We start from the raw sequence: 117,799 nt of genomic DNA on the forward strand, positions 1-117,799 counted from the left end.
TGGAAAAGGTAGGGAACCCCTGCTCTGAACCTTTCCTTTCCATCTAACACACACATATAGGAGGAGCTCAGCAAGTCAGGCATGACACATGCAGGAGAGTAGACAGTTGATCTTTTGGGCTAAGACCCTTGTGTGTGCCACAGCATCTGCAGAAACTTTCTGTTTATCGTCTACTGTCCAAATATCTTTTTATTGTTTGTACACCTGTCTCTACCACTTCCTCTGACAGTTTGTTCTATATACACATCCCATCCTGTCCTTGAAGCCCATTTCTACTTTCTATTTAGTTTAAAACCATACCTATACCATATCTATGTGATTCACAAGGAAACTGGTCCAGCTCCAGTCAGATGAAGCCTATCCAAACTCAACAGCTCTCTCCCTGTACTGGTACCCATGTCCCATGAATAGAATCCATTTTCCCCACACAAAACTTCAAACCATACACATTTACCTATCTAATCCTATTTACTCTTTTCCAAATTGCATGTGGCTCAGGTAGTAATCTAGAGATGATCAATATCATAGTTCAGGTTTTCAACTTTGCTTTTAACACCTCATAATCTCTCAGATGGACCTCCCTCCTGCGCCTACCTAAGTCATTAATGCCTACGTACAGCATGACAATATTCTTCCTTCTTCAAGTTCTTCTCTAGTCCAGAAGAGTTAGCATTGACTCTACAGCTAGTCAAACTCAGCTGGAGCTCATTTCAGTATGGATGGGATTCACAGTGGTTCATGAATATCTGGAATTTCAGTGTTTAGGTAAAGGGCAGATCTGAACGTGATGATGGTACACGGCATTGCTGACAGCAGTTTTGGGATTTTCACACAGAGTGAAACCTCAAAATCGCTCTTATTTTTATTTTGCATGGACAGTGAGCAGCTGATTGTACTGTTTATTCTCTGCGTGTGTTCCTTTGATGACAAAGCACTGAAATCAGAAATCGACTGATGACGACTCAAGGTGCAGGATAATGCTGGGTCGCAGCACCTTCGCGTTTAACGTGGAGGCTGGAAGTCCACTCCAGGCACTCAGCATGCTCCGATGCAGATAATTAGAGCCAAAGGAACACGGGTAAGAAGGCTCCGAATTGGTGGAGTTGTACATAGTGAAGATGGAAATGGATACAGTCCTGATGAAGGGTCTCGGCCCATAACGTTGACTGTTTACTCTTTCCCTGGCCTGCTGAGTTTGTGTGCGTTTCCTACAGTGGGATCAGATCATTTACAGATATGGATGGAGAAATGCCAGATGGAACTTAATCAGAGTAGTTATGAGGTGTTGCACTTTGGGAGGTTTAATGTAAAAGAGAAATAGACAGGAAAAGAATGGACGAGCATTGGTGAACTTGGGGATCTGAGAGTCCGTCTATAGCTCTCTGAAAGTGGCAACACAAGTGGATAGGGTGTATGGTGTGTGACCTTCACTGGCTGTGGCACTCAATGTAAGAGTCAGGAAGTTATATTGCAACAGTATGAAACTGGAGTTAGGCTACGTTTGGAGTACTGTGTGCTGTTCTGGTTGCACTATTATAGGAAAGATTTACCAGAATGCTGCCTGGATGGAATGTATTAGCTATAAAGAGTGATCGGACAAATTAGGGTAATTTTCCCTGAGCATTGGATGCTGAAAAGTTAATAAAATTATAAGAGACATGCATACGGTCGATAGCCAGTCTGTTTCCCAGCGTGGAAAGTCAAATGCTTGATGCCCTAAATGAACTGGGGGACGTTTAGAGTAGTTTTTTACACAGAGGGTAGTTACCTAGAACTAGCTGCCACTGGAGACAAAAGCAGACGTGATAATGGAGTTTAGGTAGGCACATGAAGATACAGCAAATGGAAAGATACAGAATGCGTGTAAGTAGATCAAATTAGTTGGATCTGGCATCGTAAGAACATAAGAAATTGGAGCAGGACTAGGTCAATAAGATCATGGCTGATCTGGCCATGGACTCATCTCCATCTACCTGCCTTTTCCCCATAACCCTTAATTCCTCATCTATGCAAAAATCTATCGAACCTTGACTTAAATATATTTACTGAAGTAGCCTCAGCTGCTTGGGCAGAGAGTTCCACAGATAATCATCTGTTCCCCTAACTGTGCTATCCTCTATGACTTCTAAATTTCTCTTCCACCCCCCCACCACATAAATATGCTTGGGTAACTTGGACAGTTTGCACTGACTCCTTGGAGTCCCCACCCTTGTACCAGTACAAAGGTACAAAGGTACATTGTAAATGGAATCTGTGAAAGGTGATTGAACTGTCTGCCAGTTAATGAAGATGGAAAATCTACCATGCTATTATAGAGTCATAGGAAAGTACAGCGCAGAAACAGTCTGCCATACCCCTACCATCCACATATCTATCCAAACATTGGCTGATGGCGCAGTGGCATCAGCGCCAGACTTCGGAAGTGAAGGCTCCCAAGTTCAAACCCAATCGGCACCCCCGGGCACGCTTTCCGTCCGTGCCGGGTTGAGCGTTGAGCTAGCCACTTGGCCTCGTAAACAAAAAAAAACAATGAGTCGATTCAGGAACGTTCATACCGTGACCCAGTTAATCCGAAAGGAGACCAATCCTGACACCATGCGCCAGACAAGAATGGCTGACTGTCTGGTGTGACACACTATGAAATGTACCTATCCAAACTTCTCTTCAACGTTGAAATAGAGCTCGCAAGCACCACTTGCACTGGCAGCTTATTCCACGCTCTCATAACCCTCCATGTGAAGAAGTTCCCCCTCATGTTCCACTTAAAACTTTTCACCTTTCACCTGTAACCCATGACCTCTCATTGTAGTCCCACCCAAATTCAGTGGGAAAAGTGTGCTTGCATTTATCATATCTATACCCCCTCATATTTTTGCTTACCTCTATCAATCTCTCCTCAGTTTTCCATATTGTAAGGAATAAAGTCCTAACCTATTCAATCTTTCTCACGTCCTCCAGTCCCGGTAACATTCTTGTAAGTTTTCACTGTACTCTTTCAACTTTATTTATGTCTTTCCTGTAGGTAGGTGAACCAAACTACACACAATACTCCAAATTAGGCCTCACTGATGTCTTATACAGCTTCAACATAACATCTCTTCTCCTGTACTCAAGACTTTGCTTTAGGCCAACGTGCCAAAAGCTTTCTTTTTGATCCTATCTACCTGTGCTGCCACTTTCAAAAGATTATGGATCTGTATTCCCAGATTCCTTTTATCTACTACACTCTCCAGTGCCCTACCGTTCACTGTGTAAGACTTATCTGGGTTGGTCCTACCGAAGTGCAACACCACACATTTGTCTGTATTAAATGCCATTTTACAGCCCCCTTTTCCAGCTGGTCCGGATCCCACTGCGAGCTCCGACAGACTGGGGATGTCTAGTGAAGAGCGAGGAAGTCTAAATCTTGGTGTCATCCACAAATTTGCTAATCCAGTTAACCACTTTATCATCCAGATTATTGATATGGATATCAAACAACAAAGGACCCAGCAGTCCACTAATTACAGGCCTCCAGTCAGCGAGGCAACCCTCCACTACCACTCTCTGGCTTCTCCCACAAAACTAATGTCTAATACAGTTTACTACCTCACCTTGAACGCCAAGCGACTGAACCTTGTTGACCAACCTCCCCTGCGGGATCATGTCAAATGCATTACTAAAATCCATGCAGACAACCTCCACTGCCTTGCCTTCATCCATTTTCCTGGTGACTTCCTCAGAAGAACTCGATAAGATTGATTAGACATGACCATGCATGAAGCCATGCTGACTATCTTTTAATCAGTCCATGTCTATCCAAATTCTCATATGTCCGGTCCGATAGAATACCTTCCAATAACTTTCCCACATCTGATGTCAGGTTCACTGGCCCATAATTTCCTGGTTTATATTTAGACCCTTTCTTAACAGTGGAACAACATTGGCTATCCTCCAATTTTCCAGTCATTAGGGATGAGTTAAGTATCTCTGCTAGGGCCCTGACAATCAATTTCTGCACTTGCTTCCTGCAGGGTCCAAAGGAACACCTTGTCAAGTCCTGGGGATTTATCCACCCTGATATGCCTCAAGAGAGCAAACACCTCCTCCACTGTAATCTGTATAGAGTCCATGAAGTGGATGCTCTTTTGACTTACTTTCATAGACTGTGTCCATCCCCACTTCCTTTCTGAGTCACAGAGACCTGATTGCTGTGACCTCCCTCTGCTAGGGCATCCTCCCCACCCGCCCCCCACAGTATCCAAAGTGGTATACCTGTTGTTGAGGAGGATGATCACAGGAGTCCTCTGTTCTGGCTCTTTAACCCCTTTCTCCTTCCTGACTGTCACTCAGTTTCCTGTGACCTGCACCTTGGGATTAACTACCTCCCTATATTTCCTATTTATCACTCCCTCATAGCGTTCCGCTTGGTGGCGCAATAGTATCAGTGCCGGACTCCGGAGCGAAGGTTCCCAAGTTCGAATCTGAGTCGGGTTGAGCATTGAGCTGGCAACTTGGCCTTGTGACAACAAGAGTAGCTTGCTACGGTAGCACCGTCATGACGATGCCCCGATAACTCCACTGCTGAGTTAACGCGATTCTTCTCTTCTACTCCTACTCCCTCATAGAGCAATTGCTTATTGAACAGTCTCTCCCCGATTGTTGGGTCCATTTCAGTTTTAGGCTGACACCATTCAATCTTGCCACATAACTGAGAATTGACAAAAATACACTGACAATTAGTGCTACTAAGCAAAGAATTACCTTTTGTCATTTATAATGTTCAGCAGATCATTGAATGTGGTTCTAGTTTAACACAGACTTTCAACCATTTATTTTCAGCTTAATCAATTAATCAGGTTAATGGTAGAGGCTAGAAAGAAAATAGGCATTTTACAACATGTTAATTAGCTGTCTAACTATTAGCCTCAGTACTTTAGTAAAGTTATTACAAGAACAATTCAATAGCTAGGAAGGTTTTATTTAATAGAGGTATAGGTAGAATTTTGAGCTAATTTTCCTGAAGTTGGAGATGCACAGTGCCTGAAGAAAAGTTGTCACACTCTGGGTGGCTCTCTGAACACCAAAGGCTTTTCCTTCCATTTGTCAACTTCTGAAAGCTTCCTGGAACTGCCCCTTGTGGAAGTGGACCAATATTTCTCTGGAACTGTAGTGATGACGTGTCAGCAACCTATGCTTTCATTTGCTGATATCACCACAGGCCATAGACAAAATACTAAATTAAGGTTGGATAGTGGTAAAACCTGACTTAGAGGAATTGAGTAATGATTGTATGCTGTGCAAGTTGTGACCGGGATAAAAATAATAGCCCAAGGCAATTGGCTTTTAATCAATGGGGAGAGAATGGGAGACCTTTTATGAAACAGTGATCATCAAATTTTCATTGACATGGGTAACTATCCTCTTTATAAATGTTTAACTGGTGAAGCTCTTCCTCCGAAATGACATGTCCTGGTACCACACTTGAGTAAACTACTAAGGACAACTAGAAATGGGGAAGAATTACATGGTGTTTTTTTTAATTTTCAGGAAGTATGAAGGCTGTTCAGTGTAATTTTTATGATTCCACAATAGCAAAATCTTATGTGATACCATGCATATATTTTGTTCTTTTTTTTCTACATCACTTAAAATAAGATTCCCCATTAAATTATCGTAATTAGGCAGCCATCATTTCAGTGCCAGTGGTTATTTCCACTGACATTAAGAATGTGAGTTATATCTTTATCCTTCAAAAAATTTATAGTCTGTTCAAAAGTGCCTATTCAACAAAAAGAAAACACATAATTGTTTAGTCATAAAGAACTACAATCAGGACAAGAATTTACTCATTTCTCTTCAGTGAAATTTGTTTCAGTTCAAAAGTGGCATCATCTAAATTTGGCCTTGTTGAGAAGTGACCCAAGTTACGAAAGTAATAGCAAGTGCACCTCACTGCACTGTGTACAGGTGAGATTCTGATTCTCAGTGGTATTATCTCAAAATATATCTGAGAGGTCATGAATTGGAATTGGTTTATTACTGTCATGTGTACGGAGATACAGTGAAAAGCTTGTCTTACATACTGTTCAAATAGATCAGATCATTACCTTTTGCAATGAGGTAGAACAAGGCAAATCAATAACAATGCAGAATAACGTGCAGCAGCTACAAAGAAAATTCAGTGCAGGTAAACAAGGTGCAAGGTCATAACGAAGTAGATTGTGAGATAATGACTCCAAATTATTGTACTAGTTTTATAACAGTGGGGTAGAAGCTAACTTTCGCCTGGTGCTTTCAGACTTTTGTATCGTATGTCCAGTGGGAGAAGGAAGAAGAGAGAATTTCCATGTGAATGTGGCCTTTGATTATGTTGGCTGCTTTACTGATGCAGTGAGAAATAAAGACAGAGTCCAAAGAGTGGAAGATGGTTTCTGTGACGTGCTGACCTGTATCATAATACACATGTCTCTGGAGAACAGGGGAAAATACATCCCCAACATCTCCTTTGTCCTAATGGCCACTTTCGTGCATGGCTGCATCTAGCTGTGTGTAGCACTGCAGTGAGCAAGCTCCGTGTGCTGATGTTCTATCTGACCTGGTGTTTTGAAGGGTAGGCTTGCCTTTGTTCCTATGTGACATCCAATTCAGATGTATATAATAGAGTGACAACTGTACTACCTGTCCTTTCAGAAAAATACGTCCATGGTCAGTATGAAATGGCCTGCGGGTATTGCGGGATCAGATCACAATGGATCCTGTGGTATGGTTTTCCGAACAGACCACCAAAACCATTTGGCAGAATACTGCATCACTGGAAATCACCAACAAGCATCAACTCCAAAACCTCACGTGAGAAGGGCCATTCCCATCAAATCCTTCCTTTGTAGTTGGCCCCTCAGCCACAGTGCTCCCTGCTTTTGGGATGGCTTTGATGAGGATGAGGCAGTTGCCCTCCTCTTCATGGACCGTGTATAGGTAAAGAAAATCTCAAGGGTCTTTCACAGGCATCTGCACGACAGCAGACCCTGGTCTATGGGCTGTTCCCAAGGATGCACTGCGAGACAAAATTGAAGTGCTGCGGGTTGTTCATCAGCTGGGTAAAAACATTTCTTTGGTCTCCCCAAAACCTGTTGAACTTCCAATGCAGTGGGATGACCATGACAGAATGCTGCCCCCTGGCAGCAATCAAGGCTTTTGATTTGCAGGAGATTGCTGGGTGTGGGTTAATCATGTGCTGCCATTTCTGTGTATGTTTTTCAGCACTCACCCTATTTAGCTTCTAATGGGTTCAGTTTGAAACCCATAATAGATCTAGATATTTTTCAAGACCAGACTGGGTGTATCAATATATCTATCCAACCCCATCAGTTTTGGTACATCACAACAAGTTTGCTAAGGTTTGTACAAGTGGTTAAATAAACTGAATTTAACATTATAGAATCATAGAGTCCTAGAGTAATATAGCAAAGAAACAGACCCTTCCGCCCAACTGCTTCATGCCAACCACCCCAACCTCTCTGTTAGTCCCAGTTGCCCAAGTTCCTCCCAGAAACCTCCAAGCCCTTCCCCCTCCATGTACCTATCCAAATGTCTCTTAAATGCTGCATTTGTACCTGCCTCAAGCACTTTCTCTGGCAGCTCAGCCCATCTCCTCAGCTGCTCAAGGCCTTTAGTGAATCATTATAATCTGCTTCATTATCCACTCATTTAGCATTTTTATGTATTTAATATTTCAGTAACACTTGAGTAATATGTAAATATATTGTTTGAATTAGCATTCTTGTTCATTAAATAATTCAGTATGGATTGTATGTAAAAATACATGAATAGCATATGTCATCATGTCACTACACACGTCATAAGTGTACACTTCACTAAAAGTGAAAATGAAGTTTACACGTGTCATTCAGGCTCCTTTATTTTTTTTCAATTAGTTTTACATTGTGGAGTTACAAAACATAAACAGTGGCTACAAAGAAGTTTTAAATGAACCCGAGATGGCTCCCTAATTGTTAAAGCACAGCAAGACACTGGAATTAAAAAAAAACTCTGCAGCACGTGTCTCTTCAGAAGGGGGAGAGAGAAAAGGCTGTGTTAAAGAATAGGGCAGAAAACAGGCAAATTCATGGGTTCATAAGCAGTGAGTACCAGGTGATAATAATCATAAATAAAGAAAAAAAGCAGAAATGGCTGGCTACATCCGAAGATAGATGCATTCGATTGCACAAGAGATCACTGGAATATGTATGCTGAATGGATTGAGCAGTATTTTAAAGCAAATGAAACAGTCAATGAGAAGTGAGTGCCAGTTTTGCTAAGTGCAATGGGTGGAAGGAGCTCATATACCCCAGATCAATGCAGGTTTAAAGGAGAAACCTCCAGAAAATGCAACAAAGCAGGACACATATGTCAGACAGACCAAAATAAATGGAGTGCAGAGAGAAGAAGAAAAGATAAAAAGACAAGTTGCCGTTTCAAAAAGAGCACATGCTGTTGATGAGAAATCTAACAACGATGCAACTGGACACTGACTTGGCTGTTTTGATCATTTCACAATATGAGTTTGAATGACATTTCAATATTGGCACCAATAATATATGTAGGAAAGGCGAGGAGGTCCTGATGAGAGATTTTAGGGAGCTAGGTAGGAAACTGAAAAACAAGACCACTGGGGTAGTAATCTCTGGATTGCTGCCATTGCCACGTGCCAGTGAAAGTAAGAATAGGAGCATTTGGCACACAAATGCATGGATGAGGAACTATGCAGTGGGCAGGGTTTCAGGTTTCTGGATCATTGGGATCTTACAAAAGGGACGGGTTATACCCGAACCCAAGAGGATTCAATATCCTAGTGGGCAGGTTTGCTAGAGCTGCTAGGGAGGGTTTAAACTAATTTTGCGGGGGGTGGGTACCAGAGTGATAGGGCTGAGAATGGGGCATTTGGTATATAACTATGTGTAGTGAGACTAGAAGAGCAGGCTCCTGATAGGGAAAAATTGGAGTCAACATTATGATCTGCAATGTACAAGGGGCTACGAAATTGAAAAGGTTCACGAATACAGGACTGAAGTTATATTTGAATGCAGACAGAATATGGAATACAGTAGATGAAGTTGTAGCAGAGATAGAGATTGGCAGGTATGACATTGGCAAGTATCCCTGAATTGTGGGTGAAAGAAGATTATAGCTGGGAGCTTGGTATCCAAGTTTACACGTTGTATCAGAAGGACAGGCAGGTAGGCAGAAGGGGTGAGGTGGCTGTGTTGGTTAAAAAAAATAAAATCAAGTCCTTAGAAAGAGGTGACATAGGATTAGAAGGTGTGGGTGCAGTATACAAGTTACAATGGGAGATAGAAAATTCATGACAAGAAGGCAATATTATGATAGTCATGGAGGATTTCAATATTGGGAAAATCAGGTTGGTGCAGAAACCCTGCAGGATGGGTTTTTAAAGCTCTTCATGTTGAGCTCATGAGGGAATCGGCTATTCTGCACTGGATGTTGTGCAATGAACTGGAATTGATTAGAGAGTTTAAGGTAAAGGAACCCTTAGGAGAGGTGGTCATATGATAGAATTCACCCTCCAATCTGAGAGGGAGAAACTAAAGTCAGATGTAGCAGTACTACAGCAGAGTAAAGAGAATCACAGAGGCATGAGAGAGGAGCTGGCCAAAATTGATTGGAAGGGGACACAAGCAGGAGTGACAGCAGAGCAGCAATGGGTAGAATTTCTGGAAGCAATTCAGGAGGCACAGGATAGATACATCCCAAATAAGAAGTATTCTAAAGGCAGGATGACACAGTCAGGTTGACAAGGGAAGTCATACCCAACATAAAAGCCAAAGAGCAGGCAGATAATAGAGTAAAAAATAGTGGGTAGAGGTTTGGGAAGCTTTTAAAAAGCAACAGAAAGCAACTAAGAAAGTTATAAAGATGGAATATGAAGGTAAGCTAGCCAATAATATTAAAGAGATACCAAAAGTTTCTTTACGTATATAGAGAGTAAAAGATTCCAGAGTAGATATTGGATTGCTGAAGAGGTAGTAATGGGGAACAAGGAAATGCTGGATGAACTGAATTAATACTTTGCATTAGCCTTCACTGTGGAATACTGGAAGTTCGAGAGTGTCAAGGGACAGAAGTGAATGAAATTGTCATTACTGTGGAGAAGGTGCTTAGGAAATTGAAAGGCCTGAAAACAGATAAATCGCATGAACCAGATGGTCTTTAGCCACCTCGTTCAGAACTCTGGAGTGTAGATCATCTGGCTCCTGTGATTTACCTACCTTCAGACCTTTCAATATCCCAAGCACCTTCTCCCTATTAATGGCAGAGTTCTGAAAGAGGTGACTAAAGAGACTGTGGAGGCATTAGTAATGATCTTTCAAGAATCACTAGATTCTGACATGGTTCTGGAGGAACTGAAAATAGCTCATGTCACTCCACTCTTCAAGAAGGGAGAGAGGCAGAAGAAAGAAAATTATAGGCCAGTTAGTCTGACCTTGGTGGTTGGGGTACTTCAAGGCACATGATGAAATAGACCAAAGTCAGCATGGTTTCCTTAAGGGAGAATATTGCCTGACAAATCTGTTGGAATTCCTTGAAGGAATTAACAAGCAGGATAGAAGAAGAAGAATCGGTGGATATTGTGTACTTGGATTTTCAGAAGGCCTTTGATACGTGAGGCTGTTTAACAAGATAAGACCCTTGGCATTACAGAAAAGTTACCAGCATGGACAGAGCATTGACTGATTGGCAGGAGGCATGGAGTGGCTGGCTGCCAGTAACAAGTGGTGTTCCACAGGGGTTTCGTATTGGGACTGCTTTTTACATTATATGTTAATGATTCAAATGACAGAATTAATGACTGTAGCCAAGTTTGCAGACAATACAAAGATGGGTGGATGGGCAGGCAGTATTGAGGAAGCAGAGCAGCAGGGGACTTAGACAGATGAGGAGAATGGGCAAAGAAGTGGCAGATGGAAGACGGTGTCGGTGTCGTGCACTTTGGTAGAAGAAAGGAAAGTGTAGACACTTCATTAAATGGAGGGAAAATTCAAAAATGTGAGGTCCAAAGAGATGTGAGCCCTTGTGCAGGATTCCCTAAAGGTTAATTTGCAAGTTGAGTTGGTGGTGAAGAAGGCAAATGCCTATGTTGGGGGTATCTAGGACCAGAGAGCACAGCCTCAGAATCGAGGGATGTCCATTTAGAACGGAGATGAGGAGGAATTTCTTTAACTAGATAGTGGTGAATCTGTGGTATTCATTGTCACAGGCAACTGTGGAGGCCAAAACATTGGATATATTTAAGGCAGAGGTTGATAGATTCTTGATTAGTCAGGGCATGAATGGTTATGAGAGAAGGCAGGACACTGGAGCCGAGAAGGATATGGATCATGGTGGAATGGCCTAATTCAGCTCCTTTATCTTATGGTCTTATACTCAGCTAAATCCTGCAGAAATCCATCTGAGAACTTATCAACTGAAAGCGAATTAGGAAAGATACTGGATGATGCCACAGCAGTGTTCAGTCAGAGATGTCATTCCAAAACTCAAACATAAAGGATAAAACAGTACTAAATGAAAATGCCACACTCAAGTTTTACAAAGCCCGGTCCAGTTCCTTGTACCATCCATGATAAATTAGCCGGTGAGCTGATCATATGGAGGCTGGAAGAATTATTTTCAAGGTTGAGTGGAACCCATGGACCATGTCAGAGGTCCCAGAAGTCAGGGGGAATGTGTCTGTCAGGATTTGTGGTGATTTCAATGTTACCATCAACCCAATATCGAAGTAGATCAATACCCTCTGCCCAGGATAGAGGATATCTTTGCCAACCTTTCTGGAGGAAAACACTTCAGCAAAGTGGATTTAGCTGAGGCCTACCTACAGACAGCAATGGAAGAAGGGCCCAATGTGTTTCACACCACTGACGCCCACAACACTCATCTCTACAATAGGCTTATCTTTGGAGTAGCACTTGCACCCGCACTCTGGCACAGAACTATGGACCAGGTGCTGCAAGACTGCCCAAAGCTTTCCAAAAGGCAAAGGAAATGTTGACGACAGACACTGTATTCACACACAATGACTCACATGGTCCAGTGAAGCTTGCCTGATGCCTCGCCCTATGGTATAGGAGCAGTCATGTCACATGCTCTGATTGATGGGGGCAAACACTAATAGCCTTTGCATCATGTTCCCTTACCACTGCTGAGAAAAAGTACACACTGAGTTGAAGAGAGGACTTGCGTCTGGTTTGGGGTGTAAAACGTTTCAGCCTGTAATATGGGAGACAGTTTACCCTCATTACTGATCATCAACCACTAGTGCCATTTTCAATCCACAGAAGGGTGTCGCACCAACAGCAGCAGCATAAATTCAGCGATGGGCTCTGTTTCTTGGAGGACACAATTATAAGATCAATTTCAAGAGGACGACTAATCATGGAAATGCTGATGGACTGTCCCATTTACTCTTGGAAAAGGGAATCCCTGAAAAATTCACAAAAGAGGACACTCCTCTTGCAAAACCTGCAAGCCTCCTTAATGCAATTGAGTCTCCCTGTTACAGCAGAGATGACTGAAAGGAAAACCAGAAAGGACCCCGCACTATCTCAGATCTGCATGGCCCCTCAAAATGGCTGGAATGTGCAGCAGAAACTCCAGATCCCCTATTTTTACCAGTGCCAGAGTGAACTTGGTCTTGATGAGGGTTGCCTTGTGTGGGGATTAAGAGCTATTGTATCATCCATGCTGAGAACTTAAGTTTTGAAATAGCTACATACCGGTCATCTAGGCATGGTCGAAGTGAAAGCATTGACTCGAAGCTTTGTCTGGTGACCTGGGATAGATCAGTTGATTGAGCAGCTTGCCATGCACTTTTCAGGATGCCAACACGTCCAGATAAAAGGAGTCCAGAGCTTTTGGAACCACCTCCTGCAGTCCCTCAATCAACTCCTACAACCACCACAGAGGAGGCCCCAATGCCTGAGAGTGTTTCACAGCCACAAGTCTCATATGCCAGACAGAGAGTGAAAAATGTTATCTCACAAGAGTAAGAAATCCTCCACAGCGATTAAATCTTTAGGCCTGAATGGGACAATTTAAAATTTGCTGTGGTGCTGTTGATGCCCGTATATAGTAGCTGTATTCACAAATGAGAAAATCTGCAGATGCTGGAAATCAGAGTGATTCACACAAAATTCTGTAGGAACTCAGCAGGCCAGGCAGCATCTATGGAAAAGAGCAAACAGTCGACGATTCAGGTCGAGACCCTTCTTCAGGATTGAAGGGTCTTGGCCAGAAATGTCGATTGTTTACTCTTTTCCTTAGATGCTGCCTGGCCTGCTGAGTTCCTCCAGCATTTTGTGTGTGTTACCTTGTAAATATACTGTTTGATTAAGCAATCTTGTTTGTTGAAATTATTAGTTACTGGTTATATGTAAAATTATGGCATATGTCTTGATGCCACCATGTCGTAAGAGTGCACCTCGCTACAAGTAAAGTGAACTTTAGATGTATTTCTTGGGCTCCCTTTGTTTTGTTTCAATTATATTTTGTAACTCCTAACCATAAAAATAGTAAGTATCATCAGAAAACTTGCTAATTGTGCCATTTACATTCACATTCAAATTATTTGCATTGCTAATGAATAATAGAGGTCCAACATTGATACCCCACTATTCATGAGCTTCCTGTTAGAGACATGACCTTCAACCAGCACCCTTTGCTTCAGACAGACAGACAGACTGTCCTATCATTCAGCCAAATCTGAATCCTGAATCTACCTCATAGCAACCCTTGAATCCCATGTAATCTAATCTTCCAGATCAGCCTGTCATAGGTCCATATGGACAACATCACTTGCCCAATCTTCATTTATCCTGTTCATTAATCCTTGATAACCTCAAAGAGTCATCTGACATGACCTCCCATGCACAAAACCATGCTGACTCTTCCTATTGAGGCCACTGAGCTGGAATCCCATCATACACTTGGGGCCTAAACACAGTTTAAACTTCTAATTGTTCAAGTTTCAAATTATACCAAAACTGACAGTGAAACGTGATGAAGAAAAATGCTGAGCATGATCTTTTAAAAATAGTTTTAGTGTAATGACAAAAGGATTAATGAACAACCTTGCATTTAAAGGATCATAATAATAAGCAGCACACATAAAATGCTGGGGGAACTCAGCAGGCCAGGCAGCATCTACCGAAAAGAGTAAACAGTCGACGTTGTGGGCTGAGACTCTTCATCAGGAATGGGAAAAAGGATGAGAAGTTAAAGCAAGAAGCTGGGGGTGGGGGTGGGAGGGCGAAGTGCAAGGTGATACAAGGAACATATAAAATTGAGGTCTAGCAGGAAACAATGAAAGCCATGTCCAATTATCCTGTCATGGGCTGTTTCCTTTTTAGCGGTCACTTGTAAAGTGGGGATACTTTATTCGATTACACCTCTGTTGGTGTAAAGTGTCAAATCTACCTTTACAGAATGTGTGGTAGAATGAAAAACTGGAGTTAGGATTAAGAATAAACGTAACAAGGTGACAAGATTCTTCCTCGTTTCTGTTGCTGTAAAGAATCATGCCTTCTCCTTGTGGTCATGGAGTAGCAAACTGGAAAGATGGAGATAGGTTCTAAAAACATGTCAGATTTTCCCAAGTAAGCTTTGGGCCAGTTATGCCGAGAACTCAATATGAAATTGCAAACTAATCCTTTTAATTATCGTTCAATGTGTGGTTGTAAACGGTGCATTACTGTCAGGGTTGAAATTGAATCTTATGACTAATTTATTCTCTTGTGATTTTATAGTGTAGTCACCTCTCTGAAATTCCTTCTGATCTGGACACTGATACTGTTGGCAGATTTCATCCTTGAGCTCCGGTTTGAATATTTATGGCCAGGTTGGCTATTTGTCAAAGGGGTGTATGATTCCTCTCGATATCAGGGTCTTGTAAGTATAATTTACCTATATTTAGCCCTTTATATTTTGAATAAAGATTCAAAATAAATACAATTTCTCTGCTTGGGGTCCTATATGTGGCATTGTATTTGCCACTGGTAAAATAATTCAAAATTTAGCTATCACTCTTGAATCTGATTCTACGTATAGTTATTTGGTGTGTTCCTGTGATCCTAGTAAATAAACAAATGCTAATAGTTACATTATCTAGTATGGAAAATCAAATTTACATTTCTTAGTAAATTATATTTATTGGTAAATCATCTGCAAAGACCAGCATATGGTTCTATTTTTGGTACAATGCTTCAGTTGCAACATCTTTCTTCAGATCTGGTGGTTTTTTTCTTGCTTTTCTTTTACCTATGGAGATTCTTAACTTTATATTTTTGCAATTCAAATAATTATTTTAAATGGTTTCAGAATAAGTTATGTTACAAACTTCTGGTTAAGATCACGCTATTGAATGTGTGGAACAGCTTTCTGGTAGTCCAAAAGCTAGGAAATCTGACTGGAAGTATCACGAAAGATACTTTTTCTGAGGTAAATTGTGTAAAATTATTGCTGCAGACAGGTAAGGGGTGAATGAAGGCGAGGTGACTTTGCGAGATGAGCCGAGATGGTAAGTTCCAGAATCATTGCAGATGGAGTTCTGATGCCAGTACAACTGGCCTGGGAGAAAGGTTGGATCCTCTGGGTGCTGAAAGGAAAAACTGGGGCCTGGACAGAGGAGATTTGATGCCCATACAACTGGCCCATGTGTGAGGTTGAATCGCTCTGGGTGCCAAGCTGATTTGAAGAGCTTGAGAGTGGCTTTGGGGTGGGTGACAAAATCTGGGCCCAGACCAAGTTGCTGGGTGACATAGTCTAGGCCCGGATCCTTTCACTGCAGCAGTGCCTGGGTCCTGGTACGAGGTATGATACACTGTTTAAACAATTTAAATGTTGGCCCAGACCAGAGGCGAGTGTCGATTTTGTTCGCTCTCCGCAATGTTCTCTGGTCTCTCCAGGGTACCGGAGCCTTTCGCTGTTCTATCGTTTGGTCAGTTTAAATGCCAGCTCAGATAGACTGAAAAGCCAGGGCGTTGGTGGTACAAGAGAGCTGATTTTATTCATTCTCCATGATAGTCATCTCCATGGCACTGAGGCTCTGAAGACTGCCCTGGCTGCTGTGCTTCATGCCTGATAATATGATGAACTGATCAGTGAGGCTTTGGGCCTACTCTGGGCTGCTCCGGGGTTTGGATCTGAGGACTCAGTTTAGGTTCAATTATTTGCATGATTTGTATTATTTTTTTTCTTTCTCTTGCACATCGAGTGCTGGTCTTTCACTTTTCTTTTTATTCTTTTTTTCTGTAATTAGGTTCTTTCTGGTTTCTTGCTTTGTGTCTATCTGCGAGCAAGCAAACCTCAAGGTTATATAACTTGTACGTTCTTTGATAATAAATGTTCTTGAATCTTGAACTTGAAATCTGAGATGCTCAAATTTAACTTCACCATCCATAAGACCTCCTTGCTCTCATTTTATTTGAACTTTCACAAGTTTTGTCATGGTATTGGCCCAAATCAGGCATGTAAAGGTGTAAATTCACATCAACTTGTCCACTCAATTCAAACACAACTAAAATACACCCACCATGGTCTAGCCTTCAACTTCTTTACATTTGTGGAATTGTGCCAAAAATTGAAAATTTATCCCAGCGATCAGTCACTTAAAAGCATTTTTATGTATTCAAACTCATAAAGCTATTCCTTTCAATCAATGTTCCAAATTCTGAATCATTATCAGAAATGTGCACATTCCTTTAATTATGGTTTAATTAATGTGGACACAATTGTAACAGGAGCTCTCTGCTCTTGCATCGTATAGTAGTTCATTTATATCTCCTTATAGCTTCACTTCCTTCCTCCTCACATTGCCATCAGCAAACTAATTAACTGAGCTTTTATAATTAAGGCAAATTTCTTTAGTCTCTTAAGGAAGTAGAGACCCTGATAAGCATTCTTGGCTATGGTGTCGATGTAGTTGGGCCAGGAAAGGGCATTGGTAATGGCTGGGATTTTCCTTGACCCTACCTGTCAGATCTAAGTCACTTGTCTCTGACCTCCTAGACCTAGTGTATATTTCCTTCTTCTTCTTGACCAGAGCCTCAATTACTTTTCTCAACCAAGGTTCCCTGGAATTTGCCAGGTTTACCCTTCACTCCAACGTGGGTATGCGGCTTCTAGACTTTGATATCACACTGTTAAAAGTTCCTTCTTGCTTTCCTGTCAAACAGGCTCATCCAACAAGTTACAATCTCCTACTAATACAACCCTATTATTCTTATAACTATGAGTATTTTCTTTTCACACCTGCTCCTCAAATTCCCGCTGTCTATTGTGGATGGGCTAGGGACATAAGATATCTGAGGAATTGAGACAGATTGACATTAGGAAAGAAACTGATGAGTAGACTGTTAGGACTGAAGGCTAATAAATCCCCGGGTCCAGATGGTCTGCATCCGAGAGTTCTAAAAGAGGTGGCTCAGGAAATTGCGGATGCATTGGTAATCATTTTCCAATGTTCCTTAGATTCAGGATCAGTTCCTGAAGATTAGAGAGTGGCTAATGTTAACCCACTTTTCAAGAAGGGAGGGAAGGAGAAAACGGAGAACTATCGCCCTGTTAGCCTAACGTCAGTCGTGGGGAAGATGCTTGAGTCCATTATTAAGGACGAAATAGTGGCACATCTTGATGGCAGAAATAGGATTAGGCCGAGCCAGCATGGATTTACCAAGGGCAAATCATGCTTGACTAATCTGTTGGAGTTTTTTGAGGGTGTAACAAGGATGTTAGACGAGGGTAAGCCAGTGGATGTTGTGTACCTAGATTTTCAGAAGGCATTCGATAAGGTGCCACATAGGAGATTGGTGAGTAAAATCAGAGCTCATGGCATTGGGGCAGGGTTTCAACATGGATAGAAAACTGGTTGGCAGATAGAAAGCAAAGGGTAGCAGTAAATGGGTGTTTCTCGGACTGGCTGGAGGTGACTAGTGGGGTACCACAGGGCTCTGTATTGGGACCACAGCTCTTTACGATTTATGTCAATGATTTAGATGAGGCCATTGAAAACTATATCAGCAAGTTTGCTGACGATACTAAACTGGGTGGCAGTGTGACATGTGAAGAGGACGTTAGGAGAATACAGGGAGACTTGGATAGGCTGGGTGAGTGGGCAGATACTTGGCAGATGTCATTCAATGTGAATAAATGTGAAGTTATCCACTTTGGAAGCAGGAACAAGAGGGCGGAGTATTGTCTGAACGGTGTAGAGTTAGGTAAGGGAGAAATGCAAAGAGACCTAGGAGTCCTAGTTCACCAGTCAATGAAGGTGAATGAGCAAGTGCAACAGGCAGTGAAGAGGGCAAATGGAATGTTGGCCTTTGTTACAAGGGGAATTGAGTACAAGAGCAAGGATGTCCTTTTGCATTTGTACAGGGCCCTGGTGAGACCACATCTGGAATATTGTGTACAGTTTTGGTCTCCAGGTTTAAGGAAGGACATTCTGGCAATTGAGGAAGTGCAGCGTAGATTCACTAGGTTGATTCCTGGGATGGCAGGGCTGTCTTACGCAGAGAGATTGGAGAGATTGGGCTTGTACATGCTGGAATTGAGGAGATTGAGAGGGGATCTGATTGAAATGTTTAAGATAATTAAAGGATTTGATAGGATTGAGGCAGGAAATATGTTTCAGATTTTGGGAGAGTCCAGTACCAGAGGGCATGGATTGAGAATAAGAGATCAGTTATTTAAAACAGAGTTGAGGAAGAGATTCTTCTCCCAGAGAGTTGTGGAGGTGTGGAATGCACTGCCTCAGAAGATGGTGGAGGCCAATTCTCTGGATGCTTTCAAGAAGGAGCAAGAGGGACAAGGCAGGGACTGGGTATTGATAGTGAATGATCAGCCATGATCTCAGAATGGCTGTGCAGACTCGAGGGGCCGAATGGTCTACTTCTGCACCTATTGTCTATTGTCTATTGTCTATCACACAGCACAACTAGATTGGTCGTCCACTTTTTGTTTCTCAGTTCTACCCTTAAGGCTTCACTGGAATAGGGTTGTCATCTCTGTCGTGCTGTTATTCCACCCCTCCTCATTTATCTGTACTTCTGTCATGCCTGTCATATCCTAGAGTTCTAAGCTGCCACTCCTGCTCTTATTTCAGCCACATTTCCAACATGGCTATAATATCTCATATCTTAGAGCCAATCCATGTCCGTGTTTGTTCACCTTAACTGTTAAACCACGTGCATTGAAATAAATGCAGATTAAATGTATTTTTTTTCCTTGCCTTTACTGTGCATCTAGTTATCCTGAATACCAGCTACCATGGTTTTCTCCTGCTCAGAGTCCCAACCCCCTGCAAATCTTAGACCTTAAGACATGGCAGCAGAATTAGGCCATTTGGCCCATTGAGTCTACTCCACCATTCAGTCATGGCTGTTCCTCTTTTTCCCCCTCCTCAACCTCATTCCCCATATCCTTTGATGCCATGTCCAATCAAGAACCTATCAATCTCTGCCTTAAATACACTCAATGACCTGGCCTCCACAGCTGGTGGTAACCAATTCCACAAATTTAAATCCTCCCATGCAGCATTGTCTAGAATCAACTCATTCCTCCAGCATTGCTGTTCCAGACAGAAACATCACTGGAATCCCCCCATTGGAGCGGAAAATTGTCCAAATTTTCATTAAAGCCATCTATAGGGCACAAGCCAGATGTGTGGAAGAACATTCTCTACTTGCTTTCGAGAATGCCATTTTAAGGACACTCAAGAGGCAGAGAGAGCACGGCAGACCACTTGATTGGCACCTATCACATTCCCACTATCAGCTTCCAGTGGCTATGGTGCGTTCTATTTACGGCTGCTCTGCAGAACTTGCCAAGGCTTCTTTGCCAGCATGTGCCAATGATCGTAGGTGCTGTCAGAATTCTGGAAGCTCTTGCTCTCACTGCTTTTGAGAAATGAGATAGGAAATACCTTTGACGCATCGATCGTGATTTTTCACCTCCCACAGGCAATGGGTATTAACCTTGTCATGAACACTCACATTTCCTAAGGAATGAACTACAGAGGATGGAGTCTCATTAATTACATCAATATATTTTATTCATCAGACACCAGTGCCGTTCTAATGCATTAAATCACTCAGTATTGACCATCCAATGCTAGTAGGTGTAATACGAATACAATAGCATACAAAATCAACACTGTAATGAACATACATCATCTTGTCGTGGTGTGCTCAAGTGTGGAGGAACGGCAGGCTTTCTCTGTCACGCTGGCACGCTATCTCAACCCAGGAGCCGTGGACGGCAGGGTCACGACTCAACCCGGGTTGGAGGAATGGCAGAATCGCCACGAAGAGAAGAAAACAAGGAGCTAGACATAAGAATACCAACAGAGCCTCGGAGAAGCGACTGAGCGAAACTGCAGGACAAATCGTCCTGTCCAACACAATAACTCTGGTAGGGCATGATGCAAGAGACCACTTTAAATAGTCATAGAATGTAGGGAACCCATGCAAGTCACAATTACCTTGACAAGATTAAATTGAAAGCACAAGAACTTAACTGCTCTAGTTAAGATAATGATTAATAAATATAGGTACTCAAGAGCACTAGAAGCTCACTGCTCTACAGCAAGCCACAGGGCTCATGACATACAGATTATCCACAGCCACAAGAAGCTCATGGTTGAAGTTGGGATCCATTTTGAACCTGTAAGTGCTAGAGGTCCAGACTGAGCTATCTTTACTTTTGCAAGAAGCAGTGCATTTGGTGCTCCTAAATGTCACTGATACAGATCCATGATGTCAGGTAGCTCTCCGTCCCACTGGAGTATGGATCACTTGTGGCAAAGTGACGACAACCACGAATTATTATGTGCCAGTCTCACTTCACCTTCCAACAGGCAATGCCTATTTCCTGCTGTATTTACTATAGTTTGTGAGAAAGGAAACTTCCTGGAAGTTTAACAAATAATGTCCCTCTTTTACTGTTACAGTATACTGCTCCTGCTATTGTTATAAAGATATGCTGTGAGAATACTGGTCTATTTTCAGGGCTAACGGATTAATGTTTACTTTTTTTTCCTAGACTATTTCCATACTCTTTGTATGTGCAGCGTTTACCTCAGACGTGTTCTGCTTTATCTTCATACCACTGCACTGGCTTTTCTTCATTGCTAGTATATACGTATGGATTCAGTACCTCTGGAACTCAGGTAAACTATTCCAATTACAAAAGATGCTGAAAATTGAGCAAGTGTGCTTGTCAACAAACAGATGCTTAAAATACTTCTACAGACACATAAACATAAGCATATTTACCCTTATTTAAAGCACTCTATTTGGGGATTTTCAGTCTATAGCAGAGGTTCCCAATCTGGGGTCTGCTGACGTCTCGGTAAATGTTAGGTGTCCATAGCATGATAAAAGGTTGGGAACTCATGATCTAGTGCATTTTGTTTTATAAACAGTATTACGTTACAAAGATGGATTTCAATGAATATGTCAGAAGGCTTTCTATTGGAAACAAAATATATTTTAATTGGCATTAAGTTCAGCTTTTGCCAATGTTGCCAGTCAGTAAATCGAGATATGAATGAATTGTTCAGAGTAGCTCCACCACACATAGAATGGGATTCACAGATTATTCCCTTGTTAGTGCATGTCAATTTAATTAAGGCGTAATGGATATAAAATGAGTAGATGCTTGGTGTGGAACATAAACACTAACATGAGTCATTGAGCTGAATGGCTATAAGAACACGTAATCACAAAATGCAGCTTCTTTGTAATTGTTCTTTAGTAATCTTTGATAATTTACGGAATAAACTGCCAGCTGGACCAGTGAAGCTAAATCCAGTGAAATTACTCACAACTGAAGCAAGCTCTTTACTCGTTCAACTAAAAGTAAAAGGGGGACAAAATTAACAACATATCTATCCATGTATCACCTTAATGAAATCAGTGTGGTATTTTGAATAATTTTTACTTATCTTTTCCTCCCCTAACAACCATTACAAAAGAATTATATAAAAAAATAATATCACCAACTTTACAAGTTCTCCTCGTGGTCCTGAGTTTTAATTATGATTTTCTTTAAACTTTGTAATATCTTCTCCTTGGTGGGTTACTTGGAAATTAATCAGAATGATACCTGGGTTTATAAGCCTTAACTGTTAGGCTAAGTTGCATAACTTTGAACTGTATTTTTCTGTGTTGGAAGTTTGCAGAATGTCCCAAATGTGATTATTTGAATTATCAAAAAGAATCCGAGTCACTTTTCTGCAAGGGAATCCAACTGCAACAGTGCGATCTTATAGTAAAACGCTGGTCATTATGGTTGAATTATGAAGTATATTTTCACATCAAGTTTCGTGGAAACATTCAACACTTTCTGAAATCAATAATATAAAGATCTTGAGTGATGTGGATTGAAACTGGTAAATGGAGTTGTGAAATAACTGGACATTTTCAAACTGAGAGACAGAGCAGGATCACGGGGCATTGTTGAAGATTTAATCAATATTGCTGATGCTAGAAATTTGAAATAAAAACAGAAAATATTGGGAATGGTTACAAGGAGGTAGTATCAATGGAAAGAGGAGCAGAGTTGACTTTTTGGATTCAAAGACGGACTCGTTGAAGTGCCTGTAACCTCTGGTTTCTTTCCACAGGTGCTTTCTGATTTTGTTATCCTGTATGTTTATACCAAGTGGCACATAGACCTGTCCCTATGTGTATCTAGGGTAAAATACACCATAAAACAATAAGCTGCTCACAAGAATATTGCAGGAATCTGTTGCTAATAGAATTAGTTTCATGGGAAATAATTTAAAATCGAAATAAACAAAGCTACAAAACTGGTTGAAAATCTCATTCTCTGTGTCTGCTGCTCCAAATGAAAAACACTCTTGCACAAACCAGGTTAAAGATTTATCTATTTCTTTGCATTATAAAGAAATAATGGATAAATATTAAAGTACAAGGTATTACTTTTGGGGAGCAAGTGTGACCTCTGCTGGAGTAACTAAGGAAAGCAACGATGGAAGAAAACTTAAACTGAGGTTAAAACTCGATTAAATGAATGTGTGGTTTTAATTAGAGACAGAGGCATAAGTACAATTATGTCGTTGATTTTTTAAAAAAAAAACACATACAAGAGGAAACATCTGAGGTACAGAAATTGGCCCATGTTGCAGCCTTTTCTTGGGACCTGGTTCCTGCACCAGAAGGAGGGCTTGAGAAATGTCCAAATGTAGAATGTTAGGCAACCATTTGGTCAAATTGAAACCAGTTTTAGGACTGCAGCAGAAGAGGGGCTTTCAAAAAAAAAACAGAACAGCCATTGTATCTGTTCCATTCATATTTTCCATGAGAGACCCAGGTATAACATGTGGCTTATAATATAAAAAAAAATTACTTCTTTGATGGTACCTAGAGGAGCAGGAATTCATGGTTGCTTAGGAAGAATCACTGGTTGTTCCCAAAGAGACATGAAAGGACTTCAGAAACTTGTTTCTTTCTTCCTAATCTGAAAAGACCTGATTGTTGGAATGAACATAGGAACAGAATTAAGCCATTTGGCCCCATTGACTCTGCTCCGCTGTTTGATCATGGCTGATCTATTTCCTTCTCAACCAAATTCTCCTGCCTTCTCCTGTGATCTTTCTCACCTCAACCAATCAAGAACCTATTAACCTACACCTTAAATACACTCAGTGACTTGGATCCACGGCTGCCTGTGGCAATGAATTCAACAGGTTTACCATGCCCTGGCTAAAGAAATTTCTCCTCACTCCATTCTAAATGTATGTTCCTCTATTCTGCAGTTGTGCCCTCTGATCCAAGACTCCCCCTCTATTGGACCCACTGCAAATCCACTCTATTTAGGCCTTTCAACATTCAATAGGTTTCAATAAGATCCCCTCCTCATTCTTCTAAATTCTAGTGAGTACAGGCCCAAAGCTGTCAAACACTCCTGATGTTACAAGCCTTTCAATCCTGGAATCATTTTCGTGAATCTCCTTTGAACCCCCTCCAAAATCAGCACTTCCTTTCTAAGGCTACGTCCACACTACATCGGATAAATCCGTAACCAAAGCTTTTTCTCTTTGTTTTTACCCTTCGTCCACACTAAAACGACGTTTTCGTCCCCTGAAACTGGAGCTTTTCAGAAACGCTTTCCAAAGTGGGTATTTTTGAAAATGCCGGATTGGCCAGATCAGTGTGGACGGGGTAACCGGAGAGATCTGAAAATGCTGTCAGACAGCAATGCGCTATTTCATTGTTTTCTTGAATGCAGCCTAACAATTTCAGAACAGACGGCAACGAGACTGAAGCCAGAAGAGTTAGAAATGTACTCACCAAATACTTTGACCCATAATTTACTAAATAAATAAGTATACTCACTTTGCCCTGTTTACTGTCCTTGCTCGTATGAAGGTGGTTTACCTATTTATGCAAGTACTTCTCTGACAATAGATGTGTAACAGCCTAATGTAACATTGTATGGAAATACAAGATAACACTGATGCAGACATGTTTTATACATTTAACAAGGTGCTTTATTAATGCAACAGAGTTAGTCAGTTTTTCAATGTTCATCATTGGCCAGGTCAATCTGTCCGTGAACTCCCTGTCGGTTGCCTCCATATGCTCCAGTATTTGTTTTTTTTTAACTTTTAAGTTCTCCTGTATGAAAGCCAACAGCTGTCTGGCATTTTAAGTTTTTCTGGTCTGTAACGCGCACTTTTACGGCGAGATTCGACACCAAACATGTCGCTTGTTTTCGGTACATGTGTCCTGCGCATGCGCAGGAGGAGGAGATTTGCTGAAATTTCCATTTCAATGTGGATAGAGATATTTTTTAAAAACGCATAGTGTGGATGCCTATTGTTTTTACGCGAAACCGGTGTTTTCAAAATTACCCGGTCTAGTGTGGATGTAGCCTAAGACAAAGGGCTCAGAGTTGCTCCCAATATACCAAGTGAGGTCTCACCAGTGCTTTATAAAGCCTCACCAGTATGTCCTTGCTTTCATATTCCAATTTTTTCAAAGTGAATGCTAATTTCACATTTGTCTGCACAGGGGGAGCTCTGTGATCCACACCCTTAAGGAAGAGGACGGCTCAGTCGCGTCCTCGCAGACAGACATACTGAGGATCTGCAGGTCCTTCTATGCCGGTCTGTACGGAGAAAAAGCCACAGACTCCACAGCCTCCCGCAACTTCCTGTCGTCTATCACGCAGGTCTTAGACGACGGCAAGCGGGAGAGTCTGGAGCAGCCGCCGACCCTGGACGAGCTGACTGGCTCCGTCCGTTCCTTTGAGTCGGGTAAGACTCCCGGAAGTGACAGCTTACCGGTCGAGTTGTATTCGGCTCCGTGGAACCGGATGGGCCCCGACCTGCTGGAAGTGTACAACGCTACGCTCCTGGCCGGCAGCATGTCAGAATCCATGAGGAAGGGCATCATCACCCTCATCTACAAGCAGCAGGGGGAGAGGGAAGACATTAGAAATTGGAGGCCCATCTCACTCCTGAATGTGGACTACAAGATCCTGTCCAAGGCTGTCGCCAACAGGGTCAAGTCTGCACTGGAGCAGGTGATCCACACGGACCAAACCTGTGCTGTACCGGGCAGGAAGATCTCAGACAGCCTCGCGCTGCTGAGGGACACCATCGCCTACGTGCAGGACGGGGGGTGGACGCCTGCCTGGTCAGCTTGGACCAGGAGAAAGCCTTCGACAGGATATCACACACGTACATGGCCGATGTACTCTCCAAAATGGGATTTGGGGAGGGAATCCGGAATTGGATCAAACTGCTCTACACGGACGTCTGTAGCGCAGTCTGGGTCAACGGGTGGGAAACAGACAGCTTCCCCATCAGGTCTGGAGTCAGGCAGGGCTGCCCTCTCTCCCCTGTCTTGTTCGTGTGCTGCATAGAACCCTTTGCCGTAGCCATCAGGAGGGATGGGAACATAGGAGGGGTGACGCTGCCAGGCAGTGGAGGGACCCAAGTCAAAACCTCCCTGTACATGGACGACGTCACCGTCTTCTGTTCTGATCCGAGGTCAGTTCGCAGGCTGATCGGCACCTGTGAGCAGTTCGAGCAGGCGTCGGGGCCAGGGTCAACCGCAAGAAGAGCGAAGCCATGCTCTTCGGCAACTGGCCCGACCGATCCAGCGTCCCCTTCACCATCAGGGCTGATCACCTGGGGGTGTTGGGGATCTGGTTCGGAGGGGCCGAGGCGTGCAACAAGAACTGGCAGGAGCGGACTGTCAAGGTGAAACAGAAACTGGGGCTGTGGGGAGGGCACTCCCTATCGATAGCGGGCAAGAACCTGGTCATCAGGTGTGAGGTGCTCTCAGGGTTACTGTACTTGGCGCAGGTGTGGCCAGTCCCCTGCTCCTTCTGCTCGGAAATCACCCGAGCCATCTTCAGATTCATCTGGGGTCAGACGGACCACCATGTACAAGTCCCAGGACAACGGAGGCAAAAACGTCCCCAATGCCGCCCTCACCCTGATGGCCAGCTTCGTTTGTGGCTGCATCAGGTTGTGTGTGAATCCCAGGTACGTGGGTACCAAGTACAACTATGTGCCCAGGTTCTACCTGTCACCTTGGCTACAAAGGATGGGTCTGGCCCCTTTCCCACGCAACACCCCTGTCAGCTGGTCGTTGTTGCCATATCTGTCCTTTGTAGAGAAGTTCTTTCAGGTCAACACCTTTGACCACAGGGCCATCAGGCAGTGGTCAGCACGTAAGGTCCTGCAGGCACTGCAGGAGAAGGACGAGATGGACACAGTGGGGTGGTTCCCTGAGCAGACTGTCCAGTTCATCTGGCAAAATACCTCATCGCCAGACCTCACCAACAGGCACCAAGACCTTGCCTGGCTGGTGGTGAGAGGGGCCCTCCCAGTCAGATCCCTCCTGTACACCCGGAACGTCGTCCCCACACCCCTCTGCCCACGGGAGGACTGCAGTGAGGAGGAGTCGGTGACCCACCTCTTTGCACACTGTGGGTTTGCGGAGAAGGTGTGGAGGAGGATGGAAGGGACAGTGTCGAGGTTCATCCCCAGCAGCTGCGTAACAGAGGACTCTCTGATCTACGGGCTGTTCCCTGGGACGCGCACTGAGACCAACACCCGGTGCTGCTGGCAGATCATCAACTCAGTGAAAGATGCTCTTTGGTCAGCCCGAAACTTGATGGTCTACCAGCACACGGAGATGTCCGTGAGGGAATGCTGCCGACTGGCACATTCTCGGCTACAGGAGTACGTGCTGAGGGACACACTCAAACTCGGTGCAGCCACCACAACGACTCGGTGGGGAAGGACCACAGTCTAGGGTTCTTCTCCCGTGGGAGTTGAGGGGTGGGGGGGGGGGTGGGGGTATACCCCCTGAATGTAAATATGAAAGAACAAAGTGCCACGTGGGTGGCAAAACTTTTGAACTTTGAAAATGTAAAGACAGTAATGTGCCCAACTGTAAAGAATTAAAAGTCTTTGAATGGTTATTGTATATAATTTTATTTTTGAATAAAGTATATTTTGTTAAAAAAAAAATTGTCTGCCTCACCACCGACTCAGCCTTAAGTTGACCTTTAGGAAATCCTGTGCGACGTCTCCCAAGTCCCTTTGCACCTCTGATTATTGAATTTTATCCCCATTTTAAAAATACCCTACTTTTATTCCTTTGACCAAGATGTATTATCATGCATTTCATGAGACTGAGACATCACCTAACACTTTTTTACCGTTCCTCCTACTCTGTTCAAGTTCTTCTGCAGCTTCCCTGCTTCCTCTGCACTACCTGCTCCTCCACCCAGCTTTGTATCATCTGCAAATCTGGCCACAATGTCATCAATTCTGTCATCCAAATCATTGACCCAGAACGTGAAAAGATGCAGTCCCAATACAGACATTGTGCCAATCAGAAAAGGCTCCCTGTATTCCCACTTTTTGCCTCCTGCCAATGCTCAATTTAAGCTAGTATTTTTCCTGTAATACTGTGGGCTCTTAGCTTGCTAAGAAGCCTCTTATGCGGCACCTTGTCAAAGGGCTTCTGAAAATCCAAATACACAACGTCCACTGATTTTCTATTCTGCTTGTTATTTCCTCAAAGGATTCCAAAGGATTTGTCAGACAAGATTTTCCCTTATCATGTGCCTCCAAGTACCCTGTAACCATAATAAGATCATAAGACATAGAAGCCGAACTAGGCTATTTGCCTGATTGAGTCTGCTCTGCCATTCAATCATGGCTGATCCTTTTTTTCCCCTCCTCAGCCCCAATCTCTGGCCTTCTCCCTGTAACTTTTGATGTCGTGGCCAATCAAGAACCTATCTATTTCTGCACTTAATACACCCAATGATCTGGCCTCCTCATCTCCCTGTGGTAACAGATTCCATAAATTCACCACCCTTCAGCTAAAGAAATTCCCTGCACCTCTGTTTTAAATGGATGCCCCTCTATCTTGAAGCTGTGCCCCCTTGTTCTAGATTTGCCCACCATGAGAAACATCCTTTTCATGTCCATTCTGTCTAGGCCTTTCAACATTGCAAAGGTTTCAATGAGATCCCCTCTCATCCTTCTAAATTTCAGTGAGTACAGACCCAGAGCCATCAAACGTTCCTCATAAGATAAACTTTTCATTCCCAGAATCATCTTTGTGAACCTTTTCTGAACCCTCTCCAATGCCAGTACATCTTTTCTTCGATGAGGAGCCCAAAACTGTTCACAATACTCAAGGTGAGACCTCACCAGTGCCTTATAAAGCTACAACATCACATCCCTGCTGTTACATTCTAGACCTCTGGAAATGAATGCTCACATTGCATTTGCCTTCCTCACCACCGACCCTGCCTGAAAGTTAAACTTTAGGATGCTTTGCGTAAGGACTCCCAAGTTCCTTTGCATCTCAGATTTTTGGATTTTCTTGCCCTTTAGAAAATAGTCAGCCAATTTATTTCTACTATCAAAGTGCTTGACCATGCATTTTCCAACATTGTATTTCATTGGCCACTTCCTTGCCCATTCTCCTAATCTGTCTAAGTCCTTCTGCAACCTACCTGTTTCGTCAACACTACCTACCCCTCTACCAATGATGGTATCATCTGCAAACTTGGCAACAAAACTATCTGTTTCCTCATCCAAATCATTGGTCTACAGTATAAAAAGAAGCAGTCCCAACCCCGACACCTGCAGAACACCACTAGTCACTGACAGACAACCAGAAAAGGATCCTTTTATTCCCACTCGCTGCCTCCTACCAATCAGCCAATGCTCTAACCAAGCCAGTAGCTTTACTGTAATACCATGGGCTCTTAACTTTGTAAGCAGCCTCATGTGTGGCACCTTGCCAAAGGCCTTCTGAAAGTTCAAATATTCAACATCTACTATGTCCCCTTTATCTATCCTACTTGTAATCTCTTCGAAGAATTCTAGCAGGTTTGTCAGGCAGGATTTTCCATGAAGGAAGCCATGCTGACTTTGTACTATCTTGTCCTGTATCACCAAGTACTCCATCACCTCATCCTTAACAATTGACTCTAATATCTTCCTAACCACTGAGGCAGGATAACTGTTCTATAATTTCCTTTCTGCAGACTCCCTCCTTTCTTAAAGAATGTAGTGACATTTGCAATTTTCTAGTCCTCTGGCACTATGCCAGAGTCCAATGATTTTGAAAAGATCACTACTAATGCCTCCACCATCTCTACCACTACCTTTTCAGTACCCTAGGGTGCAGTTCATCGGGCCCAGGTGACATGCAGCTTTAGGTCTTTCTGGTTTTGAGCACCTTCTCCATTGTAATAATAATGGCACTCACTTCTCTCACAGCCTTCAGCAATTGGTACTCAGCTAGTATCTTCCACAGTGAAGATTTATGCAAAATTCTCATTTAGTTCATCTGCCATCTCCTTGGTCTCACATTATGGTTTCCATGTGTCATTTACTAGCAATCCTATATCCACTCTCTTATTTTTTATATACTTGAAAAAACTTCTTCTATCCACCTTGATATTGTTTGCTAGCTTGCTTTCATATTTCATCTTTTCCCTCCTAATGATTCTTTTAGTTGCTCTCTGCAGGTTTTAAAAGCTTCCCAATCCTCTATCTTCCTACTAATTTTTGCTTCTTTGTATGGTTTTTTACGTTAGCTTTATCAGCCACAGAGTACTATTTTGCCATTAGAGTATTTCTTTGTTTTTGGAATACATCTATCCTGCACCTTACTCATTTTCTCCTGAAACCCTTGCCATTGCTGCTCTGCTTCTCCCCTGCCAGCATCTCCTTCCAATTTACTTTGGCCATGTCCTCTCTCATCCAACTACAATTTCCTTTACTCTACTGAAATCTTGTTATGTCAAGTCTCTACTTTCTCCGTATCAAATTCAAGTTGAACTCAATTATATTATGATCACTGCCTCTTACATAAACCCCAATCCAGTATAGCTGATCCCCTGGTAGACTCAATGACAAACTGCTCTGAAAAGCCACCTCGTAGGCATTCAACAGATTCACTCTCTTGAGTTCCATTACCAACCTGATTTTCCCAATCTATCTGAATGTTGAAATCTCCCATGACTATCATAGCATTGACCTTTTGACATGCCTTTTCTACTTCCCACTGTAATCTGTAGTACACATCCCAGCTACTGATTGGAGGCCTGTATATAACATTAGTGTCATTTTATCCTTGCAGTTTCTTAACTCAATCCACAAGGATTCTTCATCTTGCAATCCTTTGTCACATATTTCTACTGATTTGATACTGTTCTTTACCGGCAGAGCCGGTCTACAGCACCTCGGTCTACCATCCTATCCTTCTGATACAATATGTAACCTTGGACATTCAGCTCCCAACTGCAACCATCTTACAGCCACAATTCAGAGACGGCCACAACGTCATACCTAACAATCTGTAAAAGTGCAACAAGATCGTTCACCTTATTTCTTGTACTGCATGCATTGAGATATAACACTTTGAGTACTGTATTTGCTACCCTTTTTGATTCTGCATCCCTAAAGCACTGGTACTCACCCTGCTGGCTGCGTTTTTGCCCTATCATCTGCCTGCCCTTCCCAGCAATCTGACTGCATGCTATCTTTGCTTTATTCATCCTCTGTCCTATTCGGAATCCCATCACTCTTGTTCCCATTCCCCTGCCGAATTAGTTTAAACGCTCCCCAACAGCTCTGACAAACCTGCTTGTGAGAATATTGGTCCCCCTTGGGTTCAGGTGCAACCCATCCATTTTGTACAGGTCATTCTTCCCTCAGAAGAAATCCCAAAGATCTAATCATTAATTGTTCATAACAATTGACTCCAACAACTTCCCAACCACCGACAACAATAGAACAGTACAGCACAGGAACAGGCCCGTTGTCCAATGACCACTGTGATGAAGAGGGTGTATGTATAATTGCTTCTCTCTGCACATGATCCATGAGGTGACTGGCAGTTGCTGTTTAATTAGGCAGCAATTGGATAGTGAAGTTCCTTGTTTAATTTTTTATCCCTAAAAATCAGAATAATATTGGAATTTCAGCCTAACAAAATTTTTCTATACCATTTTCTTTAAAAAATGTATATGGCAATAGAACTAATTATCAATCATTATCAATAGACTAGTGGTATCGTTCTGTTATAGCAGACAGATTTGCTTTCCTTTTCCTCTACTTACATTTTTACTCCTAATGCCCAGATTGGGAGTTCTCATTCAAACAAAGGATGTCCCTGATCCTATTCTAAGATTGACAGGTGGTTTAGGATCAGAGGGCTGGATTCCCTAGTATTATGAGTCAAAAGATTTGCTCTGATCGGTGGAGGCTGAGGGGAAATCTGATAGAAGTTTACAAGACTATGAGAGGCATAGATAGAGTAGACAAGACAGTTTCTCCCAGGGTTGAAATGTCTAATACCAGAGGTAGGAGGGTGTCATTTTCTCTTTCAATATTTTTATTAGTTTCTGCATAAAGAAATAGAGTACAAGAAGATATATATTATAAGACAAAAGAAAAAAAATAGTACCAAGTACATTGTATTAAAAATACAGTTACAATCACAAAACCCTGTATTCATAACAATTAAATTAAATTTTAATACAGTATTGAAATATAATAATTTTGTTATACAAGTGGGTGTCATTTTAAAGCGGATGTGAGGAGCAAATTTTTTACACAAAGAGTGGTGGGTAAGTACACTGCCTGGTGTGGTGGTAGAGGTAGATACATGAGAGAAGTTTAGATAGGCACAGACGTGTGAGAAAATGGTAAGATATGAACATTGTGCAGGCAGAAGTGATTTGTTGTCCATTTGATTACTTTTTAACTGGTTCAGCACAACATTGTGGGCTGAAGGGTCAGTTCCATGTTCTATTTGAAATCACAGTAAGGCAGGGTCTGGCATTGGACTCTATGTAGAAACTAGCACTGGAGTAAAGTCTCTGGCACATTGACATTCCTCACTTAGATTTTCTTAAACTTACAGTAGGACTGTGCAAATTCTGGACTTATTTGAAATGGAGGGGTTGAACCAGCAGCCAGAAATGACTTATAATTCTTACTATAATTCACAGTATACAGTATTTTATGTGTTGCACTGTGCTGCTGATGTAAAACAACACATTTCATGACATGTCTCAGTGATAATTCTTCAAGATCCAGCAAGAGCAGCTATATCACAGCATCAGTCCATCTGTTCAAAAATTTAATTAGTTTCAAAAAAATCTTAAAATGAGATGATTTATTGCAACCTTCCTTTTGCAACAAATGTTTGACTAAAGGAATGCCTTTTCCTGTTTGTTTTTAACTTTAGGCTCACCCTGATGAATATCTACAAACTGCTTACATTGTGCTGAAGAGAAATTCCTATTAACATAGTTTTGTAGCTGAAGTAAATGGCGGGGTGCTTCTGATATTGTCACTTGGGAAAACCATTTGATTTGGGATTTGTGAAGGAGAGAGGACACCCCCGCATAAATTGCCTGGCCCAGGAATTTAATTTAATGTTATCTGCAATCTGTACAAGTTGAAAGACCTTTAGAATCATTTTGTGGCGGCACTGAGTCTGGTAACAGACTGAGGAACATGCTGTGGTATGGCTGCCCATGCTGGATCTTGAAGAACTATCAGGTTGATTATTTCTGAGACATGCTGTGAAGTTTGTTGTTTTGTGACAGTGCAATACATAAAATACTGTATACTATGACTTATAATAAGAAACATAATTATCTTCTGAGTGCTAGTGCAGTATAGGCCTTTCCTGCACTTCAAGCTGCAGCACCTAGTAATCCCTTGATTTAATCCGAGCATAATCACAAAACGATTTGCAATGACCAATTAACCTGCCAACTGGTATGTCTGTGGGAGGAAACTAGATCATAGAACATAGAATAGTACAGCACATTACAGGCCCTTCGGCCCACAATGTTGTGCCGACCCTCAAACACTGCCTCCTATATAACCCCCCACCTTAAATTCCTCCATATACCTGTCTAGTAGTCTCTTAAACTTCAGTAGTCTATCTGCCTCCACCACTGACTCAGACAGTGCATTCTACGCACTAACCACTCTCTGAGTGAAAAACCTTCCTCTAATATCCCCCTTGAACTTCCGTCCCCTTACCTTAAAGCCACGTCCTCTTGTACTGAGCAGTGGTGCCCTGGGGAAGAGGCGCTGGCTGTCCACTCTGTCTATTCCTCTTAATATTTTGTACACCTCTAACATGTCTCCCCTCATCGTCCTTCTCTCCAAAGAGTAAAGCCCTAGCTCCCTTAATCTCTGATCATAATCCATACTCTCTAAACCAGGCAGCATCCTGGTAAATCTCCTCTGTACCCTTTCCAATGCTTTCACATCCTTCCTATAGTGAGGTGACCAGAACTGAACACAGTAGTCCACGTGTGGCCTAACTAGAGTTTTAGAGAGCTGTATCATTACATTGAGTCTCTTAATCTCTGACCCTAGACTTATGAACGCTAACACTCCATAAGCTTTCTTAACTACCCTATCTACCTGTGAGGCAACTTTCAGGGATCTGTGGACATGTACCCCCAGATCCCTCTGCTCCTCCACACTCCCAAGTATCCTGCCATTTACTTTGTACTCTGCCTTGGAGTTTGTCCTTCCAAAGTGTACCACCTCACACTTCTCCGGGTTGAACTCCATCTGCCACTTCTCAACCCAATTCTGCATCCTATCAATGTCTCTCTGCAATCTTCGACAATCCTCTACACTATCTACAACACCCGGAGGAAACCCATGAGGTCACAGGGAGAATGTTCCAACTCCTTACAGGCAGCAGCGGGGTTTGTACCTAGTGATGACCCGGTGTTTGGACCATTTAAACGCCGGCCCAGATAGATTGGAAAAGCAGGGTGTCGGGACCGAAGAGAAGGACCGGGCGGATTTTGCTTGCTCTCCCGTGATGGTCACTCCTCTCTGCCTGGCACCGATGTCCTGAGACCAAGGCTTCGGGCCTATTCAGGTTGCTCTGAGGAATAGGATCTATGGACTCAATTTGTTGCTTGCTTCTTTTGTTTTCATGATTTGTGTATTCTGTTTCTCTCTCTGCTCATTGCCTATTGGGCTCTTTTTTAAATTGGCTTCATTCGGCTTTCTTGCTTTGCAGCTGCCTGCAAGCAGACAAATCTCGAGGTTGTATAATTTATACAATCTTTGATAATAAATGTACTTTGAATTTTCTCTGCAGCTCTATTTTTGGGTCACGCCTCCTCTACATTTCCTGACAGGACTGGTGAACCAACAGTTGGCCCAGCAGAGTTTGTTTGCCAGAAAAAAGGCATCTGCTGGCAGGAGTATGCAATCCAGAAGCAGCAGGAAACCACTGACCACCTAACCACCTCTCCGTCTCATTGCAGCAACCCCACACTAGTCGACCTCTTCCCTCGGCATCCTGGATTCCAGTACCCAGGCGCTTTTTGACGGATCCCTAGCTTGAGGCTACAAGTTCATGTTCCAGTGCAACTTAACCTTCAAGCTTCAACCATCTCTGTATTCTACAGACCGAGCCAAGATTGCCTCTGTCACCTTTGTCTTGACTGGGCGAGCTCTGACCTAGGCCGCTGCTAACTGGGACAACAAAATCACCATTTGCAACAAATATGAGGAATTCACTGCTGAGATGTGTCGGGTTTTTGACCATCTGGGAAGTGGGAGGCAGTGGATCAGATACTTCACTTAAGTTAAAACTCGCGCTTGGTTCTGGATTACACCGTGGAATTCAGGACCCTTGCGGCAGAGAGCAGCTGGAATACAGAAGAGCTGCTGGCCCATTACCATCAAAGCCTCTTGGAATGCCTGAAAGACAGACTGTCTATCCAGGAGATGCCCACCGACTTTGAAAGCCTCATCACTCTGGCTCTCTGAATTGACAAGCATCTTATGGAACGACCCTCTGGCTCTCCAGCCAGAAGCCCAGTTCCGTTCCCAGGACCACTTCCGGCTGAAGAACCCTCATCAAAAATGCCTCCAGAACCCATGTAGTTAGGGCGGGAGCTCCCTTAGCCCCCAGGAGTGTGAGCATGTGGAGGAACAACTTGCGCACTCACTGCAGATCAGCCCGTCACTCACGCGTCAAATGCCCACTGCTCCCAGAAAAATGGCACCACTAGGTAACAACGAGGGGCCTTCTATCTTGTAAGCTTCCCCCGGACCCTTATTCCAGCACCATAACCCAACTCATTCTCTCTGTCCTCTGCACTCTGAGGGCGCTATGTGCTCAGGAGACTCTTGATCAATTCTAGCACAAGAGGCAACTTTCGGGTCTATCTCTCACCCCTTCTGCATCATGGTCATTGATGGACATCCCTTGGGGTCAGGGATTATCGGAGCGTGCACACGGCCTGTCCACCCGAGCATCAAAGACCACCGTGAAAACATCCAATTCCTCCTTATCAACTCACCCAACATTCCTCTCATCCAGTGGCTCTGCACTCACCGACCTCACTTCGCCATTGAGTTGGACCACCAGCCTGCAACCTCAGCTGATTTCACCCCATAAATCACTGGAGATGGAGGAAACACTCAGCCCACAGGAATACTATGTCTTGCCCATCGCTTTCAGTAAAAGGGAAGCCAGCACCCTGCCACCTCACAGACCAGACGACTGTACGATTGACCACCTCCCGGGAACCAGCTCTCCCCTCATTGTCCTTTCTCTCTCCTCTGAGAACCAAGCCATGAATGATCACATCACCAAAGCACTACAGCACAGTTTTGTTTGATAATTCCAGTCTCCATCTGGTGCAAGTAGCTTCTCTTTCAAAAAGAAAACGGGTGTCTCTGCCCCTGTGACTCAACAAAATCATCATTAAGAACTGCTACCCTTTCCCCTTGTTGGGTAATGTATTTGAAACACTCCGCAGGGACAGGATCTTCACCAAACTGGATCTAGGAAGCCCATACAACCTTTTCCACATTTGCCAGTGGGACGTGTGGAAGACGGTGTTCATAAAACCCACCGGCCACAATGAATACTTGGTGATGCCTTTTGGACTTTCCAACAATCTAGCCATTTTCCAAGCCATCATAAATGACATCCTCCTACACAGGAATGTGTTCATCTATAGTACCTTGATGACAGCCTCATCTTCTCCAAAGAGCATGTCTGTTCAGACCTTCAACATCTCCTCAAACACCAACTGTACTGCAAGTTAGAGAAATGCCATTTCCTTCCTGCGTCTTGTCTGTCCTTTCACCCCAAAGGCATAACCATGGACCCAGAGAAGAGAGTACGGTCGTTGAATGGCTCTGACCAAGTTCCCAGAAACAGCTACAGCACTTCTTGGACTTTACCAGCTTCTACTGCCATTTCATCAGGAATTGCTGTTGCTCTCAGCAAATCACCAACCTCACAGATAACGTGGTCTGCTGTTGAAGATAATGCTTTCAAGGAGCTCAAAAGCCTCTTTGCCACCTCCCATTCTCCACCATGTGAGCCCCTCCCCTCTTGCGAGGTGGACGTATTTAATGTGCCATCCTCTCCCAGCAAGGACCAGATGGGAAGAAGCATCCTTGTGCGTTCTTCTCGCACAGGTTAACTCTACACAATGCCTTTATGGAATTTAGAATTTAGAATTTGTTTAAAATCTTACGTTCATCCTACAATATGAGAGAGTAAAAATCTTTGCGTTATGACTCTGTTGCAATGTACAGACATGTGAATTTAGAAATCTAATGGCTTGCAGAAAGAAGCTTTCCTGTGGCCTGTTGGTCCTGGCTTTAATGTTGTGGTAGCGTTTGCAGACGGAAGCAGCTGTAAGTTTATGGTTGGGGTGACTTGTGCCCCCGATGATCTTCCAGGGCTTCTTTCTGCACCTGCTGCTGTAAATATCCTCAATGGAGGGAAGTTCACATACACAGAGTTGTTAGGCTGTCCATACCACTCTGCGGTGCCCAGCAATCAAGGTTGGTACAGTTCCCAAACCAGGCGGTGATACAGCCAGTCAGGATGCTCTCAATGGTGCCCCTGTAGAAGGTTTTGAGGATTTGGGGGCTCATTCTGAACTTTTTCAGTTGCCTGATGTGGAAGAGACGTCTTTGTTTTGCCACAAAGCCGGTGTGTACAGTCCAGGAGAGATCATCGGTGATGTGTATACCGAGGAACTTGAAATACTCACCCTCTCAACTGCAGACCCATTGATGTTGATCGGGCCGAGCCTGTCTCCATTCCACCAGCTTTTATGTTTAGCAGACAGGGAGCGACTCACCATTACATGGGCATCGGAGGAACAGAGAGCTCGGCTGATGGGGAACACCAAGCCTTTCCTGATCTGGACTGACCACCAGAACTACTTATCCATACAACGGATCAGCCAACTCAACCCACGTCAGGCTTGCTGGGCCCCCTTTGAGCAATCCAACTTCACTGTCTCCTACTGACCCAGCTACTAGAACACTAAGGCAGATGCCCTGTCATGACAGTTCAACCCAGCTAAAAATTGGAGATCAACCCTCAGCCCATCATTCCATCCTCACAGGTTCTCATCCCGATTGTCTGGAATCTTGAGATTCAAAACAAGCCTGTTCCAGCCAACATACCTGGCTGAGACACTCCAGTGGGCCCACTCCTCGCCTCTCTCTGGCCATTCAGGGGCACAACGGACTCTGGGTTTTCTGTGATGCCGGTTCAGGCGGCCCACCATGATCACAGATGTATGTCAGTTTGTCATTGCATGCTCTCAATGTGCCCAGTTCAATTCCTCCAACCTTCAGCCCCTCCTGGTCCCCAGATGCCTGTGGTCCCACATCACTATGGATTTCATCACGGGGTTGCCACCTTCCAAATGGGCCATTGTGATATGACAATGGTGACCCGGGGCCTACAATTCATCTCCCGCTTCTGGCAAGCCTTCTGCTCCCTCCTCTGCAGCTCAGTAAGTTTATCCTCTGGTTCTGATCTGCGAGAGTCAGAAAGAGCCAACCAGCAGGCTGAGAAGTTCCTGAAATGCTTTGCCACCTCTAACCCTTCCACAAGGAAGAATTACCTGTTTCGGACCAAGCTATCCCATATGAGCTGACCATCCTAGCTGCCAGCCATGCCTACTGCTGTCAGGCCAACCACCAGTGGTGCCCAGCCAGACTAGTGACTGTGTTTAGTTATCCACACAAGATCTGCCTCTTGCATGAAGTCCCACAAGATCTCACCCTGCTTCATTGGTCTCTTGAAGATTACCCACCACATCGATCCCGTCATTTCCCATCTCCAACAGCCGCTGTTCCTCAGGATCACACCTACCCTCCACATGTCCAGCTCAAGCCCAAGGCCAAAGGACCACATAACCCACCCATGTCTGCACCTCCAGAACGTTGGATGTTTCCAGAAACAGAAACTTGTAATACCAGAAAGATATTACAAGTACAAAGTGTACACAGTTCGCCAGTTGATAGATTCACATCTTCATGGATGGAGAGTTCAGTACCTGGCCAAGTGGGAAAGGTACAGCCTAGAGGAGAGATCCTGAGTGCTCTCCAGTTTCATCTCGCATCCATCACTCTTTGAGGAGTTCCACCAGACCCATCTGGATGGTCCTGGACCATTGGGTGATAACTATAGGGGCGGAGGGGGCGAGGAAGGTCCTGTCAGATCTACACAGGCAGGTTCATCCCAGTCTCCACACAACTCACCTGCCACATATTTCACACTCATTACCTGCAGCCTATTTAAACCCTCATCCACAGTCCTTACTGACCAATCAAACCAGCCAACCTCAAGGAGTTGCTCCTAGCCTTCAGTGACATTGTTGCCAGTGGTGTTTAGTATCTCTTCTCTCTCTTGGGGCCCCTCCTGGCTTGTTATTTTCACAGTCTATTATCGTTCATTGCTGAATCGTCCGTGCTGTTCTGCTTTTGGGTCCAGCCTCCTCTATGTTTCCTGTCAGGTGAAGCGAGTAGCCTTTTCCTGCTCCAGCTTCTTCTGTTACTACGGTGCCATCAGCTTGGGGAGGAAAATACCCCGAGGGTCCGAGACTATTGATTTTGCAGAATCAGGTTTGTTATCACTGACGTGTGCTGTGAAATTTGTTGTCTTGTGCCAACCGTACGGAGCAATACATAAAATATAAGATAAATTATGATAAGAACTATATTTTAAAAATTAAATAAGTTGTGCCAAAAGAGAGTAAAGTAATAGTGAGGGAGTGTTCATGGGTTCATTCTGAAATGTGATAGCAGAGGGGAAGAAACTGTGCCTGAAATCCTGAGTGTGTGTCTTCAAGCTCCTGCACCTCGTCTCTGATGGTAATAATGAGGAAAGGGCAGGTCCTGGGTGGTCTGGATGCTGCCTTTTTTTGAGAAGTGAAGGACTCTCTTGTAAATGATTTATCTTCAGGGTACTTGAATGGGATTAATATGAATGAGTAACTTCCTCAACGAAAGTTTTCCTTCCTTGAGGGCATTGAGTTAAACTAATATAAAATACTGTGCTACCTTGCCGCATTGGTTATCATTCTTATGGTACTTAACTAGTCAGAAAACTCAAAGAAGTCTTGACCACTTTCCCTACTGAGGAGAGAGGACATACATTTCAATATTCCATTTTCCCTGTGCTCTGTAAATCACTTAGTAGCACAGTTTAATTCCCCTGCTGAGAATCCTTGAGATCTTTATGTTTGTTAAGGAAATCTCTCATTTGTACCTTTCTATGGGAATTTTCTCGGCTAGAATCAGGCAGTGATGCAGCTTATCTTTAGTATCACCCTCTTACAGTGAGTAAAAGGATTCAGAGGATCAGTGTACAAATAAAGAAAATCTGAGCGTATTTCACTGGTTTTGGCATCACTGCACTGGCTGCCTGTGTCCTTTAGGTTCATTTAAAAATATTCTTATTTGTATATAAGGCTCTGAGCAATCTAGCTTCTCCATATGTTTTGGAGTGTCTATTCCCTTACATCCCTAATCATAATCTTAAACCCATGAATACTGGTTTGCCAAACTAGTGATGCAGCCTTTCGCTCTTGGGCACCAAAAATCTGGAATAATCTACCAACGGAGATACACCAGGCTGGTACTGTGGAATGTTTTGAAACACTTCTAAAAACCCACTTTTTAAATTTATAGGATAGGATTACTTACTACATAATGCCTTTTGATTTCGATTCCATTTATATAATTTGGTATATTCGTTATTCTATATAATGTTTGTCATTACTTATGATTTTTAATTTTGTCTTGTATTTTATGGGTATATTGATTTATCTTTACAAACTATGTAAAGCACTTTGACCCTGCATCTTAATATACGAAAGGAGCTGTATAAAGTTATTATTATAATTCTTCTGCTGAACTTGAACTAGTAAGATATAACTTTTCATTACAAGATAATGTGATTAATGAACACTTTAGTCATATACATGGTGCGAAGGGTAATTTGTGCAGCTATTATCTTTGGAGGACAGTGGTTTAAGATTTAAAAAAGGAAGTGGTCAGAATGTCTTTTGCTCGCTTTAGACTTCTGTTTGTAGTTCCAAGGTGACAGAGATGACATTAAGTATTTGGAAATTCCCTTTGCACGGATGCAGATTCAGACTCAGATTTACTTACCACATGAATATGGAAATGTGCCATACTGTAACACGTCATTTGCGTTAACAATGAACACACAATAGAAAGTGCTGGGTACCGCCTGCAAGTGTCACCGCACAGTCCGCTGTCAATGCAGCAATCCCACAATGCTTGGCAGAACAACACAGAACAGGACACAACAAACAACAAAACAACAACAGCAAAACAAGTCCTGTTCCTCACTCTCACCCACACACACCAATAGTCCTCCAAATCTAGGGCAGGCCTTCGGGCCTCCAGTCTCCAGGCTTCAGCCATCAGGCTTCCCCAAACCATAAGACCATAAGACATAGGAGCAGAATAGGCCATTTGGCACATCAAATCTGCTCCACCACTCAATCATGACTGATCATTTTTCCCCTCCTCAGCTCCACTCCCTGGCCTTCTCCCATAACTCCAATCAAGAATCTATCAAGCTCTGCCTTAAGTATGCCCAACCACCTGGCCTTCACAACTGCCTGTGGTAATAAATTCCACAAATTCACCACCCTCCGGCTAAATAAATTTCTTGGTATCTCTGTTTTAAATGGATGCCCCTGTATCCTGAGTCTGTGCCCTCTTATCCTAGACTCTCCCACCATGGGAAACATCCTTTCCACATCTATTCTGTCTAGGCATTCAACATTTGAAAGGTTTCAATAAGATTCCCCCCCCCCACCCCATCCTTCCAAATTCCAGCGAGTACAGGCCTAGAGCCATCAAACTTTCCTTGTATGATAATCCTTATATTCCTGAAATCATCCTTCCCAACCACTGAGGTCAGGATAACTGGTCTGTAATTTCCTTTCTGCTGCCTTCCTCCTTTCTTAAAGAGTGGAGTGACATTTGCAATTTTCCAGGGCTCTAGCACCATGCCAGAGTCTGATGATCATTACTAACGCCTACACAATCTCTACTTCACTAGGGTGCAGTTCATCTGGTCTGGGTGACTTATGTACCATTAGGTCTTTCAGCTTTTTGAGCACCTTTTCCCCTGTGATAGTAACTACACTCACTTCTTTTCCCTCGCACCCTCCTGGCACACTGCTAGTGTCTTCCACAGTGAAGATTGATGCAAAATACTCATTTAGTTCATCAGCCATTTCCTTGTCCCCCATTATTATTTCGCCTGCCTCATTCTCTAGCGATCCTATATCCACTTACATCTCTCTTTTATTTTTTTTACATACTTGTAAAAGCTTTTATTATCCTCTTTGATATTGTTTGCTAGCTTGCTTTCATGTTTCATTTTTTCCTTCCTAATGATTCTTTTGCTTTCTGTAGGTTTTTAAAAGCTTCCCAATCCACTATCTTCTCGTTCATTTTTGCTTTGTTGAAGGCCCTCTCTTTTGCTTTTACATTACATTTCCAGACTTCCGATTGATCTACAGGATTTATCTTCAGTATTGACCCCTGGACTTACAAGTGACAGATTTACATTTACATAATTTATTATTATTTTGTAATTTGCCCTTTACTGTGCCTATTGTTTTAGTTATTAATTATTATACTGTCTTGCACTGCTTTGTGCACTTTATGTAATCCTGTATAGGTCTGCAGTCTAGTGTGGTTTTGTGTTGTTTCATGCAGCACCAGGGTCCTGGGGGAACATTGTTTTGTTTTTACTGTGTACTGAACCAGCAGTTATGGTTGAAATGACAATACAGCTGACTTGACTTTACTCTGGGGTCACCGACTGACTGGCAAAGTGATTTTCCAAGGTTTCCTCTGTTTCGCACCCAACAACAGTTCTTTCTTTTGCTGCTTTTAATTCAAGAGTCTCCGTGATCACTTAATTAACATTCTGGGCTAAATCTTGCATCCTCTTTGGGACGTTCTTTCCTTGTTCTTTCTTCCTTCCTGCCGCATTATTTTGACGGTTACCTCAGCCATCCCACCTATACACTGCTGCTTCTGCTGCCCAGCTTCCCTCAACAATTCAGTTAACAATATCCAATCCCCATATCACAATAATACTTGAGAGTTGTTCTCAGTTGATTGCACTGGAGATTTAAAATTAATATTTCAGTTAATTTGCAGCAGAATTCCTGGGTCACCAGCCCCAATATGGATTAATGTAATGAGTCAATAAATTGCTGATCCAAGTTATATTGCTGTAATTATTACAGCTGGATTTTTATTATATTCAAAAGCTCACAAGAAAGGCATGCACTTTTTCTCTGCAGTCTGTACATTCTGTGAATTATTACATAATATATGTCTACCTATGACCGGGACTACAGAGCAGAGTCTATGGAAGAGGAGACTACCTAACTTAGTTTGGTTAACCGATTCCTCCATTTCATGAAACTTTCACATTGCAACTATTTCCTAAGCAGTTCCAGGGTATTTGCTTCTCTCATTCCATCTGAAACTTCATTATAATTATGACTCACTTTTAGTCCCATCTTCTCATTAAAGTTCAAAATACCATTTAGATTTCCCTGTTGCACTGTCTACCATCCCATAGGCATCCACGAGGCCAGGCCTACAAGGCACTAAAGCCTTCAGCATCGCTATTCAGGTGCTGTGGTCGTGTATCAGTTAGCAGGACAATATTACAGTTGTAATAGTTGTAATTTTGAAATTCGGAGTTGAATTCTGGCATTCTCTGTAAGAAAGTTTGTATGTCCTTCCCGTGTGTGTGTGTATTTCCACTGGGTGCTGTGGTTTTGTTTAGTGGGTTAGTTGGTCAATATATAAATTAGACGAGGGTTTAAGTCAGTGGTTTGCTGTGCTGCACGTCTCAGTGGGCTATAAGGGCCTGTTCTGTGATTTATTGCTAAACAAAATAAATAAGTGATCTTTCTGTTTCATAAACCTCATTCCCATGTATAAAGATTGCATTTATCATGCCCTCTCGAGCAGCTTTGAATGTGTGTTTCTTCACGTTATTCAGTGGTAAGAGTTTTCAGCATCTCAAAGGCAATAGCAAAATTGACGTAGAAATATGAGCAAGAATGACTTGGCTCATCTTTGACAAAGTCAAGGTTATTCTTTGTACACATTCTGTTGAATGTGTCAATAAGCTATGGTGAAGCAGGCTTCGTGTCAATTTATAACTTTCATTTGCAATTGTATTTATAAATGATCAGATTAATTTTATCCATTTTCTAAAGCAAGTCATTATTTTTCCTTGCAGAGCGAGGTGTTTGTTTGTCTACTTTGTCGCTTTGGATACTTTTTGTTTACATAGAAACAACATTCAGATTTAAGGATTTGAGAAATTTCAATGCTGATCTGTGTCGGCCATTTGCAGCCCATTGGTAAGTCAGAGAATCTCGCAAATGTGGGACTCTAACACACAATATGAACTATAATGGATGTATAACATTTAACACCAAATATCCTTTCTCTGATGATTTTACACTACACGTTCTTGGTGCTTCCGAGTTTGAAACATTGTAGTCTATCCCTCCACAAAGAATCAATAGCACGGCTTTTTATTCGATGGAACTCAAATGGCAATCAGAGCTTCTTCGAGCATATTGTGGTCGCCGGTTACTATTGTGTGATTCCTTTAGCCGAGTGCTGTTCTTGTTTGCTGGCTGCAAGTCAGGAATTCTGAACGCCTGTTCCCCCGAGGACAACACAGAGCTGCAGCTTCACAGCTTCAGCGATCCTCGTTCAGTTCTGATCAGCTGTCTGTGTGGAGTATGCATGTTCTCCCTGTAACCTTATGGGTTTCTTCTGTAGAATCTGGGTTCCACCCTCACTGGAAGGTGTGCAGGCTGGTGACTGTCCTGCTCATGAGTAGACATCCTGGAGACTAGGAGGCATTGATGGAAGTGAGGGGGGGAACAAAATGGAATTGGTGTGAATGGGCATGTGATGTGGGATCAATGGACTGAAGGTCCTATTTCCAAGCTGGATGTCACTATGGCTCTGGGAAGCGAATCCAAGAATGAGGAAAATACCAAAGTAATGAATAGCTGTTGGCGAAGGCTGGGGGTTTAAGTGAAGCAATGATTGCTGTAAATAATGCTTTCGTTCTGGCAATGAAAAACACCTAATGAGAGGGAGGAAAGCAAAGGGCCAGAGCTTTTAACCGGTGGAAAACCGTCCGTGCTCTCGGCCTGCACTGACTGTCCATGCTCACCATCTGTGTTCACCACACTGCTCACACTCAAAGTTCAAAGTAAGTTTATTATCAAAGTGCGGGTATGTTACTGTATATTGCCCTGAGTTCCATTTTCTTGCAGGCATTTACAGGAAACAAAAGAAATGCAATAGAATTTTATGAAAAACTATACAAAAATAGACAAAACACCAAAGAGTGAAGGACAGTCTTTGCAAATGGAATTAACACTGAGAAAGTGAGTTGTAAAGAGTCCTAGAAAGTGAGCCTGTAGTTACTTCAGAGTAGTGGTGAATGTGTTCCACACTGTCCCTGAGCCTGATGGTTGGAGGGTAATAACTGTTCCACTCCTGGTGGCGTCAGTCCAAAGGCCTCCTGTACCCCCGATTGATGGTAGAAGTGAGAAGAGGTTATGGCCTGGTTCTTGAGGACAGATGCTGGAGAGGGCTTTCCTGCTGATGGACCGGGCTGCATCCACCGCTTTCTGCAGCCTCTTCTAAGAAAGTAGATGTTCTGCCCTGCCTTCTTTGTGATGACACTTACCTGCTGGTCACAGATAGATCTTCTACTATGTTAACATCAAGGAACTTAATGTTACTTAACTCTTCCACATACATTCCGCTAGTGGAGACTGGCTCGTGGGCCTCCAGCTTCTTTTTCCTGTAGTTGATAGTCAGCTTTTGGTTTTGCTGATCCTAAGTGAGAGGTTGTTGTTGTGGCACCGCTCGACCAGAATTTGAATCTCCCTTCTATTCGTTCTGACCTCTGATTGGCCAGCAATAGTGGTGTCGTCAGCTAACTTAAGTACAGCATTGGGGTTGTACCTAGCCGGACAGTCGTATAAAGAGAAAAGAGCAGGGAGCTAAGCCCTGTGGTGCCCCTGTGTTGATGGTGAGTGTGGAGGAGATGCCCTGACTGGGGTTTGCCAGTGAGAAGATTGAGGATCAGTTGCTCAGTGAGGTACTGAGGCCCAGGTCTTGGAGCTTCATGATGAGTTTCAAGTGGATGGAAGTGTTGAATGCTGAGCTGCAGAGCATCCTGACTTATGCACCTTCATTGTCCGGCTGTCCCGGAGCCGAGTGAAGACCCAGTGACCTGTGTGGGTAGTAGGCAAACTGGAATCGATCCAGGTCACTCCTCAGACAAGGGTTCCTGTGCTTCCTTTCTAATCTCTCAAAGCACCCCATCCCTCTCCACCAATGCTCACCATGCAGCCCAAATTCAATGCCCGTTACTGACCTGCAGAAATAAGGGTGGATATACCCGTGAAGATCCCGCAAGCCTTCTGCAGAATTGAGCCAGCAAGTTCACAAGGAGGTGTTGGCAGTACAGCTTTAAACTGCTGTCACATCCCTGCAGGTTTAGGCCAACAAAGTCAGGTTGCAGCACACTACTCCGCAGGCCCAAAACATCAAAAGAACCAGACACAAGAAAGTCTGTAGATGTTGAAAATCCAGAACAGTACACTCAAAATGCCAGAGGAACTCAGCAGGCCAGGCAACATCTATGAAACTGAATAAACAGTCGATGTTTCGAGACTGAACACTTCTTCAGAACAGACACCTCCAAAATCTGGAACCCCCCTCTATCTAATGAACTTTACTGTTTAACATATAAAATGGCTTGAAAATTACAAATGACTTTTTAAATTGGAGTTATTTTAAAAAGTGATTTGGTCGAAGCAAATTAGCTTTGACCCTCGCAGGGTAGCTTTTATTATTAATCCTTATCATATGGTTCCAGCTTAATATCAGTTTTACCAATTAAAATATTTAAATGCATAAGTAATTTGAGATAAATTAAACTCAGTGCCTACTTTTTTAAAAAAATCTATTTTATCATCGTTGCTAAGGTAACATTATCATGCTGTGGGCTGAATTAATGGATGATCCCCAATGGGTTAAATAAGGCATGAAGTGAGCCAATTAAAGCTGACCTTGCAACAGTTTACTCTATTTTATTGTCAGCTTTTCTTTGCTTCACACCATTGTGGTTTTAGCTTCATGTCCCTGTGGCACCCAAGCTTCAATCACTTGCACACTCATTGTAATTGTCCAACATTTCTCTCAGAATTGTCAGTACTATGTCATATATCACTAAGAGGCTTAATCTCCTCACGTGTATTGAAAAACATGCATTTGTTGCTTCTGGAAGAAACACGAGGGACTGATAACTGTATCGACTTCTCAAAGGGTGGGAAAGATTGTGATTCACACTTCAGAACTAAAGCAGAGCTCACCTCTTTTCCCTAACCGTACTTGAAACAATGTTTTGTATTTTGGACAGATGGTGGAATAAAAAGTCAGGACATAGAAGATTATTTAAAACCCACAGTTTTAAAGCAAGCAGGCATTTCAGGATTTATCATTAATGAAACACAGCTTGCTGTTGTGCCAGCTTTGGATTTTGTTGTGATTTTTCAGGTGTTCGTGCAGATGGTGACCATCACAGGTGGAAAATACTGTTGTCTGTTCTGTACTGCTACACATGTGTTTTCTCCCTCCTTGAGTAACATCTTTTTTTCCCTTTCTTTAGCATAGGATATCCAATGGCATCTTTAGGTTTTGAATTTAAAAGTTATATTCACCACAAAATTAAATTAAGGAAACAAAAAGAAGTTCAAAAGCAGAACGAGTTTTACATGCAACTGCTTCAGCAGGCCCTACCCTCAACAGAACTACAAGCGGGACCAGACCAGGCACTGGATAAAGGTATTGGAGTGAACTCCCAAATTCCTGCTGCTGTTTTCCCTTCATACAGAGATTCATGGAAACAGTATTTCTTATCCATTATTTAACAAATAGAGGATCTGTGTCAAAGCACCACAAGATGTATTTATCCAATATTTAAAGCAAACCTGCTAAGAGTTCTTAAATGATTTTGGTTTATATCCCCTTAAGAATTCTAATGATAGATCTGACACAAATGGCATTTATTCAGTTTAGCCCTTATTGCTTTTCATGTTTATGAGCAAATGCCAAGTGTGGGATGGGTCAGGGAGTGGAGAGAGTCAGGTTGAGAAGGAACCAAATTTCAGAACTGCTGGATGATCAGTTGCCACTGGTGGGTTGCTAGTCCAATGGGAGGAAAGAGGGTCCCGGATGTTAGCACACTGGGCATGTTCAAGATATATAGAGATGTATGACTGTCTGAACTCTGAAATGATGTTGGGCATGGTTTGGCTATTTTCATTGTAATCCCAACTCTGCAATCCCATCTGCTTGTTGCCATCTTTCACACCCTTGTTTATCAAGAATCTCTCGATACCCTTGCCTTAAAAATATTTGAAGACTTTGCTTTGAATAAGAGAGTTCCAAACACTCCTGGCTCTCTGAGAATTTTACCTTAAGTCTGTGATAAATGGGTTATTCCTTATTTTAAAGCAATGACTCCTTACTTCTTCGTTAAATGGGAGCCCATCCCAGGTATGAGTCGAGTAAAGCATCTTTCAACTGCTTTCAGTGCATGAACATCCTTCCTTAAATAAGGCAACTAGTACCGTATACATTACACTACTCCCAATGTGGTCTCATTAATGCTATACAGTATATCTGAACTATAACTTCTCCCAATTCCCTTTGCAAAAAACAATAACACTCTCTAAAATTTGCTGCAGTTGGTAAAAATGCTAAAGAATTTGTTTTCCTAGAAATCTCCTCATTCCATAAAATGTTTGCTTTGTTTTAGCGTTTAAAGGGCTTTCATTGTGGTCTCAGTACCAGCACGAAAATAGAGCCATTGTAATCGGGAAGAAGTACAGTTTGGTCCTACCGGAACTGGAGTTTAAAGAAAAAGGTAAAGAGAAGGAGGTCGTAAAGCAGACTCTTGGAGCTGGAAATTGTTTACAAGCACCCGATTCTAGATTCAGTGAAACGGAATGTGTGGAAAATCACTTTATCAAAACCGTGGAGTATGAGCCTTTCGAAAGTACTGAAAACCTATCCCATGATGACCTGTGTGCTGAAAGCTCAAGAGTCTGCAAGCACAAATCACCAAAGGCTCATGGTGCTTCGAACGGCAATGTGATTTTCACCAAGGTGGAGAAGAGGCAGAAGTGTTCGAGCAAAAGCACCAGCACGCGCAAAGGGATCTTCGAGAACGGCTCTTTGAATCATCAGAACAGCAAACCAGAGGCTGTTGTGCTACGGTAAGAAATCTTCAGGCTGGCTGTAGTCCTCAGTCTTAAATGTAGAAATATGCAAGGTCAAACATTAGAGAAATGTAATTGGTTACATAGAGGTGAATGGCAAAACATTAAGTTAAGGGTCTGATTCAGCCAACTCAGAACAGATTAATTTGTCAACAAGGTTAGTGCAGTATACATGTGTCTCCAATATACAACACTTACACTTTCTGAAAATACAGCAATGAAAAAAATTACTTGAACCTAATCCTTAAATGAAATATGGTATATTTATGCATCGATAAAAATTTAATCTCCAGTCCTAGGATATTGAAAGCAAAAAAAATCACACTGTAATAGGAACACCTGCAAATATTAGGTTTAATAAGCTGTGGGCACGCTACTTTGCTGCCAGAAGGTCGGTAACACACGCGGGCTGCCTCCAGCATATCCTCAGGCTGCGCTGGTCAATGATGCAAGCAATGCATTTCACCGTATGTTTTTTTCTGAAGTTTGTGTATGTGACAAATAAAACGAATCTTTATTACTTTTGTACCAGAGATATGAAAGCATACTAAGAACGTTAAAACAAAAGTTACCCACCCTGACCAATGGGATAATGAGGAATAATTCAAAAGCTCAAGGAGCTAATCCAAAAGTTCCCATCTATGGGCACAATCACAGGATTCTGGCACTTATGAACAATTATGTAAAATATAAGATGCAAGGCAGTCAGGACGGATATTTATGAAGTGGTGCACAAATAGAGCATTGCGTTCATTTCTATATGCTGCACTTTATAGTAACGATGTAAAGTCTTTGGAGAGGGTGTAGAAGGGTGTCAGTAAAATATTCCAGAATGAGGGAATTTCAAAGCCAAAGTAAATTTCTTATCAAAGTACATACATGTCACCTTGAGATTTGTTTTTTGTAGGCTTTTATAGAAAAATAATGAAATACACAAGAACTTATGAAACACTATACCTAAACAAAGACTGACAAAACCAGTGTGAAAAGGAAGACAAACTGTGTAAATAAAAAAAACAGATAAATAAATAATACTGAGAACATGAGTTGCAGGATCACTGGAAGTGAGTTTATAGATGTGGATAGAGCAGAGGGAATGAGGTTGCTCTCCCTGGAACTGATAAAGGGAATCTTGTAGTGATATTTAAAATAATGAAAGTTGGAGACGGGATGGAGCAAAATTATGGCGTTGATGGAGGAGTCAAAAATGAGTGGACATACAATGAAAGTGATGGGCGCAAGAACAAAAGCCAGCTCAAGAACATTTTTAGCAGCCAGTGCTAATATTCTGAGTCATGGAGATCCTCCCGAATCAGGCCCTGTGATCACCATGTACTGTATTTCACTGAGAGGGTGGTCAGTATATGGAATGAGGTATCAGAGAAAGTGGTTGAGGCAGGTACAGTCACAGCATCTAAAGGTTTCTTGGACATGGGTATTTATAGATAAGGTCTAGAGGGATTAGGACCAAACATGGACAACTGAGACTACCTTAGATGGGACCCTTGGTTGACATTGACCAAGGACTGGAGAGCCTGTTTCCATGCTGCATGACTCTGTGATTAGACACATCCTGAAGCCCTGGGCCACCTGGCATTGAAACAGGTTCAATCTGGGCCACTTTATCCAAATGAAGTTATAAATAGCATGTTGCTTGCTCTTAAAGTATAAATGGGACGTTATTATATTTCTTTCATTACTTTGGAATTCTTACTTACAAATAAAATTATGATGTCAAAAGACACAATTTAATTACATTGTCATTAGCAAACGCTATTTTTTAATGTACTTATAGTGATTCAAAGAAGAGTTTTCTTTTAACACAGAGTGAAAATAATATAATGATGAGCTGCTTGTGACATAACATCAAAGTTCAAACAACCACTATCTTCTGAGGAAGACTCCCAAGGCTTTTTTATGCAAAATATTTAATCTTATATGAGGCATTTAGAAGGGAAGGCCCTAGTTTTAGTCTCTTAATTCAGACCCTTGACATTTACAATCAGAAGAGTGCTTTTCTTTCTGGGTCACCGAACGGAATATGGTACTACTCATGGGTTGATCTAACTATTCTACTATTTTTGGCTGTGTCTTTCATTATACTAATGAAAGTGTTACATAATAACAAAGTGTTCTTTAATAGTTTATGCCACTGAACTGTAATCCACTATCTGGACCATACAGAAGGTGACATGAGTTTGAAGCTAAAAGGATTTATTTTCAAATCATTAAACCTGGAATAAAAACTGGTGTCAAAATAAAAAAATGGATTGTGGTAAAACCCCCCCAAGTTTGGCGATGTGCCTCAGGGAAGGAAGTTTGCTATCTTTACCTTGCATGACCTATATGTGACTTCACGCTCATAGTGATGTGGTTAATTCCTGACTTCCTCCTTGTTAAGAGGCAGATTTGGATTCCAATTCATTTATTTATCCTGTAAATCGAAAAATGCGGTGAAATGCATCATTTGTGATAACAGTCAACATAACTTAAAGAGTGTGCAGGGGGCAGTTTGCAATTGTCGTTACATTAATTTCAATCTTCTCATTAAGGGGGTCTACATCTCATGAGCAAATTAATAGTCTTGTTGAATGCTTCCTGCATACGTATACAGGTTTGGTTTTTCAATTGGCCATGGATCCTGGACCTCATTTGGCTTCACTGAAAGTGAGTTCAGGAACATTTATGGAGTATGTGGGTAGTCCATTAATTACACTTTCAAGCCCACCAACCTTCATTTACCACCGTTCCTGCACATCTTGTCCAACACTTTCAGTAGAGGTTTATACATGCATGGTAAAGATGAACCCATTCATACTAGGGAATGGAAAATGAATGAATGGGTGGAGGGTGTCTGATAACCAGTGATTATCAAAGGTCTTCACCTTCATCAAAGGATTGATGGAAAACAGATGACTCCTATATTATGGCAGTTCACCTTTATGGAATTCACAAACCTCTATTAAAATATTTGGGGTACAGAATAAATATTTACTTTTTGGAACTTTTTCCGCCATGCATTTCTTGAACACAGCACGCTCCATGTTATAAAAAAGTTGTAACATGGATGGTTCAATGGTTCCATTTAATATCAGAGCACGTGTACAGAATACAACCTGAAATCCTTACTCTTCGCAGACATCCACGAAACAGGAAAAAAACCTCGAAGAATGAATGACAGACCCCCCAAAGCCCCCTCCCCCTTCCACACACAGCAGCAGCAAAAGCATCAACCCTGCCCCCGCCCCCAACTGCTCCAGCGAAAGCACCGACCCCACCCCCACATGCAAGCAGTCGCAAAGCACCGAAAGAGATCATGATCCAGAGTCCTTCAAAAAAAGCACTGACCATCCCAGCACTTCGACATCTCAGACAGGCCCTCCAGCGAGGGAGACAGAGGCTGCTCCTGCAACTAACATGAACGGGACACCAGCAGTTGTTTTCTGTGAATGAAACCCCATAACACTGGGGTTTCCTGCACTTCACTTGCCTGGATGAGTGCAACAACACCCCAATGCTCTCCACTCAGGACACACCACCTTGAGCATTAACCATCACCATTGTTCAGTAGATTGGAGTGTGTATCATTTCAAGGTCCACTGCAGGAATTTACCAAGGCTTCTACAACAACACCTACAAGATCGTAGCACCTGAAAAGCAAATCCATGGGAAAGTGATTACCTTCACATTCTCCTCTGTGCAACTCATCATCCTAACTAGGAAACACTTTGCCGTTCTTGCATCATCACAGCATTGTGGAGTACCTTCACCAGGAAGGTCCCCATCCCATGCAAATAAATAAAAAAATATGTGCTCACCCAACTGGGATGGGAGAGCATCTATTTAAATTTAGGTGAGATTAGGCATTGAATGCTCTTTGCATGGACCTACATATATCAATAACACTCTTTGCGCTCCTTGCTTTTATTTCAATGATTTAGAGAGCTGACACTGATTTTTAAAAATTTGAAATAACCAGAAACCACAAACAATAAAGTTCAAAATCCAAAGTAAATGTGGTATCAAGGTGTACGTATATCAGCATATACAACCCTGAATTTCATTTTCTTGTCGGCATAATCAATAAATCTACAGAATCAATGAAAGATCACCCAACTAGAGTGTTCAACCATTGTGCAGAAGATAGCAAACTGTGTAAATACAAAAAGAGAAAATAACAATAAATGAACGTTAAGCAATAAATATCGAGTACATAAGATGAAGAGCCCTTGAAAATGAGACTATTTCAATGATGGGGAAAGTGAAGCTGATTAATTAAAACAATAGAATTGGTTCCATATTCTTGGTGAAGAAGCCAGATACAAGGTGAAGCACTGCCAGCTGCTGATGTATCTCTTCGAAGTTTGCAGTTCTTATTAAACTTTGTAATATGAAGTAGATTATTTTAAAGCCTGTCAATTACTTATTTCAGGTAGTCACATAGTATCGAATTATATTTGTTTACCAAAAGCAAATCTATTTTAAGTTAATATAGTTACATATAGTTAATATAGTTACATATGCTCAACATCGACATTTGAATCATAAATCGGCTTGATGTTACTTAAGTCAGACAAAAAGGAATAGTCAGTGTATTACAGAGAATACTGGAAATCTGACCCAGGAAACACTGAGAATGCCCAAATTTTCTGTAATTAGAAGTGACTGATGGTGAGATCTTGCTTTGGAACTGGTATGATTAGATTAAAGTGTACTGTATCATCGACAAGAACAAAACATTTCACTGTGTTTTGGCCTATTAAGAGAGAGGTTGTAATAGAACTCTGAAAACTTGTGTTAATTGAATGTCTTTCATGACTCTGGGATTTCCAGCACTAATTAAGTACTTCAGAAATGTAAACAGGGTAGTGGCACAGACTGCAAATGACTGTGACCAGCTGCCTAATCTAGTTGGAAGAACATAGGAACACTCACTCACTTAACTTGTCTATCTCTCTATGTAGACTCTCCATACCTTCTGCACAAATTACTTTTCCACTCAACTTAGTATCATCAGCAAACTTAGATACATTACTCTCGGTCCCCTCTTCCAGATCGTTAATGTATATCGTGAACAGTTGCAGGCCCAGCATCGACCCCTGTGGCAGACCACTCACCACTGATTGCCAACCAGAATAACACCCATGATTCCAATTCTCTACTTTCTATTACTTAACCAATCTATCCATGCTAATACATCACCCCCAACTCTATGCATCTTCGCCTTATGAGTAAGTCTTTTATGTGGTAAGTTTTTATCGAACACCTTCTGGAAATCTCATAATTTTGTATACTTCTATTGGGTCACTTCTTAGCCTCTGGCACTACATAGAAAACAGTCCAAGTTCATGCAACCTCTCCAATACACACTCAGTAGCCTCTTTATTAGGTACTACCTGTATAAGGTCTTCCATTACTGTAGCCATCCACTTCAAGGTTTGATGTGTTGTACGTTCAGTGATGCTCTTCTGCACACCACTGTTGTAATGTGTGGTTATTTGAGTTACTATCACTTTGAACAAGTCTGACCGTCTTCCTCTGACCTCTCATTAACAAAGCATTTTCACCCGCACAACTGCCCCTCACTGGATTTTCTTTTTGTTTTTCGCTCCTTTCACTGTAAACTCTAGAGACTGCTGTGCTTGAAAATCCCAGGAGATCAGCAGTTTCTGAGATACTCAAACCACCTCATCTGGCACCAACAGTCACTTCACCGTCAAAGTCACTTAGATCACATCTCTTCCCCATTCTCATGTTTGGTCTGAACAACAATTGACCACGCCTGCATGCTTTCAGGCATTGAGTTGCTGCTGCATGATCAGCTGATTAGATGCTTGCATTAACAAGCAGGTGGATGGGCATACCTAATAAAGTGGCCATTGAATGTATTCCAATCCAGGTACATTCTGGTAAATTTCTTATGCACCCTCCCGGAAGACTCCACATTCTTTCTGTAATTCAGTGACCAGAGCTGCATGCAGTACTTTAAATGTGACCAAACCAAAGCTTTATACAGCTGCAACATTACCTGCCAACTTTTACAAGCAATGCATTATGCCTTCCTTATCATAAAACAATCACAGCACGGAAACAGGCCATCTCAGCCCTCCTAGTCCGTGCCAAACCCTTAATCTCACCTAGTCCCACCTACCCGCACTCAGCCCATAACCCTCCACTCCTTTCCTGTCCATATACCTATCCAATTTTACCTTAAATGACACAACTGAACTGGCCTCTACTACTTCTACAGGAAGCTCATTCCACACAGCTATCACTCTCTGAGTAAAGAAATACCCCCTCGTGTTTCCCTTAAACTTCTGCCCCCTAACTCTCAAATCATGTCCTCTCGTTTGAAACTCCCCTACTCTCAATGGAAGCAGCCTATTCATGTTAACTCTATCTATCCTTCTCAAAATTTTAAATACCTCGATCAAATCCCCCCTCAACCTTCTACGCTCCAATGAATAGAGACCTAACTTGTTCAACCTTTCTCTGTAGCTTAAGTGCTGAAACCCAGGTAACATCCTAGTAATCGTCTCTGCACTCTCTCTAATTTATTGATATCTTTCCTATAATTTGGTGACCGAACTGTACACAATACCACTCTTCCCTTGTGTTGTTGCTTTCAGGAAGCTAGGAATTAGTACCTCCAAATCCCTCTTAGCACCGGTTCTAACAGTCAGCACAATGCCATGACAGCTCAGAGTGCCAGAGTTCAATCCTTGCGTCCCCTGTAACCAGTCCGTATGTTCTCCCCATAGAGTACGTGGGTTTTCCCCCGGTGTTCTGGTTCTCTCCCACAGTCCAAAGAGACGAGGGGTGATTGATAAGTTTGTGGCCTAAGGTAAAAGGAGTCAATTTTAGAAAACCTAGCACACTTATTTTCCAACATATTCCCCTCCTACATTTACACACTCAGTCCAGTGGTCGTGGAGCGTATGGATCTTGGACCAGAAAGTGTCCACAAATGGGTGATTGATAAGTTCGTGGCCTAAGGTAGAAGGAGATGAGTTACACAGCTCTCGTTACATGTTCAACTCTTTGGGTGATTATGCAGAAAGTTTGAAATTCATAACATCTCCTTTTACGTTAGGCCACAAACTAATCAATCACCCCTGATGAGTTATTAGCTTCAAACTTTCTGCATAATCACTCAAAGAGTTGAACATGTAACGAGAGCTGTATAACTCATCTCCTTCTGCCTTAGGCCATGAAATTATCAATCACCCATCTGTGGACACTTTCTGGAGGTCCAAGATCCGTATGCTCCACGACCACTAGACTGAGTGTGTAAATGTAGGAGGGGACTATGTTGAAAAATAAATGAGCTAGGTTTTCTAAAATTGACTCCTTCTACCTTAGGCCACGAACTGACCAATCACCCCTCGTATACCGGGTAACTAATTGGTCATTGTAAACTTTCCTGTGATTAGGTTAAATTTAAATCAGGATTTTCGGGGGGTGCTGGGGTGGTGCTACTCTGTGTTGTATTGCTAAATTAAATAAATAAATTTGATCTTCTAAAATGCAGCACCTCACACATCTGCTAATACTGTCTCTCTGCCCATACTTCCAACCGACATATGTCCTTTGTCAACCTTCACTATCTTCAAATCCACCAATTTTTGTGTTTTTTGCTAACTTTCTAATTACCATAGCTATGTTTTCATCCAAATAATTTGTATGTATTACAAGCAACAGAGGTCCCAGCACTGATACCTGCAGAATGCTGCTGCTCATAGACCTCCATTCAGAATAACACCTTTCCATCACTACCCCTGACTTCCATGGCCAACCCAATTCTGAATTTACCTAGTCACCGTGGATCCTCTAGATCAGTCTGCCATGAGAGATATGCCCCCCAACACCCCCACCTCCTTCACCATTTCTCACCTCCTTTTCCCTCCCTCACCTTATCTCCTCGCCTGCCCTATCTTTTTCCTCCTATCTTTTTCACCAATCAACTACCCAGCTCTTTATTTCATCCCTGCCCCTCCAGGTTTCATCTGTCACCTGGTGTTTCTCTCTCCGCTCCCCCACCTTTTAAATCTACTCCTCAGCTTTCTCCCCCCACCCCCCCCCCCCAGTCCTGTTGAAGGGTTTCAGCCCAAAACGTCGTCTGTACATTTTTCCATAGATGCAGCCTGGCCTGCTGAGTTCCTCCAGATTTTGTGTGATTTTGTCTGATTTCCAGCATCCACAGATTTTCTGTTGTTTGTACCAGGAGAGATCTTGCTGCCAGGGTAGAGTCTTAGTCCCACAGAACAGAAACAGGCCTTCCAGCCCACCTAGCCCATACCAACCTGATCTTCGGCCTGTACCCAAACTCTAGGCCTCCAAACCCCTCCCATACATGTACTGTACCTTTCCAAACTTCTGCTAAATATTACAATTGAACCCACATCCACCACTTCTGCTGGCAGTTCTTGCCACGCTCCAGCACCGTCTGAGTGAAGAAGTTTCCTATTGGAGAAGACAGTCTTCTGAAGAAAACCAATGAGTAGCCAGTTTAAGACAGAAGACAATAAGATAGCTTCATCAGTCTGAGTGAAAGGAGCCTACGTTACCAAGACCTGGGTGGCTGATTCGAATGCTTCCTCTTCCAATGCCTGTCATCGAGTAGCCATCCTCTCTCTTGTTGCTGTTGCTGATTAACATTCTGTGATTGACAGAAACTGTTATACTTCCATTTGCACCACTTCACCTGCGAGTCAACTGGGGTGATATACTGTATCCGGTGCTCCCTATGTGGCCATTTATACATTGGGGAGACCCGCCGCAGACTGGGAGACCGTTTCGCCGAACACAGGCGCTCAGTCCTCCAGCAGTGGCGGGATCTCCCTGTGGCCACACACTTCAATTCCACAGACCACTCCCACTCCGACATGTCTGTCCATGGCCTCCTCTACCGTCAAGATGAGGCCACACGCAGGTTGATGGAGCAATACCTTATCTCCCACCTAGGTAGCCTCCTTCCTGCTGGCATGAACATTCAACTCACAGACCTCCGTTGATACCCCTGCCCCCCCTTACCCCCATCCCTATCTATTATTTTAGTCTGGTTCTCTTTCTCTCTCTTTTATCCCCCCTCACTATAATCTCCCCCCAGCCCTACCTTTCTTTCTCTTTTATTTCCCATAATTCTCCACCTTCCCCCAGCCCATTTCCGTCCAGCCTATCATTTCCCAGCTTTCTACTTCATTCCTCCCCCCCCCACTTCTTATCCCCCCTTGACCATCCCATGTTACTTCACTCCTGATGAAGGGTTTCAGCCTGAAACGTCGTCATTACCTCCTCCCATAGATGCTGTCTGGCCTGCTGAGTTCTGCCAGCATTTTGTGTTTTTATTTATTTCCAACATCTGCAGATTCACTTGTGTAAACATGTTGCTGTGATATACTATGGCTTTTATTTCCAAGTTCCTTCTTGCTTGACAGAAGATACAAGGGTTACAATTTCAAGGTTTCGCCCGCCATCATTCAAGTTAAAATTCGGTCTCTACACCCCACCAAATGTTCCAGGGGAATGCAGGAAAGCAGACAAGTTTAGTTTTCCATTGAAAAGCACGATTTTCAAGTTGCTGTAATACTGAAGCACTTACACAAACTACTTAAAAATGTACCTACTCAATCTTCTTTACAAAGCTGGCAAAGCTAACCATAATTTTTGTTTGCCTAGACTGGAAAATGATATAAAAAAACTGAAGGCAGACCTACAAGCCTCCAGGCAAAATGAGCAGGAACTCCGCAATCAGGTTAACATACTGACCAACAGCAAACAAAAAGTACGGTCTGAGCTTGTTCAACTTCGACAAGAAAATGAGATTCTACAGACCAGGTAGGGATGAGCACCGTGCACAGAGATGAGGTGGGCTCCACTTGACGGCTTATTTTTCTCAGATTAGGTGGACAGCAGTTAGCCACCGTTCGAATGGGATGGTTGTGTTTCTTTTCCTTTTAGAATGCACTGTGCTTTTCAAGCCAAACAGAAGGACAAGCAGAACATTGCCTATCTAGAGAAGAGGCTTCGCTCAGAGCTGGAGAGTCGAGCTCTGCTGGAGAAACAGCTGATGGATGCAAAAAGGAGAAAGACAGATGAAGCTTCAGTTCTCACGCGGGCTGTTACACTCACTGCGTCCATCAGGTACTGCGTCTGTCTTTAACAATGCCTGCTTTTGTACTGATTCTCTCCAAATCAGTACAAAGATGAAACATGCTAATTTTTTGCTTAGCATTTCTTAATAATGGGATCCATGACATAAATATTATCCTGTAGTCAGTTAACAAATTAGATTATAAGACCATAAGATATAGGAGCGGAAGTAGGCTGTTCGGCCTATCGAATCTGCTCTGCCATTTAATCATGGCTGATTCAATTCCTCCAGTCATCTCCATTCCCCTGCCTTCACCTCATACCCTTTGATGCCCTGGCTAATCAAGAACCTATCTATCTCTGCCTTAAATACACCCAATGACTTGGCCTCCACAGCTGCTCGTGGTAACAAATTCCACAGATTTACTACCCTCTGATTAAGGTAATTTCTCCACATCTCTGTTTTAAATGGACATCCTTCAGTCCCAAAGTCATGCTCTCTTGTCCTAGAATCCCCCACCATGGGAAATAACTTTGCCATATCTAATCTGTTCAGGCCTTTTAACATTTGGGATGTATCTATGAACCCCCCCCCCCCCAATTCTCCTGAACTCCAGGGAATACAGACCAAGGGCTGCCAGATATTCTTCATTTGGTAACCCTTTCATTCCTGGAATCATTCTCGTGAATCTTCTCTGAACCCTCTCCATTGTCAGCATATCCTTTCTAAAATAAGGTGCCCAAAACTGCACACAATACTTCAAGGGTGGTCTCATGAGTGCCTTATAGAGCCTCAACATCACATCCCTGCTCTTATATTCTATACCTCTAGAAATGAACGCCAACATTGCATTCACAAGAGATGTAACTGTATGAGAGTTGTTTAAGATTAGTTGCAGTGAGTCAATTTTGAGGGAATGAACTGTGAAGTATGTCAGCAACTTATCTACTACCTCAGGAGGTTGATCCGGAATATGTTAACTGCTGGGCCCCACTATCTGAGATCACTTGATCAATCTGGGTACAAGTGGAAAATGGCAGTCCTTGGCAGCTTCCTATTGGGACAAATGGAAGGTGGAGGTGACTGACACGACATGTTTGTTTTTGATCAGGAGGTAGGTTGGAATCATCAGCTGTGTCCCTGGATATCTCCATTTCCCCACTTCTCTCCTTTGATTTGGTTCCTTTGTTGTTTAATGTCTGTGAAGAACTTCAGATATTTTACCACATTATTGAACAAACATGCAAACATGAGACAAAACGCACACTCTGACCTTTAACCTTTCCTCACCCTCTCATTACTTCCCTCTGGGTCCCCCTCCTCCCTCCACAAACAGGAGAAAATCAGCAGACGCTGGAAATCAGAGCCACACACACAAAATGCTGCAGGAACCCAGGATCTGTGGGAAAGAGAACAGTCGACAATTCGGGCAGGACTGGAGAGAAAAAGCTGAGGAGTTGATGTGGTGGGGGGGGGGTGAGGGGAGAGGGAAACACAAGGAGATAGGTGAAATCGGGAGGGGGAGGGATGAAGTAAAGAGCTGGGAAGTTGATGGGTGAAAGAGATACAGGACTGAAGAAGAGGGAGTCTGATTGAAGAGGGCAGAAGGCCATGGAAGAAAGAAAAGTGGGGAGGAGCACTGGGGAAGGTGATAAGGTGCGAGAAGGAAAGGGGATGAGGAATGGTGAAGGAGGGGGGTATGATGTCAGGGTTCTGTGTTATTTTTACCCCGCGTACTATGTACTTATCCATATGGCTTATTATTCCAGGGGAGACTGCACAGACACCCTGAAGAACAGGGTGAAGGAAATGGATGCAGAATACAAACAACTGCAAACAGAACTCAGAATGAAAGACGAACACCTGAGGAAGGTAGAGCAGGAGGTGCAGGTAAATCTCTCATACCAGGTGAGCTAGAATGAAGGATGCAGGGATCTCTGAGAGTGTCACCGTTCTTTCAGTGCTCTGCAGTTTTATGGTTTGTATCGGTACGTGGATGGTAGGGCTGTGGTCTCAGTGTAGCTCGATGGAAGTAGGCAGTTTAAATGGTTCAGCACGGACCAGATGGGCCAAAGGGCCTGTTTCTGCGCTGTGCTTTTCTAGGACTCTATGTGTGGGCTACTGTGGGACATTTTACCAACATTCAAAACAAGAGTGTTGGCTTCACGTTTGTTCACACAGAAGTTCAAAATTCAAAGAATATTTATTATCAAAGTGCTCCTACTCTACCAAATGCTGCCCTGGGATTCCTTTCCTTGCAGGCACTTACAGAAAAGTGAAGTGCAGTAGAGTTTTACAAAAAACTATACATGGACAAAGACTGACACACACTGATGTGCAAAGAAGATGACTGTACAAATAAGAATAATACTGAGAACATGAGTTGTACAGAGTCCTGGAGAGTGAGTCTGTGGATCAGAGTAGTGGTGAGTGAAGGTATCCACACAGATGCAGGACCCTAATAGTTGTATGGTATTGGCAGTTGCTGAAACTGTGTTGTGGGAACTCAGGTTTCTTTATCTCCTGCCCGATGGTAGTAGTAAGGAGAGGGCATGGCTTGGATGGTGGGGGTCTTTGATGATGGATACTGCGTGACTAGTTGATGTACTCGCAGACTGGGAGAGCTTCACCTGTGATGGACTGGGCTGAACCCATCACTTCTTGTAGCCTTGTCCATTCCTGGGCATCGATGTTTCCATACCAGGCCACGATGTAACCAGTCAGGGTACTTCCCATTATGCATCAAATGAAATCTGCTGAAATTTATGGCAAATCCATGCAAACTTTCCAGAAAGTGTACAGTAAGTGCTGCTGTGCTTCGTCTGTGATGACACTGAGGTGCCGGTCACAGGAACAGATCCTCTGACATTTTAATGCCAAGGAGCCTGGAGCTGCTCAATTTAACAGGACAATTTACAATCACCAAGTCACCTACCAGCCAGTACACCTTGGGACAGTGGGAGGAAACTGGAGCACCCAGAGGAAACCCACGCATTCGGGGAGAGAACGTATAAACTCCTTACAGGCAGCAGTGGGAATTGAACTTGTGTCGCCGGTACTGTAAACCGCTGTGCTAACCAGTACACTACAGGACCCCCTGCAGTTCACGTACCGTCCCATCCGCTCAACAGATGACACAATTGCCACCACCCTCCACCTGGCCCCAACCCACCTGGACAAAAAAAGACACATACGTTTGAATGCTGTTCATAGACTTTAGTTCAGCATTCAACACAATCATCCCTCAGAAACTGATCGGAAAGCTGAGCCTACTGGGCCTGAACACCTCCCTCTACAACTGGATCCTAGACTTCCTGACTGGGAGATCTCAGTCAGTGCGGATCGGGAGCAGCATCTCCAACACCATCACACTGAGCACGGGGGCTCCCCAGGGCTGTGTGCTCAGTCCACTGCTGTTCACTCTGCTGACTCACGACTGTGCTGCAACACACAGCTCGAACCACATCATCAATTTCGCCAATGACACGACCGTGGTGGGTCTCATCAGCAAGAACAACGAGTCAGCTTACAGAGAGGAGGTGCAGCGGCTAACGAACTGGTGCAGAGCCAACAACCTGTCTCTGAATGTGAACAAAACAAAAGAGATGGTTGTTGATTTCAGGAGGGCATGGAGCGACCACTCCCCGCTGAACATCGACAGCTCCTCGGTAGAGATCGTTAAGAGCACCAAATTTCTTGGTATTCACTTGACGGAGAATCTCACCTGGTCCCTCAACACCAGCTCCATAGCAAAGAAAGCCCAGCAGCGTCTCTACTTTCTGCAAAGGCTGAGGAAAGTCCATCTCCCACCCCCCATCCTCATCACATTCTACAGAGGATGTATTGAGAGCATCCTGAGCAGCTGCATCACTGCCTGGTTCGGAAATTGCACCATCTCAGTTCGCAAGACCCTGCAACGCTGGTCAGCTGAGAAGATCATCGGGGTCTCTCTTCCCGCCATCACGGACTTTTACACTACACGCTGCATTCACAAAGCAAACAGCATTATGAAGGACCCCATGCACCCCTCATACAAACCGTTCTCCCTCCTGCCATCTGGGAAAAGGCTCCGAAGCATTCGGGCTCTCACGACCAGACTATGTAACAGTTTCTTCCCCCAAGCTATCAGACTCCTCAATACCCAGCGCCTGGCCTGACACTTTGCCCTACAGTCCTGTTTATTATTTATTGTAATGCCTGCACTGTTTTTGTGCACTTTATGCAGTCCAGTGTAGGTCTGTAGTCTAGTGTAGCTTTCTCTGTGTTGTGTTTTTTACATAATTCAGTCTAGTTTTTCTACTGTGTCATGTAACATCATGGTCCTGAAAAACGTTGTCTCATTTTTACTATGTACTGTACCAGCAGTTATGGTCAAAATGACAATAAAAGTGACGACTTGACGACTGCATCACCCTGAATGAGGACCAGCTCATGGACCTTCAGCTTCTTTGGCTTTGCTGATGTTAAGAGAGAAGTTGCTGGGGCATCGCAGAACCTGAATTCAATCTCCTTCCTATATGCTTGATTCAGCACTACCTTGATTCGTCCAGCAACAAAAGAAAAATTAAATGCATCATTTAGATCTGTACTTAGACATAAAATAAGTTGAGCAGGGCGCTAAGCACACAGCCCTACGGTGAACCCATGCTAGTGGTGCGTGCGGAGGAGATGTCATTGCCAACCTGCACTGACGGGTCTGCCATGAGGAAATTGAGAATCCAGTTGCACAGGGAGGTATTGAGGCTCAGGGCTTGTTGAGGAGTGTTGAGAGGATGGAAGTGTTGAATGCTGAGCTGTATTCGATGCTGACCTATGCACCTTCGTTGACCTGACGTTCCAGAGCTGAGTGAAGAGTCAATGAGATGTGATGTGGACCTGTACTGACGGTAGGCAAATTGGAGTGGATCCAAGTTTTTTCTCGGGCAGGAGTTAGACCATAAGATATAGGAGCAGAATTAGGCCATTTGGCCCATCAGATTTGCTCTGCCATTTCATAATGGCTGATCCATTTTCCCTCTCAGCCCCAATCTCCTGCCTTCTCCCCGTATCCCTTCATGCCCTGACTATTTAAGAACCTATCTACCCAATGACTTGGCCTTTGCAGCCTCCTGTGGCAACGAATTCACCACTCTCTGGCTAAAGAAACTGCTGCTCATCTCTGTTCTAACAGGACACCCCTCTATTCCAAGGCTTGTCCTCTGGTCTTAGACTCTCCCACCATATGAAACATTCTCTCCACATCCACTCTATCTAGACCTTTCAACATTCAATGAGGTCACCCCTTATTCTTCTGAATTCCAGTGAGTAGAGCCACAGAGCCATCAATTCCTCACATGACAAGCTTTTCAATCCCAGAAAAATTTTTGTGAGCCTGGTTTGAACCCTCACCAATCCCTTCTTAGATAAGGGGCCCAAAACACCACACAATACTCCAAGAGCAGTCTTACAGCACTTTATAAAGCCTCAATATTACATCCTTGCTTTTACGTTCCAGTCCCTTCAAAATGAATGCTAACATCACGTTACCCTTCAATCTACAAATTAACCTTTAGGGAATCCTGCATAAGGACTAAGTCCATTTGCACCTCAGATTTTTGAATTTTCTCTCCATTTAGAAAATAGTCTATGCTTTTATTTCTTCTATCAAATTGCATGGCCATGACTCTGTATTCCGTCTGCCACTTCTTTGCCCATTTACTGAATCTAAGTCCGTCTGTAGCCTCTCTACTTCTCAAATCCACCTTCCTCTCCACCTATCTTCATCTCATCCGTAGACTTGGCCACAAAGCCATCAATTCCAACGTCCGAGTCATTGACGTATAACATAAAAAGAAGTTGATATATTTCATCACCAACCTCTCAAAGCACTTCATCATGGTGCATGTGAGATCTGTTGGACAATAGTCATTGAGGCAGGACTCCGTGTTCTTCTTGGGCACCAGTATGATTGATCCCTGTTTGAATCAGGTGGGGACCTCAGACTGCTGAAGGAAGAGGGTGAAGATATCTGTAACCGGTCCAGCAAGTTGATCGTCATAGACCCACAGTACTCAGGTGGGAATGGTGCCTTCCGTAGATTCACCCTCTTGATGGATCATTTATGTTGACCTCAGACACTGAGCTCACAGGGTCATTGGGGGCTGTGGGGGTTCATAAAGGTGCTTCCATGTTCTTGGGAGTAACATGGATACGGCATGTTTTGAAGGTTGCAGCAAGGCAAGGGTGAAGATGTCTTCAAGCTCTGTGCTGTCACCCTTGCTTGCAGGTTAACCTTGAACATTGAGAGTCGAGCTCTGCATTTCACAGCTTTTCACTGGCTGTACCAAAACAAAAATATGAAGGATTGTAAGGAATACTAGCTATTTCACTGATTCTCATCTTATTGTAGATTTCATTGGTTATTAACACCTGAAATATGCATTACAATTGGTCCTTAGATATGCAAATAAAGGGATTCAGAAGTGCATGTTGTTTCAATTCAATCACTGCCTGTACAGAATTGGCAATTTTGAGCTGTAAATTCAGAGCGCTTCAGGGACAGGGATTGGACTGTTCTTGTGCACCAGTAAAGTGTGATTCAAAGTACATTTATTATCGAGGTGTGTGAGTATGCAGGCGGTGACAGTTCCACCAACTACAGTTGGCCCTCCTTATATGCGGATTCCGTATGCGCGGATTCAACCAACTGCAGATCAGGAAAACCCAGAAATTCTCTCTCCAGCACTCGTTGTTTGAGCATGTACAGACTATTTTTTCTTGTCATTATTCCCTAAACAATACAACTACTTACATAGCATTTACCTTGTATTAGGTATTATAGGTGGTCTAGAGATGATTTAAAAGTACCGGCAGTCCCCTGGTTATGAAAGGAGTCCATCGTTAAGTCAAATTTGAATTGTTCCGATTGTTGACCGACTGTAACCTAACACTTTTCCAATGCCCAATAACGTTTCACCTGTTTCCGATTGCTTTATTACTTCCACTTTATTTTCAATCGTGATTGTGATTATTTTCGTGAACAGATACACTACAGATTTAGAGCTGCGCTGGGTCCTAAAGTCCACCAGACTGAGACAGGTTAAATAAGGGACTTGAGCATCCAAGTTTTTTGGTCTCCGTGGGGGTCTCGGAACCAATCCCCCACGGATAAGGAGTGCCGACTGTAGATCCTGAAGACCCTTGGCTTTCAGCAGGTGATCTTGGATGTTCATTGGCCTCACTGGTTGGGTCATGTCAGACAGGAGCTTCAGAACTGCATACCTGAGCTTGTTTGCGAGCAGATTGCCCAGGCTTTATTTATTGAGAAAGTAAAATAAGCCCTGCAGACGTTTAATCCCCTACTGTTGGACGAAATGCATTTTCCCATGAGCATTGTAGAATATTTTACAGCACCAACGATCAGGGTTCCATTCCCATCGTTATCAATAAGGAGTCTGTACATTCACTCTGTGGCTGCATGTGTTTACTCCATGTTCCCTTGTTTCCTCCCACATTTCAAAGAAGTCAGGGTTAGAGTTGGTAAGGTGTGGGCATGCAATGTTGTCTCTGGATGCATGGCTACACTTGCAGCCTGCCCCCAGCATACCCTTGGACCCTTGATCATTAATACAGACCATGTATTTCACTGTATGTTTTGATGTTTCATTGTACACGTCTTAAATAAAGCTAATGTTTAAAAAAATCTTAATCTCTTTCTTTTCACTGGGAATGAGAACATAGTCCAAACCTTGTAGGCAATCCTTTTGCTCTTTGCGGAGAGTAGATACCTCTTCACTGCTGGATGGCCTACCACTCTCCGATAAGCTGCTACTTTTTTTCTGGCATTATTGACCAGATTTCGCCTTGTTCCCACCACCAAGATGGGTGGTGATGTGGCGATTGGCAAGATGCAAGACTATGGGGTGAACTCTGGGTGGTGCTGTGGCTGTTGGTTTGGGTGCAATAGTATACAGTGAACACTAGGTGGTGCTGTGGCTGTTGGTTTGGGTGTAAACAGAATTACCAAAGCCAGTGCAGCCTTTGGGAGACACCGTGAGAATGTATGGGAGCGGAGAGGACTCAGCCTTACCACCAAGCTGAAGGTCTACCGAGCAGTGGTTCTCACCACCCTCCTCTATGCCAGAGAGACCTGGACTGTCTACAGCAGACACGCTAAACAGCTCAACCACTTCCACTTGAGCTGCCTCCGCAGGCTTCTCCACGTACGATGGCAGGACAAAGTCCCAGACACGGAGGTCCTGGAGCGGGCTAGCACCCACAGCGTTTACACCCTCCTACAGAAAGCCCAAGCCAGATGGGCTGGCCATGTCATCAGGATGTTTGACAGTTGACTACCAAAACAGCTGCTGTATGGAGAGCTGAGCCAGGGCAAGCGCTCAGTTGAAGGACAGAAGAAACTTTTCAAAGACTGCCTCGAAGTGTCCCTCAAAGACCTCAACATCAATCCCAGTAGCTGGGAATCGCTTGCTCTGGACCGCCTAACCTGGTGGAGCAGGACCACTAAAGGAGTGTATGCAGCAGAAATCAGACGCACCGCAGAGGCTCTGAGGAAACATACCACGCGCAAGGCTCGAACTACCTCCACTTCCACTGCAGCACCTACCCTCATGTGTCCCACATGTGGGCGAGCTTTCAGGGCCCGGATTGGCCTCACCAGTCACCTTCGGACCCACAGTCACAAACCCCCCACCTGACAGAAGTCGTGGTCGTCTTCGACTCCGAAGGACGAACAACAACAACAACAATATAGGGTGAGTTCTAGGTGGTGCTGTGGCTGTTGGTTTGGGTGTAATAGTATAGGGTGAACACTGGGTGGTGCTGTGGCTGTTGGTTTGGGTGTAATAGTATAGGGTGAACACTGGGTGGTGCTGTGGCTGTTGGTTTGGGTGTAATAGTATAGGGTGAACACTGGGTGGTGCTGTGGCTGTTGGTTTGGGTGTAATAGTATAGGGTGAACACTGGGTGGTGCTGTGGCTGTTGGTTTGGGTGTAATAGTATAGGGTGAACACTGGGTGGTGCTGTGGCTGTTGGTTTGGGTGTAATAGTATAGGGTGAACACTGGGTGGTGCTGTGGCTGTTGGTTTGGGTGTAATAGTATAGGGTGAACACTGGGTGGTGCTGTGGCTGTTGGTTTGGGTGCAATAGTATAGGGTGAACACTGGGTGGTGCTGTGGCTGTTGGTTTGGGTGCAATAGTATAGGGTGAACACTAGGTGGTGCTGTGGTGGATTAACTGGATGAACTGGATGCAATGGTATTGGGTGAAATGCTGGAGGAATTGGGCAAGTCAGGCAGCATCAACGGAGGGGAATAAGCAATAATGTTTTAGGCCGAGACCCTTTATCAGGATTGGACAGGAAGGGGTAGAAGCCAGAATAGGACAGGGGAGGGGGGATGTGAAAGGTTACAAGCTGGCAGGTGAGACCAGGTGAGAGTGAAGGTGGGTGTGTGTAGGTGGGCAGAAGTAAGAAGCTGGGCGAGGATAGGTGGAAGAGGAAGAAGGAATCTGATAGGAGAGGAGTGTCGGTCATGGAAGAAAGGGAAGGAGGAGAAGCAGAGGAAGGTGATGGGCAGGTGAGGAGAAGTGAGGGAGTGAGAGGGTAATCAGAATGGGGAATGAAAAATGAATGAAGGAGGAGAAATTGTCAGAAAAACTGTGTGGCTGGTTGGCTGGTTTCCAAGGACTGGGCGGCGCAGTGATTTGTTGGTTGGGTGCAATAACATCAAGTGAGCACCAGGTGGCAGTTTGGCTGGTTGGCAGGTGTGAAGATTGGCTGTGTGCCTGCCAGTGGCAACAGATTGAAAATAAACTCTGTAGGGAAAATACTCGCGATAAGAGTGAAAGAGAGTATGGATCAGTGGAGTATGACACCTGAAGTGTTTTGGAAAGGAAGTAAACACTAAACTTGTAGCATCTTGTTATGTTTTTCATTAACATATCAAATAAAGAGCTGGTTCTATACCCTACTTTTTGGCAAAAGCTTGTGGTTTGAAGTGTTGATACTGTATCCCTCTAAACTAGACACAGTGCTGAACAAGACTTTTCAAAATTGGCATTGAAAAGTCACTGTTTAAGACTGTTAACCGCGCTTTCTTGGGTAACTTCTTTGAACTACACAAACAGTTTCAAGATTGCTCAGTTGATACAACGTTGATACTGCTTGTTTAACTTTTTTAAAATGTAACATTGTCACAAGAAAGAGGATTATTGAGAAATTTTATATTAGCGGAAAAAATCAGTGTTATTGGATTTTGGAAAATGGTAGCAAGTCTTGGCAATTAATTTTTATTCATAATTATGTAAATTACTAACAGCTGTTGCCGAGTACACTTCTGTGCCCACTTCAAACAGCTTAAGAATACTCATTTTCTGATGCCAGTTATCGGGAATGTTAGCTGCAGGTTAGGGCTCCAGAGCTGGTTGACATACGCAGCTTAGAAAAATCAACACCTTTAGAAAACGCTGTGTTGCTAGAGGTGTAGATATCAACTTGGTCACTTCTAGTGCTTAACATCTGAGCTCCAAAGCCTTATTAAAATTTGCCGATGACACCACCGTCATTGGCCAAAGCAAGAGTGGTGACGAATTAGCATATAGACGGCAGATCAATATCAGCAAGAACAAGGAGCCGATTATTCACTTCAGGATGAGGAAACCGTAAGTCCAAGAGCCTGTCCTCATCGGGGATCAGAGGTGGGGAGGGTCAGAAACTTTAAATTCCTCGGTGTTATCATTTTAGAGGAACTGTCCTGCGTTGAATACATAAATGCCATTACGAAGAATGCACATCAGCATTTCTACTTTCTTAGGAGATTGCAAGGATTCGACCTGTCATCTAAAGCTTTGCAAACATCTCCAGGTGTGTGGTGGAGAGTATATTGACTGGTTGCTTCATAGCCTGGTATGGAAATTCCAATGTGCTTGAATGGAAAATCCTACAAAAAGTAGTGGATACGGCCCAGTCCATCACAGCTAAAGCCTCCCCACTATTAAGCACATCTATACAGAGCGCTGTCACAGGAAAGCAGCATCCATCAGCAAGGACCCTCACCACCCAGGCCATCGGGAAGAAGGTACAGAAGCCTCAGAACTCACACCGCCAGGTTCAGGGACCGTTATTAACCCTCAGCAACAGGCTCTTGAACCAGAGGGGATAACTTCACTCAACTTCACTCACCCCATCAGTGAACTTTTCTCATAACTGATGGACTCACTTTCAAGGACTCTTCATCTCAAGCTCTCAATATTTATTTCATATTTATTTATTATTATTATTTTTATTTTGCATTTGCACAGTTGACTTTTGCACATTGCTGGTTTGTCCATCATGTTGGGGGTGGTCTTTCATTGATATTATTGTGTCACTTGCATTTACTGCTCAATAATCAATCTTCAAAGATTAATACCAAAGTACAAATATATCACCATGTACAATCCTGAGATTCGTTTTCTTGTGGGCAGACTCAATAAATAAACCATAATAGAATCAATAATTCTATCACTGGAATCCCAGGTGCACAATCTCAGGCTTGCATATGGTGACTGTATGTTCTTTGATAACAAATCTACTTCGAACTTTGAACATCAGTGTGAACAATAAATGCACCTGTGATTGCACTATTAAACAGATTTATTATTATTTAAACTGTTATTAGTTTATACTGTAAATAAAGGGCGGCGGGCTGGAGATACTAAAGGAGGTGTAAAACGCTCCTTCCCTCAGCTAGCCTGCACGTCAAGGTGTGACACCTGCTTAGCCCCCCCATCAGGGTCACGTGAAGCTAGGGGAGCAGGTGGTGGATGGTCGTATGAGCAGCTGGTGCACATCACACAAGTCCTGGTTGTATCACCACTGAAACCAGGGAGGCAATCTCTGAAGAGTATTGATAATGGCTGTGGTGTGCTGTCTTGTAAAGACACTGACCAGAAAGAAGGCAATAGCAAGCCACTTCTCTAGAACAATCATGGTCAAGACCACGATCACCCACCTCATATGACATGGCATATAATGAATGAATGAACTGTGTATAAAGATGTTCCTTTGATCTGGAGCAGACATTAGCGTGGAAAGAACCATCATGTGCTTTGTAGCTAATAAGATGCTTGAGTAATTGAAGATCAGATCACGTCATCCTTCAACATATGAGTTCAACATACATTCGTATTCCACCATTGAAAAGGAATGGGCCTGATATGTAACAAGTCTATTCTGTGTGCCCTATCTGCGAGTTCTTAGTTTCTTTGAATGTCCAATGGTCTATAGATCTCTGTCCTTTGAACATAGAACATAGAATATAGTACAGCACAGTACAGGCCATTCGGCCCCCAATGTTGTGCTGAACCTTAACCCTGCCTCCCATATATCCCCTCCCCACCTTAAATTCCTCCATATACCTGTCTAGTAGTCTCTTAAATTTCACTAGTGTAATTCAGAATTTCTGAATTACTACCCATTTACTACCCGAGACAAAAGAAATATACACATAGCTCAAAGACTGGTGGCAGAGAAGTGGCTTTGAATTCTTGGAGCATTGCCACCACCAGGGGAAAGGAGGGAGCTATTCTGATAGGATGGGCTTCACTTGAGTCATGTTAGGAGCAGAGTTGTGGTGAATGGCATCAGTAGGGTCTTAAGCTAAACAGTGGGGGGAGGGGGGTTTCAATGGCACAGTAGAATGAGGAAGAGTTTAAAGGGAAGCGAAGTGCAGGAAAGGTTATTGAACTCTCCAAATTAAAAAAAAAAGTAGGGTAGGGAGTTCAGAAAGGGTTTAGAACAACATCAGGGTGACTAGAGAGGGAGGTAATGAATCCATGACTGAAGATGTTGTATTTGAATGTACGTTGTGTAAGTAACAAGAGAAATGAGGTTACAGCACAGATACCATCACAGAGACAGGGCTGAATGGGTATCAGAGCCGTGAGCTAAATATCCAAGGATCTGCACATTATTGACAAGGCAGGCAGGTGGGCAGCAGGGATGGGCTGGCTCTGTCGGTAGCAAGGAGCAATATAGGATCAGATGATGTGGAAACTATGCGTGTGGGTTTGAGGAGCTGGAAAGGTAAAAAAGACTCTGATGGGAGTTACGTACAATTCTCTGAATAAAGGTCACGACATGGAGATAGAAAAGGAATGCGCGAAAGGTACTGTTACAGTGGGATCGGAGGGGACTTCAATATTCAGATTGGTAGTGAAAGCCAGATTGGTAGTTGACCTTAAGAAAGTAAATTCATGGGATATCTACAAGATGCCATTTTAGATGAGCTTGTGGTGGATGCCACTAAGGAACAGACTATAGTGAATTTGTAATGAGGGAGACCTGATCAAGGAGCTTAAGGTGAAGGAATCCTTAGGAGGCAGTGACAATAATATAATAGAATTCATCCTGCAGTTTGAGAGAGAGAAGCTGAAATCCGTTGTAATGGCTGTGCAGATGAGTAAAGGGAACTATAGGTAACCTTGAGGGAGAGCAGGCCGGAATGGATTGGAAGGGGATCCGAGCCGGAAAGACAGCGGAGCTGCAATGGTGGGAGTTTCCTGGGGTAATTTGGGAGATGCGGAAGAATTTCTTCCCATGGAAGAAGGAGGACACTGAAGGGAAGACAGTTCAACTATGGCTGGCAAGGGCAGTCAGCAGCAACATAAAAGAATAGCAATATGGCAAAGATTAGTGGGCAGCCAAGAGGTTGGAAAGCCTTTTAAAGCTACAACAGATAACTAAAGCAGCTATGAAGGAGAAGATGAAATACAGGGGTAAATTAGCCAAAAAAGTAAAAGGAGACTCCAGAAGTGGAATAACTCCAGGTCATTTGAGAGGCAGAAAGGGTAATAGATTGGGCATATAGAGAGGTAGTTACACCCAAGGAGCAGGACACAGGAAACTGGATGACAGTCAAGAAAGGGTACTCCTGCAGAGTACCCCTGTGGCTATCCCCCTCAACAAGTATATCAATTTGGATACTGTCAGGGGGGAGATGACATAACAGAGGAAAGTCACAGTGTTCAGGTCTCTGGCACTGAGTCTACCTCTGTGACTCTGAAGGGAAGGAGGGAGAAGAGGCACACTGTGGTGATAGGGGAATGGACAGGAGGTTCTGTGGGTGAGAACAAGATTCCCAGATGGTATGACATCTCCCAGGTTCCAGGATCTGGGGTATCTCATTGATTCCTCAGCATTTTTAACTGGTAAGGTGAACAGCCAGAAGTTGTGGTCCATGTAGGTATCAATGATATGGGTAGGATGAGTGATGAGGTTCTGCATAGGGAGTTAAAGGGCTGGACCACCAGGGTTGTGATCTCAGGATTGCTACCCATGCCACATGCTAGTGAGGCTAGAACTAGGAAAATCATATTATTTAATACATGACTAAGAAGTTGGTGTGGGAGGGAGGGAAGAAGACTTTTGGATCATTGGGCTTTCTTTCAGGGAAGGTGGGACCTGTAAAGAAGGGACAGATTGCACCTGAACTGGAAGAGAACTAACATCCTAGCTGCAAACACGAGGAAATCTGCAGATGCTGGAAATTCAAACAACACACACACAAAACCTGTAAGGAGAAGCGCTGAGTCCTGACGAAGGGTCTCGACCCAAAACATCGACAGTGCTTCTCCTTATAGATGCTGCCTGGCCTGCTGTGTTCCACTAGCATTTTGTGTGTGTTGTTTTAATATCCTAGCTGGACAATTTGTTCGTTCTGCACAGAGGGGTTTACTTTAGAGTTGCAAGGGGGTGGGAACCAGAATGCCAGAACAGATAGTGGAGAGGTTGTGGAGGCAGATTTTGGTAAGACTTCAGATAAAGTCAGGAATCAAAAGGTTGAGCATGGTGCGACTAGTGTCCTGAGCTGCCTATATTTCAATGCAAGAAGTGTCATAGGAAAGGCTGATAAAAGTGCTGAAGATGAGATAGCTGGTTTACAAACAGAGGCAATGTGTAGTGAAGAGAGGCTGTTGATAGAGCAAAATTGCAGTCAACAGGATGAGTTGTAATGTAAAAAGGTGAACAAAATCGAAAAGGGTGAATACAGGACTGAAGATGTGGTGCTTGAATGTGTGCAGTATACGGAATGAGGTGTTGCAGATTGGCAGGTATGATGTTGTAGACATCACGGAATCATGGTGAAAGAGATTATAGCCGAGGGCTTCATGTCGAAGGATACACCTTGTATCAAAAAGATGGGTAGGAAAGCAAAGGGGGCAGCATGGCTCTGTTAGTAAAAAATGAAATCAAGTCATTAGAAAGAGTTGACATAGAATGGGAAGGTGTTGAATCATTGTGGATAGAATGAAGGGACTGCAAGGGTAAAAAAGACTCTGATGGGAGTTGTATACAGGCCCCCAAACAGTAGTAAAGATGTGGTCTACAAATTACAATGGGAGATAGAAAATGCATGCCAAAAGGGCAATGTTACAATAGTCAATATGCAGATAGATTGAGAAAATCAGGTTGGTGCTGGATTCCAGGAGGGGGAGTTTCTAGAGTGCCTACAAGATGGCTTTTTAGAGCTGCTCCACTAAAGGATCGGCTATTCTGGAATGGGTGTTGTGAAATGAACCAGAATTGATTAGAGAGCTTAGGGTAAAATAGACCTTAGGGGAAGAGATCATAACATGATCAAATTCACCATGAAATTCGAGAAGGAGAAGCTGAAGTCTTACAGTGAGTAAAAGGAATTACAGAAGCACGAGAGAGGATTTGGCCAAAATGGTTTGGAAAAGAACACTGGTGGGGATGATGGCAGAGCAGCAACGTCTGGAATTTCTGGAAGCAATTCAGAAGGCACAGGATAGATACATCCCAAAGAGGAGGAATTATTCTAAAGCTAAGATGACACAACTATGGCTAACAAAGGAAGTCAAAGCCAGAATAAAAGCCAAAAAGAGGGCATATAATAGAGCAAAAATTAGTCATTAGTTAGGGGATTTTGAAGCCTTTAAAAACCAACAGAAGGCAACTGAAAAAGTCATTAACAAGGAAAAGATGGAAAACAAAACTAAGTTAGCCAGCAATATTAAAGAGGATACCAAATGTTTATTCAGATGCATGAAGTGTAAAGGAGAAGTGAGGGTGGATATTGGACTGCTGGAAAATGATGCTGGAGAGGTAGTGATGAGGGACAAGAAAATGAGGGAGGATCTGAATGTTCACTGTGGAACACAGTAGCAGCACGGTGGAAGTTCGAGGTGTCAGGGGGCATGAAGTGTGTGAAGTTACCATAACTAGAGAAGTTTTTGGGAAACTGAACGGTCTGAAGGTAGATAAGTCACCTGGACTAGATGGTGTATTCAGAGTTCTGAAAGGTGGCTGAAGAGATCATGGAGGCATTGGTAATGATCTTTAAAGAATCACAAGATTTTAGAAGACTGGAAAGTTGCAATTGTCACTCCACTCTTCAAGAAGGGAGAGAGACGGAAGAAAGGAAACTATAAGCCAGTTAGTCTGACCTCAGTGGTTGGGAAGGTGTTGGAGTCGATTATTAAAGATGAGGTCTCAGGGTACTTGGAGGCACATGATAAAATAGGCCAAAGTCAGCCTGGTTTCCTCAAGGAAATATCTTGCCTGACAAATCTGTTGGAATTCTTTGAAGAAACAACAAGCAGGATAGACAAAGGAGGATCAGTTGATGAAGTGTTCTTGGATTTTCAGAAGGCCTTTGACAAGGTGCACACATGGTGTTACAGGAAAGATTCTAGCATGGATAAAACAGTGGCAGGTTGGCAGGAGGCAAAGAGTGGGAATAAAGGGAACCTTTTCTGGCTGGCTGCCAGTGACTAGTGGTTTCACAGGGGTCTGTGTTGAAACTGATTCTTTTTACGTTATATGTCAATGATTTGGTTGATGGAATTGATGGGTTTGTTGAAAAGTTTGCAGATGATATGAAGTAGATGGAGGGACAGATAGTTTTGAGGATGTAGGGCAGCTACGTAGACAGATTAAGAGAATAGGCAAAGAAATGACGGATGGAATAGTGTTGGGAAGTATATAAGTCATGCACTTTGGTAGAAGAAATGAAAGGGTTGAATATTTTCTAAATGGAGAGAGAATTTTAAAAAATTTGAGGTGCAAAGGGACTTGGGAGCTCTTGTGCCAGATTCCCTGAAGGTTAGTTTGCGGATTGAGTCTGTGGTGAAGAAGGCAAATGCAATGTTAGCATTCATTTCAAGAGGGCTAGAACATAAAGCAAGGATGCAATGTTAAAACTTTATAAAGCCCTGCTGAGGCCTCATTTGGAGTATTGTGAACAGTTTAGGGCCCCTTATCTTAGAAAGGTTGTGCTGAAATTGGAGAGGGTTCAAGGAGGTTCATGAAAATGATTCCAGATTTGAATGGTTTGTCATATGAAGAGCACTTGATGGCTCTGGACCTGTATTCACTAGAATTCAGAAGAGTGAGGGATGACCTTATGGAACCCTATCGAATGCTGAAAGGCCTTGACAGAATGGATGTGGAGAGGGTGTTTCCTGTACTGGGAGAGTCTAAGACCAGAGGACACAGCCTCAGAATAGAGGGGCATCCTTTTAGAATAGAGATGAGGAGGAATTTCTTTAGCCAGAGAGTGGTAAATCTGTGGAATACTTTGCCACAGGCAGCTGTAGAGGCCAAGTCTAGGTGTATATTTAAGGCAGAGATGAATAAATTCTTGATTGGTCGGGGCATGAAGGGATATGGGGAGAAGGCAGGAGACCGGGGCTGAGAGGAAATCTGGATCAGCCATGGTGAAATGGGCCAAATGGTCTAATTCTGCTGCTCTATCTTATGATCTTTATGGTCAACTGATGCTACTTATAAACGGTTTGCTCTATGCACGATGTACTGTCTTAATGCCCACACTAGTTAGAAACTGTTTGGCATAATTTTCCTGCTCCAGTTAAGCGGCAAAGTGCCATTGCAGCAAAATCTGCAAAAACGTCAAAGGCCTTCAAGATACACCAAAGCAGGTCCAGCTGCTGAACAAAGGCGACTCAAGTGTAATGTGTGTACTCAACATCCGATGAGATGATGGAGACCTCCAGCCAGGAAGCAGCCCACAGAGCTGAAGATCTCTTCACACCTGAGCCACCTAGTGCCAATGAAGGGACCAAGTGAGTGCCCCCTCTGTCACAAGGAAAGAGAGGATCAGATGGCCTGAACCATCAGACAATGTATCTTGGAAGCAGTTTGATGGTGACCTGGATTGCTTCTTGGAAGCTACGTTGGCAAGACCTGTCTACAGAAAGTCAGCTCCCTCACAGTCATTGTGTTCAACTTTGCTGAAGAACGATTTGGCCCAATGGAGAAGAAAAGGGATCTTAAACCATTATGATGAACAGGAGGGAGAGGGAGATTCACCACCTGAGAAGCAGGATAAAGACCCTGAACAACCAATTCAGAAACAGTTCACCTGACGAAAAAGCAGGTGTCAAACTGTGGGGACAGCTGGTCGAGGGTGGAGCAGCTGTGAAAGCAAAGAACGGGGGAAGAGAGAAGACGGGAGCAGTATTTTAACAAGCCATTCAGGTTCACCAGGGCTCTTCTTAACTAGTGAAAATCTGGCACCCTAACCAGCTCAAAGCAGGAGGTGAAAGAATTTCTGTGGGAAACGCACAGCGATCCCCGTGGGAATCATGTTCGAAAATTCAGCTCAGAAGTCCCCCAACCGAGAATCTCAGCAACTGTGCTGAATGTGGCAGAGCCTACATGGCAGAAGGTCCAGGATATCATCAAGAGAGCAAAGTCATCTGCCGTCCCAGGACCAAGTGACACGCCCTACAAGGTTTATAAGAAATGCCCAAAGCTCCTCTGGAGATTGTGGAAGATAATGAGGAAGATTTGGACAAAAGGCTCTATCCCACCAAGCTGGAAAATGGCTGAAGAGTGCTTTATTCCCAAGGTGCTTTTTCTGGGTGCCTTGAACACATCTCAATAATCAGCCAATTGATCGGCGAGGCCTTGCGGATGAAAGGTGACCCAACAGTTGTTTGGTTAGACCTAGCCAACACCAACAGATCAATTCCACACATGCCCATCCAGGCCAGCCTGGACCACTACCACATCCCACCAGTAACGTGAGAAATGATCACCAGCTACCTGGGAGGATTCAAGCTACGCTTCGCTTCAGCTCACTTTACAATCAGGTGGCAAGACCCCCAAAAAAGGGATTCCTACTGATTGTACCATCTCCCTCATCTTAACCACTGTAACCCATGTCCAAGCAAGATGGGCAATGGAAACCCTGGACACCGTAGCTACCTGGGCTAGGATGATCTTCAAGGCCAGAAAGTCCAGGTGCACGGTGATCAAAAAGGGCAAGGTTACTAGCAAGTTCAGTCTTCAAATACAGGGAGGAGTCACTCCATCCATAGGGGACAACCCAGTCAAGTGTCTGGGAAAGTGGTTTAATGTAGCAATGGTGGACAGTGCCAACGTCACTGACACTGCAAAGCAGGCTGAAGAGTGGCTGAAGAAGATCGACAGAACTGGACTCCCTGGTAAATTTAGGACATGGTTGCACCAGCACGGTCTTCTACCAAGGCTGCTCTGGCTTTTCATGGTGCACGAGTTCCCCATAAGAACACAGAAAATAGGTGCAGGAATAGGCCATTCAGCCCGAGCCTGCACCGCTATTCAGTATGATCATGACTGATCATCCAACTCAGAACCCTGTACCTGCTTTCTCTCCATACCCCCGATCCCTTTAGCCACAAGGGCCATATCTAACTTCCTCTTAAATATAGCCAATGAACCGGCCTCAACTGTTTCCTGGGGCAAAGAATTCCACAGATTCACCACTCTCTGTGTGAAGAAGTTTTTCCTCATCTCGGTCCTAAAAGGCCTCCCCTTTATCCTTAAACTGCGAGCCCTCGTTCTGGACTTCCCCAACATCGGAAACAATCTTCCTGCATCTATGCATCTAGTCTGTTCAATCCCTTTAGAAGTTTATCCCCATGACTACTGTAGAAGGCATCGAGAGGAAAGTCGACAAGCACCTGCACAGGAGGCTGGGGTATCCCCCAAGTTTTTCTTCAGTGGGGCTGTACACAAGATCAGGCCAGCCACAGCTCCCATTGTCATCGGTAGCAGAGGGGTTCAAGGTGGCAAAGTATAGAGTTGTGTTGACACTGAGGGGCTCAGATGACAAACTAATAATTTAAGCAGGAGTCACAACAAGACTGGGCTGAAAGTGGGCTGCCAACTCGGCTACAGACCAGGCAGTGAGCTTCCTGCAATTGACAGACATCAGTGGAAACCCACACCTGGGTCAGCAAGGCCTCGGCTCTGCACACTTCCAGTGACGGGGGAGTGGAAGTGAAAGGGACAGGCACGACATGATCCAGGCAGGGGTAAGAAATCATGAGGACAAAAGACGGTTAAGGAAGGCAGTGGAGTTGGGGAGGAGATGGGATCTTCCCAAGCGCAAGGTCACTTGGGCAGAGCTTTGGAGACTGGAGCCCTTCTGCATTTCTTGCATCCTATGGTCTGTGTTTGACACTCTCCCTACACTGGCAGAGACAGAGAGTGGGAATAAAGGAGTTACTTTCAAGACGGCAGTTGGTGACTAGTGGAATTCTGCAGGGGTCTGAACTTTTTACTTCACAGTTTGATAATCCGGAATGAAGGAATGGATGTCATTGTGACCAGGTTTTGTAGATAATAGCTAGATAGATAGGGGGACAGGTAATTTTGCAGATGCAGGGAGTCTGCAGGAGAGCCTAGATAGGTTGTGAGAGGAGGCAAATAGAATATACTATAGGGAAGTGTAAGCTCATGCACTTTGGTAGGGAGAATGAAAGTACTGAGGGAGAGAATTCAGAACTTCGAGGCATAGAGGGACTTGGAAGATCTGGCTCAGGGTTTCCTGAAGATTAGCTTGCTAACTGAGTTGCTAGCAAAGAAGACAAATGCAATGTTAACATTCATTTTGATGAAGGGACGAAGGCACTGACGAGGCTTTCTAAGGCATTGGTCCAATCACATTTGGAATACCGTGAGCAACTTTGTGTCACTTCTCTAAGGAGCGATGTTCTGGGCCTGAAGTAAGTGGGTGAAAGGTTACAGGGAGAAAGCAGGAGAACGGGGTTTAAAAAAAAATCAGACTTAAGTGGGTAAACCCTTTTCCAAACAGAGTTTTGAAGATTCTAATTAAGATGGTAGTATTGAAAAATTATCTGAATTGGCTGCTTTTATCACTTTACTGCAGGAACTTTGCAAGTATAAAGAAACTGAACAGGAGACTGAAATGCTAATGGCAGCTCTTACAGCCATGCAGGACAAAACTCAGCACTTAGAAACCAATCTCAGTGCAGAGACCAGGATCAAACTGGACCTTTTCTCTGCTCTTGGAGATGCCAGGAGACAACTAGAGATTGCACAAGGTAAGTAGTGTTTACAATATTAAAGTCATTGTTATCATTTATAATGAATTTTCATGGCCTTTTTGAGAACTAAGTGTGCCAGTACTATTTTGGGGCATGGAGGTTGTGCAGAAGAAAGATCTACCATACCATTACTGCTCCTGTGTTTTACAATCCAACAGTAAAAGCTGACATTTTGACAGGCGTCAATGTGATTTATTGACATATCACACACTGAGGACCAATTTGCCATATGTCTGGGTTTTCAATTTTACCACTTGTAAAATACATGAGGCACAGTTAGCATAAGAACAAGCCTTAAGACACAGAGAGGGATGTCTTATTCTTTCCTGGTGCTTTACCTCCTCTGTTTGGTTCTTGTGCTCTTCCATCTATTTTTGTGCTCTTTCTGGTTACAACTCTAACCTGTGAACCATGGTGCTCCTGTGAATAAACTAGGTTCAGGGAGTGGAAGCACCCTCCCCTCGTGGCAATATGCTGTTGGCGGCTACCCTCCCCCCCCCCCCATCCTTGCTGCTCGCAGTTATATTGTGAGTTATCATTCTCCCTTCCAAATTCTTAACATTTATTGTCATTAAACCCAATTTACTCAGCAATTTTACATAAAGACAAAAAAATTCATGATTCATATTCTTTATTGTCATTTGTCAATACACAAATGTAAATGAGAATGAAAAATATAGCACAATAAGCATAAAGAACACAAAAACACATTAAAAAATATATATAATATATGTACTAGCTTATCTACATAGTCTGCTTGCATGTATACAGTGTTGGAAAATGCATGATCATGAACTTTGGTAGTAGAAATAAATGTCAGACTATTTTCTAAACAGGGAGAAAATCCAAGTATCTGAGATGCAAAGGAGCTTTGGAAGTCCTTGTGCAGAACACCCTAAATAGCAACTTGCAGGTTGTGTCGGTGGTGAGGAAGGCAAATGCAATGTTAGCATTCATTTCAAGAGGTCTAGAATACAAGAGCAGGGATGTGATGCTGAGGCTTTATAAGGCACTGGTGAGCCCTCGCCTTGAGTATTGTGAACAGTTTTGGGCTCCTCATCTTAGAACAGATGTACTGGCATTGGAGAGAGTCCAGGAGACGTTCACAAGGATGATTCCAGGAATGAAAGGGTTATCATACAAGGGACGTTTAATTGCTCCGGGTCTGTACTCGCTGTAATTTGGAAGGATGAGGGGGAGCTCATTGAAACCTTTTGAATGTTGAAAGGCCTAGACAGAGTAGATGTGGAAAGGGTGTTTCCCCTGGTGGGTGAGTCTAGGACAAGAGGGCACAGCCTCAAGAAAGACGGGGGTCCATTTAAAATGTAGATGCAGAGAAATTTTTTCAGCCAGAGGGAGGTGAATTTGTGAAATTTGTTATCACAGGCAGCTGTGGAGGCCAGGTCATTGGGTGTATTTAAGGCAGAGATTGATAGGTTCTTGATTGGCCACAGCATCAAAGGTCACAGGGAGAAGATCGGGAAGTGGGACTGAGGAGAGGATAAAGGGATGAGCCATGATTGAATGGCGGAGCAGACTCAAAGAGCCAAATGGCCTAATTCTGCTCCTATGTCTTATGGTCTAGTGTGACACTATGTGCAGAAGTATCTGCACATAAGATGACTTTGAAAATAAATGATAATGAAGTGGAGGCGGGGAGTGTGGTGGGGTGGGTTAATGGGTGGAGGTGTTGATCAGCCTGATGTCTTGGGGGAAGTAACTGTTACTTGAGTCTGGTGGATGTTGCATCGCCCCTGATGGGAGTGGGACCAATAGTCCATGAGAATTGTTTACTATGTAAACAATTCCACCGGGAATGAACAAAGGCAATAAATATTTAAAAACAGACGCTATCGGAGGATAGGCAACCTGGCATGAAATTAACATAAATTATTATGCATTACTTTTGTTTTGCAGGACATATAATCCAACAAGATCAGGAAATTGAAGAGCTCAAACAGAAAGTTGCAGAAGTGATGGCAGTTATGCCGGGGATCACTTACAGCGTGGCCAATACACTCAGTCCTGCAACTTCACACTATTCCTCTAAGTTTGTGGAAACTGGGAATTCTGTACTTGATACTAATACTTCAATGTACCAGCCTCTGAAGAAATAAGTGCACTATCCTCCCTTATTAACCGTTAATTATTATGACCTTTTACGCATGTTTCGTGCTGGAGGAGGTGAATCTTTTTTTCTATTCAGAAGTACTGATTTATCTTTTGATTGGATTTGAGGGGTCTTTAGGTTATGATTATATGGAATTAAGGTGCTTCGTATCGTATAATTGGCTAGGTTCTTCAGAGAACTTGGACATCTGGAAGCATTTGGCCATTGTTATGTCCTTCAGTCAATCCAAAACTTTATAAATTCTGCCTGAAGACCTTCATGTAGCACCTTACTGCTTAACTGGTATTGATACGACCTTTGAACAATGGCAGCATGTTATGACATTTTTCTTTTGCTTGAAGCAGCAGTGAAAATTAAGACGAGAAAATCTACAGATGCTGGAGATCCAAAGTAACACACGCCATGCTGGAGGAACTCAGCAGGCTGGACAGCATCAATGGAGAAGAGACAGAAACTGTTGACATTTTGGGCCGAGACCCTTCATCGGGACTCTGAGAATTAACACTGGATTAAACACTAAATCGGCATTAACAAGCAAATCGTAAGAAAGCACAAGGATGATTATTGCAAAACAGTGCTGAGGAATTAACATTAAACTAAAGAAAGAACAAATTTCTAGCAGAGCAGGTCCATTATTTGCACTGCTGTGAATCTTATTCATGGGTTCACCAAAAGCATAGCAAAACCAAGATAATAACGGGTAACATATGAACATTAAAAATGTCGTCACTTAAAAGCAACATTAGTTAAATGTTTAAGACTTCTGTAGTATTAAAGATATGAATAGGCTGAATCATTGTTCCTCTTCCTTGAATAGTTAATAGAAAATTATTTAATAATACAGTCACTAAAGACCATCTGCAAATTCCTTTTTAATCTTATTCCAGAAATGCTAACACTGCTGTACATGTTAATTCTTTGACCAACACTCTTAAGCCGTCTGTAATAATATGTCTATTGTTCCACAGAAACTCTTTGATATTTACTGTAACACTCTCCCCAACATCAATTAAAAGTCTAACCTTATCCACTCATCCTCAGGTACATTCTAAACTAACATTTCGCATCGTGTTTGTCATTTCTACCTTATGTTGTAGCTCCCTATTTGTAACTGACGTTTGGTCCCAGGCGGTAATATAGAAACTGCCATAATTGTGTTAAAACATAATAATGACATTTCTCAATAAAGGAGCAAGGGCCAGTTTCACATGTGTTCTGGATAATTAGGGCAATGTAAAATAGAGGCTGCTTAAACATGAGAGAGGTTGTTATTTTACACAAATGATCTTGTGGTTGTTGGTAGCATCAGTGTTTATGGTTTATATAGTTGTAAGCAAATTGTCAAGATATTGGGAATTTTGATTCTGGATGACTGAGTTTTAAGAGAGTTGCATTCTACTTATTTAGTCTGCAAATCACAAATAATGCGTCAGAAAACATGCACAGTTTTTGATGTCTTGTGGTTGATTACCGTCTAGTGTTTTGAATATCTAAGTATTGTTGCTCGAAGGTCGTCTGAGAACAGATACAATTGCATAAAATTCCCTTGTGTGAATCATGAGATGAAACAGTGTCCTGCTCTAGGCACATCTTAACAGCTTCCATGGGCCTAGGGCCACACTGTCTGGTAATGATGGCAGTAGGGTGAAATGAGAAAATGTCACATAATGGAGAGAGGACACTGCTTATCAGGATAGCAATGGGAAGAGAGTAGCATAATTGAGGGGTTCATTGAACAATTCAATAAAGTGTTGATTCTCTTTCAGAAAAGTGATGAAGGCCTTCTCTTCATTTGTTTTTCCATTAGCCTAACGTGAGGGAGCGGCTACTTTAAATTTTACATTTCCCTAGTCTGCCTTCATAGTGGGATTGAATGAATGATCTGGCATATTGTTTGCCTCTGAATTTTAATTAATTTTGGTCGCAGTACAGTGAGAGTCTGCACGAATCCTGACTATGTAAATTAACTTCAGAAATGTTCATAATGACTAGGCCAATAAAATATTTTCTGACAGCAACAATGGAAGTTCTGTGATCAGACAGGTGACTTGGACTGAAATAAAAATAACTCTTCATTAATTGTAGCTAAAGTAGTATTAAAACGGTGATGGTGCAGTTTTTAGGCAAGGTAAGAATCCCACTGCATCATTAGCTTCTTGTGTTCATTTTACTTTCTAGTGCAAATGGTGGATTAACTGATTGCTAGACTAGTTCTTAAATAATACTTATGATGTTCTTTAAGATATGAATCATTTACATGAACATCCATACTCCTAACTCATCCAAGAGCTAACATTCTTCCATCAGATTCTGTTGTTTTACTCATTAATCATACATTTGTTCAGATTGATCCAAATTCCTTCAGACATTATTTGCTTTGTCGTTCAGTGGGATTTTCATTTTCTCCAGCTCTCCCCACCATCTAAGCTCTTCAAAAACACATTAGCATGAGTCCAACGTAAATAATTCATCAGGAATGAGATTTCCCACCACACTGGTCTGAAAAATGACAGCCTGCAGGTTTCACTAATTTTATTTCTTTTGAAACTATGCAGTTTAAAGGGCCAGCACTCAAACTGCATTTGTTGACCTCAGAGCCTCAAGTACAACCTTGTGTGTGCCTTGACTGCTTTGCCATAGAAACCAGGGCCAAAGTCCACTTTAGCAACCAAGTCACAGGATCTGTCCTGACTGCTACTGATCTCAACCACATCTCACTGTTTGATGTTCCCTATTGCATTAGGGAGCTCATCCAAATGACAGACACAAGGAAAGCGCATTTCCTTCACCCAACAGAAACAAGCGTAAGAATTTGCCTGCAAGGCAGGCTTTTCCACAACACAGGCCTTAATGAACTCCACTTATTTTCTCCCTACCAACCTCCTGCCAAGAATGCTTTGATCTAGCATTGCAGGGTTTACATGGTCCCCTTGTCAAAGAGATCATGTAAATCCTGTTCTTCACTAGTCTGTTCAGGTTCCCTTGAGTCTCTAGAACATTTGTACGATCCCTCCCACCATTTATTCATTCAATAACAACACTTCCCTGTGTTTGGAAGAGTGCTGCTGGGATTACCTTCTATAAGTTGCTGCAATATTTCACCTGCTGCACCACCCACGTACCTAGAACTGCAGGAACCTGAAACAATCAGTAGGAGTGCTGTCCTGAAACAACAGGGTCACATTTGGCATGGAACGTACATAGAGAGCTCGATATTCTCCCTCATTATGTGAGTTTCACAAAATGCATGAAACCCAATATAATGGTGTGGCACAATTCTCAGGTTCTCATATCTTCTCATCATTGTTCAGTTCTTTCAGGGTTCAGCAAACAATAATTAGTAGAATCTAATTTAAATGCTGGTCTTTGGGGTTGTATTAGCTCTAGTACAAGCATATATTGCTCTCAACTGGAATCCCAGTCTTCAGTACTATTTACAATTAGATAAACATAAGTCTTTGATAGTATTATCTGAAGTAGGCAGTGAAAATTATGTAGGAATATTAACTTTTTATTAAATTTAATGAAATACACCTCCTGTCTAGAAAGTGTATTACAATAATTTAGAAATGCTTTTACAGTGGCAGACTTGTGCTGTGTGCATTTGCATTTAAAATTAAAATAAATCACAGGGGTAAAAAAGCATACAGGATTCCCTGCTTTAATGCCTGACTAACTTCCCATTGTCTATGGGGAAAGCAAAAGAAATCCAGCCTTGTGTTTGAAGCGTCAAGTTAAATAAATACAACTCTGCATTGATATTCCTGCTGTAGCATTACATCTTAGTCTTCCAGACAGCAGAATGGGGTGAATATGCTGAATATAGAACGTCTCAAAGACAGCGGTATGGGGTGTATGTGCAAGCAGTCATTTGGTGCGGAATATAGAAAGTTCCAAGAATTTGAAAGCCGGCTGTTGTTATTTGCTGTGGAGAGGAACTGTTTAATTATCTTTGTGAAATTAAATGGGTAAATCTATAGAAAACAGACAAACCAAGATGTGAATTGTCAGACACAGCTCAATGGATGCAACTGATACTAACCTGCACAGATTCCCAGGAAAGACCAGGACAAAGAACCGAAGTTTCCATGGTTAGGCAGATAGAACAAAAATAGTTGTTAAATACTGTGTAAGCTAACAGAATCTGTAGATCTTCCAGAGATTTATATATCATTTTATTAAGTTTGTATTGACACACAATAACCTTATACTATAATTTCAATACATGATTTCTCTAGATGGACCAAGTCTAGTTGTAGTTACTTTTCACTTTTCTTGGCAAAGCTGATTTTCAAGATTGTATTAAATAAATTGAGAAGGAGAAATTTAGGCCTTCAACATCCATCTTGGATACCAGCAGGCAGGGCTTCACATTACTACTTCAATAAGAGTTAATTGTTTATCTCTCTAAGAAGAGATTTGGACAAGTACATTAAAAACTCATTTACCAAAATAGCAGAGAAATTCAATTCTGTCAAATGTACATTGAGTGGTGTCATATTATTTCTAAAAATATAGTTTCATGATCATAGTGCAGCTTTCTTTTCTTGAAACAATGCCTTCTGCTGAAGTTGAGACATTACATTGATTAAATCACATTGCTGATTGTAAGCTGCAGTTTGTTTCTGCAAGCTCGAAAGACCTGGTGCTATGAACTCATGAAATGCAGAAGCATTCCTGCGCTAAGTTTTATTAAACAATTAGAAGTTGTGCTGTGCTTAATGCTATTTTGAAATGTCTGGCATCATTATTATGACTGAAAAGTATTCCATCATACCCAAAATTTGTATTTGCCATTAATGGATGAAATTTGGTCCTGGACACAAACCAAAAATGGCATTTAAGGAATATATGGTTTATACTTCAATGATTTTCACTTTGTTGAAGTTTTAAGCCAATTCCTCACAAACAGTGGTTCTATGAGAAGGAGGAATATGATGTTTGGAATTGAAAGGAGGCAACTGGAACATTAGGATTAAAGGGAGTGGCAATTAGGATACTGGGAAGTGCGGTATTAGATCAGGGAAGGTGTGATCATTATGGGTTGTGAACGGTTAAGCAGAATTGGAAATTTTGATAGCTCTAGGCTATTTGCAAAGAGTTAAGGTGCTCAGAACTGCAACAGAATTGGAACTGTGTTTCAGTGGGCAATCCAGTGTTGCAAACGGGAACTCAAGTATGTGTGGTTTCCAACATATTCATGATGAAAGATGCCTAACCCTTTCTTCAATCATGGCCTTAGGACCATTCCTTTCTACTTTTTAAACAAGGTAATCAAGAATTCACTTTCAATGCATGATAAGTGCATTCGCCTGATGAAGCATGTAGGTAGGTTGGAGGCCATTTCATGCATTTCATGCTTGGAGGCCATTTCTGCTTACATTTGAAGTCTCTATATTTGGAAAAAAATTATTTGATAAAATTGAATAGCAGAAGTGGAATTATCGTCTGTAATTGCATGAACAAAACAAAAAAAAAACTCTGAACTTACTGTTTGTTAATTAGATAAAAGAAAAAAATATCTTATTCTTATATGTACTTTCTGCAGCTTTTATCTGATGTAAATTGTTTTTCTAAAATAGAACATTTTGTCAGTTAAATTGATTAACCCAAAATACAAATCTTGTGAAACTATTTTATTCCCATACTGGAACTAAAAAACCTCCAGATGTGGAAATTTTCTCTGACTCTATTTTAGTTTACTGATTATTTGAATTTTATAGGAATGCATTTTTTGGCAATTAATAGTTGGTAGAAGGTAAGCAATTTTGAGGGCATTTCTCACTCAAGGTTTAATTGTGAAACAGGGATTCTCTATATTTTAGTATAAAATCACTATTTGTGAGTAAATATTTGTGGGATCAATTAAGATGAGCACAAGTGTTTTATTGTGCCAAAGCATGGAATCTTCCCTAACCATCTAGTATTTATTAACTGTTTATTATTTATAAATTATTTTAAAATAAATTTTTATGTACCAGAACAATGATCATGGTGAAAGCAATGTGTAGTAACAAAAAATTATGTGCTGTTAAATGCTAAATTTGAAAGACAGGTCAAATATGTTTAAATAGTTTTGCTTATTTAGTATTCCAATCATTTCTACTACTTACATTAAAAATTGGGGAAAATGTTGCACTCCTTGGAAAGAATCGAGGAGACTGTAGTGTATAAGAGCATTACTGAATTTTTCCCCAGATTCCCAAGGTTTTGAAAACAACTTAAGTTTGACATGCTGTTTGCACTTATTATCTTTAATGCTAAGAAGCATTTAGGAGTGCTAATAGGCAACAAAATAAGTACCAATGACATGCAAGTTTTAAATGGCTGCATGTAATTGTGGAGAAATATATATAATATTTAGAAACAGAAAATGTTTTACAATGAGTGAAACTACATGGTGATACTATTAGTTGGCATCATAAAAGCTTTCTTACAATATTTTATTTTCTACTGTTTTAAAAAGTTGTTAATCCCCATTATAATTATTTCTCTGTAGAACAGCATAATTTCTATATCAACATTTATCCAAATAATAGTAAAACGTTTTAAGTATTCCACATACACTCCACCCCAATTCTCATCCTTTAATTCACCTTCAACATCTTTCTGTTTTTCCTGTTATCTGTTTTCCCAATGTTCAAAGAAGTATTAGCAACCTTGATTTATTTTCTTAAAAATTCATTCAGACACTATTTAACAGATACACTGAAGATTTCCTCAGTGTACCAGTTAATTTCAAAATGAGTACAGGAATTTTGTGATAATTAAACTTCTTTTTACTTCTACTAAGAATGATGAAAAAGGATTTCTGTGGAGTTTGTTTTAGAACTACAGAATATTAGCTGCCGTTTCTACTGTTTTTTACTGTGTATTGAATAATTTTTGAACTTGTTTTTGTTAATATATTTTACAGAGAAGATTTGTTATTTACTTCAAAATGACTTTTTTGCTATTTAATGGAAAACAGTCAAGCATTTGTATAAGGTAGCAAGCACGTAGTCAGTTTTGTAATAAATTCTGAAATTTGGAAAAGTTGATGGACCTGGTAATGTTTTAAAATATTTACAAAGTTGTAATGTATTAGACTGAGAAACCTAGCTGTGTGTAGTCATTGTATCAGTGATTGTAGCTATGTGTCATGTTAAAATGTTAGTTTTGGAAATACTAGGCTGCGTAGATCACCTCCAAATGCTACATGGATAAGTGAAAGATATTTACTCCTCTGGAAGAATTAGGCTCTGATTCAAAAAGCATTTTTTTTCTTGTTCTGTGACAAGGCAAGTATAATTCTTCTGCAATTTTACATGTCCTGGAGATTGTACAATACAACAACTCTTAGAAAATCAACCCTTGCATTTTTACTTCATTGTGTGAACAAAGCCCACAGTCTTTCTTCAAGTGGCAACAGTATTGGTTTCATGAGAGGCAATAGACTTAATACAGGGGTTCCCAACTTTTTTTTATTCCACGGACGAACACCAGTAAGCAAATGGTCCACAGACCCCAGGTTGGGAAGCCCCGACTTAATCGAAATTGGGAGAGGCAGCCATGCTGAAATTTACACCATCGTTCAAAGTCAAGTTGACTTCAAATGGCACCATTGTAACAAAGTCCCATTGACACCATGCATTAGGGCTTTATTTGCAACAAGTAAATTTATGCACTTTAGACAGGGGTGCTATTTAACTTAGTTTGATTTTGAAGCTTTCATGCAGTGACTTAAAAATAATGATCTCAAAATTTGTAACTGTTTCATGTGGCCACATGCTGGAGAAAATACAAAGCTGATGTATTAGTGTTGAAATATGACTCATTGTTTTTTTAAGTAAATTTGGCAGCAATGCTACAGTAAGAACAAACAATGCAAGGAGACAATTTATGTTTGTAATTGAAGAAGTGTCAATGATAGTGCCTTCACAGTGATGGCAATTTAAAAATAAAGCCATACACTTTTACTTAGTGTGCTTCCTTGTCTTATTCATAAATCTCCTAACCTCAGTTTTATTCTGACTTGGCAACTTCAGTTTTATTAATTAAAAATATCCATATATCCTGAGAATGGTTTCATGCCTATCAAAGATGTTTTCTGCTCACGGTTGAGAGGTCACTGGGCTCATCTCAGCTGATTCAGTCAGATTACAGAAAATCTAATCAGCATGAAGGTTAATTGGGCTTCTTCTGCCTGGTGCTCAAAGAGATGTGTTTCATTAGGAAGAATGACAAGAGTGAACACAATTTTAAAGGGTGTTAAGGAACAGAATCCTGACAGTGTAGAAAACAATCAATGATAGAAGATCACGTTGACTAGAGTGTTAAGAAGGGGATGGTATCCATGGCTTTATTACAGAGGCTTAAATAAAAAGAACAAGGAATATACACAATAAATCATGGATTAGACCTCATTTCGAGTACTGTGTCTGCTACCGATTGCTTATTCAGAATTAGTATTCCTTGGAGATGGTAACTAAAATGCTGCTAGGGTTGAGAGGCTTTAGTTGCGTGGACAGACTGACGAACCCCAGAGTAAAGAAATAAAATGCTGCCACAACAGGCAATTTAAATATTAAATATAGTGCTGGCTCTTAATGAGACACGAGTACATCCTTTGCACGGACGTTTACCTCCCACACATCCCCAAGAAGTTTGCAGCATCATTTTATCCTGTAAATTAGAATTTAGGACTAGAACATAGAAGATTACAGCACAGGAACAGGCCACTTAGCCCACAATGTTGTGCTGAACCAATGAAAAAGCAAATCAAAGATGCCCAAAGACTAGTCCCTCCTACCTACACCATGTCCATATCCCTCCATCCTCCTTACATCCATGTGCCTATTCAAACGTCTCTTAAACACCTCTTATGTACTTGTCTCTACCACCATACCAGGCAGCACATTCACAACTCTCTAAGTGAGAAAACCTCCCCCTCACATCCCCCTTGAATCTACCACCTCTCACTTTCAATGCACCCCCTCTGGTATTAGTCATTTCAACCCTGGGAAGCAGGTACCCTCTGTCCACCCCATTTATGCTTTTCATAACTTTGTAAAACTCTGTCAAATCTCCCTTTCGCTTCCGACGCTCCAGAGAATAAAACCCAGGTTTATCTGCCTCTCGTGATATCACATGCCCTCTAAACCAGGCAGCATCCTGGTAAACCTCTTCTGCACCCTCCAAAGCCTCAACCTCCTTCCTGTAGTGGGGTGCCAGAACTGTATACAATGCTCCAGATGTGACCTAACCAGAGTTTTATAACATTGCAACACAACCTCCTGGCTTTTGAACCCAATAATAAAAGCAAGCATTGTATAAGCCTTCTTAACTACCTTATTGACCTGTGCAGCCTCTATTATGGAGCTATGAAATTGGATCCAAAGATCTCTCTGCTCAGCAGTTCTGTTAATGACCTTAACCTTAACAGTGTGCTGCCTCCTTTGCCCTCCTGAGGTGCACCACTCCACATTTATCTGGGTTAAATTCTATCTGCCATTTCTCAGCCTGTATAGGCAATGGATCTCTATAAGACCAGAAGATGTAGGAGTGGAATTAGGTCATTTGACCCATCAAGTCTGTTCAGCCATTTCATCACGGTTGATCCAATTTTCCTCTCGGCCCAAATCTCCCACCCTCCCTCCATATCCCATCATGCCCTGACCAATCACGAATCTATCAACCTCCGCCTTAAATACACATACAGACTTGGCCTCCACAGCTGCCTGTGGCAAAGAATTCCACAGATTTACCACTCCCTGGCTAAAGAAAGTCCTCCTCATCTCTATTCTAAAAGGAGAAGTTTCAGCACATCATTTCTAAGATAAGAGGCCCTAAACTACTTAAAATACTTCAAGTGAGGCCTCAATACTGCATTAAACAGTTTCAACAATACACCCTTGCTTTTATATTCTAGTCCTCTTGAAGTAAATGCTAACATTGTATTTGCCTTCCTCAACACGGACTCAGCCTGCAAATTAACCTTGAGAGAATTCTGCACAAGGACTCCCAAGGCCCTTTGCACCTCAGTTTTTTTTTGTATTTTCTCTCCACTTAGACAATAGTCAACCCTTTCACTTTTTCTACGAAAGTGCATGACCATACACTTCCCAACACTCTATGCCATCTGCTATTTCTTTGCTCATTCTCCGAATCCGTCTGCATTCTTCTGTAGCCTCTCTATTTCCTCAAAATGACCTGACCATCCACCTAGCTTCATATCACTGATCTTTTTCTGGTGATTGCTCATCATACGGCATGTCTTGGGCATCTGAAACCTGGCAGGTTTTTTTATGAGGTCGAGTTGCTAGCTTGACACTCAACCCAGGCAAGGATGGAGAGCGTGCAAGGGAGCTGGCCAGATTCGAACTCGGGACCTCTCACCTCAAAGTCCAGTGCTGATGCCACTACGCCACCAGCTGGCCAAATCATTGATTATATATAATGTAAAAAGAATTGGTCCCAGCACAGACTCCTGTGGAACACCACTAGTCACTGGCAGCCAGCCAGAAAAGGCTCCTTTTATTCCCACTTTTTGCCTCCTGCCAATCAGCCATTGCTTTATTCATGCTAGAATCTTTTGTGTAATACCATGGGCTTGTAGCTTGTTAAGCAGCCTCATGTGTGGCATCTTGTCAAAGGCCTTCTGAAAATCCAAGTACACAACATCAACCAATTCTCCTTTGTCTATCCTGCTTGTTATGTCTTTAAAGAATTCCAACAGATTTGTCAGGCAAGATTTTCCTTGAGGAAACCATGCTGACTATGGCTTATTATATCGTGTGCCTTCGAGTTCCTAAGACGTCATCCTTAATAATCAACTCCAAACACTGAGGCCAGACTAACTGGGTTATAGTTTCCTTTATTCTGTCTCTCTCCCTCCTTGAAGAGTTTGAGTTAGATTTGCAATTTTCCACTCTTCTGGAACCATTCCAGTATACAGTACACTGATTCTTTAAAGATCATTACTAATGCCTCCATGATCTCTCCAGCCACCTCTTCAGAATCCTGGGGTGTACACCATCTGGTCCAGATGACTTATCAACCTTCAGCCCTTTCAGTTTCCCAAAAACCTTCTCTCTAGTTATGGTAAGTACACACACTTCATGACACCTGACACCATACTGCTGATGTCTTCCGCAGTGAAGACTGATGTAAGATAGTTATTTAGTTCCTTGTCCCCCATTAGAATCTCTCCAGCGTTGTTTTCCAGAGGTCCGATATCCACTCTTGCCTCTCTTTTACATTTGATGTATCTGAAGAAACTTTTGGTATCCTCTTGAAGATTATTGACAAGCTTACTTTCATATTCTATCTTTACCTTCTTAATGACTTTATAGTTGCCTTCTGTTGATTTGATTTCATTTTTTACCGACAGAGCAGCACTGCCCCCTCTGCCTTTCTGCCTGCCCTTTTGATATAATGTATGTTCTTGGACGTTAAGCACCCAGCTGTAATCTCCTTTCAGCCATGATTCATTGATGCCTACAACATCATATCATATCATCAACATCAACATCATATTCTGCAACTGTGCTGCACCTCAGCCATGTATTAAACTGTATAATCTTCCTAGTTCTGTCCTCACTAGCACGTGGCACACATAGCAATCCTGAGATCAAACGCTGAAGGTCCTGCCCTTTAACTTAGCAACTAATTCCCTGAACTCCCTATGCAGAGAAAGGATCTCATGCTTACACAGCATATATGAAAAATAAGCACTTCCTGTGCTTCCAGGGATGATGCTAGCATTTGTCATTAGTTTGTAGATTATTATCGATACCTATACTTGACTGGAAGCCTGAGAAGGGTTTATTCCCTATGTAGAACCTCATCATGCATCCTATCCATTTCATAGGTACCTACAGGGACAACAGCTTCTGGCTGTTCACCCTCCTACTTAAGAACGCTGAGTGCTCAATCCGAGATATCCCGGACCCTGGAACCCAGGAGGCAACATACAATCTGGAAATCTCATTCTGACCCACAGAACCTCTTGTCTGTTCCCCTAACTAATGAACCCCCTATCATCACAGCGTGCCTCTTCTCCCCCTTCCCTTCTGAGTCACAGAGGCAGACTCAGTGCCAGAGAACCGCTGTTAGGTCATCCCCTCTAACAGTCTCCAAAGTGATGTACCTGTTGCTGAGCGAGATGGCCAAAGGGGTACTCTGCACTGCGTCCTTAAACTCTTTCCCCTTTCTGACTGTCACCCAGTTTCCTGTGTCCTGCACTTCAGGTCTAACTACCTTTCTGTATGTCCAATCTATCACCCCATCAGCCTCCCGAATGCTCTGGTGTTCATCCAGTTCCAGAACCACATCCTTAACATGAATCGTCTCCTTACCTTCCCACATCCCGCAAGAGAAGCACTCAGCAATCCTCCCTGGCGTCTCTACTATCCCAGCTGAACAGATTTAAAGAAGGCAAGGAGAAAAGCTTTCCTTTTCTTTAACTTTCACTGACTAAACCTTTCTTTGCAGAAGCCTCATTGTCACCACCCTGAGTCTGTACACTCTGATGACGGCCACTGTGCCTCTTCCTGCCTTCCTATAATTTACTCTTGCTAATCAATCCCAAACACTGAGCGGAAAATGGTCAAAGTTCTTATTCACTGTAGCAACCCGCTTTTGTACTTGGGCAGGGACCTGATTGAAGACCCTTCTCTCAACACTTCTGATGTTTTGATTGGCCATTGGTCAAAGGCTCTTTTATTGTGCTATGCTCATTGTCAGTCTTCTCCACTATCTGCAGCTCCAACAATTCTGGTATCATGCACCAACTTACTAACCCACCCATCTACATTTTCATCCAGGTCATTGATATACATCACAAACAGCAAAAGTCACAGTGGAGGTCCCTGCGGATCTCCACTAATTACAGACCTGCAGTTCAAATAAGTCCCTTTAACCACTACCGTCTGTCTTATCTCAATACCGTTGTGGGGCATTCCCTCCCAGGAGAATGCCATGGAGACCGGGTTACTGGCACTGAGCATAGATCAGCTGTGCAGAAAGTAAAGAGGGGGAAGAGGAGAGTTGTACTGATAGGGGACTCATTGGTTAGGGGAACTGACAGGAAATTCTGTGGAGGTGAATGGGACATCCGAATGGTATGTTGCCTCCCAGGTACCAGGGTCAGGGACGGCTCAGATCGTGTTCACAACATTTTGGAGAGAGAGGGAGTGCAGCCAGATGTCCGGGTACATATTGGTACCAATGACATAGGAAGGGAAAGAAAAGAGGTCCTGAAAAGAGTATTTAGAGAGCTAGGTAGAAAGCTGAGAAGCTGGACCTCCTGGGTAGTAACTTCTGGATTGCTACCTGTGCCATGCACCAGTGAGAGTAGGAACAGGATGATTTGGCAGATTAATGTGTGGCTGAGAAGCTGGTTCAGGGGACAGGGCTTCAGGTTCTTGGAACATTGGGATCTCTTCTGGGGGAGGTATAACCTGCTCAAAAGTGACAGGTTGCACCTGAACCCGAGGGGACCAATATCCTTGTGGGCAGGTTTGTTAGAGCTGTCGGGAGGGTTTAAACTAGTTTAGCTGGTGAGCAGGAACCAGTGAAGGGGCTCAGAATAGGACGAATTTTAAAAAAAGCAAAGATACCGCGCAATCAGACTGTCAGGAAGAGCAGGCAGGTGATAGGACATAATTGCAGCCAGCAGGGTAAGTATCAGTACAGTAGGGATGCAGATTGAAAGCATTATATCTCAATGTACAGAGTATAAGGAATAAGGTGGATGAATGATCTTGAAGCACTATTACAGATTGCCAAGTATGATGTTGCGGCTATCAATGAATCATGGCCAAAGGATGGTTGCAGGGAGCTGAATGTCCGAAGTTGTATCGGAGGAAGAGGCAGAGTGGGTAGTGTGGCTCTGCTGGTAACGAATGGCATCAGTTCAGTAGAAAGATGTGACATAGGGTCAGGCAACGTTGAATCCTTATGGACTGAGTTAAGAAACTGAAGAGGTAAAAGGACCCTGATGGCAGTTATATCCAGGTCTCTCAATGGTAGCTGGGATGTGGACCACAGATTACAATGGGAAATAGAAAAGGCATGTCAACAGGGCAATGTTATGATAGTCATGGGAGATTTCAACATGCAGGCCGATTAGCAAAATTGGGTTGGTAATGGATCTCAAGAGAGTGAGTTTGTAGAATGTCGACAAGATGGCTTTTTAGAGCAGTTTGTCATTGAGCATACCAGGGGATCAGCTATACTGGATTGGGTGTTATGTAATGAACTGGAGGTGATTAGGGAGCTTAAGGTAAAAGAACCCTTAGGAGGCAGTGAACACAATATGTTTGAGTTCAGCTTGAAATTTGATAGGGAGAAAGTAAAATCTGATGTAGCAGTATTTCAGTGGAGTAAGGGAAATTACAGTGGGCTGAGAGAGGAGATGGCTAAAGTAAATTGGAAGGTGCTGCTGGCAGGGGAGACAGCAGAGCAGCAATGGTGTGAGTTTCTGGGAAAAATGAGGAAGGTGCAGGATAGATGTATTCCAGAAACAAGGAAATACTCAAATGGCAATATAGTACAACCGTGGCTGACAAAGGACGTCAAAGTTAATGTAAAAACAAAGAGAGGGCATACAGTAAAGCAATAATTATTGGGAAGACAGAGGATTGGGAAGTTTTAAAAAACCTATAGAGAACAACTAAAGGAATTATTAGGAGGGATAAGACAAAATTTAAAAGAAAACTAGCAAGCAATATCAAAGTGGATAGAAAAAGCTTTTTCAAGAATGTAAAAAATAAAAGAGAGATGAGAGTGGATATAGGGCCACTAGAAACTGAGGCCGGAGAAATAATAACAAGGGACAAAGAAATGGTGGATGAACTAAATGAGTAATTTACATCAGCCTTCACTGTGGAAGACACTAGCAGTGTGCCAGGTGTTGAAGGGTGTGAGGGAAGAGAAGTGGGTGCAGTTACTATTACAAGGGAGAAGGTGCTCAAAAAGCTGAAAGACCAAAACTACACAAGTCACCCTGACCAGATGAACTGCACCCAAGGGTTCTGAGAGAGGTAGCGGTGAGTACAGATTGTGGTGGCATTAGAAATGATATTTCAAAATTCATTAGGCTCTGGCATGGTGCCAGAGGACTGGAAAATTGCAAATGTTCCTCCACGCTTTAAGAAAGGAGGAAAGCAGCAGAAAGGAAATTATAGACCAGTTAGCCTGACCTCAGTGGTTGGCAAGATGTTGGAGTCAATTGTTAAGGATGAGGTTATCAAGGTCTTGCCTTATGACCAGTGTTGGGCTCTTCATCTAAGAAAAGATGTGCTGGCATTTGAGAGGGTTCAGAGAAGGTTCACAAAGATGATTCCGGAAATGAAAGGATTATCTTACGAGGAATGTTTGTTAGCTCTGGGTCTGTACTTGCTGACAACACGGGGAGATCTCATTGAAACCTTCAGAATGTTGAAAGGCCTAGACAGAGTAGATGTGGAAAGGATGTTTCCCATGGTGGGGGAGTCTCGGACAAGAGGGTACAGCCACGGGATAGAGGGGTGTTCATTTAAAACAGAGATGCAGAGAAACTTCTTTAGCCAGAGGGTGCTGAATATGTGGAAGTTATTACCACAGGCAGCTCTAGAGGCCAAGTCATTGGGTGTATTTAAGGCAGAGCTTGATATGTTCTTGATTGGACATGGTATTAAAGGTTACTGGGAGTGGTGCTGAGGAGGGGAGAAAAGGATCAGCAATGATTGAATGGTGGAGCAGACTCGATGGGCCAAATGACCTAATTCTGCTCCTATGTCTTATGGTCTTCCATGTGCAAGCCAGTTCTGAATCTGAACAATTCATTTGCTGCGGACCCCATGCAACTTAATCTTCTGGATTAGTCTCCCATGAGGAATATTGTCAAGCACCTAATTAAAATCCATGTAGACGATATCCATAGAACACTACAGCACAGAAAACAGGCCATTTGGCCCTTCTAGTCTGTGCCACTGCCCTATCCTCATCAATGTCTCTCATCTTGCCGAAACCTCAATCAGCTTGGTAAGGCACAACCTACCATGGACGAAGCTGTGTTGGCTCTCCCTAATTAGGCCATAGGTTTCCAAATGCTCATACATCCTATCACTAAGAATTTTCTCCAAAAATTTCCCTACAACTCATGAGAGACTCACCGGTCTATAGGTCCCAAGATTTTCCCTTGTTCCCATCTTAAATAGAGATACAACCTTAGCCACTTGCCTATGCCTAGAGAGGTCATGAAGCTACTGGGCAAGGCCCGGGCAATGTCATCTCTTGCCTCCCTAAATCTAGGGCAAATCCCATCACTTATCCTCCTTAATACTCATTAGGAAGCCCAACACTTCCTCCTCCTTGAACTCTAAATGCCCAAATGTATTTATACACTCAGCACTGATCTCGTGATCCATACCACTTTCTTTGGTAAATACTGAAGCAAAAGGTCCCCATTAAGTACCTCATGCACATTCTCTGCATCCAAGCTAATGTTTCCCCTCCCCCTTTATCTTTGAGTAGTCCCACTCTCTCCCTAGTTATCCTTTTACTATTGATGCAAATATAGAATGCCTTGGGATTCACCTTAATCCTATTTGCCAATGATTTTTCAGGGCCCTTCCCAGCTTTCCTAATTCTCTTCTTTAGTTCTTTTTGGGCTTCTTTATACTCCTCATGTGCTTTGTTTGATCCTGACTTCCAAAGCTTTACATACTTTTTCCTTTTCTTCTTGACTGAATTCAAGGTTCTCTTATCTTTCCATCCTCTCATCTTCATGGGTCATTAGAAGATAGAAACTGACACAGTTTACGTTGCATTACCTTTCTTTAGCTCAACCAACCACAAACTGCTTCAAAATTAGCTGTTTCCTTTGGAAATGCAAACAGACAGAAGCGGTCACTCCTTTCTTTTACTTCCTGAAACAGAAGGTAATTTATAAAATCAGAAACAGAAGTCTCAGGTAGTATAGAATGTAGGAAATTAGCTTGCACCTTTCTTTCATGGTTTAAACTTTGTGCATAGGGTTAGCACCAAATCAAGTCCCCCATAAAGGTCACTAAGTTGTCTACCATCCAATGTGCAACATTAGCTCCTAATGGAATGTGTTAAATTGTGATTCACATGGCCCCCTGGGAAGAGCATTTCCAGTTTATAAATTCCAGTATCTGCAGTCTCCAGTTGATTGTGACTGTTACTTCAGTCAGGGATGGATGATTGCCATAAAGGCAGCTGGACATTAGCATCATACATTGTGGTTAATATGGAGAAGAGGCTGGAAAGGGCAGGAAGAGAATTTCAAGTTTCTCCAGGTGTCATGGTTCCGGTTGAACACTTCTTTCTCCCTGATCATGCCCCAATTTCAGTCAATTGGTGCTAGTTACCCAATTACCGTGCATCTGGCTTTCATCAGAGACTGGGAAATAAGTATGATGGTGACTCTATCACAGGTTGCCAGTTCGTTGGTCAATTCTCGTGTGATACTTTGTTCCCTGTTCCGATTAGAACCGGTAGTTCTAAGTTCCACTCTAGTTTATAGAGAGTCTTTATGAATCCAGTCTCCTTGTCAAGATCCCTCTGGTTTCCTGCTCTATGTTCAGGTCTACGCCAGCCTTCCCAACTGAGTCGACGTGTCAGTGTCCTGCACTTGGGTTCTCCTCCGTCGCCCCCGTGTAACACCAAGTGGGACAGTGAATGCTGGTACTATGTATAAGATTAGTAGCAAGAGGGGAATCAACACCTGAGAGAGGAGTGCAGCAAAAATATCATGCTATCTTCAAGGTAATCTTCAAAGCACTTTAAATCCCTTTAATACTGACACACACACAGACATGCACAATATACACCACCCATAACCCCCACAGAGTGTTGCTTCCCACAAATCTGCAAGCCAGAGTGCAAAAGCATTGACGTGGCTTCGACATAAAGAAATGCAGTAGATGACCAAAGGTAGCACTCCAATCATATTGCTGACGTAAGAAATTTGTTCACTTTTGGTTACTGCAAGAAGACCGAGACTGCCAGGAAATAGCAAGGCAAGCATTCAGACTTGAACATAATGGTTCATCAAGTTGAAGCAGAGGAAACTCCTCCTGTTCATAGACAGATTGTCCATTGAATCACCAATTTGGTGAGCTTCTCAATTGCTAAATCTTCCAAAAAGCACTCTGTGCATCTTTGAACCATTTGGGAGATGGGTAAACAGTCTCTCATGGGCTTTAGAACTGCACTGCCCTTCCATTGCAAACTAAGTGGCCCTCTATATGGTATCTAAATAGAGTGGGCTCCTTTTTATGACTGCAAAACATTCACAGTAGGTTAATGGACACAAGAACCACAATTTACATCAGGAAGACTTGAAGGATGTGTTTTGGGCTGATTGACATTGGTGGTACATAGCTCAGGCAGGGGAATGAGAATGGATCTTGATGGAGGTGCCCAGCCTACCTACACAATTGGTGTGACTTCATCCAGAAACAATCAAGAACATGGAATTGCAGATTTCCAATAAATAGTGCCTGTGGGGAGAAGAAGAACTAATATTTTATGCCAGTTACCTGCAGTCATTGTTCATGCTGCTGCCTTTCAAATTGATCTGAAGGAACACTGTTGTGAAGTAGATAGTGAAGGCTGAAGAAGAATATCATAAGTATAACTGACTGAAAGGTACTAAAGTATTCTGGAAACGTGGAGCTGCAGTACATGCTCTGACTGCACAATTGAAATTCAGCTCACAGTCACAGTTCTGGGCCATATTATTATCATCACGCTCAAGCTATTGAGAGAGCTTGTGACCTTGAAATAAAGATTAATCTGGTCATTGTAATTTAAAAAAAATCATTCAATGGGTAAATGTAACTGTGCTATTGTGAATCGCATAAATAAAACACCATGGAAGTCTTTAGAAATTTGAATTCATTGTAAAAATCATTGGCTAGAAAAGAAATTTCTGAAAGCATGTCTTTGGTTCATATGCACCCAGCACTAAGGTGCAAAGGGACTTAGGAATCCTCATGCAAGACTCCCAGAAGGAAGTTGAGTCTGTGGTAAAGAAGGCAAATGCAATGTTGACATTTATTTCAAGGAGAATAGAATATAAAAACAAGGAGATGGTGTTGAAGTTTTATAAGACACCAGTCAGGCCTCACTTGGTGTATTGTCAACAGTCTGGGTCCCTTATCTCAGAAAGGATGTGTTATCATTGGAGAGAGTCCAGAGGAGGTTCATGATGATGATTCTGGGAATGAAGAGGTTAACATATGTGAAGTGATTGGCAACTTTGGGCCTTTACTCACTGGAATTTAGAAGGCGGCGTGGGGATCTCATTGAAACTTACTGAATATTGAAAGGACTAGATAGGGTGGAAATGAGGAGGATGTTTCCTATGGTGGGGGTACCTAGAGCTAGAAGGCACAGCCTCAAAATTTAGGGCTACCCTTTAGAACAGAGGTAAGGAGGAATTTTTTCTTTAGCCAGAGGGTAGTGACTCTGTGCAATGTTCTGCCACAGACTGTGGTGGAGGCCAAGTGTGTGGGTATATATAAAACAGAAGTTGATAGATTCCTGATTGTCGGGGCATCAAGGGATACGGTGAGAGAGCAGGCGTATGGGGTTGATGGGATCTGGGATCAGCCATGATGAAGTGGCGGAGTGGACTCAATGGGCTGAATGGCTTAATTCTGCTCCTATGTCTTTACGGTCTTATGGCCTTATTACTACATTGTCGTTTTTAAAGTGTTTTGAACTTTAAAACTGTGTCAGGCACACTATTATTTGCAGACAATGCTACTGCACATATTCTAGTAATTATAAATGTGTGTCATAATTTAATATAATGACTTAAAATTAACCACTGCAATATTCTGCTTCTATGATTAAAATCTACCGATGTCCTAGATGGGTTCAAATCAGCAAATGTACACCACTTACATGGTTTAACTAATTCAAATCTTTATACTTGTATTGGTGTATTACTATTAAGGAAATAATAACAAAATATAAAAGTTTAAGGTTTAAAATATTTATGTTTGTACATTATAAGGGGTATAGTTCACTTAATAATAAACAAATACATTACTGTCATGAGACACCTGTTTCCTGAGTCTCTGTGCACAAATAAGAATCTAAATATGCTAATTGCCTGATCAACATCGCAAACACTTATGACATGTTCCAGAGCATAATCAAAGATATTCTTACTCAGTTATGTAACAGATATTTTTCTTATAATCATAATTATCTTTCAGTTATTACTACATAATCTGCATCCTTTCCTTCTTTATCCTGTCTAAGTTCAGCCATTATTGAAAGGCTCGAACACTTCTGTCTGATTTTGAAACCAAGAATTCAATGAAGGTTTATCAGTGACTGTAAACACAATACATGTCAATTATTTACTTTCATAATAATGTGGATTTACCTAAATGTTAGCAAGCATTAAGCAGTTAAATTACAAAGGCAAATCACATAAATGTGATCTGTGTTCTTTTGGTGGTGTTTGAAGCGATTGAGAGTTCTAGTCTCTTCAAACGATGAAAGAATTTGAAAGGCAGTCTTTTTCCTCTATTGAAGAAATCTGGAACAAAGAGACAGATCCTGAATCAGGAAACAATTATTAACATAAGTTACTTAGAAACCTGAAGTGGTCACCCTGAGAAAACTGTGGACTTCAGAGCAAGTGGATTTCCAAAACTGAAATTGACAAATATATATTATGCAGGAGGTCCGTATCTGAATCAAAGAGAAATAAGTAATATTGAGGTAGAGCTCAGCCATAATGTTTTTTTACATCAGAAAATGAATGCAGTCTTCTATTATGCAAGGTGAGCAAAAACAGACTTGGGTTCCCGCATATGGACGAGTTAACATGGACCCACAAGCCTATTGCCATTTAATTGTCTGCTTTCCCAACTGATGTAAATCATTGGATTCTTCATGAATCCTGGACATGGGCTGTCTAGGTGTAACATTTCACTACATCTCATTGTGGGAATCCATTCAAAAAACATATGCCACATTAGACTGTACCACAACCTGCCCCTCATTCATTTGAAGTTACAAGTTCAAAGTTCATAGTACACTTATTATGTACTTATATACTGTCTTGAGATTCATGTTCTTGCAGGCGTTTACAGTAGAATGGAGAAATGCAATACTGAAGAATAATGAAAAATGACACAGAAGACTGACAAACAACCAATGTGCAAAAAACAAACCATGCAATTAAATAAATAAATAAACAAACAAACAAACAAACAAACAAATAAATAAATAGAGCTAAGCTCATGAGTTCTGTGGAATAACTGAGAGGGGCTCAGGTGAGATTTAGTCAGTTTGATTTCCTTTTAATTGTTTCAGTGTAATTAAATGCTTGTAATCAAAAGCTTGACTTTAAAGGTAGCTTTGTCTTAAGGGAGAAATGAGTGGTGAAAGAGATGAGGGAGAGAATTCCATAATCTTCTGGGGACGGAGCAACTAAAAATCAATGCTAGAGTAATTAATTTTGGGAGCTACAAAGAGGCAAGAATTAGAAACCAAAAATAATCAGAAAGAACCAACTGCACCATGATTTCTGAACCTAGGGTTTACATGGTAGTGGTAATGGTCAGTGTAACATTATTATTATGCTGGTGACCTGGGTTCAATTCAACCACTGACTGTAGGGAGTCTGTCCGTTCTCCCCATGACTGTATGGATTTCAGCAGGGTCCTCCAATTTCATCCCAAATTCCAAAGACGTATGGGTTAGTATTAGTAAGTTGTGGACATGCTACGTTGGTGCAGCAACATGGTGATAAGTGTGGGCAGCTCTCAGCACATCCTTGGACTGTGTTGCACGATGACGCAAATGCTGTGTTTCACTGTATGTTTTGATGTTTCAATATTCAATAATGCTAATCTTTAATATTTTCTTTATTCTTGAATTTTTTGAAGGAATTAGATAAGAAAGCATTATTATGCCTGCAGCCCCCTCCTTTGTGAGAATCGCAGGATCGCTATTGATTTGGGTCAGGAGACCCAGGAAATGAGAGAGAGACGTTTGGAATGTCTTGACCCCCCCCTCCCCCCCCCCCCCCCCCCCGGCGATATAAAGCTATGGGAAATGACCATTGTCTCTTGGAGACAGAATTGTGTATTGCAATACTGTGCTACATGGAAGCCCTCAGGCAAAGTGGGCTGGTTGAGGGAGGGATTGCATCATCCCAACCTGATTGACATCTGAGACCCTGTGAGTCAGGATAAAAGAGGGGCTGTGGGAACAGCGCCTCAGACGCACCAGAAGAAACGCTAATGATCCCATAATAGCAGAAGCCAGTGGGGGAGGCCACGTGCGTTCAGTTCCATTTGCCCCAGAACCGGTGTCCTTTACCACGGAATAACGGCTTTTAGCTAACAACGGGGAAACCAACTCCCAACGACTCTCGAAGGATTGACATCATAAAAGGACTGGGCAAGTTTTAACCCGTCTTTCCCTCAAACCAAAATGCTGCAGCTTGAACGAACTAACAGTGACTTTTATATTTCCATCGGACAATATATTATCCCCTAGACAACGATAGAGCTATTTCTTATTGATTATTATTATACCCATGCTTTTAGATTTAGTATTGACGACGTATATTATCTGTATGTTTGCTTTGATATTCTTTTGTGTATTTTTATCAATAAATACTGTTAAAATAGTACTATCAGACTTCAACGGACCTCTCTATCTTTGCTGGTAAGTGACGGGGTTCATAACAGCATCAATAAATATTGTTTGTTCTCCTGAAGGACATTTAAAATGGTTCTATACAAGAGATAGTTAACAAACACAAGATAATGTGGAATCTGTAAGCTTGGGTAGAGAACTGGATGGAAGTTAGGAAACAGACAGTGGAGATAATGGACTAGTACACACCCAACAGATTATGGCTAGTGGTGCTTCTCAAGAATCTATATTTGGTCACATTTTTTGTAGACATGCTGTCTGACTTTCTCCAAAACTATGGTGACAATTCCTCCATGCTAGGTACAGCGTGCCAGGTTAGAGTACAGAGAAGTCTATTGATTCTCATCCTTTCCTTAGTGTGAATCCTTATTTCTTAAGCACTAATCAAAAAAATAAATGATGCATGCTGGAACTTAAATGAGAACAGCCAATTCTGGGGCTACATGGCAAGTCACACAGCAATGTTTTACTATGTAATCTCTGCTAAATTCACCTCTACATCTCTTCCTGATATGACAGTTTTCTTGAATAACTTAGTAACCTCCTGTAACCATGTCTTGCTATTCACCACTTTATACAAGGCTGACTTCTAGAAGAAGTGCAAGAGTGGTGAAACATTTCTACAACTGTCATCAACCAATCACTCAATCTAAATGCCTAATGTCAAAATTTACAGGGACCATCCCCTATCTCCAAGTACTGTGTCTAACGTGGACATTAACAACCATGGGCTCAGCTGACCAATGATATCAACTTATCTGGTTGCTCAACATTGAAGTTGCACAGTGCTTGGTAATGCTCCAATATCTATGCTAATGTCATGTCACCAGGTCAGATAAACAATCTCTATAATTACACTGTTTCCACACATCATGAAAGGAGGCCATTTTGATACATTAATTTTATGTCATCTCTAGGAACAATTCCATTTCCCACACTAACTCTCCATGTACTCTAACCTCCACAAATTCTCAACTCCCCTAGATTCTATTACTCGCCTACATACTACGCGCAGTTTACAGTGGCTGATTAATCTGCATGCCTTTGGAATGTGTGAGGAGAGAGCTGTAGTGGAAACCCATGGATTCACAGGGAGAAACTTCAAGCATAGATTGCACCGCAGATCAGGACTGACCTGATATTACCGAATCTGTGAGTTAGCATATCAACCAGCTGCACCATCGCAAAGATCATGGAGGAATGTTATGGAATAATTTGTTCATCAATTCTTCAAAAAGAAGTAGTCACTGCTTCTCATCTTGATACATGTGGCAAAAAAACATGAATGCAAGCTTCTCCAGCGAAATTATCAGGTAGTATCCTCCTGAATGTATCTCAGGATGACACTAAACTATGCAGTATCCTCTAAATGTCCTCATACAGTATTAAGGATTAACCTTATCCTGAAACGAACTGGCATGGGAGCACATTACACTTGCATACTCAATGGCTGCAGACTGAGATCTGGAATGGTGCAAATGCAACATTACTAGCTTGCTGAAGTCCAGATAAACGTTGTAATGTGGTGCATGTCAATCATTTACCCTCTTAGCTGGTAAGTACCCATAATCTTCGATACTAACAACCACTACGAAACCCATAGAAATGAGGAAAAATCAACACCCAAATCCCTTCCCATCTCATTCACCACTTTGGCCATCACACATACTCAACAGAGTATTGACATACTGCCATTGCAGTATGACAACAGCAACATGAATCTCAATTTCCTCTTGACATCTGTTGTCACGGAAGCTGAGGTGTTGGTTATCACATGGAGATTCATGTTTGTGTCCAAAGTGTGTTGAGTGAGTTGACGACCACATCCCTACTGGAAAATCTGTGCTTCAAAGTCTGCTCAAGACAATGTACCAAAATCAACAGGGCTCCGACATCAAGCCTTGAATCTTACTCTCTCTAATAGTTACTCTTCCCCAGTTTTTGTTGGTTGCTTTCAACTATGTCAACTTTTTGGGGAGCATGCCTTATGAGAATAAGTTGAGTGAACTCGGCCTTTTCTCCTTGGAGCGACGGAGGATGAGGGGTGACCTGCTAGAGGTGTATAAGATGATAAGAACCATTGATCATGTGGATAGCCAGAGGCTTTTTCCCAGGGCTAAAATGGTTGCCACAAAGGGACACAGGTTTAAGGTGCTGGGAAGTAGGTACAGAGGACATATCAGGGTTAAGTTTTTTACTCAGAGAGTGGTGAGTGCGTGAAATGGACTGCCAGCAATGGTGGTGAAGGCGAATATGATAGGACCTTCTAAGAGACTCCTGGAAAGGTACATGGAGCTCAGAAAAATAGAGGGCTATGGGTAAATGTAGGTAATTTCTCAGGGAAGGACATGGTTGGCAGAGCTTTATCGGCCGAATGGCTCTTATCGTGCTTTTCTATGTTTCTATGTTTCTTAAGCAATTCAGGCTAGCTTTATGTGGTATGATATGATATTATCATATATATATATGATATTTTTTGAATCCGGGGAGTCATTGCCACTTATGTATCATAGAGTAAATATAGTACAGAAGTTTGTCAGTTTTTCAGAGGTTTATCCAGTTAGACCCTCTTTCCATTTGCCTCTTAATACATTTCAAAAGAGGAACAACTTTTAAATCTGTCTAATTTACTTTGGAAATGAATCAGTGAACAAATGTATTTGCTTTCCACTGAGCCTTCCAATCCAAATCATAGAAACCTACCAAAGAAATAAACACTCTTCTGATTTCCGCCGTGTTTTTTTTATTAATTACTCTGGATCTTACCTTCCTACCATTGGCATTGTTCAGTTGAAACTGCTTTATCAACATCCCTCATTATTTTGAATGTTCCAATTAAATATCCTCTGTGCTAAGAAGAACAAGACTAGTTCCTCCAGAACACCGATCTCTCAAATCTCATAACATTGTAATAAACCGAAAAGATCATTCCCTGCCTGCCGAAGTCAGCATCCAGTTGAGATCACATCAGCAACTCTTAAAGGTCTAGCATTTCATTGAATTTGTACATCAGACTTCTATTAATAAAAATAAGCATCATAAAACTGCACTAAATGCCATCTGCTGTGTGTTTGCTTTTTTTTTGAGCGATTGTTTTTTAAACCTTGGAAATGAGTTTCAAATCCTTGGATTGTCTACGTTGAAGCTTTAGGAAAAGTCAAACAAGGGTAATATAAAACCAGAGTGAACTTGGATACAGAAGTCATAGGCATCCATTAGTCTCGTGAGACCATGGATTTACGCCTTGGAAGGTTTTTCCAGGGCGCAGGCCTGGGCAGGGTTGTATGGGAGACCGGCAGTTGCCCAAGCTGCAAGTATCCCTCTCTCCGTGCCACTGATGTTGTCCAAGGGAAGGGCATTAGGACCCAAGCAGCTTGGAACTGGTGTCGTCGCAGAGCAATGTGTTGAGTGCCTTGCTCAAGGACACAACATGCTGTGAACCAGTGACCTTCAGATCACTAGAACTGATGCCTTACCCACTAGCCCACGCGCCAACACAACACAACTTTCTGAAAATTGAAGAAGTCAACTTTCTGCAAATTAGTTATTTTTTCTCTCTTGTTGCAATTGGAATTAATTTGAGAAACAATGTTAAAATCAATATAATATTGCAGAAGGAGGATAACCAAAAATGATAATGCACGTTGGGTTTGAGTGCAGAATTAATGATTTGAGGGCATTCATCAATCGTTCTATACATGTTGGAAAATGAAGCAATGAAATTTTTACTTTTGGACTTTGATTGCACACCCTGAAGGAAAAGTGACATTTTCAAGTGAAACCCTCAAGGAACAAGCCAACACATAAATGCTACTATTTTATAAATGATTATGGAGTCAGATTCTTCCACTTCAGCTTTACTGTGCCACAAATTGTTTTTGCCACAATGCTAGAAGCAAAAAAAAAATCACAAAATAATGCTGTGCTGAAATTGAAATGCAACTTTACTATTTCAGTCAAGACAATCACAGCTCGAGGAGTTTTCAAATGTGGACCCAGATGGCTCTCTGTGTGCTGTATGAAAATATTTCCATGAACTAAAGTTTAGAGAAGCAGCTGAAAGGCTCATTGCTCAGGCTGGAAAGTTAGCGATTTATTTTCTTTAGTCAGATGTACTAATATACTGAAAGCAATGAGACCCCTAAATGGACAGTGAATGCGTGCATGAGTGCCATTTCTGCACACGTACTATACGTAGCTGATGGAGAGTGCAAACCACTTACACAGAAGACTTTAAGAGCCAGAAGCAATTCTCTCTCCCACCTCGTCCACACCTTGACCTAATGCCCAGTTGTTTTGATCTATAGACTTTGCAATGGTGAACCACATAAAGAGAAGGCAGTGTGTCATAAAGCATAGAAAATTAAACAGTACAGCACAGTATGGAACAATAGAGACCTACTCCCCCATCAATCTGCGAAGGGCTTGGGGCTTGGGGGTTTGATGTTCTAGCTGCCATTTTCCAGGTGGGCAAACTGTTAGTTTTTGTGTGTGGGGGGGGGTTGGGGTTTGTCAGTTCTGTTCCTCTTTCTTTTCATGCAGCAGGTGGAGGTTGATAATTTTTCTTTCAATGGCTTCCATGGTTTTTCTGTATTTCATGGCTCTCTGGAGAAGACAAATCTCAGAGTTTTATTCTGGGTACATACTGTGCATTGATAATAAAACGACCTTTGAACCTTTGATCAAACTTTTCCCTTCTACCCAGACCTCCATTTGCCTATTTAAATTTCTCTATTGTATCAGCCTCTACCTCCATCCTTGGTAATGCATTCCACACACCCATCACTCTGTGTAATTAAAATAACCCTACCTCTGACATCTGCCAAAACTTTCCTCCATTCACCTTAAACAATGCCGCCTGGTATTGGCCATGGGAAAAAAGTACTGGCCGACCATTTTATCTAGTAGTTTCTTTACCCTTTGTTTGTGCACTACTTATTTATTTTTTATATAAACTTACTGTAATTTATAGTTTTTGTTATTATGTATTGCAGTGTACTGCTGCAGTAAAACAACAAATTTGACAACATATGCTGGTGATATTAAATGTGATTCTGAATCTATGCCTCTCAATCTTATACACCTATCAACTCACCTCTCATCGTCTGTTGCTCAAAAAAGAAAAGCCCCTGCTCACTGAACCTTTCCTCATAAGACATGTTCTCTAATCCAGACAGCGTCCTGTTAAATCTCTGCACCCTTCTAAAACTTCCATGTCCTCCCTCTGATGAGGTGATCAGAACTGAACACAGTACTCTTGTGTGGAAAAATTAGACTAAAAGGAAATGCAACATTATCACACGACTCTTGAACTCAATTTCCAATACGTCACACACTTTCTTAACCACCCTATGTACTTGCATGGCAGCTTTGAAGGATCCGCGGACGCGAACCCCAAGATCACTCTGTTCCTCCGCACTGCTAAGAATCCTGCCATTAAACTTGCACCCTGCTTTCAAGTTTGACCTTCCAAAGTGTATCACCTCAGACTTTTTTGGATTGAAATCCACCTGCCACCTCTCCACCGAACTCTGCATCCTGTCTATACCCTGTTATAACCTACGACAACCTCAGCTCTATCCATAACACATTTAGCTTATAAATTTACTAATCCACCCCTCCAAAATCATGAAGAGCAGGAACAGATCCCAATGTAACACCACTAGTCATGGGCCTCCAGGCAAAATATGCTCCATCTACTACCATCCTCTGCCTGTCTGTCTACGTACCATATCCGAGGCGGATGTTGGTGACCATGGTTTACCACATAGTTCTATCCCTCGTTCTTTGAATGGCTTCCATTTCCTTGATGTGTAGCCACCTGGCTAGACTTTTGACGTAAATAAGCCAAGGTCTTCCTCTCGGTTTGCGCCCCTTGATCTTTCCAGAGAGTATGAGTTTTACTTGTTCATCTTTCTGCATAATGTGTCCTAGGAATCTGAGCTGCCTTTCCCTTGTTGGTATGAAGTGATCTAACTGCTTGGGTTGTTCTGAGAACTTCTTCATTTGACGTGTGTGTGGTCCATGATATTTTTCACATTCTCCTATAGAACCATAATTCAGCTGCTTCTAGTCTCCTTTCCATTGCTAGGAAAATGGTCCAGCATTCACTTCCATAAGTCAAGATAGAAAAAAATGTAGCGCTGCAGTATTCTGTCTTTAGTGTACATGCTCATCTTTCTGTCTGTTAATATGGTCTTCATTATTTGAAAAGCTTCTTTTGCCATCGCTATTCTGTATTTGATATCTGTGTCGCACCTGTCATCACTTGTTATCTGGCTGCCAAGATATCTAAATTTGTTGACCAGTTTGATGTTTGTATTTTCGATCTTGAGCACACATTGTGGGATGTTTGTCTTTCTGGCGATGACCGTGCTTCCTGTCTTCTTGGTGTTGATTGAGCGGCCTCTGCGATTACTTTCTGCTGCCACTATAGTGAGTAGTTCTTGAAGTTCTGTTTCTGAGTCAGCTGTCCTCTGTGGGCAAGTTAATTTTGAATCCATGTAGCCAATTTTCTATCAATCCCATGCCTTGTGACATCCTGGATAAGCCTACCATGGGGAACTTTGCCAAGGTCTTAATAAAATCATCATACAGCATATTCACCACTCTAGCCTCATCAACTTGTTTTGTCACCTTCTTGAAAATCTCAGTTCAGTTCAAGAGCATGGCCTGCCCCTCAGAAAACCATGCTGATTCTCACTAATAATACTATGCTTCTCCAAATACTTATGAATCCTTTCCCAAAGAACCCACGCTAATAGTTAGCACTGACGGAGGACTCATTGGTCTACAATTCTCAGAATTGTCGCTGCAGCATTACCTTTCTTGAACATTGTAAAACATGTGCCGTCCTCTGATCCTCTGGCATCGCTCCTGTAGTCAGAGAGGACGCTAATTTCTTTCAGATCTCCAGCAATCTCTTCCATTGCTTCCAATAGGAACTTGGGGTAAATCCCTGCTGGCCCTGGGGCCTTATCCTTTTGACTATTTTTCAGACGGTCTAACACCGCCTCTTTCTTAACCTAAACATTTTCCAGCATGTTCGCCTGTTCTACACTGCCTCTTGCTGGTAAACACTAAAACAAAGTAATCATTAAGGGCTTTCCCTACCTCCTTTGCCTTCAGACACATATCCCCTTGATCCCTAAGCATCCTAACCCCACTCTAGAAATCCTGCTTTTCTTCATGTGCATTCACAGCAACACTTAATGCTTCTGACGGAGGCCTTCTCACATCTCCTTTCAGCTTTATAAATCCCTTCTTAAACTTCTTCCCTGCAACCCTATAATTATTAAAGAGTCCTGCTCTCTGAATATTAGATCATAAGATATAGGAGCAGAAGTAGGCCTTTCGGCCCATCGAATCTGCTCCGCCATTCAACCATGGGCTGCTCCAACTCTTCCAGTCATCCCCACTCCCCTGCCTTCACCCCATACCCTTTGATGCCCTGGCTAATCAAGAACCTATCTAGCTCTGCCTTAAATACACCCAGTGACTTGGCCTCCACAGCCGCTCATGGTAACAAATTTCACGGATCTACCACCCTCAGATTTCTCCGCATCTCAGTTCTAAAAAGACAATTGAAGAATCCTGAAGTCATGCCCTCTTGTTCTAGAATCCCCTACCATGGCAAATAGCTTTGCCATATCTAATCTGTTCAGGCCTTTTATCATTCAGAATATTTCTATGAGATCCCCCCCCACCCCATTCTCCTGAACTCCAGGGAATACAGCCCAAGAGCTCCCAGACGTTCCTCATACGGCAACCCTTTCATCCCTGGGATCATTCTTGCGAATCTTCTCTGAACCCTCTCCAATGTCAGTATATCCTTTCTAAAAAAAGGAGTCCAGAACTGCACCCAATACTCCAAGGGTGGTCTCATGAGTGCCTTATAGAGTCTCAATATCACATCAAGTATGCTGCCTTCTATCTCTCTTGTCAACCATGGTTCTTCTTGTCATCCTGGCCCTGGCTCAATGTCACAGGGTTAGATTTATAGAGCAGAACATCCTGGATGATGTTATACTATATACTATTATTATATATATTATACTATATAATTTTGGAATAGTTGGTCCTTGGATACTCTCTTAATTGCTCCATTCAATTGATTTAAAGTGTACTTATTTCAAGTTGTACCTGTGATAAACTGGTTTATTTTTCAAATAAATGTTAAATAGAGCTCAGACAATAGCTGAAATGTTAGTAATTCTGCTATAATCAATTTCAGAGAAATTTGTGGAATTTTAAATTTAGACAGTTAAAAGATTTATAGTAATTTCTGGAATAAATCATTACAATGTTTTATTGTATTGATAATTTCTTGCAAGTTAATTTCATTCAGCACCCAGTAAAGGCAGTGGAAAGCGCTTTCCCAAAATCTCTTTTCAAAAGAGTACATGTTATTCAAAATAACCTCTGTTTTCACTAAAGATTGCAAGAACAGGAGTCTCTATGTTGTATATGGTGACACATGATAATAAATGATAAGAATTTTGTTTTGAACTTTGAATAGAGGTTGTCTAATAAAAAGCTGATTTTTTTTTATATCAGAAAGAATAATAAAAGTAGCAACAAAACCATAGGATAAACTGGTGTTGATCTGTAATATTTCCATTTCAAGTTGTATGTCTCATTTAGAAAAGGCTTATTAAGGATATTCATTCCAAATACATTCCAAGGTATTTTCAGACCTTCTGACCTGAATGGCTTCCATGCACTAATACCATTAATGATGATGGTAGAATTTTAGTGTCCATATCAAGGATGAGGTCTCAAGGTACTTGGAAGCACATGATAAAATAGGCTGGTGAGTATGATTTCCTTAAGGGCAAAAACAGTTGGAATTTTTTGAGGAAGAAACAGGTAGGATGGACAAAGGAGATTCAGTGGATGTTGTCTATTTGGATTTTCAGAAGGCCTTTGACAAGGTACCTCAAGACAAGACAAGAGCCCATGGTATTAAAAGAAAAATACAAGCATGGATAGAAACAAGAGACAAACTGCAGATATTGGAAACACAAAATGCTGGTGGAACACAGCAGGCCAGGCAGCATCTATAGGGAGAAGCACTGTCGACATTTCGGGCCAAGACCCTTCGTCAGGACTAACCGAAAGGAAAGATAGTAAGAGATTTGTAAGTAGTGGGGGGAGGGGGAAATGCGAAATGATAGGAGAAGACTGGAGGGGGTGGGATGAAGCTAAGAGCTGGAAAGGTGATTGGTGAAAGTGATACAGAGCTGGAGAAGGGAAAGGATCTTGGGACGGGAGGCCTCAGGAGAAAGAAAGGAGTGGGGGGAAGCACCAAAGGGAGATGGAGAACAGGCAAACAAGTAAATATGTCAGGGATGGGTTAAGAAGGGGAGGAGGGGCATTAACGGAAGTTAGAGATGTCAATGTTCATGCCATCAGCTTGGAGGCTACCCAGCCAGTATATAAGGTGTTGTTCTTCCAACCTGAGTGTGGCTTCATCTTGACAGTAGAGGAGGCCATGGATAGACATATCAGAATAGGAATGGAACGTGGAATTAAAATGTGTGGCCACTGGGAGATCCTGCTTTCTCTGGTGGACAGAGTGTAGGTGTTCAGCAAAACAGTCTCCCAGTCTGCGTCGGGTCTCACCAATATATAAAAGGCCACACCGGGAGCACCGGACACAGTATACCACACCAGCCGACTCACAGGTGAAGTGTCGCCTCACCTGGAAGGACTGTCTGGGGCCCTGAATGGTGGTGAGGGAGGAAGTGTAAGGGCAGGTGTAGCACTTGTTCCACTTATAAGGATAAGTGCCAGGAGGGAGATCGGTGGGAAGGGATGAGGGGGGGATGAGTGGACAAGGGAGTCACGTAGGGAGCGATTGCTGCGAAAAGCAGAAAGGGGGGAGGGAAAGATGTGCTTGGTAGTGGGATCCCGTTGGAGGTGGCGGAAGTTACGGAGAATTATACATTCGATCTGGAGGCTGGGGAGGGTGGTGGGTGAGGACGAATCATTGGGTATATTTAAAGCAGAGGAAGAAGGCAGGAGGAAGCCATTGAGAGGGACAGTTGATTAGTCATAATGGAAACTCAATGGGCCAAGCGGCCTAATTCGGCTCCTATGTCTTATGATCTTATTAATATATTGAAAATGTTTACATTAAACACCTGAATTAGAAAGTTTCCTTGAGGCTATATTGTGTCAAAAGGAACAACTAAATGAATCATTCATTGAAATGTTTCTCCTGAAATTGTGTGTGTTTTTTTGACTACTTTCCTTGAAGCAAAACTACAAGAAATTGCTCAGAGTTATGACCATAACCCAGTTTATCTCAAGATCCAGTCTCCCCTCTGTGGTAAACCATGTATATAGGTTGTAACTGGGTTATATGTCTGGACATGCCTGGACACGCTCCTCTGCTGACTGCTCCTGTGGCTCCTCCCACAGACCCCGGTATAAAGGCAATTGTGTCACTGCTTCTGCCACAGTCCAGGACAGACATACAGCATGGACTTGGATCCATTTTACTGTTAATAAAAGCCTTTCAGTATTTACTCTACCTCCAGTCTTTTAGAGTAATTGGTAGTGCATCACCTGACTGTCTACACTTCCTTCTACCTTGGCAAAGCAGCTACATTAACAGCTACAGTGGTCCCTCCCACCCAGTCATTCCCTCTTCTCCTCGTTAACACTGAGCAAAAAAATTTTAAGAACACACACCACAAGGCTCAAAGAGAGCATCTTTTCCACTGTGAAGAGACTTGAGGGAACCTCTTGTATGATGAGGATGAATTCTTGAAGTCTCAAACTACCTCGTCATGGCCTTTCCACCTCATTTATCCAGCTGCACGACACTTTCTCTAAATCTAACACTTCAATCAGCATTCTATTCTTGCTTTTTGCTTTGTATTATCTTGTAGTACTTATGTTGTGAAATGATCAGTTTGAATAGCATGCATAATGAAGTTTTTCACTGTATCTGAGAACATGTGATAGCGATAACCCAGTTCCAATTGCAAATATTTGGCACAAGTTGCTAGCTGCTGGAATGAGATATTTTTGATATATGATGAGATTTTTTTTCTGATCTCATAAATACTCTGTTTTGTACTTTAGTTTATCATCTTGAACATTGCTTTTCTGGAAGTTAATTTGATGTCATTCTTCCAAAATTATTAAAAGTGGGTCAACACTCCCACCAGAATCTCTTGGTTTCCATCACTGCAAGAATAAACTCACTAGTTCCTAATGAAAACACTTACTGTGACTATTTCATACTTTGTGACCTCAATCTATTTTAGAATGGCACACTTTCAGCTCTGTGTTTCTGTTCGTAGCTAAAGGCAAAATTAAGTACAATACTGTGCTGAAATCTCAGATATTGCACTGCTTTTGCATTTTTGCTTCCTTCTGTTTGCAATATGATTGCATATTTCAGAAAGTTATTCTTTCAGCACTTCTAACATTGGGATATGTTATACAAGCTGAAAGCATGACATAGCTTCCACTCCAATTGAAATCATTTGAAGTAAGTGATTTTTTAAAGATAAATAAGTAATCACTACTAAATATGCTATTTTGCTTTAAGTATCTTTTGGCTGCATTGCATGTCCCAATAACACATATAACCAGATGACACTAAGGTACGGATTAATGTTTCACAACTGGTGGCTTTTAGATGTCTGTTATTAAATGTGGTTTCAGTTTTCTTTCTAGTTTTGGGATTGTTTTAATCCAGATCTACATTGAGCACTTCAATCACTTTTTAAGTACAAGCATCCTCAATCTTCAAATGAGATGCCACTTCACAGACCCAAGCGAATTTGCAATTATCATTGAAGGACAATTGTACATAGGAGCTCTTTCCATTTTGCTGTGGTGCTATCTCTGTGAAAATGGGGGTAAGTCTGAAAATAATGATCTGACTCCAGACAGGATATCTTCAAATCTATTTCCAATTAAGACATAAAAGGCTAATTCACCATGCAGTTCCAGTATGGTGTCAAACTGGGTTTAGAAAGCATTCTAATGTTGCCTTATGTTAATTATAGTCCAAATATAAGCAGAGCATTTTTTAAGTACTTTTAAATTAAGTTATTATCTCCTGCTCCAGTAGAACATATAACAATACAGAAAACAAACAGGCCCTTTAGCTCATGATGTTGTGCAAAACTAATTAAACTAATAATGACTAAAGAACCAAACCCCTTCTGCATGCACATTATCCACATCCTTCCATTCTCTGCAGATTCATGTGCCTT

The 117,799-nt window shown here is 42.3% G+C and overlaps 1 protein-coding gene across 1 annotated transcript; it reads left to right on the plus strand.

The window, feature by feature from the left end:
* Positions 1-13,457: 13,457 nt before the first annotated feature.
* LOC132400421 (macoilin-like) lies at positions 13,458-84,097 on the plus strand. The gene is made up of 11 exons (XM_059981359.1): positions 13,458-13,462; positions 14,799-14,940; positions 21,091-21,217; positions 44,211-44,334; positions 47,682-47,857; positions 48,834-49,293; positions 58,975-59,133; positions 59,257-59,439; positions 61,159-61,279; positions 80,566-80,740; positions 82,661-84,097. The coding sequence occupies exons 1-11, from the start codon at positions 13,458-13,460 to the stop codon at positions 82,858-82,860; spliced, it is 1,872 nt and encodes a 623-aa protein (XP_059837342.1). The 3' UTR covers positions 82,861-84,097.
* The last annotated feature ends 33,702 nt before the right edge of the window (positions 84,098-117,799 follow it).

The sequence above is a fragment of the Hypanus sabinus genome, chromosome 10, assembly GCF_030144855.1.
Source record: "Hypanus sabinus isolate sHypSab1 chromosome 10, sHypSab1.hap1, whole genome shotgun sequence".
Taxonomy (NCBI): Eukaryota; Metazoa; Chordata; class Chondrichthyes; order Myliobatiformes; family Dasyatidae; genus Hypanus; species Hypanus sabinus.

Excerpts from the sequence above, each read along its gene's own strand:
- LOC132400421 (XM_059981359.1), top strand. Across the intron at positions 14,941-21,090 it reads CCTCTCGATATCAGGGTCTT|ACTATTTCCATACTCTTTGT; the intron begins GTAAGTATAATT and ends TTTTTTTCCTAG. Across the intron at positions 80,741-82,660 it reads ACAACTAGAGATTGCACAAG|GACATATAATCCAACAAGAT; the intron begins GTAAGTAGTGTT and ends TTTGTTTTGCAG.